The sequence below is a fragment of the Malania oleifera genome, chromosome 1 (genome assembly GCF_029873635.1).
Source record: "Malania oleifera isolate guangnan ecotype guangnan chromosome 1, ASM2987363v1, whole genome shotgun sequence".
Classification (NCBI taxonomy): domain Eukaryota; kingdom Viridiplantae; phylum Streptophyta; class Magnoliopsida; order Santalales; family Ximeniaceae; genus Malania; species Malania oleifera.
This window is the reverse complement of record NC_080417.1, coordinates 138,604,453-138,748,631: the sequence shown is the minus strand read 5'-3', so window position 1 is coordinate 138,748,631 and position 144,179 is coordinate 138,604,453. Positions and strand designations below refer to the sequence as shown.

The 144,179-nt window shown below is 36.5% G+C and overlaps 6 protein-coding genes across 9 annotated transcripts in view; 2 read left to right on the top strand and 4 right to left on the bottom strand.

The window, feature by feature from the left end:
- Positions 1-10,588: 10,588 nt before the first annotated feature.
- LOC131149296 (probable F-box protein At4g22030) lies at positions 10,589-11,101 on the bottom strand. The gene has a single exon (XM_058099635.1). It carries the CDS (start codon positions 11,099-11,101, stop codon positions 10,589-10,591), a length of 513 nt encoding a protein of 170 aa, XP_057955618.1.
- Positions 11,102-17,487: 6,386 nt separating this feature from the next.
- On the bottom strand, positions 17,488-18,258 carry LOC131149288 (serine/threonine-protein phosphatase 7 long form homolog). The gene has a single exon (XM_058099624.1). It carries the CDS (start codon positions 18,256-18,258, stop codon positions 17,488-17,490), a length of 771 nt encoding a protein of 256 aa, XP_057955607.1.
- A 34,784-nt stretch (positions 18,259-53,042) lies between these two features.
- LOC131155570 (cytochrome c-type biogenesis ccda-like chloroplastic protein) lies at positions 53,043-62,675 on the top strand. 3 transcript variants are annotated; one of them, XM_058108810.1, is made up of 12 exons: positions 53,043-53,503; positions 53,675-53,806; positions 54,476-54,510; positions 59,929-60,059; positions 60,159-60,244; positions 60,350-60,381; positions 61,034-61,195; positions 61,390-61,462; positions 61,587-61,687; positions 61,970-62,062; positions 62,239-62,285; positions 62,410-62,675. In XM_058108810.1, the coding sequence occupies exons 1-12, from the start codon at positions 53,236-53,238 to the stop codon at positions 62,480-62,482; spliced, it is 1,233 nt and encodes a 410-aa protein (XP_057964793.1). In that variant the 5' UTR covers positions 53,043-53,235; the 3' UTR covers positions 62,483-62,675. The 3 variants fall into 3 exon arrangements, with proteins under 3 accessions (XP_057964793.1, XP_057964779.1, XP_057964786.1); XM_058108796.1 differs by having other exon boundaries at positions 53,107-53,503; positions 54,395-54,510; XM_058108803.1 differs by having other exon boundaries at positions 53,110-53,503; positions 54,455-54,510.
- Positions 62,676-62,910: 235 nt separating this feature from the next.
- On the bottom strand, positions 62,911-64,773 carry LOC131155585 (uncharacterized). Its single transcript, XM_058108825.1, has 2 exons — positions 63,917-64,773; positions 62,911-63,506 (listed from the first exon to the last, which is right to left on the bottom strand). Exons 1-2 carry the CDS (start codon positions 64,518-64,520, stop codon positions 63,115-63,117), a joined length of 996 nt encoding a protein of 331 aa, XP_057964808.1. The 5' UTR covers positions 64,521-64,773; the 3' UTR covers positions 62,911-63,114.
- Positions 64,774-69,168: 4,395 nt separating this feature from the next.
- Positions 69,169-104,007, bottom strand: LOC131162714 (ADP-ribosylation factor GTPase-activating protein AGD5). The gene is made up of 11 exons (XM_058119320.1): positions 103,744-104,007; positions 91,848-91,906; positions 91,573-91,663; positions 83,548-83,602; positions 83,373-83,463; positions 82,998-83,232; positions 81,077-81,320; positions 80,746-80,918; positions 78,974-79,201; positions 78,814-78,872; positions 69,169-69,595 (listed from the first exon to the last, which is right to left on the bottom strand). Exons 1-11 carry the CDS (start codon positions 103,792-103,794, stop codon positions 69,427-69,429), a joined length of 1,455 nt encoding a protein of 484 aa, XP_057975303.1. The 5' UTR covers positions 103,795-104,007; the 3' UTR covers positions 69,169-69,426.
- A 38,357-nt stretch (positions 104,008-142,364) lies between these two features.
- Positions 142,365-144,179, top strand: part of LOC131144234 (uncharacterized) — a 13,746-nt gene continuing 11,931 nt past the window's right edge. The window contains exon 1 of one of the 2 annotated variants that reach the window (XM_058092768.1): positions 142,365-142,518. The gene's annotated coding sequence lies outside the window, so the exon portion shown is untranslated. Of the gene's footprint in view, positions 142,553-144,179 lie in introns of both variants that reach the window. The other variant, XM_058092759.1, reaches the window with a different exon arrangement.

Here is a 144,179-nt window from a genome sequence, read left to right as displayed (position 1 = left end):
TGCGTGGATCATATAGTTTATAGCCTTTTACAGAATAAGGATAGCCTACAAATATGCAAGACTTTGCTCTAGAATCAAATTTGGTTCGACCATGTGAAATAGTAGAGGCAAAACAAAGACAACCAAAAACTCTAAGATGAAAATAACTAGGAAGTTTATGAAACAACATTTCAAAAGGAGATTTACCATTGAGAATTGGAGTGGGCAGCCTGTTAATGAGATAAACTGCAGTTAGAACACACTCACCCCAGAAATGAAGAAGTGAGTTGGATTGAAATCTAAGAGATCTAACAACAGCAAGAATACGTTGATGCTTTCGTTCAACAACACCATTTTGTTGTGGTGTATAAACACATGACTTTTGGTGGATAATGCCTTTGGAAAGAAAAAAATCAGGCATGTGAAATTCTACACCATTATCAGTACGAATGATTTGTATAGTAATATGAAACTGAGTTTCAACAAAAGAGACAAAAGATTGCACATAATATCTCGCTTGTGCTTTAGATTGCATTAGGTATAGCCAAGTGCATCGGGTATAATCATCTACAATGGTCAGAAAATACTTTGCACCATCAATTGACTTAATAGAAAAAGGACCCTAAATATCACAATGCACAAGTTTAAAGGCTTTTGAAGATTTATTATTGCTGTTTGGGAAAGGCAACCTCCGCTGTTTAGCAAGAGGAAAGATATTTCAATGACTAGAATGAGACTCTTTTATTTTAGGAACAGATTTATGCAACAAATCTAGTCTAGATTTAGAGGGATGTCTTAATCTATAATGCCAAACATCGAAGTCAGAATTATTGACAGACAATGAAACAGCTACAGGAGTTAAGCAAGCTTATTGGAAATTGTCACTACAAAAAAACTGGTTTTTAGTAACGAAAGTATTAGTGACGAATTCAATTTCATCACTAAAAGTTTGTATTAGTGATGGTTTTTAAGAACCGTCACTAATAGTGTAAGCATTAGTGATGGTTTTAGCAACTGTCACTAATGCTTTCGTCACTAAAAACTGCGTGGTAAACAATTTTCACCCGAAAATTTTTTCGAAAAAATATTAGCGACAGATTAAATTCGTCACTAAAAGTCACTTATTAGTGATGATTAACTAACCGTCACTATTAATATTTATGAATAAATTTAAAAAATTTTAGTTAAGAATATTAGTGATCGATTGGGAGATCCGTCACTAATAGTGTTTTTATTTAAAAAATATTAAAAAAATTTAATTAAGGGTATTAGTAACGGTTTTGAAAACCGTCACTAATGCTTAAAATCGCCGCCGTTCAGAGTGTCTTCGCCCGTCGCCGCTGTCCTCTAGAGCTCGACCATTTCCATGGTTAATAAGAATTGGTTCATTGCAACTTGGTTAAAGGTGAGATTTTTTTTTTAAGAAGGGTGGTACCTCCATTTATTTATTGATAACCCCTCACTTTTGGCGGAGGAATACCGTGGTTACAAGATAATCAATGAGAGATAACAAAAGACAAACGTTAAAAATCTCCCAAAGAACAACACCAACATCCAGCCAAAACCGGGTTACAAGTCCAAACAAAACAAAACAAAACAAATTGGACCTACAAAACAAATCTCACACAACATAACAAAACAAAAGAAAAACAGCAAAAAAAATAAGCAAAAACCAAAAGAAAATCAGCTAAACATACCTCATATAAGTCATACTCATCTTCTCCAATTTATACAAATCATTGCTAACTTTAGGGAGTTGACTACTATTTGTAAACAAACTATTCCTCCCCATAGCACCTTGTCGAGCCAAGGCATCTGCTACTTTGTTCCCTTCTCTATACGAATGATTTATCGAAAAATCCACTCCCTCCAATAAACCAATAAGCTGCTCCCAAAAATTCCACAAATACCACAATGAGCACTTCCTGACTCTAATCCAGTTAACTACAATATTCGAATCACATTCAATATCAATACAGGTATGACCCAACTGTTTGTAAATGTTTATTCCTTCCAACACAGCTCTCAATTCAGCTTCATTATTTGAACAAGAACCAAAATATTTTAAAAAATCAAATACAAAAGAACCTATATGGTCTCTAAGGATGCCACCACCACCCGCCGGCCCTGGGTTCCCCAGGCTGCTCCCGTCCAAGTTTAGTTTCAACCTCCCTTGCCTCGTTTTTATCCATCTTACACTTTGCATAGTTTTAATTCTTTTATTCACAATTTGCACTTCCAGATTCTGCAAAACTCGAAAATCAGCATCCTTTAACTGAACCATTTCTGTCATGTTCCTACTCAAAACCCCCACCCAATACTTAATGGAGAGCCACACATCAGTACTACTCTCTAATTTTCCTCCCATTCTAGCCACACATCTCCTTCTCCACAGCCTCCAAACTACTAAATAAGGAATCAAACCCATCAATGAACCCGGTTGAGAGAACCTAGAAGCCCTATTAAACCACATTTGGACTCTTTCTTTCCAACTTTGTTTCCTAAGGAAAGGAACACCTACCTCCACCGAAACCTTTCTCCAAACCTCAGAAGTAAGGTCTCCCTTATTTAACACATGCTCCAAATCTTCAGATTGCCTCATCTCACAACAATTACATGCCGAAACCCGAGAAAACCCCACCCTTCTCACCTTTTCATCAACACTTAGGCACTCAAAAGCAGCCTTCCACATACAAATAGAAATTTTCTTCGGTAGCCAATTGTTCCAAACCCACTTAGCCCAATCAAATTTTGGAGCTCTAACTCTGATAACATCCCATGCAGATTTTGTATTAAAGTAGCCATCCTTTTCCGGGAGCCATAACAGAATGTCCGAAAAATTTCTAAGATTTCCCACCTTTTCCATCACTTCATCCGCTTTATTAAACCCCAGAATCCTCTGCAAATTTTCCACATCCCACGCATTGTTGATAACCAAATCTTTTAATTTGATATGAGATTGTGCATCATTTGGACAATTTGCATACAAAGGTCCCGAATCTAGAAACTTATCATACCACAATTTTACATCTCCTTCTCTAACCTTCCACTTAGATTTACTTAATAGATCAAGCATACCCTGCAGAACTTTCCTCCAAAAGGAAGAATCTGATCCATGCGATCTGCAAAGAGCAATATGTCCTCCTTTCACATATTTAGCTTTAAAAAATCTAACCCATAAAGAATTCTGCGTTAATAAATGTCAACCAAACTTCATAAATAAAGACCGTTGCACTTCCGAAATGTCCCTTACTCCAATGCCCCCCTCCTCCACAGGAACACACAATTTCTTCCAAGCCCTCCATTTCATTTTTTCTTTTCCATCCTTAAATCCCCATAAAAAAAGAAGCAAACATACCTTGAATCTTTTTAATCACCAGTTTCGATACATTTAGAACAGCTAACAGATGTAATGACATAATTGAAAGCACATGTCTCAACAAAACACAATGACCTCCTTGAGACAATAGTCTACTTTTCCAGCCCTCAACTCTCTTACTGATTTTTTGGATTAAAGGTTCAAAATGACAGCCTTTCAATTTACCATCCACTATTGGTACACCTAAATACGTAAAAGGAAATTTACCCTTAATAAAATCAGTCTCTTGAAGAATTTCTCGTTTCCTCTGAACACCCAACTTGTTTGAGAAAAAAATAGTTGATTTATCTTTATTCACCATTTGGTCGGTCCAGTTTTCATACTCCTTAATCACCTCCATTAACTGACTAACAGATTTTTTTCCAGCATTAGCAAAAATAACAACATCATCCGCGTACATTAAATGCGATATAAGAGGTGCACCACACGGGTGTGCAAATGGTAAAATCCGCTTCTCATGCAACTTTTTTTTAATTAATTTAGAAAGAATTTCTTCCATGATGATGATGAAAATATACGGCGACAACGGATCCCCTTGCCTCAAACCCTTTTTTAACTTGAAGAAACCTCTATAAGTGCAATGCATCATGACAAAAAACCATGGAGTGGAAATACAATTCTGAATCAACTTACAAAATCAGTTTGGAAAACCAAGAGCCTTAAAAATATGATCTACCACCTGCCACTCCACTCGATCATACGCTTTGCTCATATCAATCTTTAACATTATATTACCTCCTCTCACCCGCCTATGTAATAATTTTGTCATCTCTTGAGTAAGCGTTATATTTTCAAAAATACTCCTCCCTTTCACAAAAGCACCTTGTTCTAAAGAAATTAAATCACTCATCACCAACGAAAGCTTACCAATAAGGATTTTGGAGAAAATTTTATAGATTACATTACAAAGGCTTATCGGCCGAAATTTATCAAAAGACTGAGGATCATTTACCTTAGGAATAAGCACTATGTAGGAGGAACAAAAATACCGAGGCAACATATCACCTCTGAAAAATTCTTTTACCGCATCCATCACATCATTTTTAATAATCTTCCAACAGGTAATATAAAAAGAAGACCCAAACCCATCAGGTCCCGGGCTTCTATTCACAGAAATAGACGAAACAGCTTCATAAACCTCCTTCTCGGTCGGATCTTGGTTAAAGGTGAGATTTGGGCTTGCAGTTGTGTTGGTTTGAAGTCTATGACCTGTCTTAGTGAAAACAAGCCACGGAACAGATTTAGAACTTGTCAAATTTTTGGTTTAAAGTGTTTTTTTTTTTTTTTTTTATCTTTTTACTAATCTGAAGTTTACTGAAACTAGTCCAGACTTTGGATGTTAATGATTTAACATTTTCTAATTGGACTTTATCTAAATTTTTTTCTTTTTGTTAACTTTGCCTACTAATAAACAACATCTGAATTGATTTAATTAATTTGTTGAGTCATTTGGAGCATTAATATTTTACAGATGGCCAAGGATTGAAATAAACTAGTGAGGCTGATTACCATAACCTGTTCCAGTGTTGATCATTCTGCAACGATGTGAATTGTGATAAAAAAAAAATGTTGGTCTGCCATGTTAATTTTTATGTGGTTATTTGAAGGAAGCATGTGCAGATTCACTATGCATTATCTTGTTCATATTTTAGGTAGTATAAGGTAGAGTTACCAAGTTAGTTTATCAAAATTGACGATTCTGGTTCTCTTTCATGTCTCTTTAACCTGGTTTACAGAACATTTTACTGCCCTCAACAACCAAAATTTTTAAATGACTTATTTATTTATTTTTATCATTGTTATAATTTGCAGGTTTGTTGCATTTGCTTGGCAAAATATGCAAACAATGATGAATTGAGGGAATTGTCATGTTCACATTTCTTCCACAAGGATTGTGTGGATAAGTGGCTAAAAATCAATGTTGTGTGTCCCCTCTGCAAGTGCGAGGTGGGTGAGAGCAATTTGGGTTTACCTTCTGATACAACTGCTGGAGAGCAGCGGCATGAGATTAGAGTGGGGAACAACTTGGTTAGCTCTCTGTATTCATTTTGAAAATATATTCACTCTTTTGAACTTTTTGTATGTACATATATATATATATATATGAAGTTTGTCATGCCTTGAACATGAGGTTTTCATTTCAGTGGTGAGGCAAGAGTTTTCTGTCGGAGCTGGCCTTGCACAAGCGCCATACACTGGTAATGTTTATAGATGTTGCAGTGATAGAAGTAAGGCATAATATTTTGCATTTATTTGAGCCAACCTGCAGTTTATTCCCCCACCACAAAACCACAGAAACATTATTCTAATCATCTATCAGATTTTAAGATTAAAATTCTTGAGCACATCTTCCAGAGGAGTGGCCTGCAATGAGCACTGTAAACAACTTGGAATGGGCATTTTCATGGGATGCTGATTACTTTGTGCAATTCTTCATTAACAAAACAGGCATGACATGTAGTTGTTTGAAAGATGTGGAAGGTCCTCTGGAGGAATAAGATGAGGGGTGGTGGAGTTGCATTTGAAGGCCCTCAAGCGCATGTAGTTAGTGATGCAAAGGAGAGAAGTGATAAAGACCGATGGACACGGAAGAAATTTTGAGAAGGAGAAAGACTTGTAAGCAACAGTTATTTCATATAGATTTGGATTCATTATCCAATGTTACATTAGTACTTAGCACACACAAACGAGATATATAGTTTGGTGTGGTCTTAGTAATATAGGTCGTGTACCACTTCAGTATATTCAAGCACTGATATAATATATTATGATTGAAGGGTTCTAGATCTTGTATAAAGTAATCATTCTTCACAATTATTTCTAAAGGGTGTACAAGAAAATGATGTAAAACTCTATGAGAAAACTTAGGAGTTATCAGTTATGGGATGCATGAACACGTTACATTATTTAATGTTTATTATATGAAACTCTTGTGCACTCGTAAAATTCATTACTATTGGAATTATTGTAAACTGTTTATTATAAACACTTAGGTTTTGAGCATATATCTATGGAAAATGTCATATTTATAGGAGAAATGCAGCCAAAATTTTTCAAAAAACGTATACTATTTTTTTTTAACTTTCTTAATTTGCAAGGTTTGCAACCTTCACAATGTCAGCACGATGTCATGCACTACGGATGCAACTTTTGACTTTTTTTTGTTATCTGAACAGATGAAATTTTTGTATTTGAATTTGTATAATATATTTGTATTTAAATTTGAATTTGTATAATATATTTGTATTTGTATTTAAATTTGAATTTGTATAGTATATTTGTATTTGAATTTGAATTTGAATATGCATAATATATTTGTATTTGTATTTAAATTTGAATTTGAATTAGAATTTTTAATAATTTATAAATTTTTTAGCAATTATGGTTTCATGTTATGTATACAAAAATGTAATTACATATTTTAATAGGAATTAATGATTGGGAAAAAAATTAATTTAACATTATTAGTGACGATTTTAAATCCGTCACTACTAATTGTCAAATTTAAGTATTAGTGAAGGTTTCAAAATCGTCACTAATAGTATTGTAGTGACGCTTTTATTCGTCACTAAAGCCTAATTATTAGTGAAGGTTTCAAAATTGTCACTAATAATTACTTTTTAAAAAAGTTTTAGTGAAAGCTTTCAAACCGTCACTAATAATATAGTATTAGTAACAAATTTAAAATCGTCACTAAAGTCATAGTATTAGTGACGGTTCTTGTGAGCAATAGTGACGATTTTCAAACCGTCACTAATAATAGAGCATTAGTGACGAATTTAAAATCGTCACTAATACTATGACTTTAGTAATGATTTTTTATCGAACCGGTGTAGAATTTATAATGACGGGTTTAGGTTTTTAGTGACAGTTTTAATCCATCACTAATACTCTATTATTAGTAACAGTTTGAAAATTCGTCACTAATAAGTATTAGTAACAGCAAAAATAGCGACTAATTCAAAACCGTTACTCATACTCACAAAACCGTCACTAATAATATTAGTGACGGTTTTGTTAGTATTAGTGACAGTTTTGATCCGTCACTAATAACCTTATTTTTTGTAACATACTAATAATAGGGTATTAGTGACAATTTCAAAACCGTCACTAATAGTATTTTTATTTAAAAATATATATAAAAAAATTAGTTAAAGGTATTAGTGACTGACATAGCTGAATGCTTATTGAGGAGATGATATAAACCTGCCCTCTCTTCACCCAATCCAATCATCCTCCATGTCTGTAGGTCCTATATATAAAGCAAAATTTTCCATGAAAAATAAGGCAACAGGAAATAGATTTTAGAAGTTTGCTGGCAAAAATTAAGTTATAGGCAAAAGAAGGAACAACAAGAACATCAGTGAGCAGGAAGTTAGATGTTATACGAATTGTTCCAATGTGTGTGACCGGAACAAGAGCACTGGTAGGTAATTTCACAGATGTATTAATAGAAGTTGTTATGGTAGTGAGAGAGTTGACAGAATTTACCATGTGATCAGTGGCCCTAGTGTCAATTATCCAAGTGAGACCATTTTGAGTTCGACATCGAGTACAAACGGCAGATGAGCAAGAAGAAATACTTGTCATTGTGGAGAAAAAATGATCTGCAAAAAAAAGGATTTATATTTTGAAGAAAAGGTCTAGTCACTTAAGCAACTGAAGGTTGTGGCTGCATTTCAAGTAAGGGATGCATGATTTCCATGATCTGTTTGAGTTGTTCCTGAGTGAATGGAAGTTGCTGCACTTCACCAGATTGCTCAGTATTGGTTACCAAGTTTACCTGATTTGCTGAAGAACTATTGTGCTTGGATCTTGACTTGTACCCTAGAGGATATCCATGTAGCTTGTAACATTTGTTAGTTGTTTGTCCTAGAAGTCCACAATGAGAACACAAAGGTCTTTCTTTCTTGCCAAAATTCTATGTGTATCATTGATTTCCTGTAGCTTTTCCTAGTATAGTTTTTGGTTCAGTAATTATTACTGAACTAATCTCCCTTTGCCTCTCCTCTTGCACAAGCAATGCAAATACCTTGTTTATGGGAGGTAAGGGATTGCTAAGAAGAATTTGGCTTTTAATATGACTATATGACTCATTCAAACCCATTAAAAACTTGATTACATAATCTTGATTCTGATAATCAGCCAAGACCTTCAAAGAAGCAGGGGATGTTTTGGGAATAAACCTATAGCTTATCAGTTCATCCCATAAGGACTTCAATTGTGTGAAATAATCAACAATATTCATTTGACCTTGTGCTAGATTAGAAATAGATTGATGTAATTGAAAAATCCTAGGTCCATTGGTTAATGAGAATCGATCTTCAAGTTCAGTCCATATACCCCTTGCTGATTCGATGAACATCACACTAGAATAAACATCACCAGACAAGGAATTGAGGATCCATGACTTCACAGTATCATTGCCTCGTTTCGAGGTGGCATAATTCGTATCACTAGGTAAAGGAGCTACCGGAGTTCCATCAATAAACCCTAGCTTGTTCTTGGCACTCAATGTCATCGTAACACATGCTCCATGTCTGATAGTTGTCTCGAGTAAGAACCTTATTAACAAGATACAGATTTGGACCATTGCTGTCCTGGAAGTAATAAGGATTTGAGCTCGGATCAACAGCAGAATTGACAGGAAAACAAGAAGTGTTAGTAGAGATTGCAGACGAAGCCATGAGAGGAGAATTTCTCTAATCTTGCTTTGATACCACGTGAAGAAAATAACCAGAGAGAAATTCTGAATTCTCATTCATAATAATTCATTACATCAGCATATATTTATAGCTGAAAATTAACTATACGAGAAATACAATAACAGAATTACAAACTGAAATTTACAAATTGAAAAACAGTAAAGTAATAATAGTAATATTCTTCATAACTAATTAACTCTCCAACAATTAACTACCAATATAACTGGCTTAACACCAGCAGTCTCGCGTATTTGGTGAGAGGCGTGAGATGAGATTTCAGATATGGGATTCTGGTAAGAGGGAGATGGGACTCGGGAGTGAGGGTATTTTTCCGTTTTATCCCTATTTTAAAATAATATATTAAATAATACCTGTTTTGAGGCAAGTTCAGCGAGATTTGCCTGAAAATTAACGGTGTTTGCATGCATATCGGGGCGGCAAGGCAAGTACCCTTGTTTTCCAATCACTGACATGGCGCACACCATGTGTCTTTCATCTATTCATCCTCCTCTGCCACCTCTGACTTCTGCCCCCTCCACCTCTGCTTTGGGTTTTCCTTGTAACCCATTTTTTGTATGACAGTACCCTTGTTTTCTACCCCTGTTTCCCCCGCCCCTTAATAATTTTATTAACATAAAAAATTATAATTTTATTTTTTATTTAAACACTAAAATTTAATATTAATTAAAAGTGATTACATTTAACTGCACGCCTCGTTTGTAGAAATGGGATGGAATTAGAAGGAATAAAATTGATCTTTATTTAGACACTAAAATTTAATATTAATTAAAAGTGATTACATTTAACTCCTACCTGATTTGTAGGTGGTTGTGCTAAATTAAATAAATGCTAATAACTGGTTGCAAATCAGAAGACCTTTGGAGTCTCTTTCTTCTTTGTCCCGATGTTTGTGTGGCTCTGTTTCAAGAACTTTGAGACAGCTTCTGGTCTCCTTTTACACTGATTTTGGTTGGAGGATTTGGAATAAGCTGTTTGGCATCGTGGAAGACTTACTAGCCATTTCTTTTACAGGATTGGTAGGAGGATACGGCAGCCTTATGAAGGTGTGGCTTATTCTCAACGTAGTGCACGGGTATTCTCAGGGAAAAAAATTATTTTGGGACCTGCTCTAGGATATTCTCATTTGTCATCATCTTATCTTTTCCTTCTGCCCTCTTTTCATTTGTTTATTCAATGATGCATGGATAACAGACTGTATAAAATAAACCAGTTTCTGAAAGATGATGCCATAGAATCCTAAATTGAGTTCAAATCTTGTAAATTATTACTTCTTCTCAGCAAAGTGTCATTGGTTTTCTACTGGTGAAGAGCAGAAGCCTTAATAAGCAAGAATCGAAAGAAAACAATTCATTTATTTTACAACCTGGTGAAAAAAATCATATACAGCAGACAATATGGAAGCAATTTCTCTTTGTACAACTTCAAGATTATAAAAGAATTTTGACTATCAAGAATTTCTCTTTCAACCTTACCGGATAAAAAAAAAAAAAATTCTCTTTGTACATCAGAAAAGCTTGCTTGCAAACTCATCCTCACTATCTCCACCATCTCTATGAGCCGCAAAATCCCTGAGCTCAGAGACTAATTCTGCAGGGAACTTCTCAAGCATAGCTCCAAGCAGGGGAAGTGGGTAAGCCCTGTCCAGTGGCAAAACCTTCTCCATTGTCTCATTCACCTCCATTTGAGTTGGGTTGTCAATGCCAAAGGCCAGTTTTGTTTCGATTTGGGTCTGCAGCTGCCGGAACAATCTTGTCGCGTTTCGTTGCTCTTCGGCCAGCTGGGACGGCTGGATTTTGTTCATCACCATATACATTCCTGTGGCTGCAGCGAAAAAGAGAGTGGAAGACAGTTTAAAAGCCACGAAAGGCGATGAAAATATTCCAGTGGACGAAAGTCCGGCCATGGTTGAGGCAGTGAGAATCATCATGTTGATCGAGTTCAAGAGAAGGGTGTTCCAGTTGTTCCTCTGTTCGGCAAGGTTGCTGTGCATCTCTGCTCGGTCAGCCACGACCTCCATGATGGTGTAAAGCTTGGCGGCTACCACCGGAAGAGGAGAAGAATTGTTCTGAGGTTCCTTCGTATTTGTTTCAGTACTCTCAATTGGCGTGCGCCCAGGTGGGTGATGTCAGTGATTGGAAAAAGAGGGGACGGAGTAATTGCCCTGCCCCCCCCCCTGCATTTGGATTTGGAGTTTTTTACGGAAATAATAATAAAAAATAATAAAAACAACAAAAATAGATAAAATATATTATATTTACCAAATTATACCCAACCGACTTTCCAAAAGTCGGTTGGGTTTTGATTCCAACCTCAGCTGCAGCTTCTAGTTTTAAAAAAATAAAATAAAGGGGTGGGGGAAAGGCTGTCAGGAAGAGACGTTTTTGAGGCGCTCCCTGGGGTGGTGGGGCGCTGTGATTGTCAGACCAAAATAAAATTAAAAAAAAAAAAAAAAAAACACACAAGGGGGTGAGAAAAAAAAAACACGCGTGAGGGACGTACGTGCATGCGTGGAGTGGGGGAGGCGAATTTTTTTTTTTTTTTTTTTTTAAAGAGACCAAACTTTGGTGATCAATCTCACTATTTAATTTTAATTTTTTTTAGCAAAATAAATGTAAAGTCTTAAACTTATATATGTATAGATTGGTATGTTACTTAATATAAGTTTATATTTCAAAATACACAAATTTAAAGTTAAGATTTCAACTTCAATTTGCTTGAATAGTAACTCTGTATTTGGGAGTATAAATTTAAAACCTTATATGAATTTAAGCACAAATTTAGATAAAATATAATATAAATTTATATTATTTTTAAAAAAACTCACGAAAATATAATATAAAATTATATTAAGTAAGACCTAAGTAATTGGGATAGTTTATTTAGGTAAAAAGTCGAGGGCAATCTGGGAGCAAAATCGTCAGCGTTCATGTCAGTGTTTTAATTTGGATCAGAAGAAATCACAATTATAGTAGTGGCTGCACATTATTATGTGAAGCATAGGGAGAGAGGAAGATTAAAGTAAGAATGATGCATGTAAATTTACTTATTTTTTGTAATAGTCACAAGATATGTACTAATTACAAATTTGAAATTAACAAGTTTTTGTTAAGTAAATTTTGTTTTATTTTGGTAATTTTAGCAATTTGGTATATCAATTCTATATTCAACTTTAACATTCTTTTCTTATCATTCATATTTCTTACCTTGTTCCAGTTGTTAATAATTTATTTTTTAAAGATGAGTCTTGTGATTATAAAGCTATGAGGGGACTTCTGCATGCATGCGCGGGAGGGGCATGGAGAGAGGTGGGGCTAGGCCGAATTTTTTTTTATTTTAAAAAAGGGAAGCATAATAAAAAAAAAAAAAAAGGAAAAAAAAAAAGAAGGTGAGGGATAAGTGTCGGGAGGGGAGAGAGGAGGAGGGGGAGAGAGAGAAGAGGGGGGCTCACCTAACAGTTGCATGTGTAAGTACATGAATAGTGTGCAAACCGACTTTTGGAAAGTCGGTTTAGTATTAAAAAATTAATTCCTGCATTTGCACATGCATGAATAGTGTCCAAACCGACTTTTGGAAAGTTAGTTTGGTATTAAAAAATTAATTCTTGAAAATAGTGTCCAAACCGATTTTTGGAAAGTCAGTTTGGTATGAATAGTGTCCAAACCAACTTTTGGTAAGTCGGTTTGGTATTAAAAAAAAGTAATTCCGTCGTGCATGCATGTGTGTGGGTGTACGTAACAAAATCAAAATTGACTTTCCAAAAGTCAGTTTTGTTATGCTAGTCTCCTATATATTTGTTCATCATCCCTCAACCATTACTCAAGCTTTCTCCTTTTTCATTTATTTGTTGATCTTCTAACCTTCTTACCACCTTGCAGATAAACTCTACTTTTGATAAGTCTTAATGACGTCAAATTTGCCAGCTAACAAAGTTACGGTCTTATTATACATTGACTGTGAGATTATTCAGATCAACCAGTATTGAGTACAGCGCTAGGCCAACGAAAGCCATTCGAGTTTGGAGGATGAAGTTAGAAAGTTTGAAACACAAAATATATGAAGGATTAGATATTGATCCAAAGGAATACATGTTAGAACTGACATCGAGATATCCGCAACGAGGGGGTGGTGGAAATTTGTTCTACATTGACGTCCCAATAAAAATTGATACAGACGTCGTAATTGCGTTGGACCCGCAAAGTTTGTGTCCGGACATATATGTTGTTAAGATTTTTGTTAATCACAGTCCTCGAAGTAGTAGTATAGGTGAAGCCCCAACTTTGCAAGGGGAAGCATTCATCCATTCTCAACCATATAACGAATATGGTACCGGTAGATGAGCAGACTATTTGATCACCTTTCACAGGTGACTACAGCGTTAGATTTGAATGACATCCCCAGTACATCATTTCAACCAGAATTCTTGACAACAAAGTTTCGACGTGAGGAGTCTACCTTGCAGGGATTCAATGTGGGAAGCAATTACTATCACGAAGCAGAACAATCAACAAAGTATAGGCATAACCGAAGTTCAACTAGAGCTGTGTCCATACCAGACTTCCAAACAGTTCCATCTATTGTCATGAATGAGAGGGGGGCATACACAGTCCGGCCAATGCTACCTGATATGGACTGCAACCGTGAATTTGAGGAAGAAGAGGATATAGAAGAGGATTTTGAAGAGGCAAACGCAGGGGTAGATGAAGCTGGTGAACAAAATGAATATGGGGTTCACCATGAAGAATTTGTGATGCCTCCTCAGAACACACATGTCGGTCACAAGAGGGTATGCGACGTGCAACCGTTAGCGTACATGGTTGATGTTGAATCCGATCATATCAGAACTGAAGTTGAAAGTTCACTCGAGGGCACCCGATGGGATGGAGTATCAGAATTTAGGAAAGGTATGATTTTCAACACGAAGGATGACCTCATTCACTCCGTGCGCGTCCACCATGCGCAAACACACCACAACTTTAAGGTGGTGCAATCCACCCCAACAACGTGGATGGTTAGGTGCAATGTAGACGAGAGCTGTGTTTGGCAGTTGCGTGCAACTCAACGTAAAAAGCATGGGCTGTTTGAAATTACACAATACAGAGGGCTACATACATGCATAAATGAGACTCTCTCGCAGGACCACCCATAACTGAAGTCTAGCTTAGTTGCAAATGAAGTTGTAGAAATTATCAAAAGTGATGCTGGTGCTTCTATTGCAGCTTTGCAATCACACTTGAGGTCAAAGTACCAATACCATGTATCGTACAGAAAGGTATGGCTCGGGAAGCAAATGGCAGTTGCAAGGGTGTTTGGAGATTGGGATATTTCATATCAACTGCTTCCAAAATGGATGCATGCTATGTGTGAAATAAATCCCGGTGAAAGGTGAACTGGGCGTGGACAGAAATCTCTGATGCTAACAATGCTGCTATTTTGACATGTGTGTTTTGGTCATTTGCAGCATCAATAGAGGGATTTCTTCATTGTCCTCCAGTTCTCTGTGTGGACGTAACACACTTGTACGGAAAATATAAAGGTAAATTATTAATTGCAACGGCCCCTGATGCAAATCAACAAATACTTCCAATAGCGTTTGCCATCATTGAGGAGGAGAGTTTGCGCACATGGTCCTAGTTCCTTAAGTGCAATCGGGATGAAGTGACTGATCGTGATAATTTGTGTCTTATATCAAATAGACATGTCGGTATTCTTGCTGCTATTCGTCAGAACGATGACTGGCAACCGCCGCGTGCGCACCATTTGTTTTGCTTACGTCACATTGTTAGCAACTTCAACTAGAGGGTGCACAATACAATGCTGAAGCGGATGGTTGAAATAGTTGGTAGGGAGCACCAAGTTAGGAAATTCAATAGTATGATGGAAAGAATCCTAACAGAGGGTGGGCCAATTGTCCTTTTTTGAAGAGATACCTCCTCACATGTGCACGCAATGTCACGATGGTGGTCGAAGGTACGGAAACATGACCACAAATCTTGTTGAATGTTTTAATGCCGGCTTGAAAGGAACTCGTAGTCTACTAATAACGACCATTGTCCAAATGACATTTTATTGCATTGCACAATACTTTAGTGCCCGGTGAGAGGCATCTCGCCAAGCAATGGAGTCGGGGAATGGTTACACACCACATACGTTGTTACAAATGTAGAGAAGGGAGATGGCGTATGTTGTACATGAGGTTATCAACTTCAACATTGAAAGGGGGTTGTTCAGCATTCAAACTGCACCGTGGCCACCAAATAAGGGTTGAAATATTCAAACAGTTGACATAAAGGGACGTCGGTGTACATGTGGGAAGTGGTAGAATCTACACTACCATTGTTCTCACTTGTTAGCTGTCTATGGTGCAAGAAGATTGGGGTATAGAAGCTATATTGATCCTTGTTTCACGGTACAGGAGCATTATGCGACATATGCGATGGACTTCATTCCCATCCTCCATGAACAATATTGGACGGATCCAGTAGCGCCAATATTATATGGTAATCGAAATTTTCTTAGGCAGAAAGGACGTCCTAAAAGTTCGAGACTGCGTAACGAAATGGATGTACGAGAGGGTAGTCGGAGGATGCTGTGCGGGTTTTGCCACGAAGAGGGTCACAACCGCAATCGATGTCCAAGGAGGACTGGAGGTCATGACAATGCTGGACCATCATAATACATTCAAAATATGTACTTAATGTGTAATGTACTTGAAATTTGTGAGTTGCCATTAAGCTTTTTAGCTTTTGAAATTAGTGAGTTGTACTCGAGTTCTATTTCGTTCTTCTATTTTGTTATTAATTTATTTCATGGTCAATTTATAAATATAAATTTAAAAAAATTTCGTACAAAAAAGTTATATACAATTATTTTTTATTAAATATGATTATTATTATTATTCATTGCTTGAAAAAAAACACTTTAAAGTATACATGCATAATAATGTACTCTTGCGTCACTAAGTCGCACATGGTCGCGGTCACCTTTGTCTCGGCGGTTGTTGGCGTCGTTCTTGCAGAGGTTGACGTTGCCTTCTGCAATGTCTAGCTTTTAGCTGTTGGAGGGATATGTTCCTCCAGTCCGACATCAAGTGACCCCCCATCAACGAAAAGATCGAATGGGATCAGCGATGAGCTTGGAAATTGATGGTATTGCTGTTGTTTTCAATACATTGGAGGTGGGTCGCTTTGTATGGATTGCAGAGCCTCTGGATGGTATGGTGTACTGGTGGATGCCCCATACTGATGCTGATAACTCCCATATGGCATATGGGAAGAAGAAGCCTCTACGTGCCACATAGAGGTCTGTGACGGTGTGAACTGCGGTGTTGATGCTCCCCAATCACTTTCTGTCCACTGGGATGGTTGGGTGGGTGCCCCCCCCCCCCTCAACTCGAACACGCCCCCCCCCCCCCACGACTCCGGCGAGGTCCACCACGACCTCTTCTATGCGACGCCTGCTCAGTAGCTGTTACATCATCATCTGATTCAGGACCCTCCGCGTTGGCGTGGCGAGACCTATGAATTGATCGACGAGCTTCCTCAGCCACAAATCGCATACATGCCTCTGCAATTGGTCTAGTGGGACATGTCGGGACACAGTTTGATAAGTGGATGGTCCCCATCATATGTTCCTACAAAAAAATACGTTGGACACAATACGAATAAGTTAATGATATAAAACTAGTATGTTTTTTTACATGCGTTTAGTTATTTTTTTAACTCACCACTGTCATGTGTAAATTGGTGGTTCTACTCACGCAGCGAATCGTGATGGATCGGTACCAGTCATTATATCTATCTTCCGCCAATGGAGGTGTTTGCTTAGGGAATGGAAGCTCCATAAGTATGTAGATGGCATTGTCCAGCCTGTGTTGCCACATCTGGAGGGTACGCTCGTACTTAGTGCGAAAGTTGATTTGATGACTGCCGCGCTGGTCACAGTCATGTAGATCCAAATTATGGTTGTCGGGGTCGTAACCTGTTTGAGCTTGATGAGGGATTCGCTGCCTCAGCCTGAATTGCCGCATTACATGATCCGGCAAGTGCCACTCCATGATCTAAAAGCAAATCATAGGAGTGCGAACAAGCCAAATTTGTACACCTATAAGGCATATAGGGGGTAGATTCGCGTAGACATCTGCAGTGTACGGCATCCATATAAACTACTAACAATGAATTTATGTCAGAAAATTACTATGAATAGTAAACGTTCCGAACCCATATTGAACAATTCAAATGAAATAAATATGATATTACCTGGTCCTCACACATCATATCAATGTCATATCGATAGGACCGCAGAGTATGTTGAGGGATGTGGGCAGCATGAAATGAAGCTCGCCATCTAACCGCAAGTGGGAATGGGCCATCATCGACATCAACAAGCAGATGTGGCATGCCAACTCTAATTGGAGTAAGAAAGGGCATGCGCTCCCATGCCCAAACCTGCAGGAGGAATAGCGCACCTCCAATTGATTGTGTCTGTACACAACCAACTTGGCACATCTCTGTACAGCCATGGAAGTGCAGCGCCACCCCAGCTATACGTCGACGCCCTCTCCAAGTCACTCAACAAAGGGAGGAACATCAACGACGCATAATGTTGCGACTTGTTCACGAATAACAAGCCGCACATTAGACGTAGTATGTACCCTCGAGCGTACTGCAATACGACCTCCTTAGATGCTTCATCAGGAAGATCAGGTAAGTTCCAGTCCATCCATGTCATAGACAAGGACGCGCCATTTCGTCTGCTCCAGCCAGTGGGGGGGTTGCATCCGAGTAGGTTTTGACACATCATCTCCCAGTCTTGCTGCATCGTGCCCGTAACAGCGTCACCATCAATAGGTAATCTTGTGATGATTGCAACATCCTGCAACGTTATCGTTGCCTCACCACAAGGAAAATGAAATGTGTGTGTCTCAAGCCTCCAATGCTCTAACAATGCACTAATTAAATGATGGTCTAAGCGAATATACTGAATCTGGTACAGTGGATAGAACCCTACTCGTTGAATCCACAGAATGCTTCTAGGATGGGCATGCCACATGGTTTCTAATGTACGCACACACTGACGCCCTTTAAAGGCGTCAGAATGATCCTCTTCCCATGCCCTATAGGAAGGATGTATAATCCCCAATGTCAATATAAATGAATCAAATGGACCAAACTCCATCTCTAATTGTTAAATATAGTGGGAGTGTGCAAACAAAATAAATATTTTTGACAACGAAACTAATGCAAATAATGCAACTGTAGAAGTGATAATAGATGAGAGCAGTTGGAAGATGATATGAATATATAGAAAAAATTCACCAAACCAACTTTTGAAAAGTCGGTTTGGTCACTTTATAAAAAAAAAAAAAAATTGAAATTAAAAAATTTGAACACCAAACCGACTTTTGGAAAGTTGGTTTGGCCTTTTTTTAAAAAAATAATAATAATAATCTGCCCCCCCCCCCCTCTCTCCCTGCCCTGCCGTGCATGCAAAATTTTAAAAAAAAAAATTCGCCGCCCCCCCCCCCCTTATCTCCCTGCCCCTCCACGCATGCACGCAAGTTCCTCACCCCCCTTGTGTGTGTGTGTGTGTGTTTTTTTTCTTGTCTGACAATCAAAATTCCCTCCCCTCGCATCAAACTCCTTTCCCTCCAGCGCCCCCCCCCAAAAAAAAAAGTCTCTCCCTGACAGCCTTTCCCCCACCCCTTTATTTTATTTTTTTTAAACCAAAAGCTGCGGCTGGGGTTGGAATCAAGACCCAAACCGACTTTTGGAAAGTCAGTTGGGTATAATTTGGTAAATATAACATATTTTATCTATTTTTGTTTTTTTTTATTATTTTTTGTTATTATTTCCATAAAAAAAACTCTTTGGATTTGCATGCAAACGCCCATTTTCACGCAAATCTTGTTGAATGGTAAGCAAGATTTACCTGCCACGTGTCAATATGTCAACAGACCCTTTAAATCTCGATTGAGCAAGATTTAAACATCAGAGTCATTTTGAGAAATATTTTCCTAAACAAGGTATTATTTAATATATTATTTTAAAATAAAGATAAAATGGAGAAAAACTCTATTTTCATGGTTATAAAGTTTGCAAATGTTTGTGTTATTTCACCAAATATAGACTATGATCGGAATATATATTTTTATGGTCAAATCTCTAATAGTCATTCCTAATCTATTCCATGTTATCTCTTAATGAAAAGCTTTTGCATTGTCATTTGTTTTATAAGGACAACAATTTTTTATAAGTTATTTAATCCTTATACAGTTACCATTATATTTTTAAGAATAGATATTTCACAAACGAAACATAATTTAAATTTAATAAATTGATAACCCTTATGATAAAGCGACACATCATGTACTATAAAATTTTTGTATGAATCAATTTTTTTGGTTTGTATAGCTATACTCTGTCAAATATACTTCAGTGCATTTTTTTTGTTCTAATTAGTAAATATATTTTGGTTATTGGGTTATGGGTTTTAGCCTTTGCACTTGGATATGTGTGAACTTAGACAAAATCCAATACAATTTCATATAGTATTTTATTCAAATCCACACAAAATTGAATCCAAGTTCCCATCATGCTCCCAAACAGTATGGGACTTATCTTTTGTTTGTAAGGAATTCTCATAATACGAGGGAATAAATCATTTCAAAGACATTTTAAATTAATGCATCCACTTATTTCATAAAGGATAGTTAGCCAAGTGTAAAGGTCTTAACCCCCCCTTAGCCAGGTACATAGTCTTTTTTAGGACCATTGGACTAAGTTTTTGTTTTGGAACATGCTTGAGGCTTAAAACATGCATCCCTCCAAGTAAGATTATGCGGGATCGTGGGACTTGACTTGACTCTATCTATTGAAGAATGAAGAAACCTGAACCTGGTGCAGGCAGCTGCTCATAACCGTACCTGCACAATTCTTGTTTTATTTCATTTTATTTTAATTTGTTTTTATTCTTTCTCCATTCCGTTACAAGGATTTGTTAGCAATAACCGTTTTCATTTATTCCTATAGTTAGCCTCTAACGATTTTTGATTCCTTTTTCATATTGTATATATTCTTTGCTAATCTAATACATAAGGGGTGCGAGAGAATTCCACTGCCATTTGTTTTCCCACTATTCTGCATATCCTTCTTCCCCTCTATGTTTGATTCATTGCAGTTCTGCACCACTCACAACAGCAGAGTCAAATTGTTACATGGTATCAGAGCCAAGTTGGATGAATCCTTCAATACCAGCCAAACCACTCCTCCAAATCCACCACCAAACACCAATTCACCGACAGCTATTCCTCACGACCCAACGCAACTCACCAGTCCTTATTTTATTGGCAGCAATGATGGTTCAAGTGGCATGCTTGTCACACACACTTTGGACTGCAGCAACTACCATTCTTAGGCTAGATCCATGAAGAGGGCTTTGAGGATCAAGAACAAACTCGGATTCATTGATGGTACCATCTGTGAACCTTCTAACCCCAATGATCCTCTAATGGAACATTGGCTGAGGTGCAATGATATTGTGATAACGTGGATGCAAAACACAATGACCGTTGATATCAAATCTAGCACCACATATGCAGAAACTGCGCATCAACTCTGGTTGGAGTTGGAGCAACGCTTTGCTCAGCAAAATGCTCCCAGAATTTTTGAGGTGAAGCAAGGCATCACAAACCTCAAACAAGATCAAGACTCAGTAAGCATTTACTTCTCTAAACTCAAAACCTTGCTTGATGAATTACTCAACTATGAATTAATTCCTAACTATACATGTGGAGGGTTAAGGGTTGTAGTTCAAAATCAGCAAAGGGACTGTGTAATAAAGTTCTTGATGGGGCTGTACAAAGCTATTAAAGCACAGATACTGCTGATCAAACCCTTTCCTAGCTTGAATGAGGTTTACTCCATTATCCAGCAAGAAGAAAAGCGAAGGGAAATCTCTACAAACAACCTTGGGAGTGACTCTATGGCTTTGGTGAGCAAAGGGAATTTTAACAAACAATCTGCTGGGTTGCAAAGGAAGGATAGGTATTATTGTACCTTTTGCAAAATACTAGGACACTCTCTGGAAAGATGCTTCAAAGCAAATCTGAACAAACTCACATGTACTCATTACCAAATGTCAGGTCACACAGCAGATAAATGCTACAGATTACATGGATACCCAGTAGGGTACAAAGGACAAGAGAAAAACATATCTACCATAAAACTGTCAAATGTGAATGCAGCTGTTGGTTTTGAGTAGGGGGTTTTGAAAGACAAATCTCAAATGTCATTGACACCAGAGCAGTATACTCAACTTCTGGCTCTTCTCAAACCTATTTCAGGAAACCAAGCTTTCATTCCCTCGGCAAATCATGCCATAGTCACACCTTTTTCCTCAGATACAAATAACCACAAAATTTCTGGTATATTTCTATGTTCTTCTGTTTTTACTTCCAAATCCAGCAATGTCTTAGAAATCCCTTGGATTATAGACACTGGAGCAACAGACCATATGATATGTTCAAAATCCTTATTTCATTCCATCCAGAGCAGCATTTCCTCCTCTGTAGCTTTACCAAATGGTCAAATTGTTCCTATTACTCATATAGGAACAACCAAGGTCACCAAGAATCTTACATTGCACGATGCTCTTTGTGTACCCAGTTTTTCTTTTAATCTGATCTCAGCAAAGAAAATGACTCAAGAACTAAACTGTTGCCTTGTTTTCTTTTTTGATTGTTGTTATATTCAGGACCTTTTGACTTGGACAACGACTGGGATGGGTAAAGTGAAGCAAGGACTCTATCATTTGCCGCAAGAGGAAGTCTGTCCTTCAGCCTTATCTGATGCTCTATCCAAACATGACCTCAAAACTGGCTTTCAAGCTTCTGTCAGCAACAGCAGTGATTCCTTTGACCTCTAGCACTATAGATTAGGCCATTCCTCTTACTTTGACACTGATACCAAAATCAACATACCAAAACCTTCTGATGATAACCCATGTCTCATTTGTCCTTTGGCTAAACAACACAAGCTACCATTTCCAACTAGTCAACATCAATCTAAGAAATGCTTTGAGCTAATACATTGTGACATATGGGTCCATGTAATGAAATTAGACATGATGGCTGCAGGTATTTTTTTGACTATTGTGGATGATTTCAGTAGGTGTTCCTGGGCTTATATGTTGAAGTTGAAATCAGAAGCAAGCACCAATTTACAAAATTTTTGTGTGATGATGGAGACCCAATTTGAAATAAAAGTAAAAATCATTCGAAGTGATAATGGAGGTGAGTTTGACATGAAGGAGTTTGATCTAAAACATGGAATTTTGCACCAAAGGACATGTGTGGAGACACCTCAACAAAATGTCACTGTTGAAAGAAAACATCAACATATTTTAAATGTTGCAAGAGCCCTAAAATTTCAAAGTGGCATTTCACTGAGATATTGGAACCACTTCATTCTTACGGCTGTGTACCTCATTAACAGAACTCCATCTCCATTATTAAATCATACAAGTCCTTTTGAGGTTTTGTTCAAAAAGAAACCCAGCTATGACCATCTAAAGGTTTTTGGGTGCTTGGCTTTTGCTACCACTTTAGTTAATGGAAGGCAAAAATTTGATCCAAGGGCCAGAAAATCTGTTTTTATTGGTTATCCTTTCGGTGTCAAAGGATATAGACTTCTGGATTTAGACACTAAGAAGATCTTCATCTCTTGAAATGTTGTGTTTCATGAAAAAAAATTTCCATTCAAAATGAATAAAATCAGTGATCCTAATACTGGTTTCAGCAACACCGATTCACCACCAAGTCCAAATGAGTTAAGCTTTACTCAAAACCCTATCATTTCCATTCCTGCTTTGCCTAACCACAACCACTCTATAGACACTGTCATCCCTCATGTCAATCTAGAAGTTGAACAAATGCCTGCTGCATTATCTGATTCACAAAACAATGAACAAATAAGTTCCCAAAACAACTCCAAACCAGAAACAGAAGCTGGTGACAACACCCATACACACTTACCCAGAAAATCAACCAGAATGAGGAGAGCTCCCACTCATTTGCAGGATTTCATATGTCAGCAGTCATCCTTCATTTCCCCATCTCAAAACTTGGACAAGCAGAAGGACCAGATCTTGTCAGGTAAGCCTTCTCCTCTAAGTGCCACCATATCTTATAATAGATTATCTACACCTCACAAGACCTTCGTGACCTCCATAACTTCACACACTGAACCTACAACTTACCTAGAGGCAAGTACATCATCCAACTGGGTCAAAGCCATGAAGGCTGAAATTACTGCCCTTGAACTCAATGACACTTGGATTATTATGGATTTACCTCCTAACAAGGAACCAATAGGCTGTAAATGGGTTTACAAAATCAAATTTCTTGCTGATGGTAGCATAGAAAGATACAAGGCCAGACTTGTTGCTAAAGGGTACACACAGCAGGAGGGGTTGGATTATCATGAAACCTTCTCCCTAGTGGCAAAAATGGTTACTGCGAGAACCCTGTTAGCAATTGCAGCAGTAAAAGGGTGGTTCTTATAGAAATTTGATGTCAATAATGCCTTCTTACATGGGGACTTAGAGGAGGAGGTGTACATGGAATTGCCCCCGAGGTATCCCAATGAAAGTGGAAGAAAAGTATGCAAGTTAAACAAAAGTTTGTATGGCCTCAAACAGGCCTCACGTCAATGGTACTCAAAACTTTCAAATTTCATCACTCACCAAGGATATATTCAATCCAAGGCAGATTACAGCTTGTACACAAAGGCAGCTGAGGGCTCTTTCACAGCCATTCTTGTATATGTAGATGATATAATAATTGCTGGAAACAACATGGATGAAATTGATCAATTGAAGAGGTCTCTTGATGATCGATTCAAAATTAAAGACCTTGGCAAGCTGAAGTATTTTCTGGGTATTGAAGTGGCAAGGACAGCAAGGGGGATTCACTTATGTCAACGCAAATATGCTTTGGACATTTTAAGAGCCTCCGGTACCATTGGCTCCACTCCAGCAAGGATTCCCTTAGATCAAAATGTGAGACTGTCCAAAGAAGAAGGGGAATTACTTCCTAAGCCTGCTCTTTATAGAAAATTGATCGGTAGATTATTGTATCTGAGCATAACCAGGCCTAAATTAGCTTACTCAGTCCAAATGCTAAACCAATTCATGAAGGATCCAAGGGTGCCACACCTGCAGGCAGCCCACAAGGTACTGCGGTTCATCAAAGGGTCACCAGGACGGGGTTTGTTCTATCCAGTGGACTCAGAAATCCATCTTAAAGGTTTTAGTGATTCAGATTGGGGGGCTTGTCCAGACACCAGAAGATCTGTGACAAGATACTGCGTGTTCCTTAGGAGATCCTTGGTGTCTTGGAAATCAAAGAAACAAAGTGTGGTCTCTAGCTCTTTTGCAGAGGCAGAGTATCGCGCGATGGAAAATGTGAGTTGTGAATTAACTTGGCTGAGGTATCTACTTAGCGATCTGCAAATTACCTATTCATGATCTGCTTCCTTGCTTTGTGATAACAAATCAACTATACACATTGCCACAAATCTCATATTTCATGAGAGGACAAAGCATATAGAAATAGATTGTCATTTGACTAGAGAAAAGATTCAAGAAGGCTGCATCTCAGCAAAACATGTGGAAAGCAAGTTGCAAGTGGCAGATATTCTCACAAAGAGCTTAGGTCCCAAGCCTGTTATTCATGCTTATCCAAGATGGGAGTAGAAGACATCTACTCTCCACCTTGTGGGGGGCTATTGAAGAATGAAGAAACCTGAACCTGGTGCAGGCAGCTGCTCATAACCGTACCTGCACAATTCTTGTTTTATTTCATTTTATTTTAATTTATTTTTATTCTTTCTCCATTCTGTTACAGGGATTTGTTAGCAATAACTGTTTTCATTTATTCCTGTAGTTAGCCTCTAACAATTTTTTATTCCTTTTTCATACTATATATATTCTTTGCTAATCTAATACAGAAGGGGTGCGAGAGAATTCCACTGCCATTTGTTTTCCCACTGTTCTGCATTTCCTTCTTCCCCTCTCTATTTGATTCATTGCAGTTCTACACCACTCACAATAGCAGAGTCAAATTCTTACACTATCTGCATGAAGAACTATAGATTGAAAGAAAGACAACGAAACTTTGTAGTACTCACTCTCTTAGTTGTTAGAATCGTATGATTCTTGATTCCAATTGCAAAATTGAAAAAGGCAATCAATTCAAATTGCATAGGAGAACCGGAGAAGGCAGTGAATTGAGGTGAATTATACAATTTGCCTAGTGAATCAGTGAATCGAATCATATGAATCATAAGATTCAAATTCTATTCCTCTAAAACCCAGCTTATAGTTTTTTGAACTTTTTTTTTCTTTTTTCATTATGGCCTTCTACTTGCTATTTACATGAGTTTTATCTTCTAAGAGAGGAGAGAGTAATCTTTTGGTCTTCTCTTTCTGCACCTTTCTTTTTTTGTCATGGGATAAGATTAGAAGAAAGCTAGAGTTGGAGAAGGAAACCAGTCTTGAGTTGCGGTATACAACATTATCTAAACATATTAACATAAATCAACCTCCAAATATGAAAATTTGAGAGAGAGATTAATTTAACTTTTTGAATTTTATAGAAAAAATAAAAATGAGGAAAGGAAGCCTGAGATGGTCTCCACACTTGCACCAGCTGATGTGTGTACAAGTGAGAGAGCACTTAGTTGATGTTAAGAGGTTATAGGAGGGCAGTAGTAGACCTAGAATAACTTGGCTTGATATAGTGAACTCCAACAAAGAGACTTAAGGCCTTATTTTGTTGTATTTAATATATTTAAAGCTCTGATTTTTATTACTTTTTATATTTTAATGATTTTATTTATGCTTTTTATTTACTTATTCTTCTTGCTTTAGTGTTATAAAGAGGCCATGCATGCATTAAAAATGACTATTTTTTTTTATTAAACTCCATAACTTAAAATTTTATTTTATTTTTTTTGATTCATTCCTTTAGAAGTCACAAAGTTAAAATTTTCACTAATATATTTCTTGATTCCTCTCTTTATTATTTATTTATTTATTTGAGATATCATACACATGATTTTTTTACTGTTAAAAATGTTAACTTACACCATAACATAAAATTTAACTTTTATAATTTTTTTGTGGATCCTTATCTTATTTTTTCATGGTATCTTGAACTCTAGACTTAGTTCATCCGTATTGATTGAGTCACATAATGATAACACATGTTATAGTTTCATAAAAGCTAACATACCTTGATACTTGATAGGGGTGGAATGGTTAGATCATGGTATATATTTTTCATATGGCTAGTTTGCCTTTTATGTGGATATATGTATAAGTTAAATAGGTCGTGGTAGGAATTAAACCCACAAAAATTACTTCAAAGGCAAATGTTGTTCTAATGATTAACATGACTGATCCATATTTGTTGAAATTTCACCTTATGTATGGGAGAGATTTGAATATGGATTTGTTTTAGACTTGGATAAGATAGCAATGTGTTAAATTGATAAGCCCTGTAAGGAATCATTCATACACAACTGTGAACAATTATTGTCATGTGACTTGAAAGAGTTAGTTGTTGGTTATGATTAGTTGGACTTTGTAATTATTTCTTTTCTTTAGGAAGTTAGTTATTAGTTAGTTTAACAAATTCTGTATATAAAGAGATTTAATGATTGTATTCACTTACTTCTACTTGTAAGCTTCATTGAATTCAAGAAATAAGATTCAAAGTTTATTTAGATCTTCTGTCCGTGAAGTTTTATATGGTATCAGAGCCTGAAGGTGTATCCATGGCATCTCCAGATTCAAGCAATCAATATAATCCATCCTCACAACCGAATCTCTCAAATCCATTCTTCCTCCATTCGAACAAAAATCCAGGTAGCATTTTGATTACACAACCACTGCTTGGCATGAAAAATTATCATTCTTGGTCAAGAGCCATGATTCTTGCTCTCATTGCCAAGAAAAAGATAGGTTTTATCAATGGAAAAATTGTTATACCTGATCCAGAGTCTCCTCTATATGAAGATTGGCAGAGCTGCAACACAATGGTAATTTCTTGGTTGATTAATTCAATGCACGCAGATGTATATGGCAGTGTGATGTATTGTAAAACTGCTAGAGAGATGTGGCTAGAATTGCAAAATGTTTTTTCTCAAGGCAATGGTCCCAAAATATACAATCTTCAAAAGGAACTTTGTTATATTACTCAAAATTAGATGTCAGTAACTGAGTATTTTACGAAATTCAAAAGGTTATGGGATCAATTGCTAAATCTAGAACCATTACCAGAGTGTACATGTGGTGCGAATAAAACCTTAAGTATTAATAATGACAAAGCCTATGTCATGAGGTTTCTTATAGGATTGAATGAAAATTTTGAAACCATTAGGACTCAAATTTTGATGTATGAGCCTCTTCCTCCAATTAACAAGGTTTATGCATTAGTTCTTCAAGAAGAGTCTCACAAGAATGCTGGACATGGAGGATCCTATGCTGCTAAACCTGATACTATGGCAATGTATGCAAACTCAAAGGGAAGCAATTCTGGTAATTCAGGATGGAACAAAGGAAACAACAAGAAAGAAAATTGTTAGAATTGGTGTATTCCCAAGAGGGGGGGGTGAATTGGAATTTTAAAATTTTTCTCCTAGGTTAATATATTCAACAACAGTATATGCACAACCTAGGGTCTGTCTATGCAATTTCCAAATGCGTAGATAAATATAATATGGAAATTAAGTTATACGCATCATTCACCCATAACATACATGTGCGGTAAATATAAAGTACGGAAATGTAACTGAGCACAAGATATGTTATCGGGGTTTGGCCAACTGTGCCTACGTCCCCGCCTCTAACTCGCAAGCAAGAGAATTCCACTAATAGCTCACTTAAGGGTGGAACGACACCGTTTACAATCAGGTCAAATTAATACAGGGCTGACCTCAACCTTAGCCAGGTCAATTAGCGGGGCTGACCTCAACCTACACGCCTTAACAGGACGACGCACCTAGCTTTCCTAACCGGGTCTAAGCCAATCCAGGACTATTCCAGGGCTAGTCTCCCTCTTCAGGCCCGTGCCTGGAAATACAACAGTACTTGAAATACAATCAAATGGTACACTAAATAAGCTTTCATGTAAAGCAGATATGTACCCAAATGCGCACAATAACGTACACCACAATATGATTCAATATGTAAGCTCAATGTGGTCTAGATGGTTCAACTCTCAAAGGTATTTTCTATCAGTGTAATGCGTACGTGAGAGTGACAGATAGTATGATCTTTGTGTCACACAATATTCAGGTAAGATGTTCACACAAAGACACTAGCTAAGCAATATATGTGTATATTTCAAAGAGCGAGTTTCCTCAATCGTTTGATGCTCTTGCAGTGTATATGTTTGGTTTGCAAAAAGGATATTCAATCTTTGTATTCAGCAAAGGATATATGAGTTAACGAATATTGCAACAAAGATTTTATCACATAAGCAAATATCTCATCAAATATTTTCAAGATTAAAACACAATAGATATTTGAAAATATTTTTGCAACCAAAATACAAATACAAACTTCTTAGGATATTGCAATGAATATGCAATACTCAGAAGTTTTATATAAGTCTTCTTAGGAGAGACTTATTAATAAAGTCCCCTAAGAATACTTTGAGGTTTAGCTCTCAAAAAATAAGTCAAACAATCCAAAGATAGGAGAGCAAAACCAATCAATACAAAATACTCAAAAACAACTTACAAATGATGTAGGCAATATGGGAAGGTAAGATTGAGTGTGTGGAGCTTGGAAATGAGTATTATAGGGTTTTGGTTTTTCAAAGAATTTTCCCTAATCAAAGTGACTAATCCCCTTTTAATCTTTGCAAATGAACACATATATATAGTCATGGAAGGAAATATGACCGTTAGGGACCTATTGGGTATTATTAGAAAATTTTAATGACGTTTAAGGCATTTTAACCCTGTTTAAAAAATATTAACTGCGGTAAAAAATCAGGGCAACCCGAGAGGTCCGGTCGACCAGAAGTGGTTCGGTCAACCAGGACTCAAATGGTTCGGTCGACCAGGGGTATTTTGAACTGAGTGGTCGGTCGACCAAGGCAAGGCGATTTTCCAAATTTTTCGAGGTTCGGTCGACTAGGGCATTCTGAACTGCCTGGTTCGGTCGACCAAACCACTGGAAATTTTCCCGAGACCCTTCGGTCGACTAGGTAGTTGGAGTACAAAAAGTGATCGATCGACCGAGAGGTCAAAATGTTGACTCCCAGGTGGTTCGGTCGACCAGCAACAAATGAACTATGAAGTTCGGTCGACCGGGCCTTGGTCAAACTGTTGACCCAGGGCCGATTCGGTCGACCAGGCCAAAGTGAACTATGTTGGCCGATCAACCAAAAGTGCACCAAGTGTGCATTTCGGTCCCGTATTTGAACCAAACAGGTCCTATTCAAGTGCCTAACACATATGTGAAAGTGTGAGTGTCCTAGAGGCACTTTGGGTCCAATTTGAAGACACCGAAAAAGTCCGGTGTCGGTCGACCGAAGGGTACACCCTGAGGTCTTTCTATGGTCATTTTCTTATTTGTGGTTCGGTTTGAGCTTACAAAATAAATCATGCATATGAAGTGTGTGATTATTACAAACCGAATACCCTAATTACTATTACAGACCAATATAAATATATTACAATGAATATGATTTGGTCTTCAAGTTTTTCTTACTTTGTGCACATCTTCATCTTATCACCCTTAGTTCTTGCACAAAACCTCAAACGCTCATTAGATACAATGAGTATTTGTCGTAATCAAAACCGGGCGTGACCAATAAGGTCAACAAAAACCTATGTGCACTCATTGTAATATGCTTGGGCATACTATCAATAAGTGCTTCAAGCTACATGGATACCCACCTGGTTACAAGCCAAAATGGAGATCAAGTGCAAATCAAGTTTCTTGTCCTCCAGGAACTATGATTGAGAATTCTTCTCAAAGCAAGATTCAATGTCCCATCACTAAGGCTCAATGTGAGCAGTTGTTGGCTTTTCTCAATACAGGATAAACTCATAGTGACAATCATCATGTTGCTAATGCAAGTGTTGGTAATGGTTTGTCTGGATTGATCTGTGGATTTGCTAGTTTTCATGGTGCTGCTGCTATGACAATAAATTCTTCCTAGCCTCAAGCACATAATAACTATCTTGAAACCATGTCAGGTTTTATATCTAATTCTTCCTTTACTCCCATTTTGACACACTCTATTTTCTCAACTAAATTGGTAAACAGACATTGTTTTGGATCTACTGATTGGGTCATAGACACAGGAGCTATTGACCACATGGTACATTCAATTACTTGTTTCACACATATCACAACCACTTTGAATGCTCATGTGAATCTACCTAATGGTGAAATTGCTTTGCTTACACACATTGAGAATGTTCAAATCACTAAAACTCTTATCTTATACAATGTTCATTGTGTTCCTTCTTTCAGCTTTAATCTCATATCTGTCAGTCAACTTGTTAAATCACTTCTTTGTTGTCTTATTTTCTTTGGAAATTTTTGTTTTATCCAGGACCTTGCTCATTGGAGCACATTTGGTTTGGGTAAAGAGTGCAATGGGCTCTACCTACTAGAAGGAAGCAAGTATGTTTCTTCTTCTTCTTCAGTTTTTTCAATCAATAAGCCACAGTCATATGTATGGCATTCCAGGTTGGGACACTTATCAAATGCCAAATTGGCTTTGATTAAATCCAATGATGTACCTCTTGTTGATTCAAATAAAAAAAAATTTTGTGATATTTGTCCTATTGCAAAGCAAAAGAGATTACCTTTTAATAAAAGTTCTCATATTTCTGAAAATTGTTTTGATTTGATACATTGTGACTTGTGGGGTCCTTTTTCTGTTCCTATAATTGATTCATGCAAATATTTCTTAACCATTGTAGATGATTGTTCTAGGTCTACTTGGGTTTACTTGCTGAAACACAAGTCTCAAACACAATCTGTTTTGGAACAATTTTGTAATATAGTTGAGATTCAATTATCTAGAAAAATAAAGATGATAAGGACTGATAATGGAACAGAGTTTATTATGAGTAATTTTTTCGCTCAAAAGGGAATTTTACATCAATTAAATTGTGTTGAAACTCCTCAACAAAATGCAATAGTAAAGAGGAAACATCAACATATCTTAAATGTTGCAAGATCTATTTTTGTTCCATTCTCACTTGCCTTTAAACCTTTGGGGACATTGTGTTTTAACAGCAGTATATTTGATTAATAGAATCCCAACTTCAGTCTTGTCTCATAAAACTCCTTAAGAAGTACTTTATGGTCATGCTCCTTTCTATGATCACCTAACGGTTTTTGGATGTCTTTGTTTTGCTTCCACTCTAGCTCATAATAGGTCTAAGTTTACTGCCTAAGCTAGAAAGTGTTGTTTCTAGGATATCTTTTTGGTGTGAAAGGTTTACAAAGTACTAGATATAACTACACATACTATTTTTATTTCCATAGATGTAGTGTTTCATGAAGAAATTTTTTTTTTTTTTTTTTTTTGGCTGGTGTTAATAAATTAGTTTAGATCCTTTACCTTTTAGTTCTAAAGTTGATGACCTTGCCAATTCTAGTTCAAGTAATAAATCATTTGTTACTCCCATTTGCATTCCTGAAAATCATATTCCTTGTTCAACTCCAATTAATAATTCTATTTCAGTTGAGGTTCCATCTTTTAATTCTAATCCTTCTTCTTCTTCTATCATTCCTATTATTACTTCCCCTGCTAATCATAATTCTACTGATTCTTTGGTTCTTTCTTTACCCGACCATACAGTTCCTAATATTGTCCCAACAACATCTGTTTCTACTACAGCAGCAGAACCACCATCTGCACCTCTCAAAAAATCAATCAGACACACCAAACAACCTGCTTACTTACAGGATTATTCTTGTATTGTTACTCACAATCCAGGTGCACCTTATGATATATCTCAATGTCTTACTCACATTTGGAACCAAGTTATCAGTCATACATGATGACAGTCAGTTCTTCTCCCCAAGAACCTCAATCTTTCTTTCAAGCAGTTAAAGATCCTCTGTGGAAAGAGGCAATGGATAAGGAAATTCAAGCACTTGAGAAAACTCACACTTGGGAGCTTTCTACTTTACCACCTGGTAAATCACCCATTGGATGTAGGTGGGTATACAAGATTAAGTTGAATTCTGATGGTTCGATTGAAAGATACAAGGCAAGACTGGTTGCAAAGGGTTACACTCAACGAGAAGGTCTAGATTTTCTTGAAGCATTCTCTCCAGTAGCCAAAACAGTCATTGTTAGAGTCTTGATTGCATTAGCAGCTGCCAAAGCTTGGCCTCTTCATCAATTGGACATCAACAATGCTTTTCTACATGGGGATTGGATGAGGAAGTATATATGTCTCTGCCTCCTGGTTATCACAGTAAAGGGGGGAGTTCCTCTTCTCCTGTTGTTTGTAAGCTACTCAAATCTCTTTATGATTTAAGGCAAGCTTCTAGACAATGGTACACTAAACTTTCCACCACTATTCAACAGCTTGGTTTCATTCAATCTACTGCTGATCATTCCTTGTTTGTGCATGTGAAAGGTCTTTTGTTTACAACTTTATTAGTATATGTGGATGACATGGTCATCACAGGAAATGATCCTGACTGTGTTGTTGAATTGAAGTCAGTTTTGGATGCCAAATTTGGAGTTAAGGACCTTGGTTCACTTAAATACTTCTTGGGGCTTGAGATTGCTAAAAGTGAGAAGGGTATCAGCTTGAATCAAAGGAAGTTTGCTCTTGATATATTGAAAGAAGCAGGCATGATGGGATGCAAGCCTATTAATTCTCCCATGGAGCAGCAGCTGAAGTTGTCCAAGGATTCTGGAGGATTGTTGTCAGACTGAAACAAATACAGAAAACTCATAGGAAACTAATGTATTTAACTTTGAGCAGACCTGATTTGACATATGCAGTAAATAGATTGAGTCAGTTTTTGTCTAAACCAAGGCATCCACACATGCAGGCAGATACTAGAATATTGCAATATATCAAGGGAACATCAGGGCAAGGGGTATTTTTCCCTAGTGATTCAGATCTACAATTGAAAGCCTACTATGATGCTGATTGGACAGGATGTCCAGACACTAGAAGATCATTAACTAGTTATTGTGTTTTTCTTGGAAATGCCATAATTTCGTCGAGATCAAAGAAGTAGTCAATGGTGTCAAGGTCTTCGGCTGAAACTGAATATAGATCAATGGCAAGTACTACCTATGAAGTAACTTGGTTATTGTATCTATTGAAAGATCTTCAAGTGAAGCATGATAAGTCAGTGCTAATGTACTGTGACAATGAAGCAGCTTTGCATATTGCTGCAAATCCTGTGTTTCATGAGAGATCAAAACACATAGAGGCAAATTGTCATATTGTGAGAAATAGAGTTCTTGATGGTACTATCAAAACATTTCATGTTGCTTCCAGGAATTAATTGGCAGATGTCTTTACTAAGGCACTTGGTGTGGATAGTCATATCAGATTAGTCAAGAAGTTAGGGTTGATCAACATATTTGCTCCTAAGATTAAATATTTCGATTATGTGAAGGAAGATCAGAATGCAAGAGCATTGCTCTTGAGGGGGGGGGGGGTGTTAAAATTGTTAAGCCTTGTAAGGAATCTTTCGTACACAACTGTGAATAGTTATTGCCATGTGACTTGGAAGAGTTAGTTGTTGGTTATGATTAGTTGGACTTTGTAATTATTCATTTTCTTTAGGAAGTTAGTTATTAGTTAGTTTAACAGATTCTGTATATAAGGAGATTTAATGATTGTATTCACTTACTTCTACTTGTAAGCTTCATTGAATTCAAGAAATAAGATTTAGAGTTTATTTAGATCTTTTGTCCGTGAAGCTTTATATGCAAAATTATAGAAATTTTTTCCAAATCTACCCAAATCCAAAATCTAGGAATTTGGAATCGATTTTTCAAATTTTGTATTGAATCTTTTGATTCCATTTGATCGTGGGTTCTCGATTCCATTTCAAATCTTGATTTTGCTACTCTGCTCACTCTACATGAAGAACTGGATTGAGAGAAAGACAACGTGGAGCAGAAACCAAGGAGATGCAGCCACCAACAGCACCAAAGACGCGCCATAACCCAAAGTAATCCGCGCCAGCAGCAAATCTACTTCTGTCATTCTCTTAGCTGCAGAAGCCAAACCGGGGAATCGACGCATCGCCATAGAGAGCAGGAGCAGGGAGAACCCAGCAGCTAAGGTTGTGTAGACAGCAACTGAAAAGATAGTGGAAAGAATTGCGTGGTCTTTGCTTGTGAATATTGTAGGAGGCACTGGAGGGTTTGAAATCCCAGAAATGGCAACTATACTAGTGAGTAGCGCAGCTCTGAACGCTGCCTTCTGTTCTTCCGCTCTAACTGGACTTTCTGCTGCTGTTGGATCTATCTCCTCTACTGTGATTTCTGTTGTTGCTGCCAAGCCTGACATGGTGAATTGCTTGAATAATTTATTGAATTGCTTATTGTTGTGTGGACTTAAGGGAGTATGATGTACATTTAATTATAATGGACGAACTCATACGAAGTATTAGGGAGACAATGGCCGTGCAAAGTGTTGGAAGTTGCCGGTTAATCTTCATGTGCAGAATTTTCTTTTTTCCAATGGGATTGGGCCTTCTTGGTAATTTTGTCTGATTGGTCTTGCCTTCCGTCCTAAAGGGAGTTCGACCCTTCGGTGTCCTTTGAGGATGGCTTCCGAGTAAATTTAGGTGCCTTTTTCTCATAGGTTCTACATATTGAATGGATTTAAAAAAAACAAAAAATAATAACGTTCAGTGTTCTTATCAGTTGAGAAATGCAACCCTCTTAGGGGTTGTTTGGTTTTCAGGATAAAAAATATTTTCATAAAATGATACGCCTAAGAATCTCATTCCTGCAATAAGATCTTTGTCTTATAAAAATATTTTTGTTTCATTTTATATTATAAGATACTTAGGGGTGGGTCAAGTGATAACCTCAAAATTGGCCTAGTTAAAAAGTTAAGGTTCGAATTTTTAGGATCACGACTTTCCATTTGTGATAATACTGTGGTGTTTAAGTAGAAAAGCATAGAGGGGTAGACTAGTATTTAATGAAATTAGTTGAACATTAAAGGGTCTTACACACCATCTCGTCAAAAGAAAATATATATATATATACTGATGATTTTCATATCGAGATTTGGTTCAACATGAGAATCTTGATAAACATTTTAAATGAATAAGCATTATACCTCTAACATGTGTAACATATATATGAAGAATAATTTTATCTTTCAACATAAGAACTACTAACAATATGTACTTTTAAATTTATATCCTAAAATTTTCAATAATTATAAAATTAAAACATTTAACACTTAATAAGCCAATAATCGAAATAATTGAGGGCAATATAATGTTTAAATATTAACTATTATATTAAATTTTTATAAACAATAATAATGGTTACTTTTATTTAACAAATTTTACAAATGCTAATTAAAATGTTAATTAACATAAATATTAACATTCTTAATAGACATTTTAAATATTGTCTAATTAAAAATTAATTTAAAATGTTCGATTAATATTTGTAATTAACATTTTTAATATTTCTAATTAAAGAGTAACTAATGTTTATGTTAATTAATATTTCACAACCATTTTTGTAAGAACCCGACCCGTGAGATATGGAATAAATAAATACGAAAATGGGTAAAACAGTAATTTGAGCAGGTTTCGTCGACGAAGCCAGTGTTTTCGCCAACGAAGGCCCTTCTATTGTTCGGTGACAAAATGCAGACGTTCGTCGACGAGGAGAAGCCGAGAGATTTTGGGAAATCCTGAAATTTCAAGCTCGTTGACAAAGCCACCGCGACGTCAACGAATTTCCTTCGTTGGCTCGTCAACAAAGACGCCATCTCGTCGACGAGGTTGGCCAATTCAAAGGCTCTATTTTCCATTTCCTTTGCTTCTTGGCTAAGTTATCAAAATTCTCTCTCTCTCTCTCTCTCTCTCTCTCTCTCTCTCTCTCTCTCTCTCTCTCTCTCTCTCTCTATAGAACTCGAAGCTCCTCTCTCTCTCTAGTTTCTTCGCCGTTCGTCGTTAGAATCAACGATCCGATATTACTGTGAGAATCAGGGAAGAATCTCTACGTGTTCAGTGGAACAGATCTTCGTTTTGAGGTCTTCGGGTTTTGACCCAAAAATCGAGCTAAGGTTCGGTTTTCATTTCTGTTTCGGTAAATTTGTAGAGAGTAAGATTGTAAGTGATTATCGTACTGTGATTTATAGGTTTTGGGAACTTGGTTCGTTGTTTAGGAGCCGTAGAGTTCATGTTTGGATTTTCGGGGAAAGGTAAGGGGATTCTGTTTATATCGGTTATTTTTTAAATTGGATTCGATAAAACTGTGGTTCACAATCCTGTGTATGTTTTGGTTAGTTATTTGGGAAAATCTAACGAGTAAAAATTACGGGGTTTTCACATTACAGTTTTGAGAAAAAGGGGATGTTGGGTTGCATCTCTAGTTTCGTTGGAAAATCATGGATATATTGTTGAGTATACTGTGTTATGGAGATGACCTTGTCTTGACTTGTTTTAAATTGTATTCTGAAAATCTTGATTTTGTGATTACCAAATAAGTGTGGAATGAACTGTTATATGAATATGCATTGAGTTGTGATATGCTGAAATGAGATATAGGAACGTGTGTATCCAAGGGTGTGAAATATCACCTACCGGTGGCAAAAGTGTCCGACTCTATATACGAGGGCGTGAAATATCGCCTCTTATGGGCTGATCACCGAAGGATGTGGATCAACCAAATGTACCAATATGATGCCATGGGAGACTAGGGCGCCGGGGATGCCGTGTAATGCTGGTCGGCTTCATGCCGAAGAGTGTGGCGACACTGGGTTGATTGATCATGTGTGCGTTGAGAACTATACTAGAACTGTATTGTGGAAATACTAGAACTAAACTGTGTTATATTTTATGTCATGATAACACTCATATGTCACACATCAATATAACCTGAATCTGTCTTACTGAGATGTGTCTCATACCTATCATACGTATGTGTTTTTCAGGTCCTTCGAGTAACCGAAACTAGCGTTCTAGTATTGGGAGCGTGGTGGTCGGTTTACTGCGTAGAGTACTTGTATAAGTACTTGGATTTTAATAGGGTTGTCATTTTGGGTATTGCTGGCATCCTAGGTTATGTTTTGTAATATGGAACTTAGATTCTGTTTGTATAGACTCTGGTATGATACGATGTATGTATGGAATGAACTTTTTCGTTACGTATATGTTGTGTATGTGAATGTGTATAGGTTGTACGGAAACCGTACGAGATCGGATCCTCATTCATTATAGTATCATGTATGTTTTGTATGATACAGGGATAGGTTAGGTTACTACATCACACCTTAGGATCCATTGCCGGGTTCGGGGCGTGACAATTTTAATATTTTTAATTAATAATTAATTAAATTTTAATTAAAACTTGTAATTAATATCTTTAATTAACATTATGTATATATTTTGTAATTAAAATAATTAATGTTCATACTAATTTAAAATTTTTATTTTTAATTTATTAGTATTTTATTATTTTAAATATAATAATAGAGCATGATTGTATTATATTATATGGGCATTATTGTCTAAAATTCAAATGGTGAGGGCAATTTGGTCCAAAAAGTAACATTCTTATGGGTATAAGATTCACATCAAACTTATTCCTATGAGGAGATGGAAATAGAATGCCTATATTTCATGGGATCCTTACAGTCCCAGTAATGTAAATATTTCCATCATGTTAAATTTTTATACTTAAAACCAATGTAAAAAGGGAATGTTGCAGGATGTCAAATTCAATGGTGTATTCGAGTAGAGTCGATATGGTAAAATACTCGAACTCAACTCAACTTAAAAATGTTACGTTTGAAATTCAACTCAAATTCAATCAATTTCATAATTGTTAAACTCGAATTCAACTTAACTACAAGTTTATAAAACTCAAGCTCAATTCGATTATAAATTAATATTAAATACATATATAAATATATTTATAAAATATATATTATATGACATACATAATATAAAAATAATAAAATTTAAAAGATCGGTTAGGTTCGAAACAAGGCTTGAGTATTATTACTGAGCTCAAACTCAAGTAATATTACTGAACTCAAATTTGGCTCGTTAAAATACTCGAGTAGCTCGAACTCTCGACTCAAACTCGAATATAATCGAGTCGAGTCAAGTTAGGAGGCAATTCGAGTTTGAGCAATTCACAAGTAAATTTTGCACTTACACCCCTAATCACATTTTTAGGAATCCTGAAAGATACCACAAAACAAAATGTTCCATTAGGGAGTTTTCTTTTGATTTGGTGGGAGTGTGGTTGTTTTGGTAATTTTGCGTGGGGGTGCCCTACAATTTTTATTTAAATTATTGACTACATTTAGATTGCTAAAATATTTATGACGCAATATTACAAATTTGTAGTGACTCGAAGAATAATAGTTTTTTAATAATAAGAGGGAGAGAAAATAGATACAGAAACAGAAGGAGACCGTAGATTTCGTCGACGACATTGCATTTTGGAGATAATATTAAATAATCAAAATTTCAGAATTTTGCCAGGCTTCGTCGACGAACACAGGGTCTCGTCGACGAAGGTCTTCAAAATTTCGTCAACGAACACAGGGCTTTGTCGACGAGAAAATACCGAGAGACGGTTCTGGTTTCTCTGAATTTCGTCGACGAACACAGGGCTTCGTCGACGAATTTTGTGAAGGGCTCGTCAACGAAGTGACGTGTCTCGTCGACGAACCCGGTCCTATAAATAGTGGAAACTTGAGATTTTTGTCATTCACTCTCCGCTCTCTCTCTCTCTCCTCTCACTCTCTCTCTCTCTCTCTCTCTCTCCTACGACTCCCTCTCCCTTCTCTCTTCATTTTCGGCCCCACCGGTCGCCGGATCAACGATCCGAGGCTACTGCGACGCTCCTGGCGGAGTTCTCCACGCATCTACCGAAGCGGATCGTCAGGAAATCGGAGTTGAAAATCATCCCAAATTCAGGGTAAGGCCTATTAGTCTCCTTTTGGCCTTGTGGTAGTTATAGGAAATGATACAGGCAGGAAAATACTGATGTTTAGTTCTGGTAAATATTGGTTTCAGGGTGTTTTGTAGGAGGCCCTGCAGGTATCAGGCTAGAGTACAGTAGGGGCTTTTCAGAGATAAGGTAAGGGAAGTATGTTATGCTAGGAAATTTTTAAATGTTATACAATGTATTTAATTACGAAAATTACGTATTTAAGTATGGTGTGACATGTGAATATGAATACGGTATGAGTATATGTTTTACGAATGCTAGTTTCATGATTTTTATGAATTTTCAGTACCATGTTTTCACAGATTTACGTACTATGAATATGTGAACTTCAGTACCATGATTTTACCGATTTTAGTACCATGATTATACGAATCTCAGTACCATGATTATATGAATTCCAATAATACGAATATGCAGTTCAATGTTATGATTATTCAAATTTCAGTACGTTATATAGCATCATGGTTATTTCAGTACTTCAGAATCATGGTAAATCAGTTAGTTATGTATAGAAAAATATTATATTATACGATATCAGACCCTGTTGGACTTGGAGCTACAGAGCACGGTACCGTTGTTACAGATACTATGTTACTATATGAGTGCAACCACCTATTCAGATATACGTGGTACGGTCGACCACCTAGGCCCTTGAAGAGGTTAGGCTCCCCGTCCAGATATGAGTTGAGGTGGGCAAGTCAACTGACGGAGTTCAGTGATTTATTCCTGGTTGGCCAGTCAGGGTTAATCCAGCCTACGGGCCGCACAACCTCGTCATGAGGGGCATGTCATGACACAGAAAGCCACAGGGAACAGTTTCGATTACTATTACTTACGTATTGATTTACAAAAACAGGGATCTTACTATATACACTAGAAGTATTTTGAATTATAACCATAATACTGATAAGTCAAGCAATAGGGAAAAGGAGTGGTGTACTTTATTATTTGTGATGTACTCAATTATTCATGTTTATATGAAACAGATTTCATGATATATAGTAGCTCATTTGCCACACACTAGTAATAGCATATTTTCTCTTACTGAGCGTTGGCTCATCCCAGTGTTGATATATTTTTCAGGTAATTCAGGTAGGCGAGCAGATTGGGCTCGCAAATAGAAGAGTTTCAGTAGTGCCCTGACAGAAAATGAGTATCATTTTTGGGAATGATTTTGTGTAGCCCTAGCTAGTTGAGGGCATTTTTGGGGGATACAATTATGTTATATATATTGCATAACATTTCAGAACTCTAGTGTATATAATGGTTTAGGTTTTGTTTATATGATTATGCTTCTCGCTGCTTATGATAATATTATGGTATTAGAGTATGATAATTATTATAGTGGAAAAAAAAAATCAATTTATTAAGCTGGTTGTTACAAATTAGTGGGATGTGTTTCTATTATTTATTACTAATTCATGGTATGCAACAAGGTGCATTGGCAATTACAGAAAATTTTAACTCCAATATGTTGTAAATTTTTTATGCTAATATGAAAAATTATATGCATTTGTACTATCATTTGGCTTATAAAAACACTACTTGTTTATTTTAAACAATGAACATTTTTCAATTATATATTTTGGGCACTTCAAATTATTATTATCTTCAAAAAAAGAAAATGTAGACGATTGTATATAACAATCAATTCAATTTTTTTTGCTTTTTGTTTTTAACATGTAGAAGCGGGAAAAACCAATTTAATGAGAAATATCGCCATTTTAAGACCAAAAGTTCAAAAATATAATTTTTTCTATTCCCATTATCCACTAAAATAAAATAATAGGGAGCAAATAAAATTATAATCGCTCCAATTAATAATTAAAACCAATAAGCTTCACAAAAAATAGCTTTCCTACTATAATAGAATGCCTCATTGTGCTTGCACCACATATATCGATACAAGCCTTTGGAACCACCTATAATCAACAAATGAGAAGTAAGATTTAATTTGAAATGATGACTCCACGTTTTTTTTTAACAAAATTATTGAATGTTTTAAAAATAATACAAATGAAAAAATAATGTCCACGTCTCAAAATCTTCTATTTCATATAACTTTATGAAGCTAAAATTATAAATATACAAACCAATAAATATTAATCTATTCAAACAAAAAGTTTCATATATAACATAATGACAACAAAGATGTAGCAAATAAACAATATATGTTTTTTTTTTGGGAATTCCTTAAGCCACCATCACACCACTTTGCGACTTGATGGCGCGATACTAAATTCGGGGGGAGCTGACTCGCCCGTCCATTGACGGCTCCCCACGTAATTCACTGGGAGGTAAATTGCCAAGTGGAATCGAACTCAAGATTGTGGGAATAAACAATATATGTTGTTGGAAGGAAAAATAAATTTCTCCATTATAGGATAAATAGAAATGCATGGTTCAAAATAAAAGACCCTTCAATGCTGCTATTTCAATTCGGATAATAAATGCAATAATACAATGAAATAATTCTCTTATTGTCTTTTTTTTGGAAACATAATTAGAATTTCTCATTCTTACCAACAATTATTGTCCAAAGTCTTTGACTCTTTAGGAATTGATTAATGGTTTGGAAATTCAATCGCTGCTTCAGTATCCTCCCCTGTTCTTATGAATTTGAATAACCTAGGACCACACTGCTCTAGACATGTTCCATTTTCTCCTTTCCAAGTTGCGGACTGAAAGCTAGAGCCGTGATTAAAGAACGCGAGTTACTTTACATGCAAATTATCTGCAACTGCGATTCTTTCCCTCCTTTCCTCTTGGTGATTCACAGCCACACCACTGTGATTCGGGTTCGTGTTAGGAATATACGAACAAATTCCCGAAACCTGTGAGAAACAAATAGAGAAAGAATAATGCCAAAGAAAAAATTCAATCACACACACAAGACAATATTTACGTGGTTCGGTAATTTTGCCTACGTCCACGGAGTTGCAGGGATTTCAATATTATCAGGAAGAAGGCACAGAGAGTGTGGCGATACAATTCTCTCGCTCTCGCTTTCTCTCGCGGATACAACCACTCAAACCCTAATCACCCGAAAGCACCCTTTTATATGTTGCGCCTAGGGTTCCGTTCCGAATGGGCTCTAAAAAATTTTCCCCGGGGGCGTTGCCCTCGGACCCCCACGAGTACGACTTGTACCGCTTAGTCCATGAGCGCATGAGGCCCAAGCCTTCGCTCCATGGACTAAGCCTTAGGATAGAAATCTCTAATTAAATAAAGGTCGGGTCGTCATCCAAATCAAAACATAACTAGGCTCCACAAAAGCCCAACAAATCTCCCACTTGGAGACTAGTTCAATCACCAATATCAACTGCAATTCTCCTGAAAAACAATCCCCCATCCTTGCAACTCAAACCTCCTCTCCTTAAGTTAGAAGACCAACTGAAGCTGCACACAGCTTCAGTTTCTCAATAGTAACACCCTTAGTCAACATGTCTTCTGGGTTCTTAAATCCACATATCTTTTCAAGTATTACCAGCTTATCTTCAACAAGGTAACGGATAAAATGGTATTTTGTTTGTATGTGTTTCGACTTTGAATGAAAAGCCGAATTTTTGGCAAGAAAGATTGCACTCTGACTGTCACTGTGTAGAATGCCCGTCTTCTGCTTCTTACCCAGTTCCTCTAAGAAACCATGTAGCCAAATCATCTCATTTCCAGCTTCAGTTGCTGCAACATACTCAGCTTTTGTAGTAGACAAAGTAACAATCTTTTGCAAATAAGAAGCCCAAGATATAGCTGTACCACCCAAAGTAAATACAAATCCAGTAGTACTCTTTCTACTATCATTATCACCAGCAAAATCAGCGTCTACATAACCCTGCAGTTTCAAACTTGCACCAGTGAAGCAAAGACATGTATCTGATGAACTCCTCAAATATCTCAGAATCCACTTTACTGCCTCCCAATGCTGCTTTCCTAGCCTACTCATGAATCTGCTCACGACTCCCACTGCATGTGCAATGTCTGGCCTTGTACACACCATAGCATACATCAAGCTGCCAATAGCTGAAGCATAGGGCACCTTGCTCATATGGTCCCTTTCTTCTTCTGTCTTCGGTGACTGTTCCTTGCTTAGTTTGAAATGACTCCCCAAGGGTGTGCTCACTGGTTTAGATTCATTCATGTTGAATCTGCTGAGAATTTTCTTCACATACTCTGACTATGAAAGCTTCAATGTACCAGTAGCCTTGTCTCTAATAATTCTCATTCCAAGGATTTGCTTTGCAGCTCCCAGATCCTTCATTGCAAACTGTTCTGACAATTGCTTCTTCAGATTATTAATCTCCTCAATACTAGACCCTACAATAAGCATATCATCTACATATAGCAGTAAAATGATATAAGAATTGTCAAAGAACTTAACATAACAACAGTGATCAGCTTCACATCTCTTGAACTCAATTTTATGCATAAAGCTATCAAACTTCTTATACCACTGTCTTGGAGCTTGTTTTAGACCATACAAGCTCTTTTTCAGTTTGCAAACTAAATTCTCTTGTCCCTGGACAATGAACCCTTCTGGCTGAATCATGTAGATGTCTTCCTCCAAGTCACCGTGAAGGAATGCCGTTTTCACATCTAACTGCTCAAGATGTAGATTTTCTGCAGCCACCATTCCCAGTACCAGTCTAATTGTTGATATCTTCACAACTGGAGAAAATATTTCTGTAAAGTCAATGCCTTCCTTTTGCTGAAACCCTTTGACAACTAATCTGGCTTTGTAGCGCTTGCTACCATCATGTTCGTTCTTTATTCTGTATACCCACTTGCTATGCAGAGCCTTCTTCCCTACTGGCAATTCAGTTAGTTCCCATGTCTGATTCCCCAACAAGGAGTCCATCTCATCCTTCATGGCTAACTCCCACTTGCTTGAACTCTTGTCCTGCAAGGCTTCATCATAACACTCTGGCTCACCACCATCAGTTAGCAGAAGATAATTTAAAGCAGGTGAATAACGCTGTGGAGGTCTAGTGGCCCTGGAAGATCTACGGACCGCAGCTACAGGTGTAATTTGAATTTCCTGCAATTCTACATTCTCTCTATTATCTTCATCCCTTTCCTGGACAGTATTTTCGGTCAACTCATCTAAGTTAATAAACTCAGAATTTTTCTGATCTATCACTGTGACATCTGACACTACAGTTGACCTCTCCTTGTACATAACCTGTTCGTTGAATATCACATTTCCACTTCTGATGATTTTCCTGTTTTGTTCATCCCAAAACCGATAGCCAAATTTCTCATCACCATAGCCAATGAAATAGCATATTTTGGACTTTGCATCAAGTTTACTACGAGCATCAGAATCAACATAAACATAAGAAACACAACCAAAAACTTTTAAGTAAGAAAAATTTACCTCTTTATCGCTCCAAACCTCTTCAGGAAGTCTAAACTCCATGGGAACTGAAGGTCCTCGGTTTATCAGATAAGCTGCAGTACTGACAGCATCAGCCCAAAAAATTTTTGGTAATCCAGCATGTAGCCTCATACTCCTGGCACGCTCGTTGAGAGTTCTGTTCATGCGCTCAGCCACACCATTCTGCTGTGGTGTCCCAGGAATGGTCTTTTCCATTTTGATTCCATGTGCAGCACAATACTCTCTGAACCCTCCATCTATGTACTCTCCTCCGTTGTCCGACCTCAAAAACTTTACTTTCAAACCTGTCTCAATCTCAACCATAGCCTTCCACTTCTTAAAAGTTTCAAATACATCATATTTATTTCTCAGAAAATAAACCCATACCTTTTTGGTTGAGTCATCAATGAAAGTAACGTAGTACCTTGAACCCCCAAGGGATGCAACAGGAGAAGGACTCCATAAATCTGTGTGCACTAACTCCAATTTTTCAGCCTTCGGTGTTCTGCCACTTTTCAAGAAACTCACCCTTTTCTGCTTTCCTAAGATGCAGCTTTCACACAATTCAAAATCAACAGACTTCAATTCCGGCAGTTTCCCTCTTGACAGCAGCATCTTCATCCCCTTCTCACTCATGTGACCAAGTCTGCGGTGCCATAAGCTTGTATCAGTATTTGCTTCAGCAACTGCAATTGTATCTCTTGGACTTGACGTCATGTATAAAGTACCAGATTTCTTTCCACGAGCCAATACTCTGGCTCCCTTTGTAACCTTCCAAGTGCCACCAGCAAACAACATCGCATGCCCTTCATCATCATGTTGTCCGACAGAAATCAAATTCCTTCTCAGGTCAGGAATATGTCGTACCTTCTCTAGTAACCAAACAGACCCATTTGGCAGTGACATCCGGACGTTTCCCATACCCACAACATCCAAGGCTGTACCATCAGCCAAATATACCTTACCAAAATCTCCTGCTACATAATTCTGTATGATTTCATGGTGTGAAGTAGTATGAAATGAAGCTCCTGAGTCCAAAACCCAATCGTCAAGTGGACTGTCTACTGCAAGAAGTAGTGCATCCTGTACCTCTTCTGTTACAGCATTAGCGGAATCATCCTCACTCTTCTTCTTAAGACTTTTGCATTGTCTCCTAAAGTGACCTGTTTTCCCGCAGTTTCAGCATTGTCCCTTTTGGCCAGGTCTGGACTTACTTCTGTTTCGATTATAGTTTCTGGATTTTGATCTACCCCGATCTGAATTTCGGTCATTACCTCTGCCTCTGGTCTCAAGATTTAGGGCAGAGCCGGATCCTGAGGTTTCGCCTGCATCTCTTCTGCGAATCTCCTCAGCCAGAATTAAATCCCATATATCATTATAGTTCAGTTTTTCCTTTTCAGTAGAATTGCTTACTGCCATCCTCATTGCCTCCCAACTGTTTGGCAACGAAGCCAAAACGATCAATGCACGAATCTCATCATCAAAATCAATTTCTACCGACGATAATTGATTTGTGATAGTATTGAACTCATTCAGATGTTGTGCTACAGATGCGTTTTCTGTCATCTTTAAATTAAATAATTTCTTCATCAGATGTACCTTGTTATTTGCTGATGGTTTTTCATACATACGAGATAGAGCCTTCATCAAATCTGCTGTAGTTTTCTCCTTCATGACGTTGTGTGCAACAGACCTGGACAGAGTTAATCTTATAACTCCCAGTACCTGTTTGTCAAGGAGTGTCCATTCCTCGTCCTTCATAGTAGCAGGTTTTTCTCCTGGAATCGGTAGATGTAACTTCTTCCCATAGAGATAATCCTCGATCTGCATCCTCCAGAATCCAAAGTCTGTGCCGTCAAACTTTTCTATTCCAGACGCCCTTCCTACTTCCTCTGCCATTGCTCCCACTCGAACCTAACCCTAGGCTCTGATACCAGTTGTTAGGAATATACGAACAAATTCCCGAAACCTGTGAGAAACAAATAGAGAAAGAATAACGCCAAAGAAAAAATTCAATCACACGCACAAGACAATATTTACGTGGTTCGGCAATTTTGCCTACGTCCACGGAGTTGCAGGGATTTCAATATTATCAGGGAGAAGGCACAGAGAGTGTGGCGATACAATTCTCTCGCTCTCGCTTTCTCTCGCGGATACAACCACTCAAACCCTAATCACCCGAAAGCACCCTTTAATATGTTGCGCTATGGGCTCTAAAAAATTTTCCTCGGGAGCGTTGCCCCCGGACCCCCACGAGTACGACTTGTACCGCTTAGTCCATGAGCGCGTGAGGCTCAAGCCTTCGCTCCATGGACTAAGCCTTAGGATAGAAATCTCTAATTAAATAAAGGTCGGGTCGTCATCTAAATCAAAACATAACTAGGCTCCACAAAAGCCCAACACTTCGGGGCGCGAGCTCTCCCAGGACCCCGTGGACCTCTGCCTCTCGCCTTCAATTCGAAAAGGCCGTCTATCCTTCGTGGTCGTTTCCAAATCTCCTGCAGATGAATTTGTTCATAAACCACAGCAGTTATGCTGTTCAATCATCCACCATTTCAACCTTCAAACATCCCCACAAGACTACCAACGCCCATGGTCAGTCAACCATTCCCCTGAAGTTTTATGTTTCGTAGGCAAACCCTTATTGGCTGTAGTTGCAGATAGATATCGGGTTTCTTGTGTGTGAGTGTGTGCGTGAGTTTTTTTTTTTAATCCTTTGCTCTCAATATAACCAACTGGGTGTCTTGATTTTTATTTGTAAAAGGTAAATATAATAGAGTTCCCACCAGAATGCCCAAGTGTTCATCCAAGGATCTTCGTGGAGATCATGGCTTGTTGTCGAGAACAGATAATGGTGGGCGCCTTCAAGTTATGACACTTGCAAATGCTTTTGCAGGTATTGAATGTCCTTAATATCATCTGCTTAGGGTTACTGTTTTCACTTTGGATGTCACTTTGGGGCTCAACACAACGGTGGTACTTTATTTCCTAACCACTTCTTGGAATATTTTCTTGAGATATCAAAATTGGCGAATCATGTGCTTAGGATGGGCCTCTTTGGTCGCAAATTGTCAAATGTTCGGAAACCTTAATGCCGTAAAGGCTGTGTTGGGAGTATGGAGTTCAGACCTTCTATTTGGATTTTTATGGAAATCGACCGAAATGAGTGCAGTTTTGAGTTGTATTCAATCTACATAATTCCAATCCAAGGCTAGACTCCAAGGTCCCAGAGGATGTATTTGATGTTTTACATATTCTCATTTTTAGGATTTGTATTGTGTTGAGTAGCACCACCCTTGAAACGAGTTTCTCCTTAACCATTTTGATACTAGCAATATTGAACCTTGCCTTGTGAGGGAGGTGTTGGAGTATAGCCTCGCAGATTGAGAAAATGGAATTGAAATCTAAAGAAGCATGTGCCAAAGTAGGAAAACATGAAGAAAATTAGTTATTCTTTCTGTTATTTCTGTTATTGTATTTTAGCTCTATAAATACCTCTCTGTACCTAATTAATTCATTAAGTAAAAAATCATTCTTCCTCTCAGTTTTCTGCTTCAGTTTTCTCTTCATCAGAAACTTGACAGGAGGCATCAAAAAATGAAAGTATGAATTGAAAAATGAACATTTTTTAAGGAAGTGTTCAATCCACATGGAATGCATTTTGAGGCTGCATCTACTATGTAAAATTCAGTTTGAGAATGACAAGTAAATATGTAAGAGGTTATACACTGATGTGTTTTTTTTTTTTTTTTTATCTACTTACAGGGAAACAAAATTTAGGTTTGACTTGTCTTGATATTTAGTGGCCCAAGTCTTTACACTGCTGTTTATCGAGGAATCATGAACTGCCAAAAATTATAAAATTCAGAAAAATATTTAAACCGCTGTGCTGTTACTTATTTTAGCATAAGATTCAGAGTTCAGACTATATGAATTATGGTGCTTTTACTTTTGATTAATGCTTCTGTCAAAGATCTTGTTGTAATGCCCCCTTATCTAAAAATGGTAGAAGTACAGATGACATGGCATTGAATTTTGCACTCGATTTTTCACATTTTACTGATCATGAAGTTTATTTAGATTGATCACTACACTTGAAAACATAGTTGTGGTGTTGTTGATAAATGTTTACTCATTATTTTTTGTTCTTTGCTTTATCATGGTTTTTGCTGGTTATTTTTGTTATGAATGTTATTTTTTGTCTTTTAGATGGTTATTCCTGTGCTTGGAATGGGCTATTTTAAATGGATGGACTGGAGACTTGGCAGCCCCTATGACACTTTTTTTTAATAAAATGGTTAAATATAGTTGAAAGTATAGAAGAGCAACTTTTTTATTTATTTTATTTTTGTTGTAGTTCAAAAACCATTGCAATACGACTGCAGCCTACAACTATGTTGTCTAATTTTTTATGTTCACATTTTGCTGACAATGAAAAAAAATAAAAAAATTGGGGGGGGCGGGGGCGCCAACCTGAAGGAGGCTGTGGCCTTTGGCACTTTTGTTGATAAAATTGTTGGTTGAAAAATATTGAAGAACTGAGTTTTTGTATTTCACCAAAAACCCACTGTAATACAACCTAATCTCTAAATATTATAGGATATACAAGAGTTTGGTAAGGGTGGAATAGCATGATAAGCAAACAAGTATAACAACCTAGGATTAATTCAAAAAGATAGAGATAAAGATGTCCAATAAGCAGATAACTTCAACTCCATTCACACCCCCCCACCTCCCAAAAACTAAAAAGGAAAAAAAAAATGAAGGTGGTGATTGGGGCGTCAACTAAAGCTTGGTGGTGATCAGGGCATAAACTAGGTGCAGGAACCTAGCAGATGATAGAGGTTTGGAGTGTAGTTAGAATCTTACGAAAATTCATATCAATTCTGCACCAAATCTATTCGAATCTTGCTTGCAAATCAAAAAAACAATTGAATCGTTACCGAATCCATCGATTCACTTTGTGAATCTATCAAATTGATCCGAATCTATCAATTCACATGATTATGGACCTATCAATCCTGACAAAGCTGATTCGTTTAAAACCCCTCAAACAATATTTCTGACTTCTTTACTCATTTTATTTTTACACAATTACATTCTATTCCTTGTATGTCAGTTTTGTACTTAAAAAAAGGGGAAAATAAAACTTTAGTTCTTATGTAGCCTTCACAAAACCATTCTTCACTTTAGAAGGAGTATAGTGTTCTGTCATTGGGAAGAAGGGGGGTGAAATTAAATATATAATCTCAAGAGGGGGATGAATTGGGTATTTAAAAATTTCTTAGCAGAATTTCAGTTTATTTTAACCCTGTTAATTTAAATCACCACAACCACACAATCACAATAAGCTAATCAGCGATCGTACTATACCAATCGACAATCCTAGATATAAATATGAATACTGAAATTATTAATCAAATTTAAACTTCAGGTATTCTAATATTCAGTTCTGAATTCCTGTAATTAACAGTTTTCTCAAGGCACAAATTCAGTAAATAAATTGAGTAACTTTGATACCTATGCTTCAATCAAGCATTCAATCACAATAACTTTATCTCAGCAATTACACACCTGAATCTGAATTTTAGTTCTTATCTGATTTTTTAATCCAACAACATAAACCAACATTTGATCGTATTCTAATTCAAATCTTGATTTGGCTACTCTGCTCACTCTACATGAAGAACTGGATTGAGAGAAAGACAACGTAGAGCAGAAACCAAGGAGATGCAGCGACCAAGAGCACCAAAGACGCGCCATAACCCAAAGTAATCCGCGCCAGGAACAAATCTACTTCTGCCATTCTCTTAGCTGCAGAAGCCAAACTGGGGAACCGAAGCATCGCCATAGAGAGCAGGAGCAGGGAGACCCCAGCAGCTAAGGTTGTGTAGACAGCAACGGAATAGATAGTGGAAAGAATTGCGTGGACTTTGCTTGTGAATATTGTGGGAGGCATTGGAGGGTTTGAAATCCCAGAAATGGCAACTATACTAGTGAGCAGCGCAGCTCTGAACGCTGCCTTCTGTTCTTCCGCTCTAACTGGACTTTCTGCTGCTGTTGGATCTATCTCCTCTACTGTGATTTCTGTTGTTGCTGCCAAGCCTGACATGGTGAACTGCTTGAATAATTTATTGAATTGCTTATTGTTGTGTGGACTATGGAGCATGGACTGAATATGTATATATAAGCGAGTATGATGTACATTTACTTATAGTGGGGAATTCATATGAAGTATTAGGGAGAAAATGGCCGAGCAAAGTGTCGGAAGTTGCCGGTTAATCTTCATGACCAGAATTTTCTTCCTTCCAATGGGATTGGACCTTCTTGGATATTTTGTCCTGTTCTAGCCTTCCGTCCTAGAGGGAGTTCGACCCTTCGGTGTCCTTTGAGGATGGCTTCCTTTTTCTCATGGGTTTTAAATATTGAAAGGATTTTAAAATAATAATAATAATAATAATATTAATAATAACGTTCAGTGCTCTACCAGTTGAGAAATGCAACCCTTTTGGTTAGCAGGATAAAAAATATTTTCTTAAAATGATATGCCTAAGAATCTCATTCATGAAATAAGATGTTTGTCTTATAAAAATATTTTTGTTTCATTTTATATTGTAAGATTCGTAGGGATGGGTCAAGTGAGAACGTCAAAGTTGTCCTAGTTAAAAAGTTAAGGTTCGAATTTTCAGGATCACGACTTTCCGTTTATGATAATACTTTGGTGTTTAAGTGGAAAAGGATAGAAAGGTAGACCTAGTGTCGTGGTGAATTAGTTGAACGTCTAAAAGGTCTTATACTCCATCTCGTAAAAAGAAAATACATATATTTATATGCACATGATTTTCATATCAAGATTTGGTTCAACATGAGAATCTTGTTAGACATTTTAAAAGAATGAGCATTATACCTCTAATATGTGCGCAAATATATGAAGAATAATTTTATTTTTCAACATAAGAACTACTAACAATATGTACTTTTAAATTTATATCCTAAAATTATCAATAATTATAAAATTAAAACATTTAACACTTAATAAGCCAATAATCGAAATAATTGACGGCAATATAATGTCTAAATATTAACTATAATATTAAATTTTTATAAACAATAATAATGGTTACTTTGATTTAATAAATTTTACAAATGCTAATTAACATGTTAATTAACATAAATATTAACATTCTTAATAGACATTTTAAATATTGCCTAATTAAAAATTAATTTAAAATGTTCGATTAATATTTGTAATTAACATTTTTAATATTTCTAATTAAAGAGTAACTTAATTGATATTACTAGCCATTTTAATATTTTTAATTGGAATTTTAATTATTTTTTTAATTAATAATTAATTACATTTTAATTAAAACTTGTAATTAATGTCTTTAATTAACATTATGTATATATTTTGTAATTAAAATAATTAATGTTTATACTAATTTAAATTTTTATTTTTAATTTATTAGTAATTTATTATTTTAAATATAATAATAGAACATGATTGTAATACCTTGACCCTGTACGTGGGCTCAGAGTGCTACTAATCCATTCATTTACCTGATAATCCACATTCTAATATCATTTATGCAGCGAAAAACATAATTATAATCTTCTAACAAATATAATATCAGAGTTTTCTAAATCTATCTACACATCATAATAAACCATGTTTCCAACTGTATTCTCATATATACATATCTCCAAAACATAACTTACACTTCTAGTATTCATAAATACCAGTATGTTTTATAATAATCTATTTCTCAGAAAATTTAAAACATAAAATATAAAATATTTACATTCTAAAATATTATTAAAATTATACCATTTTCCTCAAAAATGCTATAACAGCTCAAGCTCTCCAAGTTTGATCTCGTGGAGGTCCTGAAAAAGATAAACTCATATTCGGATGAAACACATCTCAGTAAGAAAAAAATAATATATTAAAATAATGTGTGACTAACATGAGGTTTGTATATAACATATTATTAGATTTGTTTGGACTTATAGTTCTGTTTTGATTAGATGTTGGTGTTGTTTTTGGGAGATTTTTAAATTTTTTTTCTATATGTAAAATCTCATTACTTTTTTTTTAATCATGGTATTTCTCCTACTGAGAATATATCAATAAATAAATAGAGACGCTGAAAATGAATTTCTCAATTATGGGATAAATAGAAATGCATGATTCAAAATAAAAGATCCTTCAATGCTGCAATTTCAATTCGGATAATAAATGCAATAATACAATGAAATAATTTTCTTATTGTCTTTTTTTTGGAAACATAATTAGAATTTCTTCTTGCCAACATTTTAGAATTTCTTCTTGCCAACATTATTGTCCAACCAAAGTCTTTGACTCTTTTGGAATTGATTAATGCTTTGGAAATTCAATCGCTGCTTCAGTATCCTCCCCTGTTCTTTTGAATTTGAATAATCTTTGACCAAACTGCTTAAGACATGTTTCATTTTCTCCTTTTCAAGTTGCGGACTGAAAGCTAGAGCCGTGATTAAAGAACGCGAGTTACTTTACATGCAAATTATCTGCAGCTGCGATTCTTTCCCTCCTGTCCTCTTGGCGATTCACAGCCACACCACTGTGATTCGGGTTCGGGGCGCGGGCTCTCCCAGGACCCCGTGGACCTCTGCCTCTCGGCTTCAATTCGTAAAGGCCGTCTATCCTTCATTGTCGTTTCCAAATCTCCTGCAGATGAATTTGTTCATAAACTACAGCAGTTATGCTGTTCAATCATCCACCATTTCAAACTTCAAACATCCCCACAAGACTACCAACGCCCATGGTCAGGCAACCATTCCCCTGAAGTTTTATGTTTCGTAGGCAAAACCCTTTTTGGCTGTAGTTGCAGATAGATATCGGGTTTCTTGTGTGTGAGTGTGTGTGTGAGTTTTTTTTTTTTAATCCTTTGCTCTCAATATAACCAACTGGGTGTCTTGATTTTTATTTGTAAAAGGTAAATATAATAGAGTTCCCACCAGAATGCCCAAGTGTTCATCCAAGGATCTTCGTGGAGATCATGGCTTGTTGTCGAGAACAGATAATGATGGGAGCCTTCAAGTTATGACACTTGCAAATGCTTTTGCAGGTATTGAATGTCCTTAATATCATCTGCTTAGGGTTACTGTTTTCACTTTGGATGTCACTTTGGGGCTCAATACAACGGTGGTACTTTATTTCCTAACCACTTCTTGGATAATTTTCTTGAGATATCAAAATTGGCGAATCATGTGCTTAGGATGGGCCTCTTTGGTCGCAAATTGTCAAATGTTCGGAAACCTTAATGCCGTAAAGGCTGTGTTGGGAGTATGGAGTTCAGACCTTCTATTTGGATTTTTATGGAAATCGACCGAAATGAGTGCAGTTTTGAATTGTATTCAATCTACATAATTCCAATCCAAGGCTCGACTCCATGGTCCCTAACACAAGGTAAGGGGTTTTGCGAATATTACTTTTGAGTTTTGATTCACAGATTTTACTTGCTATTCAAGGGGTGGCATATGGAGTTTTGGAAGTATGTGAATGAATTTTCTTTAGCTTCTGAACCGAAAAAAATCATGTTTGTTGGGTTTTTCGGAGTTTATTTGTGTGAACATTTGTTTGAATAGGCTTTGAAAGTCATGCAGATAGAATTTATATTTTTACATATTTTCATGTTCACCTTTTGTATTTTCAGCTACCACATGGATATTCAGGTATATAACTATAAAAAATTTCTTACTTCTGATGTTTTTAGTGGCAAATTTGTTTGCTGCAGACACCACAAAGGCATTAGCTGCAGAGGATGTATTTGTAAGTGCTTTCTATTTTTTTTCTTTGCCTTTTATGATGTGCTTGTCTATGTTGAAACAGTTTCGTTATTCGGAATCCCAAAATCTGTACCCTGAAATTCTCATTTTTAGGATTTGTATTGTGTTGAGTAACACCACCCTTGAAACGAGTTTCTCCTTAACCATTTTGATACCAGCAATATTGAACCTTGCCTTGTGAGGGAGGCATCAAAAAATGAAAGTATGAATTGAAAAATGAACATTTTTTAAGGAAGTGTTCAATCCACATGGAATGAATTTTGAGGCTGCACCTACTATGTAAAATTCAGTTTAAGAATGACAAGTAAATATGTAAGAGGTTATACACTGATGTGTGTGTTTATTTTTTTTCTACTAACAGGGAAACAATATTTAGGTTTGATTTATCTTGATATTTAGTGGCCTAAGTCTATGCACCGCTGTTTATTGAGGAATCATGAACTGCCAAAAATTATAAAATTCTGAAAAATATTAAAACTGCTGTGCTGTTACTTATTTTAGCATAAGATTCAGAGTTCAGACTATATGAATTATAGTGCTTTTACTTTTGATTAATGCTTCTATCAAAGATCTTGTCGTAATGCCCCCTTATCTAAAAACGGTAGAAGTACAGATGACATGGCATTAAAATTTGTACTCGATTTTTCGCATTTTACTGATCATGAAGTTTATTTAGATTGATCACCACACTTGAAAACATAGTTGTGTTGTTGTTGATAAATGTTTACTGATTATTTTTTGTTCTTTGCTTTATCATGGTTTTTGCTGGTTATTTTTGTTATGAATGTTATTTTTTTGTCTTTTAGATGGTTATTCCTGTGCCTGGAATGGGCCATTTTAAATCGCTGGACTGGAGACTTGGCAGCCCCTATGACACTTTTTTTTTTAATAAAATGGTTAAATATAGTTGAAAGTATAGAAGAACAACTTTTTTATTTATTTTATTTTTGTTGTAGTTCAAAAACTATTGCAATACAACTGCAGCCTACAACTATGTTGTCTAATTTTTTATGTTCACATTTTGCTGACAATGAAGTTTACTCAGATTGGTTACCCAAAATTTAATTTAAAGAATTTTTTGGCTTGTTGATAAATGTTTACTAATCATTATTGTTTTTTCATATTTTCTTCATCGTGGTTATTACTAGTAAGTTTATTACGAATAACTGAATGTCATTTTTACAATTTTATGTGGTTATATTCCTGTGCTGGGATATTTTAAAGGCCAACCAGAAGGAGGCTGTGGCCTATGGCACTTTTGTTGATAAAATGGTTGGTTGAAAATATTGAAGAACTTAGTTTTTGTATTTCACCAAAAACCACTGTAATACAACCTTATCTCTAAATATTATAGGATATACAAGAGTTTGGTAAGGGTGGAATAGCATGATAAGCAAACAAGTATAACAACCTAGGAATAATTCAAAAGGATAGATATAAAGGTGTCCAATAAGCAGATAACTTCAACACCATTCACCCCCTCCCCCCCCCCCCCCCCCCCCCCCCCCCCCTTCCAAACAAAAAGGAAAAAAAAAAAAAAGGATGAAGGTGGTGATCAGGGTGTCAACTAAAGCTTGGTGGTGATCAGGGCATCAACTAAAGCTTGTAGTGCAAGTGCAAGAACCAAGCAGATGATAGAGGTTTGGAGCATACTCGTTAGAATCTTATGATAATTCATATCAATTCTGCACCAAATCTATTCAAATCTTGCTAGTGAATAAAAAAAACAACTGAATTGTTACCGAATCCATTGATTCACTTCGTGAATCTATCAAATTGATCCGAATCTATCAATTCACATGATTATGGACCTATCAATCCTGACAAAGCTGATTGGTATAAAACCCCCCAAACAATATTTCTGACTTCTTTACTCCTTTTATTTTTACACAATTACATTCTATTCCTTGTATGTCAGTTTTGTACTTAAAAAAGGAGAAAATAAAACTTTAGATCTTATGTAGCCTTCACAAAACCATTCTTCACTCTAGGAGTATAGAGTTCTGTCATTGGGAAGAGAGGGGGTGGGCAGGACAATTACTAGCTAAGGTGGTACTCATGTTTCATTGTGTTGTTAAGATTCAAAAATTAGTTTTTTTTAGTAGTTTTATTCAATTATTATCATTTTTTAAGGTTAATTATTATTATTTTTATAATCCAAGAAAGAACATGCATGAAATTTTATTTTTTAAAATTGTTGATAAAGACCAAAAAAAAGTTCAATCTTTTAATTATGTTTTTCTTCATTCCGTTCCTTAGACAGCATAAAATTTATTGTTTTATTAATATTTCTTAGCTCATTCTCTTTCTTTTCACTTTTTTAGGGAAAGCATTCACATCAAATATGGCTTTTTTATTGTCAAAATTTAAATGTATTTTCTTATTTTTCTTGTTTTTTGTATATCAATATATGCATGCCATTTAGAATTGTTTTTGAAATTTTATACTAAATCTTGCAATTTGATTCGATTCTCGATTCTCATTTCAATTCATGATTCTGTTCTCGATTTGACTACTATGGTTTGCAGAGTGACGGCAAGTTGATCTTTTGTTGAAATAAACCAAACTTCAACCTTCCAAGAGATCCTGGGCAACATGATCATGATTGAAATGGAAATCAACCTCAAACATGTTTTGTGCATTCATGAGAGCAGGTTTCGCTGCAAGATAGGTAGCACCCAAGCTATCACACAGTTCACAGCATAGAATAGGCAGACGGGAAAGCAGGATACCAAGCTTGAGAGCAAAGCCAAATCTACTGTGGTGGATGTTCTATACTCCGATTCAGGGAAAGACTTCGTGATTGTAAGTTGGCTTATGGGCAGACTAGGAGATTAAACTCCGTCCAAGATAAATTACTAAAAGACCATGAGCTGTAGGAAATTAGGAATGACCTCAACCTCAGGGAAGTAATGTCGCAGCCCAAGATTGCAGAGAACAAATTCTTTACCGAAGGACCAAACAAGAGAAATGGTAGTAAAGCAATTTCAAACAATAATGGAGCCCAAATAATAAATGAGCAAAGATGGGTTGGTCTTGGGCCCATAAAAAAACAAGCTTGTGCAAGAAATCACTTAGGTGCTGCAACCAGGCATGTGGAGCTTGCATTATGGAATTGGGAATAAAAAATTCTTGCAGCTGAGCCATATAATCTCATCGTAAAATTGGCCTGTAAGAAGGCCTTGCTGACATCAAGCTGACAAAGTGGCCAACCTTTAGAGATGGTGATAACACGTACAATATGAAAGGTCATTGCTTTGACCACTAGACTAAAGGTGGCATGATATCGACGCCGAGCACTTAAATTATTCCCTTGGCAAAGAGAAACACGTTGAAATGTGCAATCTTGCCGTTGAGTGTACACTTAAGGGGAAGGAACCATTTATTTCTCACAATATTTTGGTTAGATGTGGAACAGGTACTCTGGTGTTGTTCTTAATAAGAAACAAACAGCTACTTGGCCATAGCCAAATGCCAAGTAGGAAGCTTTTATCCTCACAAAGGATGTGGGTTCTGTAGGCTTGGCAGAAGAGAACATAAGAGATGTGGACAAGGGGTTTGAGACATATGATCATTTGATGAGTTTAAAGAAGAGGAGATGTGGGTGGGGCAGCAGAATTTGAGAAGGATGGGAGATCAACAAAGAGTTAAAAGCAAGTAGGATTCATGTGAATTTTAATAGGAGAAGATGAAGAGCACAACTTGGATGGAAGATGTGAAAGGAGGCCTATAAAGAATAGGATATAAAGAATTAGAGGGGAGGGAAATGTGGGCCTTGGGAATTAGATGGGGCATGTGAGGACGAATGAGATTGGACGATTTTAATGGGGATGAAATTTATAATGGAGAGGATAAAGTGCTAGTAAATAATGATTGATTATCATTTGAAGAGATAGATTTGGATGAGAGTGTAATGTAGATAAATTTGGCAGTGGAGATAATAAGGTGGCAGGAGATGAGGATAAGCTAACATGTTAAGAAATATACCTGGATTGTGCATGGGTTGATGGCAATGTAGAAGGAACAGTGAGTCACCCACTGGACGCTCTCCATGGTTAAAGCAATGCTGGCTGTGCACCCAAAATTGGTGTAGAGTTCAATTGAGAGGGAAACAATGCTCTGTCAAATTGATAATGATGTGCAATCAGAGGAATGACCAAAGCATCAATTGCCCTGGCATGCAGAGAGTGTTTTAGAAGGCATTTGCAAGGTGGCCTCTGGGTGAGGACACACAAAAAATGCACCAAGCCCTTCTTTAAAAGATGAAACTCCCAAAACATATACACCTTTTCATTTGAGGCGTTTGCATTTTGTTAAGGCACACACTTATTATGCCTTCACAGGTAAGCCTTTCGCTTCATTGGGACCGCCCTTAGTTTGGCTGGAACCGTTATCCTTCCATGAACTACGTAGGCAGCTCTTTCCTAATGAAATATTGCTACATACTGCTCATGGGAACTCCTGACAATTCAGTTATGAAGAAAATAACTGTTCTGGGATTGAGTCGAGTTCGACCAAGGAGTGATGCAGTTGAGCTAGCAATGATGAGGCCGATGTTGGAGAAATTATTTGGGGTTGAGCTGTGGCTTAAAGTTATGGAGTCAGATGAAGCAGCAGCAATGGAATTGGCCATATCTGTAGGCTCAGATACCAAGGTTTTTTTTTATTATTATTTTGGATACCAAGTTGAAATGACTGAAGAACATAAATTTTTTATTCACCAAAAACAACCAGAATACAACATATAGTGTCTAATTTATAGGATATACAAGAGTGTGATAAGTGTGGATTAGCATGATAAATGCACAGGTATAGCAGCCAAGGAATATTTCAAATGAGAAGAGCTAAAGAAGTCCAACTAGCAGATAGAAAAATGTAATCTTACTTGTGTCTTCATGCATGCACGTGTGCGCGTGTTCTTTTGGGGAGTGAAAAAGCAACTGATTAGGTTTGAGTGTTGTGAAAAATAAAAAAACTGATAATGCTCCTCTGAAAATTTCTTGTGTAATTTTTTGAGATTTCATTTTCTGTCTGAAGAGTCTCTTAGAGATTTGTGCAGTTTCATTTCATTCTTTTGTTGGGGAATGGGGTGCTGAAAAAGCAAATGACTAGTTTTGAATGCCGTGAAAGAAAAAAAAAAACAAAAATAAAAACAAAAACAAAAACAAAAAACAAACAAACACACTCCTCTAAAATGCTAGTGTGATTTAGTGTGGTTTCCTTTCCAATTTCTGTAGATCATTCCCTTTATGACATTATTCTTGTGGGTTAACAACTTCAGTTTTAAAAGGTTGGATGTGCTAATTCTTCTGTATGCAGTAGTTCATGCTATTCTAAATCCTACATGCAATTATAGTTTATATATGATCTCAGGAACTAGAATTATTTTACTTCAACTCAGGGTGGAGCTGATTCTGCTTATACTTTAGCTGATGGGGGCCTTGGAGATTGGTTTGGAGGCTTCCTATATTCAGCTGGACAACAAGCGAATGAAGCTGTTCAGGACCAGCTATCAGCTCTCAGCTTCACTAGGTTCAGCCAAACTGTCTGTTAATTTGAGCTTGATTAAGATTTAAGAGAAAAAGTCTTGTCTGTGCTGCTCTGTGATTCTCTGCGTATTTATGTGTACAGTCTGGCAGTCATTTTTGGGGCAGGGCTCATAACTAGTCTCTCTCCTTGCACATTAAGTGTTTTACCACTGACCCTTGGTTACATAGGTAAGAATTTTTATTTCGTACTGAAGCTCATGAAAAGTGCTTTTACTGTTTTGCATTTTTTGTCATGTCTGATACTGATTAATGTGCTGGATGGAAATTATCCAGGGGCATTTGGTTCTGGGAAAAGCAGAATAGGGGTAATGACTCTAAATGAGCTATCTCCGTTACTTCATTCCTCACAGTGCTATGCTCAAATTATGAGTTGGTGAATCTTGAAATCATTTTTCTTGTGAAGAGAATATTGAAATCATTAGTTTAATCTGTAAAGCTAGCTTAGAATATGACAGCCCGCCTTGACACCAAGCTACATTAAAATGTTGGATCATTTACAAGAAAGATAACATTGGCAAGGAATTCATGTATATGAGAATTTGAATGTTATTATCCTCACCTGTCCCACCAAAACATCAAGCATCAAGAGTTGATGTTGTAACTTGAGTTCCTGTTGGCTAATGTTCAATTTTTTCAATCCTGAATTTATTCAAAAGGAGTGGAAGTCCTATTTGAGCTGTTTATTAATTCAATGCACCCATATACTTGATGCTCGTCTTTAAACTTGCTAAATATCTTCTCTCTTGTTTTTTTTATCAGCTAAATGTGCTCTCCCCTCCCCTTCCCCCCTTGTCTCCCTCTTCTCTCTCTCTCTCTCTCTCTCTCTCTCTCTCTCTCTCTCTCTCTCTCTCTCTCTCACACACACACACAAATATGCACCTACCAACCTGCACAACCACATTCATTCAGCTATTCATTAATTTTTTTAGTACTCTTTTCTTCTTTTCTGCTGGTCAGATAATTGTGGATTCAGTTGCATTCTCATTAGGACTGGCAACTACACTGGCGATCCTAGGGGTTGGTGCCTCATTTGCTGGAAAGGCATATGGACAGATAGGACAGGGACTGCCTTTGGCTGCTTCTGGTTTGGCTGTAATTATGGGTCTAAATCTACTGGAGGTATTCATACTACTGTCTTTGTCGTTTGATCTATGCCTCATTTTGTTTGAAGCATCAATTATTATACGGGCTTTTAAACTCAACTTTGTGGGCCTTTTCTTTGGCATAAACATATATTGTTCCATTCATTATATAATAATTTGTTTAATTTTATTTTGTGTTCTTTGAGATGATCCTTTTGGAATACTTTGCAGATAATTGAACTACAACTCCCCTCATTTTTCAACAACTTTGATTCCCGGGCTGCTGCTGCTAATTTCCCTTCAAGTAATAGTCTTCTGTTTTACTCTATTTTCTTAGTACTAGCTGTTTTGGGGAAAATCATTATTTTTGGATACCTTTATTTTACAGTCTCACAAGTAACTCCAATTTTAAAATGTTAACTTCCCAGGTGTGCAAGCATATTTGGCTGGGCTTGCATTCGCATTGGCTGCATCGCCTTGTAGTACTCCTGTACTGGCCACTCTGCTTGGATATGTAGCCACATCCAGGGTACTTTTCAAACGCCTTTATGCAGGGGATGGCCGCAAAACTCATTAAATTTTTTTTTTTTTTTAGAAAAAAGGGAATTGAAAAGCCTAAACACGAACATGAAGTAAAAACACGTACATGTACACACCCATGCAGTTCTTCAACCATTTATTTTTTATTGATGTGTTGCATAATGCTTATTACTTCAATTATGGTTTTGCTCTTGAGGTATTTTTACGCTTATTATATAAACTTGCTGTCACTTACAAGTATGTAAACAATAATAGGGCACTTATTGAACAGGATCCCATAATTGGGGGCAGCTTGCTATTGACCTACACAACTGGATATGTTGCTCCTCTACTTCTGGCTGCTTCATTTGCTGGAGCATTGCAGGTATTTGTTGCTTATGACATTACTTCAGGACAAGTGATTCTTCCACCATTGTCATAAACATTGTGCATGACTGCCCATGCTAAGATTGAGTTGAGCAAAATCTTGCTTAAAAGCAGTTCCTACTACGTTTCTTCTTAAATCTCTCGGGCTGAATGTGTCCTGTGGTTATGGTGCAGAGCCTGCTTTCCTTCCGCAAGTTTTCAGCATGGATTAATCCTATGAGGTATCCTTTTAGAATCTTATGTACAAATAGCATTTTTTTGGTATTTCAGGAATCGTTTGATCTATCCTTTTGAAGGCTCTTTTAGGGTTTCCTGATACAGCTTTGAATCTGATCATTTTTGCAGTGGCGCACTCCTGTTAGGTGGGGGACTTTATACCCTGTTGGATAGGCTTTTCCCGACCACAATGGCTATGTAAAAAATATTGTGCGGTAGAATTATCATACCAAAACAAAATCTAATTTGACTTTTATGGTGATAGATGCAAAATTTACGGCATTCCTAGTAAGAGAATTGAATTTTCAATTTCTCAATGCCGCGTAAGAAATGAAATGCATTAAAAGAACAATTAATTATCAGGAAAAAATGCCTGAAATTTAATATTGCACAAAGTTTTTGAAATTGTGTAAAATTTGGCAGAACCTAAATTCAAGATACAGTAAAACCGTTTTGAGTTTTGGGAAGATGTGTATATAAATTAAATTGAATATCTACACTTAATATATAATTTTATTTAATACAATTTTAAATTCAAAACTCAAAAGTTGATGCTTTCAAACCCAATGCTTGGCATTTTTCTCTTCTTTTTTTTTTTCTGAAAATCAGTTCAAGGAGATCTCAAATCACTAAAGAGAATCTATGAAATATTTTCTTGCGATCGAAAAAACAGAGAGCAACAAAATACAAATATTCATTTTTACAGGACTTAAAGAAGAACTATCCGATTCCTTGAGTGGAGAGTTGCCACCTCATTTTCTGCTAACTATAGGATCCTAAACCGAAAGAAACTTTTGTGTTTTCGGTTATTACCCCACAAAATTATCCGAAATTTCAATGGGCACCCCGGCTTATCATCCCGTGGTACTGGTTCAGAGACTCCTGCCGCTGGAGCCTCATTTCCTCGTTGAACTTCTTGATGAATGCCTCGACTCGCCGGTTCAACTCGTCCTGACTCAGCGACGGTTCTCTCCTGAGCTTCCCCGAGCCGGGGGACCGAGTCAGCGCCGAGTTGGCAGTGCTGCGGTCGTTGAACGTCTCCGATTTCTTCATCTGATCGGGCGTCTCCGCCGCATTGCCGCTGCCGTGGCGCCCGTGCGTCTCCCACGTGTCGGACTTCTTCAAGTGGCGAGCTAACGGCATGGGACGGCCGTCCGTTATCGTCTTCCACGTGCTCTCCAGCGTGTCCTGCCGTTTCGGCTTGGAAACTCTCAACGCCTTCCCACCTGTACCAGAGAATCAAATTACTTTTCTGCCCCTACCATTTCAAATTCTCTAGGGATTTCATAGCGATCTGGTTTCTTTGTTCGTTTCAAATAACGAATATCATCCAATCACTTTCATGCTCTTTATGATTGTTTAGTCTGATTTTTAGATTATCTGAAGAGATTCGATTAGCTGAGATTAATTATGAGAAGGAAGTGATTAATTTCAAGGGAACTGAAAAATGATTTGTTGCGCCAAACGGAAAACTCCGCCGACAAGCGACAATAGCTGTTTAGCTTGCAACTAAACGGTCAGATCTGCATCTGATAACAAACTCTGAACTCCAGTAACCCTAGCTCAACGATAGAATCTACTTGAAAACTGTTCCATTCAGAGAGAGAGAGAGAGAGAGAGAGAAATAGAGAGGTACCCTCAGGACTGGCTTTGACCGATTTGCGGTGACCGAACCTCGCAGAAACGAGCGGCTTCTCGGTGGAAAACGAATCTTCCGCAGCAGAATCCTTCTTCTGCGGGGTTCCCGAAGACCTCAAGCTAGCAAGGTCGGCACCGCTGCTCACCTCCGAAGCATCATTCACCGTAGTTTTCGTCTCCGAAACTGGTGTATCTTCTCCGACGCGGCTGTACTCAGCCTCAGGCACTGCCATTTTATACTCCACTGTTTCCACTGCATTCCCGACAACGCTGCCGTACGCCACGGAATAATCCGTCCGCATGCCTCCGGGACCCTTGATGGCCTCCACCGCCGGCGCTTCCTGCTGACTGTCCGTATTGCTTTGAAACTTCGAAGACGCGACGATCGTGATGATTATACAGTTGATAACGAGGTAGAGATAAGGAGGCCGGAACCACGAGAGAACCAACCTCCATATCAGCGGAACTTCATTGACCGCGAACTCTGAAATCACCGGAACCGAGACCTTCAAAGCCACAGCCACAAATAAAACAGCCATGGATACCAGCAGAACTTTGAGAGACAATAGCCAGCTGCTTGAACTTTTCGATTGCACAGCCATTTTTTAGGCCGTTAAACCTTTCCGAGACTGGTCGGAGTCTTGCCTTTTCCGGTAGGAGCGCTCGGAGAGAGGGAGAGGGAGAGAGAGAGAGAGAGAGAGAGATGTGAAAATGGGGGAGGTGCATATCAGAAAATGATGATGTGTAAATAAATGGAGCTGGGAAGGGAGACCGTGGGGGTGATGAAACGTGGACCGTTGGATTAAGAAATGGAGTGTACGGACTGGATCTGGAGGGAGCTCGAGCTCACGGTTCAAAAGGGCTCGGAACGTATCCATGTTGGATTGTGAAGGCTCACCGTTAAGAGCATAGGAGCTTGACACGTGGAAAAATGTGGTTGGCTGGTCCACGTAATTTGGTCAAGTTTGAACTCACTGGTCGGCGATTTGGGCCTCATCCCAGATACGTGGTTAGGGTGTTACTTGTTAGATTAGGAAACGTGATTCCTTCTAATTAAATTGTAGTAGGTTAGTAAAATCATGGTATTAATGTGAATGCATGCTTTTTATGTTAGCCGTTATTTATTTAATTTGATGATTCATAATTCATCAAGGATACCCCCACTAGAATTTCAAAAAAAAAAATATATTAAGATACGTGCCAAAGTATAAAAATATCCAATTTTAAGAAAAATTTTGATTATGCCTATTTCTAAAAATAAATTAATTATAATAGTTAGTTATAATTAGTTAGACCAAAAATTATGTCAATATCATAAAGTAAATAAAAATATGAAACATTTTATGAGTCTATAATAAGAAATAGACAAAAATTAATTAATTTTTTTTATCATAAAAACATATATTCCTTTTTAATTACATGTTGAATGAAATAAAAAAAAAACATGAAAATAATAATTGTTTTTTTATATTTTTTAAAATATTATTGTATTCCATCTTATTTTAAGAAATAATTATTTCGGAAATCAAATAAGGCGATTTATTAGTATATTAAGTAAATTTTCACATAATGTGCAAATTATTAGTAATTCTATTTTATTATTATTTTCTTAGTAAATATCTGTAATTTTAATAATTTGCAAGGTAAGTAAAGCTCATAAGCTAATCTTTAATGATCATTTTTACACTTGTAGAATTCTCACTTGTAAAGTTTTTTTCATTTGTTAAAAGAGTAAACATAACTTAAATCAATAATGGAATATTCCAATTTGACAAGACTCAAAAATTTTATTTTCAAACTCAAAATTTATATTGAAATTAATCGTTTTAAAATTGTTGAATCCCAACTAGAATTATTTATAAGTTCTCAAAACTTATTTTGATTTTTTATTGTACAGTAATATTAAATATATGAAAATTTTATATAATATAATGAAATAAAAATTAAAAAAAAAAAAAAAAAATCAACTAGGCTATGAGTACTAAAACCCAACTCATATATTAAATTATTTGAATAGGATCGAATTAAGTTGAAGTCAAACAACTTTTAAGTTAGTTTTGGCTAATTTATGCCTTTAGTCAAGCGTTTAAGATTCAATATAATTTTAGTTAGAGACTAGGGTATGTAAGATATATATATCTCACAGAATATGTCTCATATGAATGATAGGTTCCAATGTAGGATATATATTCCAAAGAATATGTTTCACATGAATGATATGGTTTCCGCATGAAGGGTATATATCAATATTCTAAAGGATATTGAATGAATGCATTTATGTGTTAACATGAAAAGATTAACTTAGAATTAATGAGATATTTATGGCTGGAAGTTTGAAAGTTATCCTATATATTAGTTATTGTTATGGGAAGTAGTGTAAGGGTAAGCGAGCATCAAGTTAACCTAAGTAAAAATCATCCCGAATGAAATTTAAAGTAAATGAGAATAATACTATACTCACATTAATATTATAATTAGTTAGGTTGGATATTGAATCGCTTATTGAATAATGAATGTCCAAACCATGTTTAGTAGAGAGAATCTGTTCGGGCGGGGCATGGCACGTGCTGCGACCCATCCTTACCTTCGTATCCATTACCTGCATAAGACAAGTAGATGCAGGGCGTCGGAAAATATTTTTGAATATTGGTCTAAGTACGTACGCGCCAATTCCCGACAGCCACGTAGTATTTGACCGTTACCTACGGAGCCTTGGTTCAGTCTTCTGGATCAAAGCTAAAACGGCTGCCTAGCTAGTGGCTACCTTGGGTGGCTTTAATTTAATTCAAAAGTTAATTTAAATTAATTGGTTGGCACGTGGGAGTGTGCCCAATAGCTCTCTGCGAAGTTTGTGCATTCCCCTCACCTCACCGGCCACCCCTTGAAGTTATTGAAAATGGAGTTTTGTCTCTTTATATTTAAAGAAGTGAGAAAAGCTCCATTGTTTTTTCTTGGGCAGCCCAAAGGGTGGAACACTAAAATCTCTTCTTCTTCTTTTTTTCTTTTTTTTCTTTCCCTTTTAAGGGTAAAATGTCCTATATATATAGTAGATACACTAATTGATAATTATTTAGTAATATATTATTTGACTACGATATATATATATATATATATATATATATTATATTTTAAATATTACGCAACACTTTAAATTGAATTAATCCGATATGAGCGGCAACATCACTTATTTTTTTATTTTATAAAAATTATTAATACATTATTATTTCGATATGACTTTCTTTAGAAATAATGTATATTTAAAATCAGCAGTGTATGTGGATAGGCGTAATTAAGTTGTATAACCAAAAAAAAAAAACTTTTCCTATAATATTTGGTTTATTATTTAGTGCTTTCAGTTGGGTATGTGAGAAGATCATATCAAAGAGCGTCATTTATGCTTTTCTTACAAGATGAGATTCAGATGTTACTCTCTTTAAATAATAAGTTTTTCTTTTTTTTTTTATTCTTGTTAATAATATTGGTGTTTGCTTTTTAAAAGTCGAGATTTTTCTTTTAGAAATAAGATAATCAATAAAATGAATTCATACCTTGTTTTCCTTTGAAAAATAGTTATAGATTAGTTCATTTTCTAGTATTATTTATTTTTAAAATAGTTAAATCAATGCTCTTAGAGTGTTCTTTACAATACGAATTTTTTTTTTTACAAAAAAAATAGTAAAATAAAAAATTATATTTGTTAATTAAAAGTTTAGTTTGTTGCAGAATAGGAACTGTAAAATGTATCTTCTATTAACTTATAAAGTTATTTTTTAGAAATAAATTTTTATTTTTTAGTAAGAGCTCTTGCTAGAGTTAAATTCTCCTAAGCTAAGAAATCCTAATAAATGGTGTGCCTCAGCTCCAATTGGCACCCAGCTAAGGAGAGTAAAATGGAAAATGTTATTTAGTCAATATTTTGAATGGACTTTTATAGTATTATGAGTAGGACAATTTACCTGATTCCTAAAGTTATTTTTAATAAATTAAATTTTTTGCACCAAGCATTTTCTCGAAGCACGCATACCATTTCAACTATGAAAAATATTTTTTTCCACAAAAAGCCTCTAAATCAAAAGTAAAATTCCATTCAGTTAGTCCCTTTTTTTTAGGTGTAATTAAGGTCGTAACTTTTTTCATTCACTCTCTCTACTACCGATTAATCTTTTAAAGTTATGGCTCCTTGTGCTCATTCTTTATGACACAAAAATTTGACAGAGGACTAAGATTGTCGGAACATGAAGCCCAAGTTCCAACTTTGCAAGTGATGATTAAACTAAGCTTGTGCTATTAACTATGACTTGTTGGCTTCTCAAAAACCAATAATCTCTTTCCTATTTTACCCAAAATCCAAGTCTCTTCTCATTTCTCACTACTATTCTCGCCAATTGCTAACTTAATTGAGAATTGAGAAGTAACTACTCTAAACTTCTTAAACCCTAACTCAATCATTTTAAATTTGAGTTTGTATTGGATCTAAATAAAGTGTAATATAAAACAATATTAAAATTTATCCGCAACCATCCAAATCCAAATTCAACGTCTAAAATTCACACTCCCAAATATAGCATTAGTAAATTTTTTTTTTTTTTTTTTTAAATAACGGTCTACCTCGATGATGGTCTGATTCCAAACTAATAAAACATTTACAACAATTTGGTGAACCCGTTTAATGACACCAACAAATAGTTTAAAAATTCCCATTAGCTTCAAATTAAGAATGAAAATGAATTATAAGAGAAAACATCACACGCACCCATCTCGGGTACGCAACCAAATGAATAGTCTTAGGGCTTCTCACCGAAAATGGGTAGAAAATTATGAAAGTTTTGGAGACTCTCTCTCTCTCTCTCCCACTCAAAGTCAAGGGCAACGGTCCAAGTGTACATATCCATAGACATACACGTGTGGTTCATTAGGCTCTGCATGCACAAATCAAATGGCCAAAATTCATTGTGAATGCTCTGATGCTGATACGTAGATATGATCTTTGGGGAGTTAGGTCAACCAAAGCCCATTTATCCTAAACAAAAAGCAGCACGGAATTGAACCAAGTTAGATACTACAACAACCCTGTTGCCTACGACTTCTTTTCCTTATGCAGATTATATTAGTAATTATGCACTTTGGCACTTCAAAATCAAACACCTACTTCCAACCAAATTAATCAAATCCAACGTGTCTGATACCTAATAAGTTTTTTACCATAAAAAATAAAATTACACATGCATCATTCTGTCTGATACTCATCCATTCAAGGAAAGAAAATCTGATTTTATTTTTTAAAAAATATATAATTTTAATTAAATCTAAATACAGAAATGTTCTTTTATTAGGCCCAATACACCTACTTTTACAAATGATGCCACCAGGAAAGCAAATAAACTGAAACCGCCCATCCCATGTAGTTTACAAGCTCCCAATCAAAACCTCCAACTGCTACAATCACCTGTGAAAAAATATATACTATTTTGCCGTATGGTAAGACAAAACTAGCATCTCTGCAACTTATTAGGGTTTTGAGAACAACCCTCTTGTAAGTGATGAAAAATCGTAGTCCTTTCCCGACTCTGTAGAAGAAGCTGTAGAAGAAACTGAGGATGCTGTTGAAAGATGCCCCACTGCTGCTGCTGCTGCTGCTGCTCCATTAGTTGAACCATCTTTCTGGACGCCATAAATGCTGCAAGGAAGAAAATGGCAACAGAACCAATATGAACTAATAAGCAGAAACCCTAAATAAATAAATACACCAATATAAATAAAGGTTACAGTTATAAATTGGCATCCTTAAGATGTCCTAAGGTTCACAAAAATAAATAGTTCATCTCTCAACTCAAAAGAAAACAAGAATTATTCAGATAAAGAGAGACATGCTACGCGGTTAACAACAAATAACAATTAACCAAAATGAGAAGCATGAAGCACATGGATAGAACATTGATATACTTCTTGAAGTTCAGTTACAAATGAAGGAAATGCAGTCGACAGCTCCCCTTTATAGGGCTACCAAAGAGACATTTTAAGGCTAATCATGAAATATCATGTTTTTGTCACAATTCTGTTGTGCAGAGTGTCACGGACTGAATATTTCACACCTTTGTGAAATGATTGTGCGGCGCTAACTAAAGCACTCTTGTTTAACTAACCAGCCTAGTGTTTACCACAATTCACCAATAGAACACTTTAATTGTCATTCAAGCAAATATAAGCAGAAGCAATAAGCAACTTATGAAAGTCATGGCACGTAAGCAATAAACATTGAAGCAACGTAATTCATTATCAACACCTCCATTAACAACGTGTGTCTAGCAAGGTAGGTAAGTAGGCTAAACATGTTAACAATTGCTAGTGAGTTTTACAAGTTGATGAACACTCAACCTTCCCTAAAGAGTTTTCTATGGTATTCTCATTCTAGCACTAGTAAACACCAATATGACCGAGGAGTCATACTCCCCTTTTTAGCCTAGCGAAAAACTATCTCTGAAAAGTAACTCTACACTAGTATTTACATGATGGAAACTCATCCTAAACGCATGATACAAGCGGTCACAAGCAAGCATAATTCCCTAAACAAGCTCGGCTCATGACCGCTCCCCAACTTATGCAGTTGATGTCCTCGTAGACTTTAACACTAGGTACACTTCAACTTTGTCCATGAACGGTTTCATATCTTCAGTAGAAACTTAACTGATTTCTTCGTCACCAAGGTCGTTCCACTTTACTAAGAACTCATGCCGCTTCTTCCTTGAGGATTTGAACTCTCTGTCTACAAAGATTTCTTCAACTTCTCGTCTGTCGAGTTGCACTGTCTTCAATTATGCTCTAGTTGACCGACTTCAGCATAGATCTTCGGTGTCGATGTTGAACACCTTAAGGCAGTTGACATGAAACACAGGATACACTATCATCCTCGAAGGCTCAATTTTGTAAGAGGCCTTCTCAACTTTGGCCAAGCTGGGGACTGGTCCTTCATATTTACGAAGTAGTCTCCTATCTCGTCCTCGTAGTGACCTGATCTGTTCAATATTGAGCTTAACAAGCACCAAGTCACCTACGTCGAAGTTTTGCAATCTTCTCCCCTAGTCAGCCCACTTCTTCATCCGTTTAGAAGCTTTCTCCAAGTAGACTCGAGCAATCTCTACATTCTATCTCCATTCTTTGGTGAAGATGTATGCTCTAGGATTCTTTCTTCTGTACGGCTCGTCCACTGTGTGAGGTAACAATGGCTACTAGCCTATAACAAGCTCAAAAGGACTCTTGTTGGTTATTGAACTCTTTTGGGAAGAACTGAGCCACGTCAAGTAGATGCACCCAACACTTTTGGTTGGCATTGACGAAATGGCGCAAGTACTCTTCTAGTAGCTTGTTGAATCTCTCCAACTGGCTGCCTATCTATGGACGGTAGCTAAAGAGATGTCAAGCTATGAACCGAAGATTTTGAAAAATTCTGTCCAAAAGTTGCCAGTGAATCTTGAGTCTCAATCACTGACAATATCTTGGGGAACACCCCAATACTTCACAATATTTTTAAAGAATAGTTGTGTCATCTCCTCTACCGAATAGTACTTCAAGGTGGGTATTAACGTACCGTACTTCAAAAACATGTCTATAACCACAAGTATAGACCCTACATCTCCCACTCTAGGTAGGTTGGTGATGAAGTCTAGTGAGATAGTTTCCCACAGTCTAAATGGTACTAGTAGGGGCTCCAGCAGCCCTGCAACCTTCTTCCGATCCACCTTACCTTGTTGGCAAGTGAAACAAGTCTGAATATAATCAACCACATCATCATGCATGTGCGGCCAATAATATCTCTACTTCAATAATGCCAAAGTGTGCGGTCATCCTGGATATCCAGCCCACATGGTATCATGGCACTCTCTCAGCAGTGTCTTCCTCAAATCTCCAACACATGGTACAAAGAGTCAGCTACCATGGGTCATCAGCAATCTTTCTTCTATCTAGAACTGACGTGCTTTCCCCACTTTTGTCAGCTTCATAAGGTTCTACGCAACTAGATCTTTGGCTAAATTCTCCTTGATGCACTCCCGCATTGTCGTGGTAACGGAACTCACTGTCAAGTGTATTACCATTTGTAAGGCAGCCAGCTCAACTTTCCTGCTTAATGCATCAATAACTTGGTTCAGGCACCCCTCCGTGTGTTCAAATGAGAAATCAAATTCTGCCAAGATTTCTTGCCATCGGCCTTGCTTGGCTGTCAACTCTTGTTGTGTTAAGAAGTGGCTAACATCTGAGTTATCCGTTTTCATCACAAACCTTGACCCAAGTAATGTCGCCACATGCAGAGACAATATATCATTGCTAACATCTCTTTCTCTTGAACTGTTTACTTCCATTCTGCTTCACTAAGCTTACAGCTCCCGTACGCAACAAGATATCCCTCTTGTAACAAGACTCCTCCAAGGGCGTAGTCTGATGCGTCTGTTAGTACCTCGAAGGGTTTCATGATATCCAGAATAGCGAGTGCCGGATCTCTCATCATAGCATCCTTCAAGTCAACAAAGACTCCCTAACACTTCTCTATCCAGTTCCACCCCTTACCCTTCTTTAGTAGTTCAGTCAAAGGAGAAGTTCTCCTCGAGTACCTCGCTACAAACTTCCTATAATAGTTGGCAAGACCAAGAAGGGAACGCAGCTCCTTCACTGTTGTTGGGATCTTCCATTCTTGAATACCTCTCACCTTCTCCATGTACATCCTAATATCACCTTGCTTAATCATATAACCAAAGAATTTGATACTCCGCTAAGAGAAAAGACATTTCTCTTTCTTCACATACAAACTATTCATTGTCGAACACCTTCCGTAGATGCTCTTTATGTTCCTCTAGAGTGGAACTGCAGATAACAATATCATCCAGGTATACCACGACAAATTTGTCAAGGTACTCACGAAATACTTGGTTCATCAAGGTACAAAATGTTGTAGGCACATTCATCAACCCGAATGGCGTCACCAAAAACTCATATACCCCATACCATGTCACAAAAATTGTATTCGACTCATCCCCATCAGTGATTCTCACCTGATAGTAGTCTAACCTCAATTCAAGTTTAGTGAAGTACTTGACATGACTCAGCTGATCAAACAATGAAATAGGATAATAGTTGCACACTGTCATCTTGTTGAACGCGCGATAGTCTACACACATCCGCATGCTCCTATCATGTTTCCTCTAAAACAACACCGGTGCTTTGAACATTGCTTTGGAAGGGCGAACATATCCTGCTTCCGAGAAATTATCAAGTTGTTTTCTCAACTATGCTAGCTTTGGAGGCGCCATCCAATATGATCCCTTAGTAGGTGGTTTCACTCTTGGGAACAACTTAATCTCATGCTCCACACCTCGTCATGGAGGCAAGTTGTGAGACAGCTTATCCGACATCACCTCCTTGTATTCATCCAACACATCTTGAATAGTCATAGGCACCAGCTCTCAACTTACTTCTTCCTCTACCACCACTGTGGCGAGATACATCTGTTCACCCCTTCTCAATCCCTTCTTGAGTTGCATGGTTGAAGGGAACTCCTCATCTTCTTTCTTTGCAATAGCTTGCACCATGAAAGGGTAATCTCCCATCAGACACAAGGAACCAACAAGACATCAGCACCGCCTTAGACTTCCTCAAGAATTTCATTCCCAAAATGACTTGAAAGTCATCCAATGGCATCGCTGTGAAATTCACATGACTTGCCCACTACCCAAGCTTCACAGTCACTTGTTTGGCTACACTCCCAAAGTAAGCTAGGCTATAGAATTCACCGCTTTCATGCGTCCTAAATCCTTCTCCAAGGATAAGTTGAGTCTCCCTACTTCTGCCTGTGAAACAAAATTATGGGTAGCCCCGGTATGCACCATAGTAATGTCCCATTGATTCTCAAGTCCACAAACATTAACCTTTTCTCTTGTGTAACTTTCGATGTTTTCGCCTAATTCTCCAATGCATTCACTAGCGGCATTACACCCATCCTCGGGGTATCCTCCTCTTCCTCATCGCTCTCCAATGCCCCCTCCACGATGGAAGCTTGTAAAGCATTGAGTGAGGACACTCAGCAACTCTGTGAGGCTCTCAATACAAGTAGCATGAAATTTTACTCTTTTCATTGGGTGTCACACCCTCAAGACGATGAAGCTTCTTTTGAAGTTAACGCCTTACTATCAACTCCCCCACTTTTGGGTTTGCCCTTCTTGAAAGACTTTCCACTGTTTCCACCTACACCACTCTTTTTGGATGAAGCAGAATTATCACCAGTGTAGTCAATCAAGCATTATGCAGCAACTTGTGCAGTAGACAAGTCTTGAACTCTTTGCCTATGAAGTTTTGTGTTTGCCCACAGTTTCAACCCCTCAAAAAAATAGAACAGCTTGTCCTTTTCCGACATGTCCCTGATGTCCAACATCAAAGCAGAATTTGTTTCACGTATTTCATAATTGACCTAGTATTTGAGGTCTCTCAGTTTCCTCCTAAAATTGTACTCAACATTCTCAAGAAAGAATTCGGTCCTGAGCTCTCTCTTTAAGTCTGCACAACAATCAACTACACAACGCCCATTCTCAATTTCACTATACTTAGTACGCCATCACTGTTTGGTGTCATCAACCAAGTACATAATTGCATTTTCCACTTTCGCCTGTTCTGCGTATGTCCTCAAAGTGCGAAAGTACTACTCCATATCAAATAAGAAGTTCTCTAACTCCTTAGCATCACGGACACCCGCATACATCTTGGGTTCTAGTTAAGGGTGACAAAACAGGTTAACGGGATGGGTTCGAGTGGGTCATAAACGGGTCATGGTTCAACGAGTTTGGGTTCGGGTTCGAGTCGACCCATTTATCAATGGGTGACTATTATGTAAACTCAAACCTACCTGTTTAATAAATGGATCACCCATTTAGGCGCAATGGTAAGGTTGTCGGCGTGGAAACAGCCTCTTGCAAAAATGCAAGGTAAGGCTGCGTACGATAGACACATTGTGGTCTGCCCCTTCCCGGGCCATGCATACACGGGAGCTTTATGCACCGGGCTGCCCATAAAATTTTGTAAATATTTGCTATAAAATGACATAATTTTAAAATTTAAAAAAAAAAACAACACTCCCTCATTTTATTTATTAATATCTAAATAAAAAAACATAACACACAATTAGCATTGCCATTCACTATGTCCCGACCAAATCCCTTCTCAGCCCCTACTCCACATATCTGCTTCTCTAATCTCTACAATGAAAATAGAACAAAGTAACAAACAAAAATCTGCTTAACTGCTTCTCACCAACTTCTTTCTCTAACACTAAATTTTCCCTCTTCTACTGCTGCTGCGAGCCTGCGTTTGCGTCTGCATGCAATCTGGCTACATCTGCGTGCGATCTGGCTGCGTCTATGTGCAACATGCTTGCGTACTAGGGGATCATCAGGGAGTGACGGAGTGAGGGAGGCTGGAAGAAATTGGAAGTTTGGAAGATGGAGTGTCGTGACTCCATGGCCATCTCCCTCATGGAGTGCCATGACTCGTGAGAAATTGGAAGTCTAGGAGATAGCTGCAGCCGGATGAAATTTCTTCCCCAGAAAATCCGTGACTCCTAACTGGTGCCACGTGCTGCAGCCAGGTAGAAGAAATTAGGTTAGGTTTCAAATGTTTATCAGTTTATATAAGGCAGATAAACGAGTCACCCCCCGAACCCACCTAACCCGTTTAATAAACGGGTTGGGTCCGGGTTGACCCGTTTATAAACGAGTCAACTTGTATTAAATCCAAACCCGATTTAAACGGGCAAGTCACGGGTCATCCATCAGGTTTCGACCCATTTTGCCAACCCTAGTTTTGGTACCTTGGTCTTGATAAACCCGAGAGTAGTTTCCCATTGCAAGAACCATCACATTCATCTTTGCAGTCAAATCAGCTATCTGAGCTTACAAGGTCTCCACAGTGTGGTGAAAGTCCCCTGACATTTCCACCATCAAACTTTGTTGATGCTTTTGTGAGCCCTCCAATTCATCAACACGTTATGTCAGTCGGGCCATCTCTACGACCACATTGTTGGTTGCCATCTCAACCTATACTTCCAGCACATTAATTCTCTGGGCAATGGTTGGCATGGTCATTTACCGAAACTTTACTAATCAAACAACGAAGGCAACTGAATTCACATAGCAAATAACTGAGTTCTGATACTAGGTGTCATGGGGCAAATATTTCACACCTTCGTGAAAATACGGTGTTGCGCTAGCTAAAGCACTCTTGTTTAACTAAACAACCTAGCGTTTACCACAATTCACCAATAGAACATTTTCATTGTCATTGAAGCAAATGTAAGCGGAAGCAATAGGCAACTCATGAAAGCCATGGTACGCAAGTAGAAAACAATGAAGCAACGTAATTCATTATCAGCACACCTCCGTTAACAACGTGTGTCTAGCGAGGGAGGCAAGTAGGCTAAACACGTTTACAATTGCTAGTGAGTTTTACAAGTTGATGAACACTCACCCTCTCCTAAAGAGTTTTCTATGCTATTCTCACTCTGCCACTAGGAAACATCAATATGACGAGGATTCATACTCCCTTCCTAGGGAAAACCTATCTCTGAAAAAGAACCCTATACATCAATATGACCGAGGATTCAAACTCCCTTTTTCAGCCTAGGGAAAAACTATCTCTGAAAAAGAACCCTACACTAGTATTTACATGATGGAAACTCATCCCAAACACACGAGACAAATAGTCATAGGCAAGTATAATGCCCTAAACAAGATTAGTTGTTGGATTTCATCTATGTTGAAAACCAGGCCATTTTAATGACATGGTTGGGGGATGCTACATGTAAGGTCTAATCCAGTCATTGTGAAGATTAAGAAGCACTTTAAGGTATCTTCTGGATCTTTTACTAAGATTAAAGAAGCCCTTATTGCCCTTAATTGATTCAAATATTGATGTGTATTGTATATTTTGCAACCATTTGGCTCAAAAGAAATTTAAAAGGTCTCACTTTTTGTGATAAAACCCCATTTAGAAGTATTGGTAATTGTACAACATAAGAACCGAGCAAAAAAAAAATCGTACTCCATTAAGAGATGCCTATTTCACACGTGTCAGGGCCTTAGTTTGCTAAAGTTTTGGAAGCTTATGGAATAGAATGCATGAGAGGGAGCTTTAAATGGCATTGTCCAACACTCTTCGGATCACAACTTAGCTCTTAACATGCTCAGTGCTCCATTCCTTTTCAGCTGTGACCAAACACCATATACTACATTGATGCATCCATTTTTCACATGGACAAAGAACAAGACATTGTTCATCTTCCTCCACCTCTCTTGGATTTTTTTTCCCCTTTTTTTGACAATTTCCAAATACTAACAAAAGTGCCACCTTGTTTTTCAGTTCTAAAAGCTATAAAACAATAAAATAAAATAAAAAATGCTCTCCAACTTTCTTGTATAAATTTTTTAAATTGGAAAACAAGATGGCATTTTATAACTATTTAGAAAACTAAAAAAGGAAATTCAAATCAGGGCCTTAGCTTCTTTCTTTCCAAACACGCAATAGATATCTCTTGCGGACCATTTGTCTAGATTGGAAGATCACCAAACACCACTCTTCACAGATAATTCACCATTAGTTGAAAGATTCCCCAAACAAAAATTCGCTCAGAGATCACTCTTTTTTTGGGTACTGCCATATTAGAGAACACTCGGAAATTAAAATGTCAACACAGTTTTAAAAGAGAAAAGGAGAATAACAAAAAAAAAATTCAAAATTATTAGTGTAAAACTATCCCCAAATTTGCTCATAGTCGACACCATTTTACCTGAAGTTAGGGACAGGGCATGTTATTGTAGTTTTTCAAACTTCACATGCTCATGCAATATCACAAAAGCTCAGGGTGGCAACGGCATAGCCACATCCTATAAAGCTTTTCAGAACCAACTGAAAATTGGCAACGGCATAGCGACATCCTATAAAGCCTTTCAGAACCCCTTGATCATTTTTGTAGGATTGTCAAACTCAATGTAATAATTGGCAGAGGCATAGCCACATTTCCTTGGTTGGGGGCAACACCAACTATACATATATAAAGAATGAAAGTGTTTTAAGCTTTGACCCACTGACCATCAACAATCATAGATGGCTGCTTTAAAAAAAAATGCAATTATAGATTCTTAAACTCTTTGCAAATTTGTATATAATGTAAAAAATAAAAATAAAAATAATAAAAAAAATAAATCAGATATTTATACCTAGAAAATATTGTTGATCATTTTCCTTTTATTCCCCTCATTAACTAAAATTCCACTCGACACTTGTATATTTAGAAACTACTATAGCACGCAAACTACTGAGCTCAATCGTATGGTGATTATGAGTACGTCAACAAATAAACAGTTTAAAATTTTTTAAACAAAATGTATCAAAGTTACAAAAAATCATCACATAAAATATATGCAAAAACAAAAAACAAAAAACAAAAAAGGGAAACAGAAGGGGGAAAGGAGGGGGAAGGAAAATGCAACACAAAAATTCAAAATATTAGAACTTTGAAAAATCCTAATACACGTTGGGCTGGGGTGTCCACATGAAAGTGTTCCTAAATGTTGCATGATTAAAAACTGAAAATATGAGCACCACACACTTGTGTCATAACATGCTTTAACAGGAGGCCAAACACAACCAGAAAATCCTCTTAAATTCAAATATTCTATATGACAAAATGAAGCAAAAATTCAAATGAAAACAAATATAAAAACTCAAAAAAAAAAAAGAATTCATTTCAAGTGGATAGAATAACAATAGGTGATTCATTTCCAAGTAAATCTCAGTCATCCTATTATCCTAGTATGCAAACTATTATGATGAAAATCTAACATGCAGAGAATTATAACATACCTAGATGTTGAAAAGGAAACAGGGTTCCCTGCAGAATGTGCGAATTGGATATTTCCCACCTGGCACAACAGGGAAATTAGCTTTTGAACACTTCCATTCCATCCTTTTCTTCAATAAACAAAAGCAATAAGCATTTGACATGTTTTCTCATTAATCTCACCTGCATAATTTTTTGTAGCTCATTTTGTCCGCCAACTGGCATTATCATTCCTGGAGCTTGATGACTAATATTTGGCAAGTTTTGAGTACTTAATTCAGGGGCATTTGATCCAGGTCTCTGTGCATTTCCAGAGAAATTTTTAGCAGCAGCAGCCATGAAAAGCGATTGTTGCTGTGCCAGCATAGCTAGTTGTTGTTGATGAACTGAGAATGGTGACACCATATTTGACTGCGAGAATTAAAATTACATGATCAGATAATCTACATATTTTTTACAACATTATACAGCTGACAAAAAAGAGCGCAGATGCTAAAGTTGTTACAGCAACAATAGTAACAATCTCATTATCAAATGAGATGTACTAGCAATTCATAGTGGTGAGAAACAACAGCAGGATAATTTAAATAGGCAACGCATCAATTTTCGTATAGGCATGAAGAGTATTGAACGCCCCCCAATAGTAGCAAAATGATAGTGGTATCAGATAGTTTACAAATAACCATCCCCCGTCCTCTGAAGTAGGCTTGCATAAAGGATGATGCTTGTAAGGTCCCATTTGATGCAAGCTCACATTTTCAAATCTAAACGTGAATGAGGATTCAAAGTCTAATAAATTGTCTTTTGCAGAAACAAGGAAGATACTGCACTCGACTTAGAGAAAGATGCTGGCTTCAAAAGAAGAGTATCCTCATATCAAAAACTATTATGGCAATGGAAGAAATAACTCACTGTTTTTTCCGTAACTGGCACCCAGCCATTCCTTTGTCCTCTCCAATGGCGCACCTCTCCCTCTGGAATATGGGCTGCCTTGTAAAGCTAAGGTTGCTGCAATAATTTGAAGTCACAATTCATGGGCATTGCCAAAATCATTATCTCCCAGTATAATTGATATCAATTCCAAACTCCACTCCACTTTTCTCCCTAATGAGGCAGTTGATAGAATTTTCTGGGAAGCCCAATTCCACTGGTAAATTTTCTCTTAAACCCGCATGGGAATTCTCTAGAAACAAAGCTCCCCAGTTTAGCTGGGCTAATTCTGTGTGGATAAAAAATCATATACCTAAGAATGTTTTTATAGGTCATACAGAACAGGGTTATCCAAAATCTGTGTGGTCCAAAGATGTGGCAAGGCAGCTACTTCTATATGCACTTTTATGACATGAAGCTAGGACGAGATCACTCTTTTGCAGCTGCAAATCCCAAAAAGTTCTCATTGCTGGTAGCCTGGTACTTTGAATGACACTGGGATCTCTTAAGTTCCATCAACTGTATTCCCTTTCTGGTCTGTTAATTGATTTGGGAAGCTGCAATTTATCGCACATGGAAGGCTAGGAATTTAAAGCTTTATGACGATACTCCTATAGTCGGACATGGATTCAGTGGTTCATAGGATTTTGTTGGATGTTTAGTAAAGCGTTTGGGCTTAAAGAGATTTAATTCACAGAGCTGTAATTTTCCAGTGTCATATCCATACCGAAGCCAGATTCTTGATAGCCCCTCAGTTACTTTTCCCTTGAGCTTTATATATTCATATTTTCTTTTCTTTTTTAAAAATTGTGTGAAGAAATTCTCCAACTGCAAGTCAATATTAATTGTTTGTATAAGGAACAATATATTCTTTAAAAAAAGAAATCCAAAACTTACTTTGAAACGGGAACAGGGTCCAAGCAAGTGTCTAACCCCAGACAGGCACATAGAAATTGAGACAATAAAGCAAAATGTACATGCCAACTTACAAACTCCTTACAATCCATTTTAGAAAATGCCCATACCTTCTCAAAAAGGCTCATGATATCGGTTTTAACATCTTTCTGTGGTGTCTGTGTAATTGACAACTCTGAAGGCGAGTTTTTAAAAAGGTCCTCAATACCAGATAAAGGCAGAGCATCACTCTCAACAGATTTTGTTGGACCAGTTTTCTCAGCTGCAGAAGCCTCTTCAGCAGCTGCCATTTGTGAAGCTAACGGTCAATGCAATAATTAATAAACCTATCCATCAAACACAACTTATCCAGAGAGTAGGAAAAAAAATACTACCAAACAAACTAGCAATAATTAGCTAGATTATGAATTTATGAAGGAATAAAAAGTGACTGCGACATACCCTGAAATCCTGCCCATGCAGTGTCATCAGTTGTAGCAGCCTCCGAACCATTCTCATTTGGACCATCATCCACAGAAAGCATGTCAAAAAGATCAGTAGCATAATCAACTTTGGGAGGTGAAGCTGCCGACGTTGATTCTGGTCTCTGAACAACCTCTTGAGGCTTTGTTATTGTGGACTCAACTTGCATCCCAGTTGATTCTGGTTTCTGAACAACCTGATGAGACTTTGACACAGGATTGGCCTATTCACATATGATAAATCTTAGGCAGCAAGATTTCAGAGCCAAGCCTTTACTGGTTAACTTAAGTAAACATGCATACAAACAAGCCGAAAATGAGAAGGGATAGAGGTTTTTTTTTTATAATAATAAGTATTATTTAGAGCTTAGATCCAAGTGAGGTACTCACTAAAACCCTTGTGTAAAGAAAATTAAGAGCAAAGTTGAGGAAATCATAAATAGAAGGCGCACGATTTGAACAATAGCCACTTTTAAGCAACCCAAAAAAAAGGAACAGATGACACTTTCTGATTGATAATCCGATACATTATATCAGTAAAAGCCAAGTGAAAACTTCTTTTAAGAGGAATTAGAACAAGAATGTAAAAAAGAAAACACTTCCTACAACAAAATTGTTGGCAATAAAATCACACTAGGGAGGGGCCTAAGAGAATAGGAAATTTGAGAGTGGAAACATCATTTTCTTTAAGATTAACATTGTAAAACATTATTTTATATAAAGTAAGTACTTTACATCAATATTCTCATTTACTTTTTGTGGTCTTAGTGTGGAGCACTTTTTACATCACTATTTACATTTACTTTCTGTGGAAACATCATTTTCTTGAAAACGATCAACATTTTCAAACTTTATTTCTTTACATCAATATTCTCATTTACTTTTAGGGGTCTTAGCAGAGCTAAAAATGTATTATCCAGTAGAGTCATTTACATATAAAAACAGTTTTCCATTTCCATATTTAATTTTCCAAAAAATTATTAAAAAGCAAGCTTGTTTGTCAGCTTTATAAGATTTGTGCTAAAAAGGTAGAGAATAAAGAATTTTTGTAATCGCAAAAAAATAGTTTTTATTTTTTCATTTCTAAATTTCCAAATAATTACAAAATCACACTTTGTTCTCTAATTTTCCAAAATTTATATGAAAATAAAAAATCTAGAAAATTATAAAAAAATGTTTTTTGATTTTCCTATACAAATTTTAAAAATTGGAAAACAGACATTTTGTAATTATTTGAAAAATTGAGAATGGAAAATAAAACTATTTTCTACAAGTGAATAGTGACAAAACTACTTTATTTTTTCCCAGTTTTTTATACTAATGTTGCAAAAATGAAAAAACGAATGTTGAACTCTTTTTTAAACTCTTTGAAAAACTAAAAATGAAATATAAAAACTGTTTTCCAAAACTAAACAGGCCAATTGCCCCCACACTAATAAACATGGGTCTGCCAATGCAACTAAGAATGGATTAATCATATATGATGTATTGATGTCAAATATTGCACAACACACTAGTAAAGACAAGCTGTGAAAGTTGAGAAGAGAGAATGAGTCAGAGATTTGATTCAAATCCATCCCTATCAGCAGATGGCATGCAAACTATGAAATATAGGATTCAAAGACTGGTATAGCATGAGGTATAAATGTGATCAAACTAATGGGCCTAAAATGCTATGACTTTTTTGCTGTCTGCATCACATCAAACTCAAGCAGAATAATATGATGATCAATGGCATATTCACAGAAGACGCTTTAGACACGCAGACATCTCTAGTGCAACTGAAGTACATAAAAAACATACACAAAATGTGAGTGAAACCCCACACAAAATGAGAAAAGGAAGTATACAAGGGGTTCAGAACTAGCTGTAGTCTGTAAAGTTTAGACAAGTAACCATACCTGCAAAGATCCGGAAGGAGGCATAGGAATGCTTATCCTCGTAACTGGGATGCCGCCTTTTGCAATTGGTGCCTGAAAACTTTTTCTCTCCACAGGTGTACACTCAGAATTGCTAATTGATCCATGTCCACTTCTACCCTTAGGTCCCTCCCAATGCACGGAGGCCCTTTCCTCCTGATTCTGAGAGGGTGATATTGGTTTTCCATCCTTCGGAGTCCATCTCTTCTCCTCATACCTGGGCAACACATGGGGTAAAAATAAAATGTAAGTACCCTTGGCCTTAAGCCTACACCGAGTCTTACATCAAAAACAAAGAAATGCACAAATTTGACAAGATAAAATCTACTCAATAGTGATGAGCCTTCAGGCACATACTTAGCACGAATGAAATTTTCAATTCCAACTCTATCATAATTTGGGGGAAGCTCAGCTTCCCAGTAATTGTTAGCCTTCTCATTCCCCATAGCTGTATAAAGAAAGAAACCTTGCATTAATCCTGAATTAAATTGAACACCATAAAGATTCCAATCCAACAAATAGATAGGCTTACATTGAATAAATGCAACCTGCTCTGGAAGCCAAGTGTCCAGTGTAGCAGACCTCACCTGCAGCAACATCCAGTAAGATTACAATGTGGAATTGTGGAATCCATAAAGCAAGAAATGGTAACTTACATAATCGTCAACATGCGCGTGATTAGGAATACCAAACACTCTAGATGGGAAAAAATTATATTATAACTAACAATTAGGAATTTGTCAAATCAACTATTGGCTCCTATAATCCAAATAGTTGCAGATAAGAATGTGTGATGGAGGATACCTTCCAGACAGTTCTGGTCATTCATATTTCTTTTGAAGGTTTAAAAACCAGGGCTTTTATATTAGTTTGGGGATGTTTGTTTATTCAGAAATTTTTAATTGCTATGGGTTATTTATAAAGGGCAGGGCAGCCCGGTGCACAAAGCTCCCGCGTATGCGGGGTCTAGGGAGGGGGCGGACCACAATGGGCCTACAGTACATAGTCTTACCTTGCATTTTTGCAAGAGGCTGTTTCCATGCCTCGAACCCGTGACCTCCAGTTCACACAGCGACAACCTTACCATTGCGCCTAATGGTGGGTTACTTTGGGTTATTTATGATATTCTATTATTTTGTGGTTATATTGTAATTTTTAATAATTTACGTTTGGGGTTTCTCAGTTGCCTATAAATATAGGCTTGTGACGTAAGGTTAAGAACCTTTTGATGATTAATTGAGTTTCATATTAATCTCTCTCTCCCCTCACGTCTTCTTCTTCCTCCTTTATTTTCCCCCCCTTCTTTCTTCTTCCTTCTTCTTCCCTTCTCCTCTGCATGTTCCTCTCTCTGTTTTGCTTTATTTTCTATTCTGTTTCAAACTCTCTTCTGTTCTGCAGATGTTTTTCCCTTCTTCTCCCTTCTTCCCTTCTTCTCTCAGGTTGTTGCCCTCAATTCTTTCTCTCTGTTTCTATCTGGGGCTGTCCTACATCAATTGGTATCAAAGTCAACCCCAATTCTCCACCATCTGCACAGCAATTACCTTCATCCTAGCCAGTCAGTTGCTGCATTCTGAATCCAGTAACAGTTACACATACAGAGCCCTTCAGAAAAATCCCCAGAAACAAAATCCTAACCTTTTCCCCTTCAGTGAAACACCAGAAAACTAAACCTTAACTCTTTTCCCCTTCAGAAAAACCCCAAGGGAAAGAAGTCAATGCTGTGACAGGGAAGATAGTAGCAGATGCATAGAAGGTGACCAAAAAATGAGGATTCATTGCTGCTGCAAAGAGAGGACTCCAGCAGGAGCACCAAAGCTAAAAAAAATGTCCAAAGAAAGTTACAACAACAACAAAAGGGAGAAAAAATAAGGAGAGGGTGAGAAAAAAAAAAAAAAAGCAATAGGGAGTGCTGCTTCAGCTATTTCAAAATTCTCACTGGAAAGAACATTAGAAAAAAGTCCTTCATGTCAATTCACAACCACTACTGCCCTACCAGAATTTCTTCTCTTCAGAACTAATCAGCTCTGCTTTGAACCTTTCCTGCTGGAAGAAGAAGAAGAAGAGGAATAAGAAGAAGAAAAAAAAAGAGTTTCATGCCTCATCAAAACCCTTGCCGGAATTCTTTCTTGTCAGAACCAACAACCATCGACAGCATCTCCTCTGCATCACTGAAATCTGCCCTGCATAGACCCTTCTTCCTATAATCAACTCACCTTGCATCACCTGAAATGCCTCCACCTTCACAGCTCTTCCAATGTCACAACCCCTTCGACTGTCACAACTTTTAGTCACCAAAAGCCCTAAGCCCCTCCTATTTTTTATCCTTCTATTTACAGTCTTACTACTTAAGTTGCAAATTCTCAATCCCTTTATTTTCTTTAGAACCTGGCTTGATTTCCTAAACCCATTTACGCCCACACCATCCAACCCAACCACCCATAGCCACTGGCCCAAGTCTAGTTATACTAATCAGCGAGAAGAGAATTTAAATGCTCTTAAGATGTTCATATATGGCATGAGAAACTGAAGATAAAGCTGCAATATTTTAACTCCTGAGTAATATTTTGACTGCAACTGCAAGATTTTGATTGTCCAAGGAAAATTAGATGTTGTGAAAATAACGCCTCTTACAACAAATACACAGCGGAATAACAATATTGTTGTAGAGAATCAAACATGCACTTGCAACAATCTAAATGGTGATAAACATAATATATCCACAACCACAGTAGTATAAAGAAAACAATAATAAAGGCAACGACACCAGGAATTACGTGGTTCGGAAAAGCCTACATCCACGAGAGCAACCGGCAAGAGATTTAACTATGAAGATCAAAGTTTACACACTACAATGATCTTCTGTCTTCTCTCACCTCTCTCTTGTATCTTGCACAATATACAACGTAATATATGTATATATAAGCCCCCTCGGAAGTTTCCCCCCGAAACCCAACCGAAATAACGTCCAAACAACTCAAAATTCAAAATCTGTGTAGTCTTGTACCGAGCCAAACAGTCGACAGTTTTCCTGAAACTATCAACGGTTTTAGATACCGAGAGAAGACTTTCTAAAAACTCAGCCAAACCGTCGACAGTTTTCCTGAAACCATCGACGGTTTCCCTCTGCTCTGCTGCACCTTGATTTCCTTTTCATGTTTTCCCCTAGTGTGTGAGACAATTCACAACAAACTCCACCTTGGCAAACATACGCCCCTTAGGAGAAACCGAAAACATGCTCCACCTTGAACTTGGGACGTTAGGTTGGGACCACCTCCCATCTAACAACTGGAGACAAACACCAAGTCCAAGCAACGCCGCTTGAACTTGCCGATGGCAGTTTCAGCTTCTACCATCAACCCCGATACAGTTGTAGATGCAATACCTGAAGACTTCACCCTAGGCTTCCAACAAGACCTTCCCACAATAGTAAACACAAAAGTTGCTACAAGTCCTATATCACCAAAGCCCCTTTTATAGTCTTCAACAAAACTAACAACAGACGGTTCACTTTGTTGCCCGCTGAAACACTCCATTACACAATCACGGAGGACCTTTGACATATCTCGGACATCATAGCCCGTCCTTGGGTACCAAGCGGTAGACATTCCATATTGATTCTCCACAGAACCCCTTTGAGACGGCAAACGAAGTCTCCTTGCTGTTCCATCCATAAAGTCACCCTGAGATAACACCAATCTCCCTGTAGCTCTATCCATTCGAATCAGCAAACCAAGACCCATCTTGGCCGTACCCAACACATTCATGTCAAAACCTTTCAACAGAATTCCCAACTAATTAGCCTCAATTAAAGCATTTCCAACCAATAAAATGTTATTCACATACAACAGATACATCACTTCATACATCACTATCACCCTCTTCCCAACTGAAAGCCTCACCAATTTATACCTAAGTGATGGTCTGATAGTGTACATGGACCCACTGTGATTCTGCTAGTCTCCCAAGCTGAAACTCCTGCAATATGAACTATGTCATTTCTGCCCTGAGTCTGTTGCTCCACCTGCATCACATGCCCATTCATACCGTGATACTATTGGCCCAAGTTAGAACTCCTCGCATTTCTGCCCTGAGTCCCTAACTCCACCTAAATAACATGATTGTTGCCACTTCATTTTTCTGGCATTTGTTTCTCTTCCTTTACCTGAGTACGCTGCCCCATGACTTTATCACCAAAAGTCATGTCCTCGATCACCCCTTTATATGCCACAAGATCATCCAGCTTGCACCCACCTTTCTTACACCCAAAAAGATGTATTATCCAGATATAACACCAAACCTAAATCTTCCATCACTAGAATAATGCACCAGTGGACATCCACTCACAACCAAGTAGTCTACCACAAAACCTGCCCACAATTCACTTGCAACTTTCCCATCTAGTGATACCTTTGGCGATCGGTCACACGGAAAACGCGCCATACTCACTGACTTCACCAAGAAGTACCTTGCAAACCTGCATATGATCTGCCCTGCTCACAAAACTCCTTGAATGAAACTAGCGTACTCAGCCCCAATGTTTGACTTGAGAATCTCTCTCTCGGTCTAGTTCTCCACCTCATCCACTGCATGAAGTACACCAAGACCCTTCGTGATAATCCCACGAAATACATGTCTATCTCCTGATGCTATCATCATTAGTTCCCAAACATCTGAATACATGTAGTCACCCATATGCTTTAACCGCATATGCCACAAGATATCCGACTCAGATTCAACAGTTGGAACTCCACCTACAACTGTAACATCCCGTAGTGCAGAGATATTTCCCGCTACTTTTTCTCCTTTCATCACTATCAAGTTAGCTTCACACACTTTCATTTCTCCACATTCAGACTCGTAATAATATCCATTACGGTCTAAAGTTCCCAATGAAATACTATTCTTCCTTAGATCCGATTCATGCTTTACATCACATATAGCTTTTACAACATCATCATATATTCTGATTTTGACATTTCCAATAACAAACATTTTGCATGAAATATCATTTCAATCAAAATACAACCAGTATAAACTGACCTGTAGATGTCAAACCATTTTCTAGGCTAAAAGCATCCGGTATCTAAGATCCAAAAATCACCCATGAAGCACTCTGAACCCGTTGAAACACATAACATTTCTCTATCACTACATTTTGAGTTTTCCTCCACTACACTTGCAGATTTTGACGAACCCTTAGACATATATCGGCATTCCTGTTTTCACCAAACTAATGCCAAAGAATTCTCATCCAAGACGTGATACAACACGTCCTTAGCCAAACAAAAACAAATGATTGCTCCCAATTCATTCCAAGTCGCTGCAACCATGCTATTCGGTTGAATTCCGTATAAACCTTTCACCATACCATGTTGCACTACAAGATCCTTCAATTCAGAGGCCATACAACACACTCTAATACCAATTGTTGTGAAAGTAACGCCTCTTACAACAAATGCACAATGGAATAACAATATTGTTGTAGAGAATCAAACATGCACTTGCAACAATCTAAATGGTGATAAACCGAATATATCCACAACCACAGCAGTATAAAGAAAACAATAATAAAGGCAACGACAACAGGAATTACGTGGTTCGGCAAAGTCTACATCCACAGAGCAACCAGCAAGAGATTTCACTATGAAGATCAAAGTTTACACACTATAATGATCTTCTCTCCTTCTCTCACCCTCTCTCTTGTATCTTGCACAATATACAACGTAATATATGTATATATAAGCCCTCTCGGAAGTTTCCCTCCGAAACCCAACCGAAATAACGTCCAAACAATTCAAAATTCAAAATCTGCGCAGTTTGTACAGAGCCAAACCGTCGACAGTTTTCCTGAAACCGTTGACGGTTTCCCTCTACTCTGCTGCACCTTGATTTCCTTTTCATGTTTTCCCTTACTATGTGAGACATAATTCACAACATTAGATTTTCTCCGCGAGATCAAAAATACTGACGAGAAATTGGATCTGATCATGATAAATTGAAGATTTGCTGAGATTTTCAGACTACTAGTAAGGAGTTGGTCCAGCAGCATCAGTCTAGATTTTCTAATCTTACTGACATTCCTTCCAGATTAGCTGGATATTTTGAAGTGTTAGTGTGAGTAACCGACCGTCACTGCAAAATTTTCGTGCTAGTCTGATAATCCAACTTCAAGTATTGGATATATATTTCTGGAGGATATTGCTTGTTTCAATGAAGCTTCTTCCAAGAGAGAATTCATAGATTGGCTATTGGCTGTTTCATCTTGATATTTATTTGGAGTACGATGAGACGTGGGAAACAAGGACAAGATTTGCATCTTATGAGCATGTGGGCTATGTGGCTGAGTGGTGGAATAAAATACAATACAGCAAATACAACAAAGTAAAACTCACTAGCAGAATTTTTACCCAACTGTTACGATGAGATATCAGTAGAAGAAAGAGTTATTATTTTAGGGAATTTGCCCCCAACTGTCAGGAGGAGATCATCTTTCATATCAATAGAAGAAAGTGTTCTTATTTTGGACAACATGAACTTCCAGTCTCAAAACAACCTACCAAGGATTGAATAGAAATTATTGCTGTTATGGACAACACATATGAATACGATGACATGAAAGGGGAAATTGCAAGTGAACCTAAATTTATTATAGTAATGGATTATCAATGGGGAAATGAAAGCATGATGTAATCCTTGAAAAGCACACAAATGAAATGGAACAAAATGTCCAAGATGTAGAAGGCTTCAAGGAGCAAGCAACAAAATTCAATATTAAAATTGGGAATTCAATTCAAAGCAAGTGCCTTTTGAGGGTGAAATTGTTGAATATTGTGATGATTTTGACACAGACCCCAAGTCTTGAATAATCTTCCAAAATGTAAAAATTCTACAACTTTGACTTTATCAGGATTGGGAATCTAGAGGAGAGTTTCAATAATTTGTTGCTGATATTTGCATGTCAGTTGAAAATGGAGTGTGCAAAGTTACAAGTTGAATGGGTCATGGATATATGTTCCCAGTGCTTGTAGCGCCATTGTAAAACTTGAGTTCGAGTTTTCTTTTAAGAAGGGGAGTTTGATGGAGGATCACTTGAGGATACTTCTAGCGACCATATTTCATTTGAAAATTTAAAAATTAGGAATTTTTTATTAGTGTGGGGATGCGTGTCTATTCCATTAATTTTTAATTACTTTGGGGTTGTTTTACGATTTTTCATTGCTTTGAGGTTATTTCAGAATTTTTAATAGCTTATCTTTAGGATTCTTAGTTGCCTATATAGGGTTGTGATGTAAGGTTAAGAAGCGTTTTGATGATTAATTGAGTTTTATATTAATCTCTCATTCTCAGCAGCCTCTCTCTCTCCCTCCTCCCATCTTTTTTTTTCCTACTTTCTTCTTCCCTCTCCTCTCCCCTTCTCCTCTGTCTGTTTCTCTCTCTATTTGCTCTATAACTCTCTGTTGTTCTGCAGCTGTTTCTCCCTTCTTCTCCCTTAACTTTCTTCATCTTCTCTTCTTCTCCCTTCTTTCTACTTCTCTCTGTTTCTTCCCCCTCAACTCTCTCTCTATTTTTGTCTGTTGCTGTCCTACATCAACAGGGCACAGAGAAAGCCCAACATACGTGTTCACCCACCATTCAATTTTGAGTCACTTGAGTGTGTGTGCCCACGTGAATGCTCTCGCATCAGCATGTGTGACTGCATGCACATGATTATAATTTTTTTCTAATAATGCCCTGGAACAATTCTCTTTATACACATTTCATCCTTGAAAATGGCTTTACCTAATTTTCTATGATTATCCATGAAGAATTATCTTAATACTCATTTCATCCCAAATTGTTTTTAAAAAGAATGTAATTTTACTTTCTCTTTCAGATATTACCCTTAAACAGTCCTAATATCTATTTCATCCCCCATCATAAAGGTTGAAACTTAAAATTTTGCACGTCAAAAGTTTGTGCCTTGGTTTCCATTTTTAATTGGGAAATGCCATGTGCAAATTAAAAAAAAAGCCTATATCGTTCTAAAGTGAACAAAGCTTATTTTAGAAAATCTTGCAATTTGATAGTTTCTACAATATTTTTTCTGAGAACCCAGTTTCTTTCAACAAAAGAAGCTTAGCATGGAAAAGGAATAAAAAAAAGTGAAAAAAAAAAAAACATTATTATAGTGAGTCCTCAACAATAAACCATAAATAAAAAAATAAGAGTAATGCTAATATGGCAAGCTTTGTTTGTACCCCACGCAACAATTATTTCTTGTTCCTTGTCGTCTCCTACCTCCTCCACATCAATGCTAGCATTGAAAGACAAATATGCAGGCATCACAAAATCACATTTCAAAATTTCACCATTTGCTTGCCCAAATGAACCGGAACCACCCCCCCCCCTCCCCCAACAAAACCCCGAAAAAATGATCCCCGAAGAATTTTATTTTCACCAATTTCGCCATCAACTTACATTATAGAATTTTCTTGAATTTTAAGCAGATATCTGCTTCAATAATAGTTAAATAATCCATTTTGCACCTAACTATGTAATTAGAAAGCCAAATCATCACCTTTGATATGTGGACCCCAAGACTTCTGTGAATCCCAGAACACTGCATGCATATGAAGATGCCCAGATTCACACTAGCCCATCTTGGTCCTCTGTACAGCAAATAAGTCATTATCAGCAAACTCAAATAGACAGAAATGAATCAATACATCAATTGAAACATGGTAAATCCACAAACAAATCCAACAAAGATTTGTTGATTTCTTTCAAGAATTGTTTTATTCATTGCTATTTAAAGTCAATTTAGATCATTTTTTTTTTAATCTGTTTGCTTACTTGGCTTTGCAGTCAGCGCATTCCCTATTCTCTGGCAATTTAAGAAGCCCCTCTAAGATCTGCAGAGGATTACAGCAATCATTTTTCACAAGTAAAGGAAGTGTATGCTAAGGAGCGCAAGGGAGTGCCAACCCATTTACAGCAGCAAAAAAAAAAAAAAATGATTAAAAATCAAAATAAACTCTAACCAAGCAGTGAGGTCTGGTGAAATTTTCCACAAAAACAAGTATTCAAAAAATAATCTTTTAAGTAAATTAAAGAAAACATCTAATACAGAAATCAACACATGGATGAAAGCAAGCATTTTATGTGATGATCAAGCTAACCACAGGTAACAGTTCAGAGGCTCAGAAGCGAAAGGTCACTTAAGAAGTAAGCACAAAAAATAAAGCAGATTGACTACTAAGGTCATAAATGAATGGAACAAAACTCAAAAGCTAGACTGCCTTAGCCTGACACTAATGAACATACACATGCATCAGACCAAACATATTGCCAGCTGCATGTATAAAAGAAGCTCGCTTGTGATGTGGTCAGGCTTGTTGTATACACCCACTTAGAATAGTTTTAGGCTTACAGAAGAACATCCCAGTAGCAAAGTTATGAATAATCCAAAGTTGAAGCAACACCTATTGAATATGACATCATCCAAGTGTCAACACTTATCGAATATGAATCGAATATTCGATTCATCTTCTACTCAGCAACTTCCGGATGCCACAGTGGAAATGAGAAATGACCAAGCACTAGCCTGCAAAGAAAATGGAGCCATAGCATGGTTGCATGGTCCCCTATAATTTGATATGCTCTCAGACTGAAAAAGACAATGCATTTCAAGCATATGCAAACTTGCCATAAATCAACCATGGAGTTGAATAGCTAACAAAGATTATAAAAAGTGCAATAAATGAGCAAACACTTGAAAAATGATAGTCGGCGACCAAAGCTGTAGGCCCATCCAAAGAAGAGGAAAATACTCAAAGACCCCCTCAACATTAGGTTCACCTTCGGTGCATCTCCACAAGAAACTAATATGCCTGACCTTCTTTTACCTTTTTAAATTTTATATCTTTTTTCCCCCTATAGGTAAATATGCACAAAGATATTAGAAGTGACAAGAAGGTGCAACCCAAAGACAAGAAATTAATTTAAATAAATATTACATCCACAAAAATCAATGCAGCTTGACTGCAACAAAATACTGCCCCCTAAACCCAAAAAGAAGTGTTTTAAACCAATTATCCTTCACTTTATTGGGAGAGCTATAAATACATTCAAAAGCCCTACGGTTTCTTTCCCTCCAGAATAACCAACAAATGGTGAAAGGGATCATATCAACAATGCTTTTCCTTCCTCTCCTCTATTCATCAGTGTACCCCTCCAAGCCCACAGCTCCACAGTAACAGATCCAGCCTCTACCCATTTAATCCCCCAACATGGCCAATGCACACTCCCACAGATTCCAAGTCCAACTGCAACCAACCATGAGGTGCTACACCGTCTCTTCTTCTGCTCTCAACAGAGAACATCTGTTTACAAGCATAATCCCCCTTTTTGCAGATACTCGAGAATCAAAATCTTTCTACTAGCAGCTTCCCAAGCAAAGAGAACAGCCTCTCCCAATATTATTCCACAGCTGCACCCCATATAATTCCTTCTCCTCTTAATTGTCCACCCATTGTGATCCCTCAGAATGCTCCCACATTTAGCTTCAACCATGACCATCCACTACTCCTTTTCCACTATGAATCTCCACAACCATTTCCCCAACAAGGCCCTATTCAAGCTGGTCAAATATTCAATACTCACCCCTCCCTCACATATCAGTTGTTTCATCACCTCCCACTTCACCAAATCGTGCTTAAAAACCTCTGTACAGCTGCCCAAAAGAAATTCTTCTGAATCCCTTGAAGCCTCCTTGTCAACGAGCTCAGAATCAAGAAGAGAGTCTTTCAATACACAGCAAGTTGGACAAAGTACATTTAATGGGAGTGATTCTCCCTTCTTTCTTTAGATAATTGCTTTTCCACCTTGTCAACATCTTCTCAAGTATTTCCATCCCAATATCATATCCTTCTCTTTAAATTTAGCACCGCATCATTTGGCTTCTCTTTGGTGTCTGGGGCAGGGGAATTTTAGGGAGGTGAGATTTTCTTATATTTAGTGCGATTGGCATTATGTGTTAGTGTTGGTCCGTGTTAGTTTTCTCTCTCTTGTTTTGTAGTTTTCAGGCTGTTTCTTCGTGTTTTTTATCCGGATTTCCAGACTATTTTAAGGAGATGTCTTATTCTCCTAGCTGTATATTCTTATTCTATTAATGAAATTCTTCTTTTACTATCAAAGAAAGAAAAATCTTTAAATTTAGCACCCAAGAAGAAGCCCCAGATAAGTTTAAGGGGACGCTCACCCCAATCTTGTACCCCAGAATTTTGCAAGCCTTTCACTTTCAACCCCTTCCCCAATACCAGCCACATTTAAGCGGCCTCTATGAGGGAACCCAACCTTGGCAACCCAAGGGATTGCTAGGGCATGAGCCTTTGGGCCACAAGCTCGTAATCACAATTGTATTAGTGAGCTAATTATGTTCTCATGAATGGGAGATCATGCTCAAAACATGCTTTACATAAATCAAATGGTTAAAAAAAAAGCCCAAATCAGGCTCGATACTAATTATCAATCAAAAATTTGTATCCATTTTTCATGATATTATGCATGGATCGAATATATCATGGCAAATTCTTCAAAAAAAGAAAAAAAAAATTGTGTCTTTCACAATCAAATCTAATAAGTGAGTTTTCAAGTGAAAAAAAGGCCAGTCCGGTGCACAAAGCTCCTGCGCATGCAGGGTCCGGGCAAGGGGCGGACCACAATGGGACCCCACATGCGCGGGAGCTTTGTGCACCAGGCTGCCCTTTTCTTCACTTGAAATCTCACTTATTAGATTCGATTGTGGAAGGCACAATTTTATTTTATTTTTGAAGAGCCATGATATATTTGATCCATGCATAATATCATAAAAAATGGATACAAATTTTGGACTGATACTTAGTATCGAGTCTGATTTGGTTTTTTCTTTTTTTTAACCCTTTGGTTTATGTAAACATGTTTTGAACATTATCTCCCATTCATGATAACATAATTAGCTCAATAATACAATTGTGATTACGAGTTTGTGGCTCGATGGCTCATATGTCAATATCGAGTCTGATTTGGTTTTTACTTTTTTTTAACCCTTTGGTTTATGTAAGCATGTTTTGAACAATATCTCCCATTCATGAGAACATAATTAGCTCAATAATACAATTGTGATTACGAGCTTGTGGCTCGATGGCTCATCTGTCCGAAGAAATGATTCATCGAAATAATGAGTCACCATTGAAATTTTGTAGGTATGTTCACTAACTAGAAGGTGCCAAATTGCATATAATCTTCCATTTGATACAAAATTATATGCTTAAATTAGGTAAATTAATAAGTGAATTAAATTAAATTAAATTAAATAAGTAAAGAAACCCCCTCCCCAAAATAGAAAAAATTAAAAAAAAAAAAAGTATACAATTCGGAAATTAAAATATCCTATATTTTCATTAAAAATAATGATATTAAGCCCACTCCACCCCTCAAAAAAAGCAAAAAGAAGAATAAAATTTACTTAGTTAAGTAGTTAGATCAAGTAATCTGAAAATTATTTATTTAATAAATATTTTTTTATAATAAAACAAGATGTGTTGAGAAAGAAAGAAGAGAGATTACAACATAGCACAGACAAGAAGTACTCAAAAAGAATTTAAAAAAATAAAAAGAAAATAGGACAAATAAAATAAATAAATGAACAAAAACAATGATGTTGAAAATGAAGAGATTTATTCATAACATTAGACACATAAAATCAGATGGCTTCAAAAAAGATGAAAAGTGGGAAATGCATAGGACCATACTACATCCCAATTGAAGTTTGGAAATATCTAGGGGGTAACGAAATCATATGGTTAACTAATCTATTTAACACTATTATAAAAACCAAGAAAATGTCAGATGAAGAGGGGAAAGCACATTAATACCGATATACAAAAACAAAGGGGATATTCAAAACTGCAATAACTATCACTGGTTTAAAATTATAAGTCGTACAATGAAGTTATGGGAAAGAGCAATTGAACAAAGAATAAAAATAGAACAAGGGTCTCAGAGAATCAATTTGGTTTTATACCTAGGAGATCGACAATAGAAGCTATATATTACTAAGGAGATTAATAAATAAGTTCAGGGAAAAGAAGCGGGACTTCCATATGGTTTTTATTGGCCTAGAGAAAGCATATGATAGAGTACCCAAGGAAGTTCTTTAATGGGTTTTAGAAAAGAGGAGAGTATGCAATAGATATACTAATTTTATTAACGATATGTATGATAAAGTAACGACTAAGATTACGACTACATGAGGAGAATTAGAAAATTTCCAATCACAATAGAGGTACATCAAGGCTCCACTTTAAGCCGTTATCTATTTGTTTTATTAATTGATGAGCTAATGAGGAATATCCAAGACGAGATCCCATGGTGTATGCTGTTTGCAGATGATATTGTTTTGATTCCTAAAAGCAAGAGTGAGGAAGAATCTAAATTAGAATGTTGGAGAGCAGTCTCTGAATCTAAAGGCTTTAAAAATAAGTAGAAACAAGACAGAATATATGAAATGCAATTTCAGCCTTATTGAAAGTAAGATTAAACTTGATGATCAAGAACTCAGTAACACTAGTAGATTTCGATACCTTGGATCTATTATGCAAGTGGAGGAAGAAATCGATGAGGATGCAATACATCACACTAAAGCAGGCAGGGTAGAATGGAGGAGTGCTTCAGATGTGATGTATGATCACGGAATACCAATAAAATTAAAAGAAAGTTTTATAGGATGGCTGGAAGACCAGCTATGCTATATGGATCAGAATGTTGGGCAATTAAGAAACAACATATTCAAAAAGTAAAAGTGGCTGAAATGTAAATCCTAAGGTGGATGAGCGGTGGGATAAATTAAGGAACGAACATGTTCGCAATAAGTTAATAATAGCACCAATAGGAGATAAGATAAGGGAGAGGCAACTCAGATGGTTCGGGTAGTTAAAATGTAGGCCAAGTAATGCACCAGTGAGGAGGAGCAAGCAAATTACTATAAATGGCACTAGAAGAGGGAGAGCCAAACCTAAAATAACTTGAAATGAGATGGTAAGGGAAGATTTAATAGCTCTTGAGTGGATTGCTGGAAAGTGGTTCATATAGTTGACCCCACTAAGTGGGACTTAAGACCTATTATTGTTGTTGTTGTTTGAAAATGAAGAGTACACAATTTGATGGTTAAACCCAATCTAATCATACTAGCATTGTAGGCATTTAATGCACTGGCAGGGGAGATTAGATAATTGATCCTCATCATTATTATAACAGCAAGGAATCCACGAGAGAGAGGGAGAGAGAGAGAGAGAGAGATCACAAGGACGAAGCATAAAAAACATTTGTATTGAAAGCTTTATAAGGACAGATTGATAAATTAAACAATTCAAAAAATCTTCATATACAGGCACATTTTTTGATAGCACTTAACAGCACCATTAGCAGAGAATCCAGAGATTGTTTTACTGTGGCACCATAAATCATGAAAGGAATAAAGATACATGCACTTGCAGTTAAGCTAAAATTGAGGATGTCTTTTAATCTTTTCCTCTTTATAAAGTGTTCTGTATTTATGAACAACTCAAAAAAATTTCTCCTTGTGTCATTGGCATATTCAGTCCATCTATCCATGTGATCCAGCTTATGTTCATTGGAAAGAGATTGAAGTAATGCAAAATTTGTCAGCGCAAATATTCAGCAAAGATTCAGTTGGTTCCCCATCTAACCAGGAGAGTGGCATTATTGGCGTCTATCCAATTTTCCTTGAATCAAGAGATCAAACCACCAATAAGGGAATTAAATTGGATATTCTTGATTTTTATGACAATGGTGCTCCTAGCAAATTTGATTGTTGGTTTTATTGTTTAAAGAATTATTTTTAGGCATGACATAAATAAAGCCCAAAAAGTTTACTTGGCCAAATCTAAATTAAAAGGAAACTTAATTAGGTTGATTAAGCAACAAGAGATAGTTAGGAAGATGAAGATATCAGGACACAAGAAGAGACGATGCAAGCCATGCAAGAACAATTTGCACCCCTTAGCTAACGATAATGTGCAACTCTTTAATTTGAAGCGAGAAAACATGATTGTAGTCAATTACACTACTAGATGTTATCTTTTAAATACCTGTAAAAAAATGGGATGGCGAGTTTATGATGATTCCTGTGTATACATAAGGACTTAGGCTAGCTACCTGTTGTCAGTTGGGGATTCAGTTCAAGCTGCCAGTTTAATTGAAGAGGATATGCAGCATAATCCTCCTAGAGCTGCATCAATTCTATGGATTTTTTCCTGAATAAGAAAAAGAATTATATTACCGACAGAACCAGAAGGTTCAATGAAGGAAGAACAAGATGTGCTCCCAAGAAGAGAGTGAGATGCAGCCAAAATGTCACAAAAGTAATTACAGAAGTGCTGCCCCACCAATTCTTAACAAGATGGGGCGACAGAAAATCCTAAAAAACCTGAACTAATGGACCCACATAGAGGCTAAAAAGAAAGCTTCATCCCACAACAAAACTGGTTAAGCTATGCGAACATTGAAGGTTTGCACATTTGTTTTGACCAATAATGTCCAAACTAGCAACCACGGCACTATACCAAAGCACATTCTCGTTCATTCTTTTACCAAAATTTTCGTAACCCACACGCAATAAATTGCCCACAGCAGGAACAGGCACCCATCTTCAACAAAGCAAGGAAAAAGGGCACTTCAAAGGTGGGTAGCAACCCTACAATGATGGAAAAAGGTGAGCATTCGTTTCATTGGACACACGACACATCACACACACATCAAGCATGAGAGTGGCCTTTTGATCTGAAGCAAATCATGCATGTTACTCCTGTTCAAAGTCACTGTCGAAATAAACATTCATATCCTGAATGGGACCCTTTGATTTGAACATTACTACTGGTGTAGTGCAAGAAAAGGTAATTGAACAATTGGGTAAAAGTGCTCAAGCCACTTGGATGAAGATGGGAAAATGCAGATGAAAAAGATAGTCTACTACTTAAATTTGTGCTCTCCCATGTATTGCCAAAGGACTTGAAGACATTCAAAAGAGGTACTGTTAGGGAAACTTGGGTGAGGAATTCAAATATCATTTGCTTAAATGAGTAGTAGTCAAACAACATGGGTGGTTTGGGGCTCAAATCATTTATCTTATTCAACAAGACTCTACTTGAAGGGAGTTGTATGAAACTGGTCTTTGTAAATAGATAAGAAAAGATTGGGAGGGCTTCCTTACTCATTCACTTTGACGTGGGCAAGGCATTTGGTGTGTGAATGCTCCTTTAAAAACTAAATTACCAGATATCTATTCATTGGTAGTTGGCCCATCTTAAAGACACTTCAATGAGTTTCTAGCATTTCTCTTTTGAACAATAAGATGATCTGGAACATTCTGTTTGAGATGAATACTAAGGACTGAGAGCTGGAAATTGTAGATGAATTTTTTTTTAAGCTGTACAGGGGCTATTCGAGATGAACCCAAGTGGAAGCGAAGTAACACTTACTGGTTATTGCAATGTAAGAACTTACTACAACAAAATGAACAGTCAGAACATAGCTGATGACAAGTTAAATTTTCCTTGGGAGGCCATTAGAAACCAGCGCACCCAACCAATGTTTGTTTTTTCACTTGAGAAGCTGCTTTGGTCCCAGTACTAACCACTGATAATTTATGGAAAAAAAAAAAGACAGTTAATGGATGTTCTCCATGTTAAGAAATAGCTGACACAGTTGATCACATATTATCACACTGCTCTTGGACAAAAAACTTGGAAGGCACGTAATCTGTCGTAGTATGTTGGCTAAGCTCCAAGATTGGTTCAATGGGGGTGACATTCTTACTCTAGAGACTCGATTCATTCTTTTAGAGGATCTGCAGTTGTTTGATAGGAGGTTCAAGCATGATGACTATGAAAATTCCTATACCTTCCTCATCAACATGAAAAGGGACATGTTGATGCCATCCAAAATCTTCCACTTGCCTAGTTGAAATGCACCACCAGTTCCTTTCTTATAAAATGTAATGAATCCTCTTATGGTGATGGCCTCCTTCGTGCTAATGGAGTCTAGTTCTTTTTAACAAGGAAGAATTAATGTAAGACAGAAGCCAGGTATTGGTTTGAAACAATTTGACACTCTTTGGAGGCAGGCACTAATTCTGAAGAACAGAATCAAAGGTTTGTTGGGTCCTAAACTCATTAGAATAAGACGAAAAGAATTTGGTATAAAACGTGGCAAAAATGTAGAAACAGCGATAACTTTGAAAAATATAAGGAGGCAAGAAAAGATGCAAAAAGGGCCGTTAGTGAAGTTAAATATAGATCATTTAATAGTTTGTATGATAGATTAGGTACAAAAGAAGGGGAAAGAGATATATTTAAACTTGCTAAAGCTAGAGAAAGGAAGAACAAGGACTTAGGAAATGTAAAATGTATAAAAAGTGAGGATGATATTGTCTTGGTTAAGGACGAAGATATTAAAGAAAGATGGCGAAGTTACTTTAGTAAGTTGTTTAACGAAAACCAAATAGAAGGTTTAAATTTAGAATTGTCAAATGAGAAAAAGACTAAAAATATAAGATTTATTCAAAAAATTAGAGTTAACAAAGTTAAGTTTGCACTAAAAAAGATGAAAAATGGTAAAGCTATGGGACCAGATAACATCCCAATTAAAGTTTGGAAATGCTTGGGTGATAATAGAATTATATGGTTAACTAATTTATTTAATACAATTGTAAAAACTAAGAAAATGCCATATGAATGGAGGAAAAGCACTTTAATACCTATATACAAAAATAAAGGAGATATTCAAAATTGTAATAACTATCGTGGAATTAAACTCATGAGTCATACGATGAAACTATGGGAAAGAGTAGTTGAACAAAGATTAAGGTTAGAAACGAAGATCTCAGAAAATCAATTTGGTTTTATGCCTGGGAGATCTACCACAGAAGCTATTTATCTTTTAAGAAGATTAATGGAAAAATTTAGGGAAAAGAAGAGAGACTTGCATATAATATTTATTGACCTTGAGAAAGCATATGATAGAATACCTAGGGAAGTTCTATGGTGGGTTTTAGAAAAAAAGGGTGTATGTTGTAGGTATACCGATGTCATTAAGGATATGTACGATGGAGTAATGACTAGTGTAAAGACTATAGATGGAGAAACTAGAGAATTTCCAATTACCATAGGTGTACATCAAGGATCTACTTTGAGTTCTTATCTTTTTGCTTTAGTGATGGACCAATTGACTAAGAGTATTCAAAAGGAGGTTCCATGGTGTATGTTGTTTGCAGATGATATTGTATTAATTGACGAAACTAGGGATGGAGTAGAGGCTGAGTTAGAATTATGGAGAGAAACTTTGGAATCTAGAGGCTTTAAGATAAGTAGAAATAAAACAGAATATATGAAATGTAATTTTAGTAATGATAGGAGGAATATTGGAGACAAAGTTAAACTTGATGATGAAGAAATAAGTAGCACTTGTAGATTTCGATACCTTGGATCTATTATGCAAGCTGAAGGAGAAATTGAAGATGATGTAATGCATAGAGTTAAAGCAGGTTGGGTGAAGTGGAGAAGTTCTTCAAGTGTTCTATGTGATCGTAGAATACCCTTAAAATTAAAAGGGAAGTTTTATAGGACAGCTATAAGACCAGCTATGCTATATGGATCAGAATGTTGGGCGACGAAGAAACATAATATCCAAAAAGTAAAAGTTGCCGAGATTAGAATGCTTAGATGGATGAGTGGTATAACATTGAAAGATAAATTAAGGAATGAACATATTCGTGGTAAGTTAGGTGTAGCTCCTATAGAAGATAAGATAAGGGAAGGACGACTCAGATGGTATGGACACTTGCAACGTAGGCCTTATAGTGCACCTGTGAGGAAGGGTGACTTAGTTACTGTGGGGGGCAGTAGAAGGGGTAGGGGTAGACCTAAAATAACTTGGGAGGAGATAGTGAGTAAGGATTTAATATCTTTGAATCTATCAAAAGAAATGGTCCATGATCGCATAAATTGGCGGAAAAGGATTCATATAGCCGACCCCACTTAGTGGGACTAAGGCTTGGTTTTGTTGTTGTTGTTGTTATGTATTATGGATGTTAGGGATTTTATTGTAATTGTTTTAGCTTATATTTCTCTTATAAATAGCCAGGATTATTTGAGCTGGTTCTTTGTAATATATTTGGAGTAAGAGATTCCCACGCCCCCAGCTTAAAACCTCCTGTTTTTCATTTGTATCACGTTCTTCCTGCCTCATCCTTCCTCTTTTCTCTCTTCATCATCTCTCTAGCCCATAGCCCATCAGTGTGCATAGGAAATATTCCAAGTTCATAATATGTACTCATATAAGCGCACAACTTGCAGTATGTGCCATTAAACCTATAATTAAACTTATTGCATCCCTCCCTAGAAAATATTTGAAGTTCAATTGCCAATGCACCAGCTGTCAGTGTCAGCCATATGTTATTCGATCTGACCCAGATATAGCTGGTGTATCATGACTGAGTGATTTTATTATATGATTATAAAATATAAAAGCTTTTATTAGATGACAAACTGCGTACAGATGCCACAACAATATCTAAGTAATCACTTGATACAATATACGCCAATTGCCGAGACCAAATTACAGATCAAAATGACTAACAAGGGTGCAAATTTGCCAGCATTTGTAGGGAGCTGCTATCACATGATATAGACAATTTGCCAATTCAGAAACTCTGACAGTTATAAGCAGACCCAGTTAAAATATCAAAAGGAACAACATTTTTCCTTCAAAGATGTTAACCCAAAATTTTGAATTTGGATTGGACCACTAAATAAAAGTGGGATCGATTTTTAATAAAATAATAAAATAACTTGCAACAGGTTCTGAACACCAATCCAAAATTTTAACATATATAATGAAAAAATAAAAATAAATTGAAGTAAGAATGGGGGGGCCGCCCCCCCCCCCCCACCACAAAAAAAAAAAAAGCCATAGCATTTATGATCAGACAGTGAAGCTTTAAATGGAGCAAAAAAATGTTTAGAAAGTAAAAAGAAGAAAACAAAACAATTATTCAAAAATTCATACAAAATGATCAAAATTATTGACGAATTTAGACACATACTTGTGAATTAGAAGATCAATCTCCGTTTAAAATTGTTATAATTAATCCACAATGAATTAATAACACAAACACATATTTTTTTTCCTTGTTTAAGTTACTTGGCTCTCTAATAGTTTTTTTCATGTCAGCTCTTTGTTCATTTTTCTTTCTGAATCTTCTAGCTTTTTCATTAATGTTTCGTGTCAGCTTTAGATGCATTCATCCTCATTTTTTTCTCAAGCATAGTAAAACTACCCACCGTCCAATCAAATAGAAATGCCTCCAATTAAACCTTCTACCGAGATTCAATTTTCCCAACCCAAATTGCAATATCATCAGGGTTTAAAAAAAAAATTAAAAATACCTGGATCAATCGCGCAATCCCGAGTGTCCCAAAGGAACAAAGGGAAATTAGTTGAATCAACATTCTCAGAAACAATGACGATAAATATTCGCATCAAGCAATCAATCAATCCATAACCCATCTAGGACTAAAGTACAAATGTGAAATCAATCCAGTATCAAATGGAGTAAAGGAAAAAAGAAAAGCAAAATCAAATTTTCGAATAAGATACACGGAACAATTCAACAAAAAAACAAAACAAAAACCTTTCTATGCCTGGCATTGAGCTCCTTGGAGACGTTCGCTTTCTCGTTCATGGTGTAACTTATGCTGGTGAAGACCAAAGTAATTATTCAAACAGACAACAAATCAAATCGGCGAAGAAATAAATAATGCTATCTACCACCTTCCCCTCTCTCTCCCTCGCTTCCTTCCTCTCCTAACCTGCTTGATATCTGAACAGAGATGAGAGAGAGTGAGGAAGAGAGGAGAAATGAGAAATGCTAATATCGTAACAGCGTCTTCTCGAGTCTCGATCTTTAATGGCCTGGCAAAGGTCTCGTTGGGCCGTCACACACACGTGTGAAGGTGATTGTTGGATGTTTTCTTTTCCGGCACGTGTGGTGTTAACTAGGCACGGTGCTTGGTTGGGTTTGAGTAGGCCCGATAAAACAGGCGGATAGGCTGGGTTTGGACGGGTCACTAACGGGTCGGATCATAAACGGTCTATGTTAAACGGATTACACACATGCCAACCCTAACCCGCCTGTTTATTAAACAGGCGGGTAACGGGTCACCTGTTTAAAAATATATAAATTTTTTATTCTAAAATTTTTTAAAATTTCATATAAAATGACTTTTAAAAAAAAAAAAAAAAAACTACATTTTATTTATTAATTTCTAAATAAAAAGAACATAAAAGGTAAAAAACAATACATCCATTTAATGAATATATTTTTTTAAAAATGAAAAATTAAAAAAAACACACACACACACCTCTAAAAATATATAAATCGAAATTTAAATGAGTCCTTTGCGGAGCTGGTCCTCTGCGAAGATGGGGGGAGATTGACGCGTGTGGAGAAGTGGTCTGTGGAGCTGGGGGGGGGGGAGATGGACGCTTGTGGTAGTGGTCTGTGGCGCCTGGAGGAGACGCGACTCGATCTGCTCAAGGTGTGGAGTCGTCCGAGTGGATCGTTCGCCGGAGACAACAACTGGCAGGTTTGGCACGGCGGCACGTAGCAGTGCACCAGTCACCCAAGGAGAGGAAAGACTATCGGAACTGGAGAGGAGAGCTGGAAAGGATTGACTGAGAATCTAAGAGACAGAGAGAGTGAGAGCTGAGAGCTGAGAGCCGAGAGGTCAGAGACAACCCACACGGCCAGACGAGGAGACTGGAGACTAGAGTGGAGAGGCGCGGCGCGGGTTAGGGAGTCGGGAAGGGGAACTTTACTTAGCCTTAGGGTTTTTTTTTTTTTAAGCGTGTGTGATTGTGAAGAGTGAACCGTGAGGCCGTGAGGGTGAGGCATGTGACTGTGTGAGAAGAAGCAGTGAAGCACTAAACTGAAATTAACGGGTCACCCGCTGGGTGACTCGTCCAAATCCACTTAACCCGTTTATAAACTGGTTGGTCCATGACTCGCCCAATTATTAAATGGGTTAACTTTCTTAAACCCGGACCCATTTTAAACAAGCGGGTCCAAGTGACCCGATGGGTTATGACCCGTTTTGCCAGGCCTAGGTCTGAGTTTGTTTCACTCTTGAACCAAAACTAATTCATCTATGCAACTTGAAAAAATTTATAATACATTTTTTATTACAATTTTGGCGGTGTGTGATTTGATTTTAATATAACTAAACAGATCATAACATTAAACTATGTCATTAACTTATATAAGATCAAATATATATATATATATATATATATATATATATCAAGAGATCATTAAAAAGAAGGTAATGTCCATTCATTAAAATAAGAGCACACAAACCTTTACTCTCTAGTAAAATATTTGAAATATAACTCATGCAATCCATTAATACGAAATCAATAGGGAGTTATCCCAAATGTCTATAAAAAGAACTCCCTAAGAAATGTAAGACATCTCATCTCATTCATACTCACTTCTTTACTATTGTAGTCATATAATCCTTCTAAATTTATTAACCTAGGCATCGAAGTGATCCCAGGAGTACATCTCGAGTCTTCAAGTATGTTTTTTTTACATTATTGATAGATGATCTAAATCATGATTGATTCAAATTCTCCAAGACAAATTTTGATAGCAATAGTTGGTGCCGTTTATCGAAAACTTGAAAAGATTTTTTTTTTAACTCAATCATAGCTACATCACGCAATTTCAAGTCCAAACACATCGTTGTGAATCAATCACTCAAGTCAGTTCACTCCGCATCACTAGACAATTCACTGAAATTTGTGTCTTTAGATTAATTTCTAAGTGTCTAAAGGAGGGTAAAAGACATTTTTAGCATGATCTTATAACATAACTATAAAAAAAACAAAAAAAAAATGAAATACATTAAGCTCCCTTAAGATTTGGAGAAAAGGCAATAACCTTCGCTGAGGTTTCAAAAATTTTAGAGGTTTTAAAAAGTTTAGAAACCTCCTTAATGTTTGTCAAAAAGATAAAAATTTCCCTTTGTATTTTGTAAAAGACGAGCTATTTTTAGGGGAGAGCTCTATCTTTTTGGCAAACCTCGGGGGAGGATTGTTGCATTTTTAAAACCTTATGAGAGGTCTGTGGCATTTTTGAAACTTCATGGGAGGTCTCTGCCTTTTGTCAAACCTTAAGAAAAGTGAGTGTCTTTTGCTTATATATATACATAGAACATAAGTCAAAGGTTGTACAAACAAAAACAACACCTAAGGATAAGGCGGTGGTATGGAAATGCCTTGAAAATTTTAGATCTAGCAAAAAAAATAGAATAAACTAATAGTATGTGTTAGCTTGGTGTAAACCCAAAAGGAGGGGTGAATTGGTATTTAAAATTTATCTCCTAGGTCAATCAGTCTAGCAGCAGTATTACACAACTTAAGGGCAGTCTAAGTATATATGAAATTGCAAATATGAAATATTTACCAATAATTAAAGCATACAACACAATTTCAGTATTTCTCAACTCAATGTAATTCTGTATCTATTAGATATGCAATATATTTAGTAAGGAAATTAAATCAAGCACACAACAAAATATAATGCAGGAAATGTAAAAGTGACACCGAATATGATATCAGGGTTTGGCCAATCATGTCTACGTCCCCGCCTTGGTACACTCGCACAAGAATTATATTAAGGCTCACTTAACGGGTAGAGCAGCACCTAAACAACTAGGTCAATTAGCACAGAACTGACCTCAACCTTTACAAATAATCCTTACCGGACTTGATTACCGCCCCCTCAGGCCACGCCTAGAATACAATAGTATTTTCACAATATAACCGGTACAGTGATTATGTTTTTCAAGTGAAGCAGATATGTACCAAAATACAACACAACAAATATGCACTCACAGATGATATGGATTTAATGCTCGGGTGAGATCCAATATGTAAACTCTCTAAGATGTGTGAGTGTATGTATCTGTGAGAGTTCAACTTTTGATTCAAGATAAGATATTCAACACATAAATGATCAAAGGAAATTTAACACAATCCAAATTAAATATCTCAAGGATATTCTAAATGTAAAGCACAATAGATATTTTGGATTGAAGTTAGAAAAAACAATATCAAATATAATATGCAAACTTGTGTAAAATAATATTTTTACAAATCAAAATTCACAAGCTTGATGAGTCTTGGAATCAAGATGCAAAGACTCACTAGCTATAAGGGTATTCCCGCTTAAGGATTTATTGTTTAAATCGTAGGAAAAACCCTAACTAAAAACTCTCAATGAAAATAATCAAACAACAAGTAAGGAGAGTTTTAGCAATGTAAAACACTTGATTAACACTCTTGGAAACTTGATCTATCAAGGGAATAGCAAAATAGAGTGTATAGAAGTAGTACGGGCTAAATGGGATTTTGAAAGTTTGAGAGAATTTTTCCTTAATGATCTTACTAATCAACCCTTAATTTTACAAATGAGATGATACATATAGGCAAGGGCTAATTATGACCGTTGGAGACTCAATGGGCATTATTAGAAAAGTTTAAAACAGGTTTAGAAAAATTAACCAGTTTACCCCTTTTAATTTTTAGTAAAAAATAATTTACCCCGCGAGATTCGAGTGCCCGGTCTGAGGTTCGAGTGCCCAAATAGACACACTTAAAAAATTGGTTTTTAACAATTTGGGTGCCCGAAGTAAGGGTCGGTCGGCTGAACAAAAGACATAATGTTTCTGTCCGCGGTTTGGGTGCCCGAAGCTAAGTTCGATAGCCTAAACTTGCCAATTCAGTCGCCCGGGGCATATTTGAACGTGGGATTCGGGCGCCCGGGTTGGTGAAAAGGTGTCAGGTCAGGGGTTCGGTTGTCCATGGAAGATGCGGTCAAATATGTTTGGCTGCCCGAATTGAAGTCAACATTTTGACTTGTCCACGGTTCGGGCGCCCAAGGCGGTTTAAACGCCACAAGTTCGATCGCCCGACCTCTCTTAAGATTTTCAATTAAGTCCAATTTTTTGTTTCAAGTAATTCCCTTGATTATGTAAGTGATATGGGGACTTATTAGTGCATATGTGTTGGGACCTAAGGTCTTTTAAAGTACGCCCAAAAACCTGGCATCGATCAACCGAAAGTCAACCGAAAGGTGCCCTAAGGTCATTCAGTCCCTATGGTCTTGTTGAGCATTAAATCATATCATGCATGCAGATGCATTATTACAGACCATATAAATTATTACAAACCAGTTAAAAAGGAATGCAAATACAATAAAGAATAAGTCTTCATTCTTTTGATTCTTTAGACGCCATAAACGAAGCTTGATCTTGATAGTCCGTATGGCTTGCTTGAGTTCCTACCAATAGTGCATACTAAAGATAGACCTGTTTAAGAAGCTCAGTGCACAGGTGAGAAACATTGGTTTTGTCATAATCAAAACAGGATCAGATTCATAGAGTCAACAGTATGGGCATTAATGAGCAACGCCCTAAGAATTTGAAGAAAAACTTAAGAAAATTGACTAACTAGAAAAGCAAGTAAAAGAAGTTCGCAACTAACCTTTAATATGAGAAACCTCAATTAGATCTTCTAATCCCCTCTTTACCAAGGAAATAATGGAGATTCCTCCGCCTAATAAATTCAAAATGTCAATTTGATGAGCACCGCTTATGAGGCAACAAAAGAAGAATATTGTTCAATAAAAAATTGGTCTATTTGATAAGCACTACTCATAAGATCAAAAATGTTTATCTGATAAGCATCGCTCATGACACAATAAGTGACAGACATTGTTTGACAAAAAATTGGCTCATTTGATGAGCATCGGTCATGAGGCCAAAAAATGTACATCTGGTGAGCACTGCTCATAAGATAACAAAAAATTGGTATTTCTTGACAAAAAATTGACTCATTTATTGAGCACGCTCACAAGGCAACAAGAGATAGACACTACTCAATAAAGTATAGGCTCATCTAATGAGCATCATCCATGAGGTAACAAGCAACAGACACTACTCGACAGAGTATTAGCCCACCTGATAAGCACCGTTCATGAGAACAAAAAATATTATAAAAGTATTCATAGGAAGTGCAACGTACTCTTGAGTTAACAAAGTAATTCTAAAACTCAAAGGTAGGGGGCAACTAATAAAACCTAAAAGAAACCCAACATTAAACTCATCATTCAAGGCATTAATAAAAATAAGATAACATCCATTAATTTAAGCAAAGGACTAGCACACCAACCTTTACTCCCTAGTAATATATCCAAAATGTAACTGTTGCAATCTAGTAGGGAAATCTATAGGGATGTATCTCGAATGCATATAAAAAAGACTCTTTAAGGAAGGTAAGACACCTTATCACATTAATATTCACTCATTTATTGTTGTGATCATATAATCCTTCCAAATTTCCTGACTTAGGTGTCAGAATGATCCCTCAGAGTATATCTCGTACCCTCAAAGATATTTGTCTTTCATTATTGGCAGGTTATCAAAGTCACAATTGATCCAAATTCTTCCAAACAAATTTTGGCTAGTCATTTATTTAGGTTTTGAAGTTGTTTATTAATTAAATTTAATATGTTAAACAAGTTGATCGTTCTAAAAATGAACTACTATAAAAATATATAATCTATTATCGTAAGGTACAAAATATTATAGTGCTTCTTATTGCCTATAATTTTTTAGTCAACCTATAGTTAGTTTTTATATAAGACATTAAATTCTTTAACAAATGTGTGTGTGTATGTGTGTATGTACACATATACAAATGCTATAATTTAGTTATTCATAGATAAAGTCAATTTTTTCATGTTTTGTTCCAAACAACGATCCAAAGTATATTGTTAATTTATTTATTTTTGACCATGAATGAAACAACAAATTTAAAAACCAAGTAACTCAACGCGCTTGGTTCACTCATTTATCATTTTTTACCCTAATTGTTGCTCACTATTACATGTAAAATTTAAGATTGTGTAATTCATATTATCACTTGGACAAAAAAACCCTTGCAAACTTGAAAATAAAATGAGTTTAAGGTTAATGTAGTTGGTAAGTGAATGAGTTACCAATGTAACATTTTAAACATTGGATAATTTCAAATTCTTCATTAATAACTATTAATGTCAAAATTCATTGCTTTGCTCAATCCCTTTTGATTGCGAATACATGAAAAATAAAATTTAAGAAAAAAAAATCTAGCGAAGCTCTGGTAACAAGAATTCAGGGGATCTCTCTTTCTCTTAATTATCTCAAGGGACTAGCCATTATTTGATCGTTAGAGAGATTACCTAGAGATAAATGCGTGGGACTTCTCTAGATGCTTATTTTTCTATTCCTTTTGTACTTATCAAGAAGGAGGCAACTAAGACCTCCCTAAACACTTTTCTCTTTGTGCCTTTGCAAATATTGAAAGGGATTAAGCGAAGTGACAAATTTTGGCATTAACAAAAGTCTCATTGCAAGTACGTAATTGTAGTATGTGGCTCATATCGAGTGAAACACATGTATAGAGAAAATAGGCTGAAGAAAACAAGGTGTTGTGTTTTTGTAGCTCTTATAATTTGTGGAGTGCATAGACAAAAGGAAGGAAAACATATATTGAAGTTATTGGAGCTAAGCAGCAGGCACTCAAGTGGAGATACTGAGAGCAGATAAATTCAGATATTCAAAAGTCGTAGACGAATGAGCCTGATTCATCAATGAATGGACACTAATCATCGACGAATGGGCCCTATTTGTCGACGAATGGACTCGGGGCTGCAAGGATGATTTCAAATTTTGAATGTGAACATTAGGACAGTTGGGTATTCGGAGGGAAACCTCTGTGAGGTTGTTAAATATGTCATTCTGGGCATATTGTGCTATGGGGAAAGAAGGATAGAGGAAGATAATTGTAAACCATTATTGTGTTTTTTGTGATCTTCGTAGTAAAATCTTTCCCGATTGCTCCCGTGAGTGTAGGCTTTGCTGAACCACCTAATTCCTGATGTCGTTGCTCTTATTATTGCTTTCTTTATGTTGCTATGGTTGTGGAAGTATTATGTATTCATCATTTAGATTATTGCAAGTGTATGTTTGATCCTCTACATATTGTTATTCCGTTGTACATTGTTTGAGAGGCATTATTTCATAACAATTGGTATCAAAGTGAAGTTGTAATGGCCTCTGCATCTTCTTCTGCGTAATTCGATGTTGTCAAATTTGATGGAACCATAAATTTTGGTTTGTGGCATATAAGGGTGAAAGATCTCTTGGTGCATCAAGGTATGGTGAAAGTTTTATACAAAATTCAACCAAATAACATGAATGCAGTGACTTGGAATGAATTGGGACCAATAGAAGTATCAACCATTCGACTTTGTTTGACTAATCATATGTTGTATCACGTCATGGATGAGGATTCTTCAACATTAGTTTGGTGAAAACTTGAATGCTGATATATATATCTAAGGGTTCATCAAAATTTGCAAGTGTAGTGGAGGAAGATTCATAATGCAGTGATAAAGATATGCTATGTGTTTCATCGAGTTCGAGTGCCTCGCAGGTAATTATTGAATCTTAGATACCGGATGCTCTTAGCCTAGAAAATGGTTTGACACCTACAGGTCAGTTTATGCTAGTTGTATTTTGATGGAAAATAATATTTCATGCAAAATATTTATTATTGGAAATATCAAAATCAGAATGTATGATGGTGTTGTAAGAACCATATGTGATGTAAATCATGAATCGGGTCAAAGGAAGAATGTTATTTCATTAGGTACTTTAGCCTGTAATGGATATTGTTGCAAGTATGAATGTAGAGAAATGAAAGTGTGTGAAGGCAAGTTGATAGTGATGAAAGGAGAAAAAGTAGCGGGAAATATCTTTGCACTGCAGGATGTTATGGTCATAGGTGGAGCTACAACTGTCATGGCATATGCAATTAAAGCATATGGGTGACTACATGTATTCGGACGTTTGGGAACCGATGATGATAGCATTAGGGGATAGTCATATGTATTTCGTGGGTTTATCACGAAGGGTCTTGGTGTACTTCATGTAGTGATTGAGGTGGAAAACCAAACCAGGAGAGAGATTCTCGAGTCAGACGTAGGGGCTGAATATGCTGATTTTGCTCAAGGAGTATTGTGAGTAGGGCAGATCATATGCAAGGCTTGCAGGGTACTTCTTGGTGAAATCAATGAGTATGGTGCATTTCTCATGTGACCAATCGCTAAAGGTATCTATCATGCCCCAAAAATATAAAACTGTCTCCAATACCTTAATTGTAATGACCCAAACCCAGTGGGGTCTAGGGGCGACTCTCCATAAATTAATTCAATGCATGCAGCAGAAATAACTTAAACCTCAAATACCATACCAGAGTACTAAAACCATCACAGTTACATGATTTGCATAGGTACATCCAAATAACCTTATTACATCTCTAGGAAAAAGAAAACATATATAAATAACTAAGTATCACACAGTACTTACACTAAACTATAATAACTAACACCCCGCCCCGAGCTCACTAGGCTTGATTTCCTGTATGTCATAAAATGTGAAAATATTTGTGGGGTGAGACACTTCTCAGTAAGATGGAATAGATTATTATCGGTGTGTAGCAAAAAATGAGTTTTTATATAAGCAAAATACATCCATTAATTTAACTTTAAATAAAAATGATATTTGTAAAATGTAACTCACACCTATATAGTGAAAAAAAAAAATGCTTATCTTCCTTCAGTTAATAACTTCGACTCAATAATAGTCCAAATTACATAAATCTACAAATATGAATAAAAACCTCTCATTTTGAAATAATGACATGTTTAACTCCTATGACGGGTTGTGCGATCCGAAAACTGGACTTAGCCTTGGTTGGCCTAACAAGACTAAATCAAAATAACTCGTCTGTAAGTCCAATTTGCCTACCGCTTCCTAGTCCAAACTCCAGGGGGGTACACAACCCTCCTCTGGCCAAATCGACTTTTCATCCACCAACACTCCCAGAATAGTGTGACTGCACTGATTCTCATTTGTTGCTACGGTACCAAGCATCCACTGGTCCATTAAGGTTCTTAGAACATCTAATGAAATTTACATAATATAACAGATACCATGATCTCAATTCTCAACACGTAATTCACAACAATCTCTCCCCATCATTCTCAACAATAAATTTCTCAACACACAATTCATAATAGTTTTTCCAAAATTTTCCAACCATTCATGTGATCGGTATTAAACCGTCAAATTCACAATATCCGCATTATTCCCAACAATTCCAAAAATTAGTATAATACCATAACTTTTGTCATATAATACCATAAAAATTCCAACAAGTTTAAATATGCAATATAATAAATTATTCTCATGACACACAATTTGAGTGTTATATCAAAATCTAGAAAAATTGACTGGAGAAAGTATATCATAATATAATCGGTATATTTTGCTGAAAATAGAGGTATGATCACCTCCACCATTCTCATTTAACACAAAATATATATTTTATAAGAAAAATGAGATGACCACCCTACTCACTTTAATTTTTCCCAAATACATGTATAATAAACCAAAATCATAAATTTCATACGCTTGATTCATTCAGAAAATCCAATATAATATTTTTGTATCCAAATACTCAAGTTTAATTGGTTCAATTTTAAAATAAATTGACATAATCTATTCCCCCGACCTTAGCCTTGGAGTAGTGCTTACGACGTCCAAACAACGAAATCTCTCCAATTAAAAGGTTGAGGAGCGGAGCTGGGACCCGGAAATGATGTTTATTTTTCAATTTGGCTATGAAATGGAGAAGAAATTAAGAGAGAGAGAGAGAGAGAGAGAGAGAGAGAGAGAGAGAGAGAGAGAGAGAGAGAGAGAGAGAGAGAGAGAGAGAGAGATGTATGGCCAAAAGGGTGGGGGAGATTGAAATCAAATTTCAATTTGATCACCTGAGACTTCCAATTCTTTCCTATATATATGTATATATATATATATATATATATAAAATATTATAATATAATATTATTATATTATATTATATTAATTAATAGTTATTATTATATAATTAATTAATTAATTAATATTATTATTTTAGGATCACTACAGTATCCCTAGATGGAAAAGTTGCAGGTGAATTTTGGGCAAGTTTTGCAGTAGGCTACTCGGTTGTGAGTGTTTGTTTACTGGTGCACTATTCTAGTAATGGAGGATGTAGGCTTGGTGTTATGTTCAAATAGTACAATTTTCTAGGGCATAATAAAGGTAGGTTCAAGCTAGGTGATTCTGCGACAAATAAAGGGATGATCGAGAACATGACTTTTGTTGATAAAGCCATGGAGCAGCGTACTTAGGTAAAGGAAAAGAAACAAATGTCAAAAAACTACTGCAGCAGCAATCATGTTATTCAGGTGGAGTTAGGGACTCAGGGTAGAAATGCGAGGAGTTCTATCTTGGGTCAACAGTATCACAATATTGATGGGCATGCGATGCAAGTGGAGCTACAGACTCGGGGCATAAATGATATAGTTCATTTTGCAGGAAGTTTTAGCTTGGGAGACCAAGAGAATCACAATGCGCCCATGTACACTATCAAATCACCACTTAGGTATAAATTTGGCATTCTGGTGTTTCATGTATTCATTACTACCAATAGTAAGGTTTCTACTATTTTATAAGTTTCAATGCATGACAAAGGGAAAAATAGAAAGATAAGTGATATGGTGGATAAAATGGAGGTATTGCATATGTACCAGGTATATGAGTTGGTGAGGCTTCCAATATGGAAGAGGGTGATATGATGTAGTGGAATGATATATCTGTTGTGTGTGAATGATATGTTATTGACTAGAAAGGCTTTAACTGAGGCTAATCAATTGGGAACTCTATTGAAAGTTTTTGATATGAATGTGTTGGGTACAGCCAAGATGGGTCTTGGTTTGCTGATTCGCATGAAAAAAATTGCAAGGAGATTTGTGTTATCTCGGGGTGGCTTTATGAATGGAACCGCAGAGAGACTTTGTTTGTTGTCTCAAGGGGGTTTTATGGAGAATCAATATGGAATGTATATCGTTTGGTACCCAAGAACAGACTGTGATGTCCGGGATATGTCAAAGGTTCCCTATGATTGTGCAATGGGGGGTTTCGGCAGGCAATAGAGTGGACCGTTAGTTGTTAGTTTTGTTGAAGACTATGCAAGGGGCTTTGGTGATATAAGGCTTGCAACAGTTTTTGTATTTACTGTTATAGGATGGTTTTATTGGAAGCCTAAGGTGAAGTTTTGGGTATTACATCTACAACTGTATCAGGGTTGATGATAGTAGCTGAAGCTACCATCGGCAAGTTCAAGCGATGTTGCTTGGACTTGGTGTTTGTCTCCAAATTCTAGAAAGGATACGGTCCCAACTGAACGTTCTAAGATTGAGGTGGAGCAATTAGATATGTTTTTCCAGGTTCTCCTAAGGGGTGTATAATCGTCAAGGTGGAGATTTGTTGTGTTTTCATGGCTCTTATACTTTGTGGAGTGCATAAACAAAAGGAAGGAAAACATATGTTGAAGTCATTGGTGTTGTGCAGTAGGAACTCATCGACGAATGGGCCACATTCATCGATGAGTGGAGATACCGAGAGAAAATAAAATTCAAACATTTAGAAGTCATTGACAAATGGACCTGATTCGTCAACGAATGGGCCTTATTTGTCGACGAATGGACTCAGGGCTGCGAGGATGATTTCAAATTTTGAATGTGAACATTAAAAGGGTTGGGTATTCAGAGGGAAACCTCTATAGGGTTGTTAGATATGTCATTTTGGGCATATTGTGCTATGGGGAAAGAAGGATAGAGGAAGATCATTGCAAACCATTATTGTGCATTTTGTGATCTTCATAGTGAAATCTTTCCTAATTGCTCCCGTGGATGTAGGTTTTGCCGAACCACGTAATTCCTGGTGTCGTTGCTCTTGTTATTGCTTTCTTTATATTGCTGTGGTTGTGAAAGTATTCTGTATTCATCATTTAGATTGTTGCAAGTGTATGTTTGATCCTCTACATATTGTTATTCCATTGTGCATTATTTGAGAGGCATTATTTCACAACACAAGGAATCTGGCCTAAAAAAATCGTTAACGGTTTTCCATAGGTACATCGACATCGATGGTTTTTTCCAATGAAGGAAAACTATTGACGGTTTTGTTCGGCATTGGTTTTGAAATTTAAACTGAGAACATCAATAGGTTGGGGATATAGGGGCAAATCCTTCACAGATTGATATGAGAATATTCGAGAAATTCTATAATACCTTTGTATGTCTAGGGTTAGTTTAAATACAATAAAATAACATTATTTTGATGATTGTGAATTTTAGTCGTCGTTGAAGGGACTTGCGGAATAGCCCTAAGATCCAGCTATAGTGCATACAAATAACTAAAAAAATTAATCTGATCATGCAAACTTTAATTACATGATTAGGATTATACCTGCAAGATTTGTCTGGTTTGATCCCGAATCTGCAAGTACGAAAACGATCTCTTGAAAATGACTAGGAATCTTCTACTGTATTCCTTGAACACGCCTTGCTCTTGAGAGAGTGGGCTCGTAAGCGGCTGTTAGGATTTTCTTCTCTCACGAAAACGTTTGCATCTATGAGAGTTCACTCGTCTCCCTAACTGCTGAATGGAGAGCGTTTATATAGGCCACAACAGGGACCTCTCGGCAAATAAGACTAGGGCTTCCCACGTAATTAAGAATTCCTAATCCCACCCAAATTCATCCTTAATTACGTTAATTATAATTCATGCCACTAAAGAATTATAATTGCACTCCCTGTCATATTCGAAATTAAATTTTGAGCTCTTATTATTAAATACTTATTTATCTCCCCACGTAAAGATTACAGATACCTGTCTATTAAATTAAACTACTGACAATTTAATTAATTGACATATTAATTCCCTGAGACCTTCCACTTAACTTATTTGATGTGCCTGATTCAAAATCCACTTGCAGGGTTTGACACAATCAAAACTTCTAAGATTCCTTAAGGGGGTATCATCAATCTCGATACCGAGACGTGGATTCCAACAATAATTAATATTCACCATACACATAATGTCATCACCCATCTCACTGAGTATTTTGACCCATAAAGAATCTCACTATTCTATATATCAAAGTAATAAACACTATATTGCACGTGTCCAATAATCATATTAGAATTAAGAGCATAAGCACTCATAATAATCATGAGGTATTAATTGTTTAATATAGTCAATATAAAAACAATTACCCCAAGACGGTCCTATTCAATACACACAAAGTGTACTAGCACAAGGAGTTGGAACTATATTGTTAGCTTTGGTGTATTCCCAAGAGGGGGGGTGAATTGTATTGGCCTAACTTGATTTTTCAATCTTGTTTTGATGATAACAAAATGAAGGATGTTTTAACATGCGTTGTTGAGTGGTTTTAATTCAGGTCTAAGTAAAAGGACACTCACAATTAATCATGAAAGCAAACTGGAGATTAAAGTCAATCAAATGAAAGCTTCTCAGAACATTGAAGAAATAAAAGATACATGAAGAGCTTAATGGCCAAGAAGACCTTGAAGTAAAGACTGAACCTCAAGAGGCTGCAAGACTTAGTGATTAAGGAGATCATGTTTAAAAGGATATTTGTAAATACTTCAAGTCATCACTATTTAGATATGTGAAGCTCCTTAAGATACAAAAACTTAGAGACTAGCACTTAAAAAAAAAACACTTTTGAAAATATTTTTTGAAAAGTTATAATTAAGTTTTTCAAGTAAACTAGATTTTAAAGAAATAAGAAATAGAAAATATTTGAAAAGAGAAGATTGTCCAACCGACTGACTAGTGCAAAAAGTGACCCCGTCGAGTGAGTCAGTGACCTTGTCAAGTGAGTCAGCCAACTGATTTTGTGGAGAATTTTTGAATTTCAAACTTGTGGGAAAATTTTCAAAATTAATTTTATAATTTAATATTTTTTGAAAAGTTATATAAATGGAACATTTTCAAAATTAATTTTATAATTTAATATTTTTTGAAAAGTTACCTAAATGGAAGATTTTCAAAATTAATTTTCTATTTTAATATTTTTTTGAGAAGTTACCTAAATGCTTCATGTTAAATTCAAGGGGCTGACCTCAACCAACACGCCTTACCAAGATGACACACCTAACTTTCCTAATCGGGTCTAAGCTAGCCCAAGACTGTTTTACCAGGGCTAGTCTCCCTCTTCAGGCCCGTGCCTGGAATACAACATATTTGAAATACAGTATTTGCGTACAAGGAAATGCTTCTTACACAAGCTGATATGTACCAATATAATCAACACATTACCAAATGATAAGATATGATAAACTCAGTGTAGCCTTAGTGTCTACTCTCAAAATTAATGTCAATAATGCAATCAATACGTGAGAGTGTAAGTGACACGATCTTTGTGTCAAAATAATATTCTCAATCAGAGTGCACAAACAAAGATCACAAGTCTACTTCAAATATCTCAACAGAAGTTTTTATCAAAATAAACCACAAGAGATATTTAACAATGGTTTGTAAAATAGTTATTTGATCTTTGTATTAAAATGATAATCTTAATCAAAGGTAAAGCAACAAAGATCTTTTAGCACTCAAGCAAATATGTCAAAATTTATATTTCTCAAATATAAGCACAAGAGATATTTTGAAAGTGATTTGTAAAATATTTTAGCAATCAAAATCCAATGTGAACTCCTTAAGTAAAGGCGCAATGAAGTATTCTTAGGGAAGACTTATTAGCAAAGTCTCATAGGGAAACTTCGAGCTTAGCTCTCTAATAAAATAATCTCAATCAACAAGAACAAGAGAGAGCTTAAGCTTAATGAGAACAACGCTCAATCACACTTAAAAAGAGATTTAAGCACTAAAATTTGGTAAGAATGAGTGTAGTAGGCTCAAAAATAAGTATAAGAGATTTTCAAATTTCAGAGGATTTTTGCTAATTAAGATTGTTAATTCGTTGCTAATTATTCCAAATGAGGGGGCATACATAGAGTTTCCCAAAAATATAACCGTTCATGACACATAAGGAATTATTATAAATGTTTTAATACATTTTAATACAATTAACCTCATTTAAATATTTTAACCACGGTAAAAATATTGGGGCAACCTGATAGCACCGGTCGACCGAAGCAAGGTTCGGTTGACCGAGTTGTGCACGTTCGGTCGATTGGATACCAGGGTTCCAAGGCTATTTTTCTTTACTATGCGGTTTGGTCGACCAAGAGGTTTTGAACTAAGTAGTTCGGTCGACCGTAGCGTTGGATTCTCCCATGTGTGGGTACGATCGACTTGGTAGTTGGCTTAAGAATTGGGTTCGGTCGACCGTATGGTCAAATGTTGACTTTGGTGGGAGTTCGGTCGACCGGGAGGGAATGAACTGGCACGGCTCGGTCGATCGGACAGTGGTCAAACTGTTGACTCGGGCACCGGTTTGGTCGATTGAGAGATGTTGTACTTATGCAATACGATCAATCGAACGTTCAACTTAAGTGCATTTCGGTTCTATATAATTACGTAATCACCCTTTCCATTATGACCATATATATATGTGCATATATGAGTGTCCTGGGGTCATTTTAGGTATTTTTTGTTTGAGCTTACCTATGATACCATGTAGGTGATGCATATAATTATTACAGCCAGATTCTATTTACTATTATAGACTCATAATGAATATAGAAATTAAATACAACATAAGTAGGATCTTCAGAGCCTTCAACTTTTACTTCTTGTGCCTTCATTTTAATCTGCCAACTGTATACCTGCACATATCCTCAAACATTCATCAAATACAACAAGTATTTGTCATTATCAAAAAAGGTCAACATAGACCGCCTGGGCCTAGATCTGCCACGGTTGTTTGATCGTCCATGCTTTTTTCCTCTGCCTCGACTCTCCATGTTCAAGGCTGAACTTGAAGTGGAGCCATGGTTCGACTGCATTATAATTTCCTCCGTCAAAATCATGCTGACGACCTTATCGTATACAAGTTTCGATTTTCCTGCAGAGCTACTGATGGCAGCAACAACACCATTCCAACTTTCAAGCAACTGACTGAGAATCAATAGGGCCTAAATCTCATTTTCAAAAGTTATCCCGACTGAGGCAAGTTGATTAGACAACTCATTGAAGTTATTCAAATGTTTGCTGAAACTTTCACCTACAGACATGCTCATCGTAAATAGTATTTTCATGAGATGTACCTTGTGTTCGGCTGAAAGCTGTTCATACATATTAGATAGCGCATCCATCAGAAACTTGGTGGATGTTATATGCTTGATATTGAATGTCACGGATTTCGACAACGTCATTCTGATGGCTCCGAGGGCTTTTCGATCAAGCAACTCCCATTCGTCCTCGTTCATGGATGCTGGCTTACCCTTCAACGGTAAGTGCAATTCCTTCCCAAACAAATAATCTTCTATTTGCATCTTCTAGAAACCGAAATTGTTGCCATTGAACATTTCAATTTTTGAGCTCTTTTCATTCGACATCTCGATTTGCTAATCTAGAGGTGGAATTAACTCAAATGGATAGCACGGTTGGATCTGGAACGATCGAAAACCCTAAAAATGGTTCAAGTCGCTCAGAAAACATACCTAAAACAACTCTAAAAATCTCAGTCAAAGATTTTGGTCAAACTTGGTCAACTCTACCAACGTGGCACCTACTGATGTGGCAATGGGGCCCACCTAATGATGTGGTAGTCAAGGACTTAAATTTCAATTTCGATGGAAATTTCATTGTTCTCAATTTACGGAAATTTCTATTTCGATTTCGATTTTGATTTAAAGAAATTACAGAAATTTATAGTAAATGATGGAAATTTACAATAAAACTTTAGGAAATATTAGAATAGATGATTATGCTTAATATGGTATCAAAATACATTAAAAAAATGCATATATGACAAGTTTCTAGTGTGTAGGATATTAAACTGCATATCGCGAAACAAACTATGAACTGAAGAACATTCAAATGATTATAAAGTTTTGAAGCTATTCCTTTAAGATTTAAGGCAACAAATTATCATTTAAACAACTACATTTTCAATAAAAATTATACATTTAATGATCTAATACCACATAGACTTTCTTGGTGTCTCAAAGTCATCTCTCGTATCCCTATCATTAGGATTTCGAGATGACATATGTTGTTTACAATAATCACTCCATGTCATATAATTTCCAAAATATTGAGTATAGGCGTACATGTGTTGTTCATACTCCTCCGTAGTCATCTGGTTCATGGCAGTTTCTACTCGGTCAGAAGATCTTCGTGTGCTAGGATTTCTTCTTGCAGGTTCTACTTGTTGTGTATGTCCATAGGATTGTTTTGCATTTGCATACTGGTCATACTCATACCTATATTCTTGACCTGTTTGTCCATACCCATAGACATGTGGTTGCCAATTTCCATATTGTTGTGCCTTCTCATTTGCATGTGAAAACGGTTGGCCATATGTAGATTGTGAGGAGCTATTCTGTGTAGATTCATAACCACCATAACTATTAGAGTCGTGCTCTGTTCCTATACTCATAGATTCCATACTAAGGGAAAAAGTATCCTCTTCTATTTGATGCATCTTCCCTTTTCCTTTTCTACGACTGTACTGCCTATCAACTGGACGTGTTTCTCTTTGTGGACCCTCATCTTCTAGTTGGGAAGGACGTGTATATTCCACTTCTGGTCTATAATCTTGCCATCCTTCATTTCCTCCATAGTCCCCACCATCACCACCTTGCCCACTACTACCGCCGGGGTTAGATCCATCACCACCAGCATCATCATCGTCATTATCATCATCACCACCAGAGGGCATAGATGAAGCTCCATATCTAGATCCAAGATTCATTTGAGAATCATCACTACTAGATATTACTTCTTCTACCATTACCTGATTAACATCGATGCCAAAGTCATCTTGTGCATGCTTGGCCATTTGTGGATGGGGACTTCCGTCTCGTTCATCAAGATGAGATGGCCTAATCCATTGAAAAAGTGGATACTCATCCTCATCACCCAATTCAACTGATATGTCAAGAAGGTCCAGGGGATCTTGTTCAGCCACTTTGTCCATTTCGGCCTCCATATCTCTTATTCGAAGCTTCATGTTGTAATAACAAAAAACAAGCTGCTGAAGTCTGCTGTAGGCTAGTCTATTTCTTTGCTTTGTGTGAATGAGTGCAAATGTGCTCCAATTTCGTTCACAAGCTGATGAAGATGCGGTTTGTAACAAAATGCGCAATGCTAGCTTTCTTAGGATTGGAGCACTTGATCCATACATAATCCACCAATCAGCTGTGGAAGATGTTTTAAGAACACAAGTTAGTATTTACTACTTAGTAGATTGTACTTGAAGTTTGTAACTTTGTATTGTACATTTATATAAAAATACTTACCAGGTGTCATGGTTGCCCTAGCTGCTGCTTCTCCAAAGCTTCTTTTAGCATCTCTAAATATAATAATCTAAAAAAAAAATATTGTTATTGAATAATTAAACATGGATTAAGACTTATTTTATTTAAATTTTATTTTAAAAATATACCTCATTTCCAATTTGATCTAGGCCCGAGGAATGTGGCTCAAGGGTGTTAAAAACTTTATGAACTGCATCAAGAAAATAAGGATCTTCCCCAATACCTTCTTTGTATTGACATTTTGGATTTAAGAAATAAGCTACCAATTAAATAAAGTAAAATATAAATATGTAAGAAGTATTTTGATATATGAATTTCTTGAAATTTATAAATATTTTATACCTGCTGCATGAAGAGGATGTTCAAGGGTTCTTTCCACCCGGTCATTGATGACTTTGAGAAGCCATCTTGCACTTTTTGCACCTATTTCAATGGTCTCTTTCATCACCCTTATTGCTTCAAACACAACTCCTAATGTTGGCCACACGTCACTGTCAACTATACGCAATACTCGATATATAGGCTCATAAATGTTACAAACTTTTGCCACTCTATCCCAAAATTGATGGTTAAGAACTGTACTTTCAATTTCTCTACCCATTTTTGTTCGACTAAGAGCATGCTCAGCCCATTCATCAGATGTGAATAGAGATTTTAAACCTACTCTTTTTTTTTTTTAGGCTATCAAGTGCAATGTAGTTTGTAGCAAATCGTGTGGCCCCTGGACACACAATATCCCCTTGACAGTGCTCCCTCATTTTAGCAAGCAACCATCCATGATTATATTTAAAATTAGTGATCTGTCTCCCCTGCAAGATCACCATGCTTATTGCCTCTCTTTTTTCAATCTCTTAAAAAATGAGATCAATACAATGAGCGGCGCAAGGAGAATACAAGTTGAATTTTTTCATTAATTTTAGACCCGCTTTCTTGTAGGCACTACCATTATCGGTCACCACTTGGACAACATGTTGCTTTCCTACCTCTTTCACAACATGTTTTAATAAGGAATATATGTATTCATGGTCTTTTATTTTGTCAGAAGCATCTACCGACTTTAGAAAAATTGTGCTTCCTTTCGAGTAAACCATGAAATTTATGATGGATAATTTTGTAGGGCCTGTCCATCCATCACACATTACAGTGCAGCCATACATGGCCCACTTTTTCTTTACTTCTTGTACGTGGTCTTCCATTTCTTTTACCTCTAAATCAAGGTATTTTGTTCTGATTTCATAGGGTGTTGGTGGATCGACTCCCGTTCCAGCTGATTGGCAACCCCATACCATGTTTTTAAAATGAGGTGATTTTGCCTTCTCAGGTGGAACATTATCATATATAAAAAACTTCGAAATCAACCTATTCATTTCTTCTTTTATTTTACCTCATTTGAATAAATTTTTCAAGTTTCTTTGTTTTACTGCATTTGACTTGTAATGTTGAGAAGGCTTTGAAATATATGGCTCTATTTCTGGCTCTCTCACACTTTGAGATCGCCTCATCTGAGGTTGCCCTGCACTACTACCAGCCCCTGAACTGCCTCCTTGTTGCCTACCTGCAAACCTACGAGATTGGTCTCTTTCCCATTCCGTCTGTTTTGAAGCATAGAATGCTTGACGATATACAGACCTTTCATAGGAAGAAATGTCAGGCGGGTATGCAATATCGTCAACATCATCAACTTCATCAATTTGTTGTGATTGCATCAAGTTCCCACGTAATTTATTTTTTATTTGATCCATTCTTTCTATTTTTTTGGCCTTAGCTGTTGTTTTTCTTTCTATAACAATTCTCATTTCCTACTTAACTTCTGGAGGTACTTTGTCGCAGAATTTTATATTATGCTGCGGGTCGTAATTTGCTAGATGCATTTTTAATCTTATTGCACCACCACTTTTCATTTGTATTCCCCAGTATTTGCAAATAAATCCATTCTTGACATTGGGCATTGGGTATCCATGTTCCTATGCTGGATCTTGTTTTCTTCCTTCAGACATTTTTGTAGATAATTTTACTTTCCTATAAGGTAACAATGAATCAAAAATTAGGTGTTAAATTAGTCAACAATTTTAAAAGAAAATTATTTGAGATGTTTCATTATCAATATAATCTCAATAAATAAGACAAACATTAAAATATTAAATTAAATTTACAAAATTTAATGATAATGTACAAAATTACCAATAAATTATGGAAATTAAATTAGTCAAATAAATGAAATAATTTAAACTATATTAAGCTAATAAGTACTTTAATTTATTTAATTACTAGGCTATATTGATTAGATGTTAAATTACTCTAAATTTGTAAAAAAAAAAAAAAAAATTTTGGATGTTACTCTATAATTTTAAAATAAAAATATTTCGATGCTAAATAAAGATAAATTAATTACTAAGAGAAATATTAAATTATTAAATTAAAATTACAAAATTAATGATAATTTTTAGAAAATTATTATTAAGTAATAAATTTTTAAAATGAATATATTTAAATAAATGAAATAATTTTTTAATTTATACTATAATAAGACAATAATAGTAAATTATTCTAATTTTATTTAATTATTAAATTTACTAGTTATTAACTAATTATTTATTATACATTTATACTAACTTATTATTTAGTATATTAGTAAAGTAGTAAGTAGTAAGTTAGTAACTAGTAAGTTAGTAACATTAACTAAGGGGTAAATAGTAAATGGGAGAGGAGGGCATTGCAATAAATATATTGGGGGCAAGGGGGATTTTGAGTAAATGAAAAAACTTAAGAGTTAAGACATCTTATTTAAAATATAAACCTGCCTTTAGGCAGCCTTTTTATTTTGTGGAGCTGCTGGCTGTTGCTGCTCGTGGAGGGAGGGGCGACAGAGGCTCCAGACTCTCGTCCCTCGTTTCTCGTCTCTCTTCTCTCAGTTTCTTGCTCGCAGCTCTGCGAGAGCCTCGGCAAAAAGGAAGATTGTAGGCTGGACTTCTTGCGGCTGGCTACGACTGTGTGTGACGCCGACAACGATGGAGGTGGACGGTGAAGCCGAAGGCTAGAGGCAGAGGCTTGAAGGGCTGGCAGGAGGGGATTTGAAGGCTAGGGCTTTTTGGAGTTCGAACTTCAAAGGTGGAGGCAGGAGGCAGTAGAAATTTGGAATCTGGGATTTTTTTTTTTGAAGTTTGAAGATGGAAGAAGAAGAAGAAGAAGGCTTTTGAGAGTTTGAGCTTAAGCTATGTATCCGAATGCATGTTAATTTATAGAAATAATTTGTGTAGTGGTCGATGGAATTATTTAGTTGAATAATGGATCTGCAGAGTGCAGAGTGTCTCTACGAGATTTTTTTTTTCACTGTATAAGCTCACGGGTTTCACAATGTGTACAATCACGTGGGAAAAGGGAAAAAAAAATCTGAGAATACTCAAAATAGTGCTGAAATTTCTCCCTCCAATTTATTTTTTTTTCTTCCACATGATTTCCAGGAAATTTCGGAAGAACAGCCAAAATTTTCAAAATTTCGAACGAAATTTGCCGAAAGCTCGAAATTTCGGTCGTATTTTTTCAAAATCGAATTTGTCTCTCAATTTCCTTTCAAGACCCCTCGAAATTCGAAATTTCGGTCGAAATTTCGACATTTCGATCGAAATTTAAGTCCTTGGTGGTAGTGGGGTCCACTTGATGGCATGGCGGATGACGTGTCACCCAGATGATGTGGCACCTACTGATGTGGCGGCACCCCCGGGTCTAGATCGTTGGTTCGAGTCGGATACGGATCCATGGATCGGGTTTTGGGTTGATCTGGTCTGAGTCAGTGTTTGGGTCGTATTGGGTGTGCATCGGGTCGGGTTGAGGCAGTCCGGGCAAGGAAGACGCATGGCAACGCTTGGGCGCGTGAAGAGTTGGTCACCGGCGAGTGATGAAGCGTTTTGCTCCAGCAAGATGCGTCTTGTGAGGGCGCGTGAACCTTCATCCGAACTCTGTTTGAGCTCTAGCTTGCACGATTATCTTCGTCTCGGCGAGCTGAATATGATGGTGGCCTCAAAACTTAGTTTCGATCCACTGGACAGAGCTTTGATTTCAGGATCACTTCCGATCTGGCTTTCGTGCTCCAACCGGGCTCTGATACCACTTGTTAGTAACTTGTAAGCAATCAGAAAGATGTGACACCAGAAATTTAATGTAGTTCGGTCAATATCAACCTACGTCTATAGAGCACACACACCACAAATTCACTATTCACCGAAAAATTATAATTCTCACTCTCTCTCTCCTTTTCTTCCTCCTCTCTTTCTCTTCTCTGCTTTCTGAGCTTCTCACTTGTGCATCTCTTGTATTCCTCAGCCCTCTATTTATAGGGCTAATATTTAAAACAATATTTATTCACAATTAAACATAATCAATCACAAATGGGAGGTTTACAATCATGGGATAAATGAGAATTAATTGCAAACCGCGTTTCAACTCATCATGTGTCTCCAGCTTTTGGCTCTCCTGTCTCCAACTACAACATTTTTGAATTAAATTATTAATTTTAAAAACTTTTAAATTAAAATCCAAATCAAATGATCATATGAATTTAAATATGATTAAAAGGAAAGTATATATAAAATTCAAAAAATAATAATAGTAATGTCTAATGAATTTTTTATTGTAAAGTAAAATTTGAAAGTAGAACAATTAATTAAAATAATTATAATAAATTTTATTTTTATTATAGTAATACCTTTAATGTGTGTTATTTGTAATCTTATTATTTTAAATATATTTTTATAAATATTTTGATTTAACGATGGAAATATTAATTTTTTAGTTAAGTTTTTAACTTGTATTAATTTTATAAATGTTAACCAAATAGGTTGCTAATTTCTAGTTTTTAGTTTTTGTTTTTCGTTTATAATTTTTATTTATCTAATTTTTGACAGTGATATCAAATAGTCCCTTAGATGGTCAATTAATAAATATTTTTAAATATGTATAATGTGTGCTTGATACATAGCGTTGTGTCACGGTCCGCCTTTTTCACACCGTTGTGAAGGGCCGTGCGGCGCTAGCTGAAGCACTCTTGCTTAACTAGCCAGCCTTTTGTTTACCAACATTCATCCACGAAGCACTTTCATTAACATTCAATCAGATAGCAGCGGAAATAATAATCAATTCATGAAAGCCGTGGCAACCAAGCAGTAAATATTGAAGCAAACGTAATTCATTAACAAATCCTCCGTTGACATGTTGTACTTAGCGAGGGAGGCAAGTAGGCTAAGCACGTTGACAATTGCTAGTGAGTTTTACAATGATTGATGAACACTCACCCTCCCCTAAAGAGCTTTCTAGGCCATTCTCACTCTAGCACTAGGAAACATCAAAGTGACCGAGGAGTCATACTGCCTTATTTGGCTTACAATGAAAGAAATACTAGAAAATAACCCTACACTAGTATTTACATGATGGAAACCCATCCCAAACACACGAGATAAGCGGTCATAGGCAAGCATAACGCCCTGAACAAGCTTAGCTCGTGACATTCTCCCCCACTTATGCGGTCGACGTCCCCGTAGACTTTGACGCTAGGTACACTTCAACTTCATCTACGAACGGTTGCATGTCTTCCGCAGAAACCCAGCTAATTTCTTCATCACCAAGGCCTTTCCACTTTACTAAGAATTCCTGCCGCTTCTTCCTTGAGGATTTGAACTCTCTGTCTGCAAGGATTTCTTCAACTTCACGTCTGTCAGGTTGCCCTGTACTGATTTCTGCTCTGGCTGACTGATTTCTGCTTAGATCGTCAGTGTCGGCGTTGTACGGCTTGAGGCAGCTGACGTGAAACACATGATGCACTTTCATCCAAGTCGGAGGGTTGATTTTGTAGGAGACCTTCCCGACTTTGGCCAAGATGGGGACTGGTCCTTCATATTTGCGAAGTAGTCTCCTATCTCGTCCTCGTAGTGACCTGACTTGTTCAGGATTGAGCTTAACAAGCACCAAGTCACCTACGTTGAAGTGCTGCGGTCTTCTCCCTTGATCTGCCCACTTCTTCATTCGCTTAGTAGCTTTCTCGAGGTAGGCTCGGGCAATCTCAGCATTTCGTTTCCATTCTTTGGTAAAGACGTACGCCCTGGGACTCTTTCCTCTGTACGGCTCATCCACTGTGTGAGGTAACAGCGGCTGCTGGCCTATAACAAGCTCAAAAGGACTCTTGTTGGTTGTGGAGCACTTTTGGGCATTGAAACAGAACTGAGCCACATCGAGTAGCTGCACCCAATTCTTCTAGTTGGCGTTGACAAAGTGGCGCAAGTACTCTTCAAGTAGCCCATTGAATCTCTCCGTCTGTCCATCTGTCTGTGGGTGATAACTCGAAGAGATTTCTAGTTGTGAACCGAGGATTCTGAAAAGTTTTGTCCAGAAGTTGCCAGTGAATCTTGAGTCTCGGTCACTAACAATGTCATGGGGAACACCCCAATATTTCACAATGTTCTTAAAAAATAACTGTGCTGTCTCCTCTGCCGAACAGTACTTCAGTGCGGCTATGAATGTACCATACTTCGAAAACCTGTCTATAATAACAAGTATAGACCCTGCGTCTCCCACTCTGGGCAGGTTGGTGATGAAGTCCAATGAGACACTTTCCCACGGTTTGGACGGTACTGGTAAGGGCTCCAACAGCCCAGCCGTTTTACTCCGCTCAACCTTGTCTTGTTGGCAAGTGAGACAAGTTCGGGTATAATCAACCACATCATCAAGCATGTGCGGCCAATAGTACCCCCGCTTTAGTAAGGCCAAAGTGCGCTGCCATCCTGGATGTCCGGCCCACATGGTATCATGACATTCCTTCAGCAATGTCTTTCTCAGATCACCTGCTCGTGGCACAAAGAGCCGGTTACCATGGGTTATCAGCAATCCATCTTCCATCCAAAACTGTTGTGTCTTCCCTTCTTCGGTAAGTTTCATTAAGTTCTGCGCAACTGGATCTTTGGCTAAGTTCTCTTTGATGCGCTCCCGCATCGTTGTGGTAACAGTGCTTGAAGTCAGATGTGTTACCATTTGTAAGGCCGCCAGTTCGGCCTTCCTACTCAGTGCATCCGCGACTTGGTTCAATCGCCCCGCCTTGTGCTCAAATGAGAAATCAAATTCTGCCAAGAATTCTTGCCATCGGCCTTGCTTGGGTGTCAACTTTGGCTGTGTGAAGAAATGGCTAACACCTGAATTATCTGTTTTCACCACAAACCTTGCCCCAAGTAAGTAATGCCTCCACACACGGAGACAATGTATCACCGCTAACATCTCCTTCTCTTGAGCTGTGTACTTCCGCTCCGCTTCACTAAGCTTACGGCTTTCGTACGCAACAGGGTGTCCCTCCTGTACCAAGACTCCTCCAAGGGCGAAGTCTGATGCATCTGTCTGTACCTCGAAGGGTTTCATGACATCCGGAAGAGCCAGAACCGGATTTCTCATCATGGCATCCTTCAAGTCATCAAAGGCTCCCTGGCACTCCTCTGTCCAGTTCCACCCATGACCCTTCTTTAGTAGTTCTGTCATAGGGGCCGTTCTTCGTGAATACCCCTCTACGAACTTCCTGTAGTAGTTGGCAAGGCCAAGAAAGGAACGCAACTCTTTCACTGTTGTTGGGATCTTCCATTCTTGAATTGCCCTTACCTTCTCCATATCCATTCTGATATGACCTTGGTCAATCACATAACCAAGGAATTTTATGCTTTTCTGAGCGAAAGAGCACTTCTCCTTCTTCAATATAGACTGTTTCCCTTCAGCCTATCGAACACCCTCCGCAGATGCTCTTTATGTTCCTCCAGAGTGGAACTGTAGACAACGATATCATCCAGGTACACCACGACAAACTTGTCAAGATATTCACGGAAAACCTGGTTCATCAAGGTGCAGAATGTTGTAGGTGCATTCGTTAACCCGAACGGCATCACCAAGAATTCATATGCCCCATACCGTGTCACACAAGTAGTCTTCGGCTCATCCCCATCAGCAATTCTCACCTGATAGTAACCTGACCTCAAGTCAAGTTTAGTGAAGTACTTGGCATGACTCAACTGATCCAATAAATCAGCAATCAACGGAATAGGATACTTGTTGCGCACTGTCACCTTGTTGAGCGCGCGGTAGTCTACACACATCCGCAGGCTCCCATCTTGTTTCTTCTGAAATAGCACCGGTGCTCCAAATGGTGCTTTGGAAGGGCGAACATATCCCGCTTCCAATAATTCATCAAGTTGCTTCCTCAATTCTGCCAACTCTGGAGGCGCCATCCGATATGGCCCTTTTGCAGGTGGTTTCACCCCTGGAAACAACTCGATCTCATTCTCCACACCCCGTAGTGGAGGTAGTTCGTGAGGTAACTTATCTGGCATCACCTCCTTGTACTCATCCAACACCGCTTGGATAGTTGTAGGCACCAGCTCTTTGCCTACTTCTTTATCTACCACAATCGTGGCTAGATATGTCTGCTCTCCCTTCCTCAGACCTTTCTTGAGTTGCATGGCTGAAATGAACTTCCCATCGTCTCCTTTCATTGCAATAGCTTGCACCATGCACGGGTGATCTCCCATCAGGCATAGGGAACCAGCCGCAGGCATCATCACTGCCTTCGTTCCCCTTAGGAACTCCATTCCCAGAATGACTGGAAAGTCATCCAATGGCACTGCTGTAAAATTCACATGACCTTCCCACTGCCCAAGCTTCACAGTAACTTGCTTGGCTACTCCCAGAGTAGGTTGGGCTACAGAATTAACTGCTTTCATGCGTCCTGTATCCTTCTCTAAGGATAAGTTGAGTCTCCAAGCTTCTGGTTGCGAAACAAAGTTATGGGTAGCCCCGGTATCCACCATAGCGCGGGTGCTCTTCCCATTGATTCTCAAGTCCACAAATATTAGCCCTCTAGCTCGTGTAACCTTTGGTACTTTCGCCTGCTTTTCCAATGCGCTCACCGGCCGCATTGCACCCATCCTTGGGGTCTCATCTTCTTCCCCATCGTCTTCCCCTGCCTGTTCGGCAATAGAAGCCTGTAAAGCATTAAGTGATGCCTTGTGAGGGCACTCAAAGACTCTATGAGGACCTCGACACAAGAAACACTCAAGTTTACCCTTTCCCTTGGGTGTGTTGAACCCTCGAGACGACGAAGCTTCCTTTGAGGTTGATGCTTTATAGTCGGCTCCCCCATTCTTGGGTTTGCCTTTCTTGAAAGACTTTCCATTGTTTCCCTCTCTGCCAGATCCTTTGGACGAAGTGGTTTTCTCCCTAGCATAGTCAGTCAAGCGTTCTGCAGCAGCTTGTGCGGTAGGCAAGTCTTGAACTCTTTGTCTATGAAGTTCAGTCCTTGCCCACAGTTTCATCCCCTCAAGAAAATAGAACAACTTGTCCTTCTCCGACATATCCCGAATATCCAATATTAAAGCAGAGAATTGTTTCACATATGCTTGAGATCTCTCAGTTTTCTCCTTGCATTATACTCAACATTTTCAGGAAAAAATTGGGCCTTGAGCTCTCTCTTCAAGTCTGCCCAACTATCGATTACACAGTTTCCATTCTCAATGTCATAGTACTTAGCACGCCACCACAGTTTGGCATCACCCACCAAGTACATGGTTGCAGTATCCACTTTCACCTGTTCCGAGGGCATCCTCACAGCGCGGAAATACTGTTCCATATCAAACAAGAAGTTCTCTAACTCTTTAGCATCACGGGCACCCCCATACGTCCTGGGTTCCGGCACCTTGGTCTTGCTGACTCCCAGAGTGTTGGAGTTCCCCATAGCAAGAACCATCAGATTCACCTTTGCATCCAGATCAGCCATCTGGGCCTGCAAAGTTTCCACAGTGTGGTGAAAGTCCTCTGACATTTCACTTGTCAAACTTGCTTGATGTTGCTGTGATCCCATCACCTCATCAACAAGTCCCCTCAGTTGGGCCATCTCGTTGGCCATATTGTTGGTTGTCTCTTCAACCTGTGCTTCCAGTGCACCAAGTCTCTCAGCAGTGTTTGGTGCCATGGTCAACTACCAAAGCTTCCCAAATCCAATAACGAAGGCAATCGAATTCACGTAGCAACTCAACCTTGGGCTCTCACCAAGTGTCACCGACTTGGGCTCTGATACCAAATGTCACGGTCCGCCTTTTTCACACCGTTGTGAAGGGCCGTGCGGCGCTAGCTGAAGCACTCTTGCTTAACTAGCCAGCCTTTTGTTTACCAACATTCATCCACGAAGCACTTTCATTAACATTCAATCAGATAGCAGCGGAAATAATAATCAATTCATGAAAGCCGTGGCAACCAAGCAGTAAATATTGAAGCAAACGTAATTCATTAACAAATCCTCCATTGACATGTTGTACTTAGCGAGGGAGGCAAGTAGGCTAAGCACGTTGACAATTGCTGGTGAGTTTTACAATGATTGATGAACACTCACCCTCCCCTAAAGAGCTTTCTAGGCCATTCTCACTCTAGCACTAGGAAACATCAAAGTGACCGAGGAGTCATACTGCCTTATTTGGCTTACAATGAAAGAAATACTAGAAAATAACCCTACACTAGTATTTACATGATGGAAACCCATCCCAAACACACGAGATAAGCGGTCATAGGCAAGCATAATGCCCTGAACAAGCTTAGCTCGTGACACGTTGCATAGATGCTTAACTAGTAATTAATTCATTAATTGTACAAGTTCTCTTATGAGTTTTTGATTGAGCCCTAGGACAAGTAGAAAAATGTATGAAATGAGAAGTATGTTATTTCTTGTTAGGCAAACCAATTCAAATAGAACCCTCACTAGAAAAAATAAAGGGTTTCTTTTGAATATTATACAGAGGTTTTGTGCTATGTAGGGAGGAGCTACTTTGTAATAACTCCCCCCCCCCCCCTTAATTTTCTTTGCATATAGCTCCCCCTCTTTTTTTATTTTTGATATATTTGGGTAATCACTAATAATTTAAATTTTTATGCTTAATTTTATAATTTAGTTTTTAAGTGCTATTAATGATAAATTAGTTTATATAACCGTTGTTAATACATGCATTAATTTATGAGACAAAAAATAAAGCGATTAATATTTTGAAAACTCCCCCCAAAAATGATTAATATTATGAAACCTTTCTATAAATTTATAATTTGATTTTTGTTATTGTTTATAATAATGAATCATTATTTCTTTTAATCATTGAGAATAATTGAAATAATAATTTTGACAACTATTAATAGTAGTTGAGTTACTTTATGAGATAATAATTATAGTAATTAATATTTTAAAATTGTCCCATAAAGAAAATTAGTATTTAAAATTTCTTTATAACTTTGTGATTAAAATTTTCAACTACTGATAGTATTTGAAGTGATATTTTTGTGCAATCAATATTAATAACTAAATTAATAAATTTTGTAACTATTGTTCTTTTGGTAGTCAAAATTATGATAACTAAAAATATACACTAATACAAATAATTAAAATTTTGTTTTCTCACTGACTCAAATTAAATAAGGCAGTGATCTGGTATCAGAGCCAGTTTTATTCATTGATCTTTTCAAAAGTTTTCTTAACTTGTATGTTTTGATTTTCGCTAAGCGTTGGTAAGGCAGTGAAAATCCGTTGGTCAGCTTGCTGTTGCCAGGAGTGCGTTTAGGGTGGTCCCGGTGCCGTTCCCGATTAGGAAAACCTAAAACATTCAAACTTTTGAAAACTTAGAAAAGAAGATGGATAAACTAGTTCAAAGTATCATGAACAAAGGAAAATTCTTGAAAGAAGATAAGAATGAACGAATAGAGACAAGCAAAAGAACTGATAAAAAAGAATTACAAATATCACTTGGCAAAATTGAAAGACGTTTATCAAATTGGAATGGTAAAAGCCTACCAAGTCAAGATTCAAATAAAATTTGGAAAATGACTAAACATGAAAGCCAAATTATCAAACATAAAGGATCCCTTGAGAAAGAAGAAGAATATTTTGTTAAAATAATTAACAAATCTATTTCATTAACAACTTGTGAAGCAAGACAACAAAAGAGACTTTTTAGTCTTGAAGATTTAGAATCTCTTAGGTCAAAATATGATAGACTTCATATTGGAATGGTCCAAGTAGGACTATTTCCATTAACCAGAGCAGGGCTTAACAAACCAGTTTGTGTTATTCTTCGTGATGCCAGGCATCATGAATTCAATGACTCCCTTTTAGGGATGTTGGAATCAAATATTGCTGAAGGTCCAATTTATTTTGAATGTTATCCAAATATTAGGGCAAATCTTAATGATGAATCATTATACAAATTATTAACATTAGACATTCAAGCTAAAGGATATAATATGGATTCAAGAAGTTCAAATCTTGAACTTATTTATCAAATTTATTACAAAGCAACAACTTCAACAATATTACCAAATTCACTTCAAACAAGTGAAAAAGGAGAAACTCTTATGTTACAAGCAAATTATAATAGAAAGTCTTTTGCCTCTCATCCCAAGAAACTTCTATGGAATGAGATTCAGGCTGGGGGAGAATGGGAATTTACAAATTTAAACGAAACAGATTACCAAATTACTCCTGAAATACAAAAAACAGTTGCCACAAAAATTATTCAAGATAATGAAGGTAATGTAAAAATTAACTTTCAACCCTTACTCACAAGAAGTCAGAGTCTAGGACAAACTTCTAGACAACCAATTGATTTAGGAAGAAAAAGTATTTCAAGTCTTTATACTTACGTTGAACCAAGTCAAACAAACTTTAAACTCAAAGGTGTTGATTTTGGACCAGAAATACCTCAAGGTTATTATCAAGAAATTCCTGAGTCAAATTCTCCTACAGAATCACAAATCTTAACAGAAGAGCAAAGAGAAAATCTTTACGAAGAAAGAAAAAATGTTATGGTTATTAATAAAGAAGAATTTATCCCGAATATGGAAAAAATTGAGAAAGATTATAATCATGAACTTAATACAAAAAATAGAAAATTATTCCTTAAAAAATATAATAAAGAAGAAAGAGAACAAATTAGGGAAGAATGGTTTAAAAGGATGAATCAAATAAAAGAAGAAATCCCTTTCTTCAAATTTGTCAAAGAAAGGCAGACAATTAATGTTATTCAAAATCCAATTAAAAATTGGAAAACTACTGATAATTACTTTGTCAAATCTGTTCATCCACCAGAAAACTCAATCAAATTTAATTATAAAGGAAACGAAATCTTTGCCTCACCTTACAAAGAATCAAAAGGTAAAGGAGAAATTGATCAAATAATTAGTCAAAATAATTATACAAATCAGATGCTTAAATCAATAGCGTCTCAAACAACAAGAATTGAACAACAGTTAGAGAACCTTACTGAAATAAAAACTTGTAGTACTTACGAAAAAGGAGAATCAAATAAATCAAAAGAAAAATTAGAAGAACCAGTTGAATTTAACATACTTGATCATAATCTTAAGAATTTTAACTTTGACAAACAAAACGAATTGCTTATTAAAAGAATTGACGAATTAGTTAGCCAAACTTCAAACCTAAAAATTAATACAATAACCAAAGAAGATGCCATTAATGCTTTAGAGTCAAATTTTACGGAAGAAACCTTTGACTTAAATAAAATCAAAGATTGGAGAAGTCAAAGTCAAAGAACCTATTACAAAAAGCCTACTCCACCAAGTCTTTTATCAGAAGAAACAAATGACTTACTTCCTCAAAGAAACTTTCAAGGAAATGAAATTCATGAATGGAGAATTGATGGTCTTACTGAACATCAACTTCATTCCTTTTTACATCAAATGGCTATGGCAGCAACTGCCTACAAACTACATTCACATAAAGCTTCAGAGGAACAGATTGTTTCTTTTCTTACTCATGGATTCACTGGAACACTTAAAGAATGGTGGGATCACTATCTTACTCCTTTTGAAAAAAGACAAATTTACGAATCAAAGAAAATTAAAGAAGAAAACGGAATCGCTACACAAGAAAGTGATGCCGTTGCAGCTTTAATTTGGTCAATCTTTAGACAATTCATAGGCGAACAAAGTAGTCAACATGAGAAGAATAGTGTTATTCTTCTTAACCTTACTTGTCCAAAATTATCAGACTTTCAATGGTACAAAGACACATTTATTGCTAAAGTCATGGGGAGACCAGATGGGAGATCTGGTTTTTGGAAAGAAAAATTTATAAGTAGGTTACCAAAGCTTTTTGCTCAAAGAGTTAGGGATCGTGTTAAAGAAACATTAGGTACAAATTATGAATCAATCACTTATGGCCAAATTGTTTGCACAATTAATCATGAAGGTCTTAGGTTATGTAATGAACTTAAAATACAATCTCAGATGAAATCTGAATTCAAAAGAAACAAAGGTGAACTAGGAGATTTTTGTGCCCAATACGGGTACGAAAAGATTCAAGCACCTTCAAGAAAACATTTAAGAAAGAAATATAAACCTTCAAAAAAAATATTACAAGAATTACGACAAAAAATATTATAAAAAGAAAAAGAAGAGAACTGAAGAAAATGCAAAAGTTCAAAAGAAAGATAAACCTCAAAAATTTAAGAATCAAAAAACATGCTTCAAATGTGGTAAAAAGGGACATTATGCAAGAGACTGCAAAGTTAAGCAAGAAATAAAAGAACTTAACATAGGAACGAAATTAAAAAGACAAATGCTAAATCTAATTATCAATAGTAGTTCAGAAGATTCAGAAACCACTTATTCAAGCTCATCTGAAAAAGAATTTATTAATGAAATAAATTCAAGTTCTGAATTATCATCTAACACTTCTTCAGAAGAATCTTGTCAAGAAGATTTAGGATTTTGTTCATGTAATAGATGTTCAAAATCTGTTAATGTTGTTTCAAAAACAAATGAAATTATTTTAGAAATGATTGAACATATTCAAGAACCAGAAATTACGAATAAATACTTACAAAAATTAAAAAGAAATTTAGAAAAAGATAAACTTCCCAAAATAAGTGAAGGTTATTATCTTGAAGAAATAATTAACAAATTTAAAACTAAAGAATTACCAAAAGAAAATTTAACCATACAAGATTTACAAAGAGAGGTAAATCAAACTAAAGAAGAAATTAAAATGTTAAAGGAACAAGGTGAAGAATTTAAACAAGAAATGTTTATTTTAAATTCAAAACTTGAAAAAATTAACAATAAGGGAAAAGAAAAGATTTCTTCAGAAGATGAAGATGATTTTCAAATTAACCAAGGATTTCTTAATTATTTATCAAAGGTTAACATTCACAAATGGTATTCTGATGTTAAAATTGTAATTAACAAGGACTTTATTCTTAAAAGCTGTGCCCTTCTCGATACAGGTGCAGACCTTAACTGCATTCAAGAAGGCCTTATTCCTACTTGTTATTTTGAAAAAACAAAAGTACAGTTATTCAGCGCAACAAACTCTACGCTCAAAATACAATACAAAATTTCTAATGCTCATATTTGTAAAGATAACATTTGTCTCAAAACTACCTTTGTACTTGTTAAAAATATGCAACAAGAAATTATTCTTGGAACCCCTTTCTTCACAATGATTTATCCTTTTACGGTTAATGAAAAGGGAATTTTTACTTCCATTTGTAATCAAGAAATTACTTTTGAATTTATTGATAAAATGCATGAAAAAGAAATCAATACTCTCAAAGACTTAGGAACAAGTAAAATTAATCTTATTCAAAATAAACAAAAACATATTAAATCGTTATCCAGAGAAATTTATCATAAAAAAATTGAAGAACAAATCCAAACTCCAGAGGTCAAAAGGCAAATAAGTTTATTACAAGAAAAACTTGAAAAAGAAGTTTGTTCAGATTTACCAAATGCCTTTTGGAATAGAAAAAATCATTCTGTCAAATTACCTTATACAAAAGAATTTAATGACGACAAAATACCTACAAAAGCTAGACCAATTCAAATGAATAAAGAATTACTTGAGTATTGTAAGAAAGAAATACAAGAATTACTTAACAAAAAACTTATTAGAAGAAGTAAATCTCCTTGGAGTTGCGCAGCCTTCTATGTTCAGAATCAAGCTGAAATAGAAAGGGGTGCTCCAAGACTTGTTATCAATTACAAACCCTTAAACAAAGCCTTACACTGGATTAGGTATCCCATACCTAATAAAAGAGATTTACTCAACAGACTTAATACTGCTGTTATTTATTCAAAGTTTGACATGAAATCAAGATTTTGGCAAATACAAATTGTGGAAGAAGACAAATATAAGACTGCATTCACAGTACCATTCGGACACTACGAATGGAATGTAATGCCATTCGGTCTTAAAAATGCTCCTTCAGAGTTCCAAAATATTATGAATGAAATTTTTAACAAATATACAAATTTTACTATTGTATACATTGACGACGTCCTTGTATACTCAGAGTCAATTAGTCAACACTTCAAACATCTTAACATATTTTATAATATTGTTAAGAAAAATGGTTTAGTTGTCTCTAAACCAAAGATTAAATTATTCCAAACCAATATTAGGTTTCTTGGACATCAAATTTACCAAAATAAAATTACTCCTATTCAAAGATCATTAGAATTTGCTGAAAGATTTCCAAATGAAATTACTAATAAGAATCAATTACAAAGATTTTTAGGATGTCTCAATTACGTCTCAGACTTTATTCCAAATCTTAGAATTTTAATTAAACCTTTATTTAAAAGACTTAAGAAAAACCCCCCAAATTGGAATGAAGAATGTACTCAAATTGTTATTAAAGTAAAAACCCTTGTCAAAAATTTGCCATGTCTTAGTCTTCCAGACCCAGAAGCTTTTATGATCGTAGAGACAGATGCCTCTAACGAAGGATTCGGAGGTATTCTTAAGCAAAGAATTAATTCAAAAGAAACTTTGGTGAGATTTCATTCAGGAGTCTGGTCAAGTCCTCAAGTCAATTACTCCACAATTAAAAAGGAAATGCTCTCAATTGTTTTATGTATTCAAAAGTTTCAAGATGATCTTATCAATAAAGAATTTTTACTACGAATTGATTGTGCCAGTGCAAAAAATATTATCGAAAAAGATGTTAAAAATCTTGTTTCAAAACAAATTTTTGCAATATGGCAAGCCATCCTCTCAGTTTTTGACTTCAAAATTGATTTTATTAAAGGAAATGCAAATTCAATTCCAGATTTTTTAACAAGAGAATTTTTACAGGGTAATTATGGCAAGAAGGCAAGTTGCTAGTGACTTTTATTCAAAAGCCTCTTCTTCAAAAGCCTCAGACATTGTTTTAACAAATAGATTCTCCCCACTGAAGAGTCTCCCAAAACCTTCAAACCCAAGTTTCAAAGATGTTATTGAAGGAAAAGCTACTTCCCGATCATCCACTTCATCAAAAGGTCCTCCAAAAGGATATTTTACCAAAAATATTTATGAAGATTTATTTCCGGTTGAACCTGAGTGGGATGCCGTTCAACCTTTTGAAGTTATCAAAAAATGTTTGTTCAGAGGATGTCATTTTGACACTCTTGATATTATCAAAGACAGAAGATTTTACGAATTAATTCTTATTGAAACCAACTCTGTTATCATTGATCATACTTATGATCTTCAAGAACTTCAAAAAATAAATTTTTCAAAAATCAAAATTTTGAAGGTCATTACTCCAGGAGTTTGGGGACAATATCCTCGAGCGTCAAAAGAATTTAAAGGAGTCTTTATTCCTCAAACTTATGACTAATGAGATTATCAAAATGCTTGGTACTATGTTTTTTATATCAGAAATTTTACTCACTCTTGGTTTGTGCATTTTGACCAAAAACTTATCAAAACCCTTGTCAAAAATGATTGAGCCCTAGGACAAGTAGAAAAATGTATGAAATGAGAAGTATGTTATTTCTTGTTAGGCAAACCAATTCAAATAGAACCCTCACTAGAAAAAATAAAGGGTTTCTTTTGAATATTATACAGAGGTTTTGTGCTATGTAGGGAGAAGCTACTTTGTAATAACTCCCCCCCCCCCCCCCTTAATTTTCTTTGCATATAGCTCCCCATCTTTTTTTCTTTTTGATATATTTGGGTAATCACTAATAATTTAAATTTTTATGCTTAATTTTATAATTTAGTTTTTAAGTGCTATTAATGATAAATTAGTTTATATAACCGTTGTTAATACATGCATTAATTTATGAGACAAAAAATAAAGCGATTAATATTTTGAAAACTCCCCCCAAAAATGATTAATATTATGAAACCTTTCTATAAATTTATAATTTGATTTTTGTTATTGTTTATAATAATGAATCATTATTTCTTTTAATCATTGAGAATAATTGAAATAATAATTTTGACAACTATTAATAGTAGTTGAGTTACTTTATGAGATAATAATTATAGTAATTAATATTTTAAAATTGTCCCATAAAGAAAATTAGTATTTAAAATTTCTTTATAACTTTGTGATTAAAATTTTCAACTACTGATAGTATTTGAAGTGATATTTTTGTGCAATCAATATTAATAACTAAATTAATAAATTTTGTAACTATTGTTCTTTTGGTAGTCAAAATTATGATAACTAAAAATATACACTAATACAAATAATTAAAATTTTGTTTTCTCACTGACTCAAATTAAATAAATAATCTGACAAAAATGCAATATGCATTTCACTTTTCTTTTTTCTTTCTCTCCCTTTCAATTTTTAAGCTAACAAACTATTCAATTGAAATTACTTGTAAAAATTGAAAAAGTAATCCAAAACATAACAACCAAAAAATACTCAATGATCAAAATTATTAAAATCTCCATTTTTCTCCTTGAGAAGTGAAGCAAAGAAAAGTAACTATTTGAATAAATCAAATAAAAATATTAAACATAAACATTCATTAAAATTTGTCTTTTTATGATTTCTGCAGAAAAAAAAACCTCATAATGAAGAAGAAGAAAAATAATAAGAAAAAAGAAGAGGAAGAAAATAAAAACTACTATGATAATTACAATATAAATCTCATATAAAATAAGCCATCAATGTTCATTTGGTGATGATACTAAAATTGCTATTGAAAAATAGAGAAGATCTTTTGTCAATTTGTGTCATTCAAATTGAAAAGAGAACACAACTGGGCTATTGTTTATTAATGTTAACCACTTTTTTTTTAATTAGTTTTGTCCTTCTCCTATTCAAAGATATAATCAAAACCGGAGACTGGAGAGGATATACTGAACTCGTAAGCCTCTCACTAGTTTGAACAATAGCTCGCGAGAAAAAGTTTCAAGACATGCATGAATGTATTAATTCAATAATTTACAGTGTCTTTATGACAATAGAATGAATAAGATGGAAGGAAGAGACAATCGGAGAGAGGAGAAATGTGGTTAGGATTTTTTGAAATTATATGTTTTGGTTTTTAAGTAAGTGTGACCCTAGAGCTCCCATTTGAAATTGGTTTGATTTCTAGATACCTACCAAAATACACTATAAAAATTCTAAGAGGTCAATTAATATTATTTATTTAAAATTTAAACACAATAAATAATTGAATGTGCAAATGAAATCATAAACTAAATAAACAAGTTAAAAATCAGCCTTACAATTAAAAATTTAAGAAAAATAAAAAATTAGTTAAATTTTGGAGATCTGTGAGGCCAAAATAATCTATTTTAATATATATGTCAATATTATATTGTGTTAAGGAATATGAAATTTAAATTTGTTGGAATTTAAATAAAATATATTATAAATTATAATTGGAAGTGTATACTGTCAAAAAGACAAGTTGACTAAATGACCTTTGTTTAAGACCCAAGTGCAATTATCAGTGAGTTTGAGGACGACGATGCAATTTAGTAAATTTAGTCAATCTATTGTATCTTGGTTTGACGACGGAACTCAAATCGGTGCCGTGAAAGCAGGCGAAGCAGCGTGACAGCAACGACGGACGTATGAACCTGTTCGCTTTCGCGTAGCAGGGTAGCCCTCTCCGTAGACACAGAAGGTCGCAAGGCTTTCCAGCAATAGACCCTGACCCTGTATTTCTCCCTCTCTTCCCCGCTCGACCGCCCTTTCCCCTTTTTCTGGATGTTCCCTTTTAATTGTGACTTTCTTTTTGTTGGTTCATACGGACAAGAATTCTGTGTGGTTTTGTTGGGTAGTTGTGGTTAGAAGCAATTGCGTAGTTTTGAGTTTCCATCGATCGATAAGAAATTTATCATTTTTATTTGAGATATATTTCAGATGCCAATATATAACAAGTACTAGTTCATCCTTTGACATTTCGAAGCCTTAAATTTAAAACTTTTGATACTTCTTATCACATCGTTGAAGGTGTTTTACCCGTGCCAACTGATTCTATGGAAATTCACATTTGTTGGTAATCAACCAATTCCAATTTTACATAGCTAACATAAACCCTAAAATTACCTAAACATTGGCAATTCAAGCTAGGCGATTCGCAGGCTTCTTGTTATTGGATAATATTTTTCATTTGCATAAATTGCCCCTGTAGTTCTGTACCATACATTAGATGTCGTACATTTATATTAATAGATTTTTTTTTTGGTCCATTAGAGGCAGAGTTTGCCTAGGTTGTTACACAACAGGAGCCAGGAGGTAGGCCAACTTAGAACACACTGCAACCTGCTAACCTAGCAGAAGAGCTCAGGTCAATGCCTATTCTCATTAACTAAGATTAAAAAAACCAGAGGAGACACACCCACCAATCCACTTCCTCCAATTCCTTTTCTATCCATAGCTCTATCCAAGAAACCCAACTAATCAAGTCATAGACTCATAGGATTTCTCAGAATTTAATTTTAAAACTTTGTCCTTGTCCTTCTTCTAACCACATCCTCAACCACCTCTTTTGCCACCAATTCAGCATCGAGGATTTTTCCTTCATGAATAATAGCACTCTGATTATGAAAGATGGGATCCACCAAGACTGTTGATAATCTCTTAGATAAGACTAGTTAAAATCTTATAGGCACTGGTAACTGAGCTAATTGGTCAAAAGCGTTCAAATCCATTAGCGTAGTCTTTTTAGGGATGGTTGTAATAAATGTGAGATTGAGGCTCCTACCAACCACCCAATTGTTAAAGATCTCATGAAATATTTTGAAAATATCATCCTTTAAAAAGTCCCCACAATCGTGAAAAAAGAACCTCATAGAATAATTAAGCCCCAGAGCTTTCTCACTATCCATCTCCAATAGAGCACCTTAAATCTCCTCCTCCTAAAAAAGGCTTCTCAGTCCGCTCCTCTTTGTTGCTTAAGATAGGTCTCTAGTCCAACCCCTCAATCATATTTATTCTTAAATCCTCCTCTGAAATTAAGTTCCTATAGAAATATATAATCATATGTGCAATGCCATGAGGATCCCAAGTAATCAAACCCCAATCATCCTCTAGTTCTTTTATAAAATTCCTTTTCCTCTTGCCACTTGCCACTCTATGAAACAATCTTATATTACAATCCCCATCCTCAATCCATTTCATAGACTTTTGCTCCTGTCTTCCCTCATAAGAAGTTGTTCATAATCATTAGTCAATTGAATTCTTCTACCAACATCTTTTTAAAGAGCCCTCCTTTAGTTAGACCATATAACACAAGAAGCCCTTGAAGAATGCCCTCGTGGCCCACCCCAAAAAAGAGGGGGG

Excerpts from the sequence above, each read along its gene's own strand:
- LOC131149296 (XM_058099635.1), bottom strand. The coding sequence starts at position 11,101 with ATGGAGGTCGTGGCTGACCGAGCAGAGATGCACAGCAACCTTGCCGAA.
- LOC131149288 (XM_058099624.1), bottom strand. The coding sequence starts at position 18,258 with ATGGAGTTTGGTCCATTTGATTCATTTATATTGACATTGGGGATTATA.
- LOC131155570 (XM_058108796.1), top strand. The coding sequence starts at position 53,236 with ATGCAAATTATCTGCAGCTGCGATTCTTTCCCTCCTGTCCTCTTGGCG. Across the intron at positions 61,196-61,389 it reads TGGGTCTAAATCTACTGGAG|ATAATTGAACTACAACTCCC; the intron begins GTATTCATACTA and ends AATACTTTGCAG. Across the intron at positions 62,063-62,238 it reads CATTTGCTGGAGCATTGCAG|AGCCTGCTTTCCTTCCGCAA; the intron begins GTATTTGTTGCT and ends GTTATGGTGCAG.
- LOC131155585 (XM_058108825.1), bottom strand. The coding sequence starts at position 64,520 with ATGGCTGTGCAATCGAAAAGTTCAAGCAGCTGGCTATTGTCTCTCAAA. Across the intron at positions 63,507-63,916 it reads GGTCAAAGCCAGTCCTGAGG|GTGGGAAGGCGTTGAGAGTT; the intron begins GTACCTCTCTAT and ends TCTCTGGTACAG.
- LOC131162714 (XM_058119320.1), bottom strand. The coding sequence starts at position 103,794 with ATGAACGAGAAAGCGAACGTCTCCAAGGAGCTCAATGCCAGGCATAGA. Across the intron at positions 91,907-103,743 it reads TCAATGCCAGGCATAGAAAG|ATCTTAGAGGGGCTTCTTAA; the intron begins GTTTTTGTTTTG and ends AATCCTCTGCAG. Across the intron at positions 78,873-78,973 it reads AGCTACAAAAAATTATGCAG|GTGGGAAATATCCAATTCGC; the intron begins GTGAGATTAATG and ends CTGTTGTGCCAG.